Source organism: Tamandua tetradactyla, chromosome 21, assembly GCF_023851605.1.
Source record: "Tamandua tetradactyla isolate mTamTet1 chromosome 21, mTamTet1.pri, whole genome shotgun sequence".
Classification (NCBI taxonomy): Eukaryota; Metazoa; Chordata; class Mammalia; order Pilosa; family Myrmecophagidae; genus Tamandua; species Tamandua tetradactyla.
The window spans coordinates 44,521,850-44,666,028 of NC_135347.1; the positions used below are offsets into that span (position 1 = coordinate 44,521,850).

At 37.4% G+C, this 144,179-nt stretch overlaps 1 protein-coding gene and 1 non-coding gene across 2 annotated transcripts; both read right to left on the reverse strand.

Annotated features, from left to right (window-relative positions):
* Positions 1-102,821: 102,821 nt before the first annotated feature.
* On the reverse strand, positions 102,822-105,368 carry COX7C (cytochrome c oxidase subunit 7C). Its single transcript, XM_077139202.1, has 3 exons — positions 105,156-105,368; positions 104,179-104,322; positions 102,822-102,927 (listed from the first exon to the last, which is right to left on the reverse strand). Exons 1-2 carry the CDS (start codon positions 105,228-105,230, stop codon positions 104,206-104,208), a joined length of 192 nt encoding a protein of 63 aa, XP_076995317.1. The 5' UTR covers positions 105,231-105,368; the 3' UTR covers positions 102,822-102,927; positions 104,179-104,205.
* LOC143665841 (small nucleolar RNA Z39) lies at positions 103,035-103,097 on the reverse strand. The gene has a single exon (XR_013167237.1). It is a non-coding gene; the product is annotated as a small nucleolar RNA Z39 (small nucleolar RNA).
* Positions 105,369-144,179: the final 38,811 nt, after the last annotated feature.

Consider the following 144,179-nt stretch of genomic DNA (forward strand, 5'->3'; position numbering starts at 1 on the left):
TTTATTTTGATCCAGTTTATTCCAAATTAATATAAATGAATGGAAGGTATTGGGTAAAGGGAGGATCTTAAAGATTAAATGAATCTTTAACAGTCTGTTATTTTATTTCACACAGTGTGCTATGTCTTCTATTGTTCATTTTTAGTTTTCTTCATATATGTCCTTTGAAGAATGTCAATTTTTTCCATAATACTCAAATTTTAATGTCTGAAATATTAGCCTAAATTTTGTATTAGAGTGGGTCACCTTAAAATTAGATCACATGTATTTCAGTGGGATTTCACTATATAATTTTTTGATAAGGACTGAAATTCAATAGAAGGTAGTGCTAAATTGGATCACACCCAAGGGAGACTCAGTTACTAAAATATGTTTAAGACATCATTATAAGCCTATTGTACTCGGAAAGCAATCCCATATCACAGACTATTCTAACTCAAGTACATAACAAGATGCTCTTCTTTACAGAACATCCTTCTGAGCTTTGTGACCAAGAATATCTGATTTAATACTTAAACACTGAATAGAGAGTAAATTTGATTTTCCTTCCAGTGGGAAATGAGAGAAAAGCCATCGAGTATGGACAAACATTGTAATGTTCAGTGTGCTTGTGCGGGGTGAGGAAGCCTCAGAAGGCACTTTAATGAGGTCAGAATATAAGGGAAATATGGGCTGGTGACTGCTAATAAAATGACTAATGCTCCATTTTCATAGAAGTTTGACATTTTTTGTGTTTAAGTATTGACTTTCTGACGATAGATCTAATAAGTGCTTATTTCCCCAAGGGTTACTTTTCAATAACCAAAAGTGTCTTTCTTACTTTTGATGTCTAAAGTAGTGTGACTTTTTATTGATCTTAAAATGTTTTATCATAAGCTAGAGGAAAGAGTCTCCTGATGTCTGCTTCCCATGAACATGGTCACATGGTTTCTGAACACTGCAAGCAAAAGAAGCAACTGCCTAAAACGAGAGCTATTTTAACTATAGATGTGTCCCTGTCCACTTGTGGTATAATTTTGAAGACCCAGGGAGTTGTTCCTTACCTTACCTATAAATATTGGTGCTCTTTAATGCCGAGATGAACCTTTGACAGGAAGCATAAACCTTAAATTCTTCCATCAAGCCAACATCTCTAGGACAGCAAACACACGAACATAAATTGGTAGCACAGTAAAAATGAGTGAAATAGCGCCCTTTCAGAAAATAGGCTTTAAAACAAAGAGAACATGTGGGTAATGAGTGCTTAAGGAGAAACAGTGATCACGTAAATAGAAAGGAGAAGACATAGAAAAGGACATTGAGTATGCCCCAGACAACATATAATACATGCCATTTTGAATGCCCTCGGCCTTCCCAGAGCTTGCATAACTCTCTGTTCTAAGAGATGCTGTAATGGTTTGAAGTGTACATATCCCAGAAATGTTATGTTCTTAACATCCATCAATTCCTGTGGCTGTGGATCCATTGTACACAGATCTCCGGGTGAGGAGGATTTCAACTTAAGGTATGATCCCAGCTCATTCGGGGTGTGTCTTAATCCTCTTATTGGAGTCCTTCGTAAGAGAATGAAATTCAGACAAAAAGAGAAGAAGCCACAGAAGCAAGAAGCTGGAAGCAATGCAACCTGGGAGAGAAAAGAAAGACCACAGAATCCACCATGTGCCTCGGCACGTGACAGAGAAGTCCAGGATCGCTTCAGTCTGTTTGGAGGGAGAAAGTATCATCTTGAAAATACTTTGATTTGGAAATTTTCAGATTTTTCAGAAATTTTCTGGCCGCAGAACTCTAAGCTCATGCATTCCCATTGTAAAAGCCAAAACATTTCATGGTATCTGCTTTGAGCAGCTTAGTTAACCAGAACAGAGGCATAAAACGAATAAGGAATATTTTGACTTAATTAATGCTTTTTGAGAACTCTTTTTGAATTAGGCACAGTTGAGGACACAGAAGCACAAAGCATAGTCTTTGGACTCAAGTATATAAAAATCTTGCTGCTGGTATGTGAATGAATCACATGAATCAAAATAAATAACAATAAGAAATTATATTGGGTCACTGTTCTAGGCAGAGAACAGTTTTTGGCTGTCTGGTTGCATAAACCTTTGCTTATTTGCCTCTGAATCAATGATCAAACACAGTGGTCCCTAAATTCTAATCATATTTTGAGAGGAGGTAACAGGTGTGGATACACTTGAAGCAGGCTCTTAGATGTCTAATTTTCCAAATGAACAATTGTGGATAAGATGAAATGTGAGTATACTGAATGTAAATTATGAGCTGAAAAATTCATCATTTCTGGTCACTGATGGCTATTTCTCTGATTTCAAAAGACTGATTAAAGCACCTGAATGTATAAGCAGTAAGCTAGCTGTATGACTTGCAAAAACCTATCTATTATGATCATTAAAGATTTTTAGGTAAATATATACATCAGTAAAGGTAAAATAAAGAAGCTCATTACTTTACACAATACATTATAAAAAAGATACCTCCCTATTCTTTTAAAAATATATCTCAGTCAAAAATCTCTTCTCTTTTCTAAAACTAACAATACAACAGTGGTTTTATTCAAATTGACCCCTTATTGGTTAACAATGGCCCAAACTTGTCATTTCTAACAGACTTTTGGTCGGATTACTTCTTAATTTTTATACTTTCATTTTAACGTTTAACTTGCTGCAGTCCTTAAACATTGCTATCCCCCAACTTCCAGCTTAACCAACAGATCATAACTAAAATTTATTAAGCACTTTTATGGGTCAAGCAATGTACTAATTGTACATTTATTAACCCCCTTTTTCACAACACTATTTGAGACAGAGATTATTACTATGCCGTTTTATAGATGGGGACATTGTGACTCAGTTTAAGAGTTCAATATTATTCAACTAAAAGGGGCACAGAATTTAATGTCAGTCTTTCTGATTCCAGTGGTCAAGTACTTGATTACTTCTTTCTATAATCTCTCCTCATAGTACCACAATGTTGGACATCAGACAGATTCTTCTTCCTGCAACTACTGTTCTATTTTCTTTGTGATACTCCCACACTATTATTTTCCCCCATGATTCACTACTTTACTTTGCTTTCTCTACCTTTTCTGCCGTAGCCAGTACAACTTCTCATTGCCTCTCATAATTGTTCAGCTTCATTCCAGTTCCATATTTCCAGTTTCCTCCTGAATATTTCTAATAGCTTTTTTGGCATATAAGATACAATGTGGTTACATAAAACTGCACTAAAGAGAGCTACATCCAAAGTCAGTGATTTTGGGTAATTGCTCTATTTGTACTTGATGATGCCACTTAAAATCTCTGGATTTCTGTCTCTCTGTAAAGAGATGAGATATAACTAGACAACTGTTAAGGCCATTTCCAATTTTAAAATGTCATGTTTTTGGTCTCAAATAGAACACAGTTTTTCTAAAACATGCTCTTCTTTCTAACTATTCCCTTTTCCTTTATGACAATTCCATTCTCTCCTATAGTGTCATCTTGGACCCTTATGTGAATTGCTAACACAGAATCGAAATTTAGTATTACTCCATTATGATGTGTCTATTTTACCTCAAGAATAAAGTCCCAATTTTCAGTCATACAATCTACTTGGGAGTTTTGGTAAATTAAACTAATTCATATAAGCAAAGATAAACCAAATTCTGTGTTAATGACTATAATGTGCTAGGAAATGCTAGTTTTCCAGGATCGATAATACAATAAAAATGATCAATAGTTAACAAAACTATTTATTTTAATGATCAATAGTTAACAAAACATATTAGGAGAAATAAACTGTATGTCTGCTTTAGTTTCCTAGGCTGCTAAAGCAAATATCATGACATGGGTTGGGTTAAATAATGGGAATTTGTTTGCCCATGGTTTGAGACTGGGAAAAAGTCCAAATCAAGGCATCAAGGCAATGTTTTCTTTCTGAAGACTGGCATTCTGGAGTTGACTGCTGGCGCAGTTCTTGGCCCTTAGCTTTGCTGTCACTGGGCAAGGCACTGAGCAGTGTCTCCTGGTCTCTCCCTTTCCTTCTGGATTCCGTTGATGCTCACCTTTTTGTTTCCTGTGGCTTTCTCTCCATCTTTCCCTTCCAAAGGACTCCAGTAATAGGATTGAGAGCCGTCTCCATGGGGCTGAGCCACCCCTCAACTGAAATAACCTCAAAAAGGTCCTACTTCCAATGGATCCACACCTGTAGGGATGGATTCGATTTAAGAACAGTGTTTTCTGGGATACATACAGCTTCAAACCACTGCAGTGTCTGATTTAAACTAATCTTCAAGGTCCAAAGACAGAGCAAAGTGGGGTTCCTTTTCTTCTCTAAGTGTATGGACCTTTATACATTGACAGTAAGGAAACATTCAAACGCTGCAGGTCCTCTTAGGACCCAGCGTGTGAAAAGAGAAGCTCCACAATCAAAAGCAGATTTGGAATTATAATTTTTACTACTCCAGACACAATCTGAAGCTGGATGGGATGAAATATTTCCAATTGTTTTTGAGTGCTCAAACCTCTTGCTTATGGGGTCCGGCCACTCCCAATCTTAACTCTTGTGGTGAGTGATGTGGTTTTCAGGAACCAGGTAGTTAAGGCACTTGTCACTGGCTAATCATCCTTTTAACAGGTATAACCAAAAGCCTATTAGACTCATATTTGAAGCATAGCATTTACACCAAAATTAAAATTGTTATATAAACTAAAGTTGCATCATTCTGTTCTTCAGATAAGTACTACTTCAGGGGCAGTCTGAAGATTAGAGTAAGAAAGTCTCATTACAAAGTCACATTTGCTTAGGAAGGTCCAGGAACCAAAAGACGCTTATCAGAGGCTCTTACCAAGGTGTCTGAATAATTTTCCACAGTAGATTTGGAAATTCTAGTCTTGCTATTTTAGGCTTATCAACAGATTTGAGTTACTTAGATGACTGGAACTAATCAGTCATTGTTCGCAAGGCGGCCAAAACAAAAGCTGTGGCTAAATCCCACAAATGCTTGTTTCATTGTGCATAGACAAATACTTCATACAGTTTGAATCTACAGTTTGTCTCATTAGAGAGAGATCTGGTAAAGAAATAAACAAAAATAAAAACCATGTTTCCAAAAGATTTAATTGAAACTAGCAATAAATGGACTGTTCTTGTAATTTAAGCAATTATCATGTAACCCTTCCCATTAGCTTAAGAAACAAATAAATAACAAGCCCATTTATTTGTTCATCAAACTGAAATTATCTGGTTCAAAAAAATCACAAACTTCTGATCATATTCAGTTATCATTCCATTGAAAGAAAACTGGGACCTGAAGTGCTAGCTTTGTTACCTAGTAAACAAGTTACAAACTTTCTTGATATTAGTGAATTACTACTATCCAAAACTAATTTCATGCTTCTCTACTCTGGTAATCTGAATGGTTATGGAGGGAAAGCAGAGAAGACAGAGAAGAATTAAAATAAGATCAGAGAGCTCTTTTAAAAAAAAAGTGGAATAATTGAAAGCATTAGCTGTAATTAGGTAAGTTTTTTTTTTTCAATCACAGTAGTTTGTAAACATTGTCTTTATATCTGGGATCTTATTTTTAGGAGCAGAAGACTATTACATATTCAGGGTTTAGGAATGCATTGAAGCCAGCTTTATACATTCATGCAATTTAATTTTCCCAAAACTAAGCTTGTAGAATTTATTTTATAATAAATCTATTGAAACTGAGAAATACAAAAAATTTCAGCAAGACACAAAACCCATAACAAATTTTGGGTTTCATTTAAAATATTTATGCTTTCAGTTTACATTTTTCTCCTGATTCTATTTTTCTATACATAATACCTCTCCGACTTTTTCATTTAGATTCATTGGTTAAGTGCATAATGTAATACTGATAGTCCAGGAAGATTTTATACTTAATAAACCACCTGTGGAGGTGCCAGCACTTATTTGGGGTCACTCTGACTTCATGTCTATATGCCCTCAGGCAGATTGCCATTTATTTTGATGGTTTGTGTGTAAACAGGAAAACTAGCAGAACAGCATCTAGATATGCTGGAAATCGTCAGCAGTTGTCACACTACCTTTGCTACTGACTCATTTGTAAATCATTTTCAAATATGTTCTCTGTTCTCCACTAAAACAATCATGATCCCCATCTCTTAACAGTACTCTATGACACAAGATTGTTTTCTTTACGCTTCACTCCCTATATCCTGAAGACATAACACCAGTATGGTTAATGCATGTGTGTGCACTTACAGGCATTTGTGCTTAATATTTGATCTCACATTCACTCCTTTTATCTCCTTAAGGGACTTAAGCACACATGCATGCACATGCACACAAAGAGAACTGGGTATTGTGTTAGTTTGCAAGCTGCAGGAATGTGATATACCAGAACTGGAATGGCTTTTAAAAAGGTGAATTTAATAAGTTACAAATTTCTAGTGCTAAACCTATAAAAATGTCCAAACTAAGGCATCCAGGTAAAGATACCTTAATTCAAGGAAGGCCAATAAGTCAGGAGCACCTCTGTCAGCTGGGAAGTCATGTGGCTGGCATCTGCTGGTCCTTTGCTCCTAGGCTCTGTTGCTTTCAGTCTCTGTTCCTATGGAGGTTCCTCACTTTGCTTCTCTTTGGCTGGCTTTCATCTCTTGGCTTCCCTTGGCTCTCTCCAGGTTCTGGCTTGCTTAACATCTCATGGCAATGTCTGCTGGGCTCCAAGCATGTCAACCATCCATGTCTCTGTTCTGCAAGTACTGACATCTGTGTCAGCTCTGCTCTGTCAACTCTGAGGCTTCTGTCATTTCTGAGGTTTCTCCAAAACGTTTCCCCTTTTAAACACTCTATTAATCTACTCAAGACCCACCTGGAATGGATTGAGCCACAGATCCATCTAATCAAAAGATCACACCCACAATTTGGTGCGCCACATCTCTGTGGAGATAATCTAATCAAAAGTTTCCAGCCTAAAATACTGAATCAGGATTTTAAAAAAAGGCTGCTCCCACAAGATTGGATCAGGATTAAATTATGGCTTTTCTGGGGTACATAATACTTTCAAAACAGCATGGGCATATAGTTATAGTTGAATCAAATATGTAAGGCTAATTTAAGCATGTCAAGAGTGTGTGTTTATCCAGGACAAGTATAATTTTGATCATTGCATATGGTGTGTGTGTGTGTGTGTGTTTGCACCTGGAAGATGTCCACACAAGCTTGTAGGTCTGCCTCTCTAGAAGAGGTGGAAAGGTTTGAGAGCGAGTGGGGATTGAAGAACTACTGGCCTGGTTCACAGATTTACCAAATGCCTGGCATTGAAGTCAAAGCCTAGTGTTTTAACTTTGTATTAGGGAAACATTGTTAAATGCAGTACTATAACGATAAGTTTTAAAAACATGAAAAAAATGGATAAAACCCCATAGAATCATTAAGATGTAATTTTAATCAACAATACATTTCCCATATAATGCCAATACAGTTTACCAGTTAAAATCTGTTGAAACAATCTGGTAACCCTATCATGTTCAAGGAAGCAACTCTTACAAAAAACTACTTAAAACAAGAATATGTACAGGATAGAAGGGAGCTCAGAACATGGCTGGAGGAGCAGGTAGAGAAGGTAGCCCTAGAAAAAGACCTTTGCCAGGAGCAGAGAACGATGGTGGAATGTGGAGGCTGAGAATCGGTGCCAGGGAGAGGCAGGAAAGCTGGGCAGAGGGGAGGTAGTTCAGGGCCATGCTAAGACTGTCACAGCCAGCCCTCCTCTGTCACCCATGGCCAAGCACATGGGAGGTTGGCTGTGAGCCTCAGTGACCAGGGACAGGGTTGAAAACAGAGGCAATGTGACCATACACAATTCTCTTCTCTTTGGTAGACAAGGCTACCTACAGCAGAGAAACTTTAAATGAGGAATAGCTACTCCCACTATTACATCTCGAACTAAAACCTGATATATTTCCAGATATTTATTAACTAAACTTTATTGGTGAAGTGCAAATATTATCTGTCTTAAAGTCACTAGCAACTCCCAAGCTCTTTCTTTTTTACGTTCTGAATCACGACCTTGTTTGTAAATTGACTTGTAGAAAACGACAAGACTCTCGATGCAGAATTCCTTCATCCTTACAGCAGCATCAGGCAAACAGAATCCTCCAAAGTTCATTATGGAATACAGGACCATATAGAGATTTAGCTGAGGCCTTCAAATCAAAGACTTCAAATCTACAGGTTTCCCTGAATTCCTACACCTTGTTCATGAATGGGTTGAAAAATGTGTCTTAAAAATGTTTTTAGCTTTATTGTTGAATATCTTTATCTTAGCAAAAAATCCATCTTAATATTTTATGCTTTAGTTAAAAGGCACTATGTTGACCAATGCAAACCCATTTCTGATGTTCTGCCAATTGCCAAAGCCTTGATTTTCACGATTCTGAAAATGAAAACATTTGTAGTATATACTTCTGAAATATGAGCTTCCTAGCTAGAATTCCAATAAATTGTTTCATACTTACTTAATCTAAATGTCACACACAGAAAAAAGCATAGTATATGCTGAAGTATTTTAAGAAAGTTATAGGCATATCACAGACATGTTGGGAAAAATCACTTAAATATCATATTTAACCTTTCCTACATGTATGAATCTAAACTATTTTTTTAAAAATTGTATTCCTCACTTGTAGAAGCTTTCCATATTTATATAATGTCTAATGCATAAAGACAGAGTTGTTTTTTAAAGTTTTAAAGTTATAGTCTTCAAACCTGGAGTTTCCAGGACTTTTGGGAAGTTCATTTTATTTATATACTTTATAATTTTTTTAACTTTCATAACTTCTGGATTAGGTTTGGGGTAGAGACCAGGCATTGATATTTTTTTAAGTTCCCCAGGTGAATCTATTCTTTACAAGTTTGAGAAATGCTTGTTTAGAAACCTGGGGAAGGAAGGGACCATCTATCATCTGAATTGTTTTCTGATTTTAATGGGTTAAAAAAAAAAGACTTCTTAAAAAAATCTACATTGTCTGGCCACAGCCAAAATAAGTCTTGGTAAGTAGGTCTCAAATATCACCAAAGAATCTATATTTCTAACTAACCTCCCCAGTGGTTCTGATATGGGAGGTCTAAAGTGCACAGTTGAAAAAACATGTTCTGCAATGTTTAACAAGGAGTACGAGTTGTGTGGCTCAGCACAGATCTGTTAAATCAAAAATGATCCCAATTTTAATGATCTATTCCAAAGAGGGTAATAATCTTAAGAGTTTGTCTGTGGCACTGGCCAAGTGCCAATAGTGGAGAGAATTCCATGGCAGTAAAGGCAAGGACACAAGCTGTTAACTGAGCTGGCTAAGCCAGCTTCAGACCATAGGAGCTAGTCAGTAAGCATAGTGGACATGTGGCATTTTGAATAACTACCCTTTACCCTGTATTTCCTATTCTAATGGTTCTCAGTGTGCAGCCCCTTGACTGGCTGCATTGGAATCACTCAGGGACTGGTTAAAAATGCATGTTTTTAGAACCCATTCCAAACTCACAAAATCAAGAACTCTGAGGACGGAGCAAGACAACCTGTGATTTAAGCTCTCCATGTGATTCTGATACACACAAAAAGTGTGAGAATCACAGACCTATTCTTTTTTTCTTTGATATTTAAAAAATATGTTTTATTCTAGAACATTTTAATCATAAAAGTAGAGAAAATAATATAACAAACACCACATAACCATCTAACAACTTATGACCCCACTCCCACTCACTCCTAATTATTTTGTAACAAACCCTAGACATCATATTTTACGTGTAAATATTACATTATGCATCTCTAAGTCATAGAGCTTTCATTTTTGAACATTCACATCACTATATGGATAATAATAATTAACAATTTTTATATCAGATACTGTCCAGGTTGACATAATTTTTTTTAATATTGGAAATTTCTGTGTTTTTATGCGATTTTTTTGAGATACAGTCACACACCATAAAAACCATCTGAAGTATACAATCACTGGCTCACAGTATCATCACAATAGTTGTGCATATAGCCACATGAAAAATTTTAGAACATTTTCATTACTCCAGAAAATAAATAAAAACATAAAGAAAACTCAAATCCTCCTATATCCCTTACGCCTCCCCATCCTGCATGATTGACCCATAGTACTGATCGGGTATATTAGTTGCTGTGAATGACAGAATATTAAAATACTACTATTAAATATAGTTCATAGTTTGCAATCACTACATTTTTCCCATATACTCCTCTAATATTAACTCCTTGTAATCGTGTTGTTCATTTGATCTAGTTCATGAAATAACTTTTTTTATATTTGTGCAGTTAACCACAGACATTGTTCACCACAAACAGGATTCACTGTATTAAACATTCCCATGTTTTTAACCTCCAACTTTCCTTCTGGTGACAGGCATGACTCTGAACTTTCCCTTTCCATTGCATTCACTTACCATTCAGTACTGCTAATTATTCTCACAAGAATGTGTTACCAACACCTCTATCCTTTTCCAAACGTTTAAGTTCTACCTAGTTAAAATTTTGCATATATTATGCCTTATTCTTTAGAGATGCAGATTTCTCATAGGGAACCATCCTTACAAGCTCAGTCTGGGTCCTTTGAATGTGGTAATCCCACTTCATCTTTAATATAATATAATCTCAGGGGTGGACGTGTGAACCAGCATGGCTAAATTGCGGTTTTGACACTGGAAAAAAGAAGCAGGAACTGCAGTCAGTAAAAGGACTGAAAATAAAGATAAACCCATAGGAAAGCAGATGCAAGTGAAGGAGAGAGGCCTGCAAACAATTCAGAGCCCCTGAATTGAACTGCATCTGACATTTGAACTCTTCAGTTACATGAGCCAATAAATTCAATTTTATTAACTGCGTGAGAGTTGGGTTTCTATTACTTGCTATTGAAAGAATCTTGACTAATACAAATCCATAGAGAGAGCAGACTCTCCAATGACTGAGACATCAAATACGAGTCGCAAACGAATGTAAGTAGAGCAAGAGTATTAGAGTGTTGGACAGGGAAGACACAGAATCAGGAATTGAGACCAAGAGAAAGGAGGTCTTGGGTCTGCAGTTGCAGTTTGAATATATAAACATTTAGGTGCTTGATACTTGCGTAGGTCAAGCTGACTTGGCATGCCAATTTACTGTAGACAAACTACAGACCCTGGTTCAGCAGCCTCTCCCAGCTCTCATCCCCCAACCCCAACCCTACCACCAATTCCCCAGTCTCCACCTCCTTGCCTCCTTTTTTATTGTGTGCTGATGTTTCTGTCTCTTTCCATTGTGCAGCTAGGGGGAGATGTTAGGTCTAATGAGAAGGTCTGACTGTAGTTTGAACCTATAACTGAAACCCAGGAACAAGCAGCCCCAGATGCTTATCAGGGCAGAATGCTCAGTGGCAGGGCCCCCTCCTCCTGGGGTGTATAAATACTCAGCACTGACACAGCACGGGGTCTTTCCTCTCTGATGCGAAGTGGGGCATTCAGAGCTGTCTTCTACCAACCCTGATTAGAGTAGGTGGCTTCTCCCTAGAGGTCTGGCCATGATGGGATTTTTTTCTTTGCTTTTTTGTTGTATAAATAATAAAGCAGTCATTTACTGAAAGTTTCTGTTGTGCCTAAACTGTGTTCCCACAACCTACTGTGTAATAATTCACTTCACAGTTGCCCTGTAACTGCTGAAATGGCGGGAGCAATTCTAAAAAAAATAATTAATGAATAAGTTCTTATACTGAAAGCATTCAGTAAAAGAAATGTTTCTGACAAAACATGCTTCAGTGATGCTCACCATGAAACTATATTTCATATCTTTCAGGAGCATTGGAAAGTGTTCACCTGGCAGTTTTCACCAGATCTCAGCAGCAACAGATCATTTCATAGTGTTTTATCTTGCTAGAAATGTGCTTTCCATTTAGTGCTTGATAAAGATTTTGCATAATTTATTGCTAAGAATAATATTATTTTAACCGATTGTTATTTTTATTCAAATAAATTACTCCAATGTGCTGTATTTTCAGGAAAGAGTAGGACAGCTTGAAGTATGTGTAAGCTTCTGTTTTGGCCCCTTCTGTGTTAGAGATATTACTTTAATGTCTCTTTTATAAAACACAAGACTGAGAATAATGTACATGACATTTTTTCAAATAATACTAATATTAATAATAGCTCATATTTACAGAGCACTTATGTGCTGCAGGCACTTTGCCAAACGTTTTTGCAGGCATTATCTCATTTATATTCATGACAATCCTGTTTTGTATGTACTTTTTTTTGTATGCTATATGGGGGGGTTACATTTCATTCTTTTTCCATGTGAGTATCCCCTTATTGCAGTACCATTTGCTGAATTTTCATGTATTTTATTTTTTCATTTATTTGCTTGCTTGTTTGTTTGTTTGGGAAGTGCATGGGCAGGGAATTGAACCCGGGTCTACCACATGGCAGGCAAGTATTCTACCACTGAACTACGCTTGCACCCACCATTTCATATCCATTTTTACCCTCTTTTTATAGATAAGGAAACTGCAGCAAAGAGAAGCTAAGTAACTTGTGGTGTAAGGAGTGGGCTAGGATTTGAACCTAAGCTGTCATAAGAGAGCTCATGGTATTAATGTTATTGGTTAATAAATTCCTACAGACTGCATAAGCTTTTTTGAACATATACACATTTTGGAGGTAGAAATATAACTTGACTGTATGTCCCATGAAGCAAGACACTGTGACTTGTTCTACGTAATCATTTTTTCCTAGTACCTAGTGTTCTGGTTTGCTAGCTGCCAGAATGCAACACACCAGAAACGGATTGGCTTTTAATAAAAGGGGATTTATTTTGTTAGTTTTTCAGAGGGAAGGCAGCTAACTTTCCACTGAGGTTCTTTCTTACGTGGGAAGGCACAGGATGGTCTCTGCTGGTCTTCTCTCCAGGCCTCTGGGTTCCAACATCTTTCCCCAGGGTGACTTCTTTCTGCATCTCCAAGGCCTGGACTGAGCTGCGAGTGCTGAGATGAGGAATGCCAAGCTGCTTAGGCTGTGCTATGTTGTGCTCTTTCATTTAAGCACCAGCCAATTAAGTCAAACGTCATTCATTGCCACAGACCCGCCTCCTAGCTGACTGCAGATGTAATTAGTAACAGATGAGGTTCACTTACCATTGGCTCAAGTCCACAGCAACAGAACTAGGTGCCTTCACCTGGCCAAGTTGACAACTGAATCTAATTACCACATCTAGCAAGTGAGATATGGTGTTTGCTACATAGATGGCAATCAATAAATATTCATGAATAAATAAGCTGTGTAAACATGATTACATGATTGTATGGTGATAGTAAGTATATAACTGATTCTGGGTAGACTTAAAGGATTCCGGATAAGTCTATTATACTTAACTATTAATTTTCCAAAGATCTGGTTTGAGATATGTGGAACATTCATATTCTACTTTGAAATTTGCTTAATAAGCTACTCTGACCATAGATGCATTGAAAGCTTTTTTTCCCCCCTGATTGAAAAGTTACTGAATTGTATCTTGGAAGTTATTTAGCTTGAACTTCAATTCATCATAGAAATCATATCTATAGCAGTCTTTTTAACAGGTAATCATTTTACTTCTGTAGAAAGTGACAGGGAGCTCATTGCTACCTAAGATAACATTTCCTATAATTGAGCAATTTTAACTGTTTACAGAGTTCTTTCTTATGGCTAGTTGAAATTTCTTCCTTGCAGCTTCTTTCTATTGTTCTTAGTTTTGTCTTCTAGAGTTACTTGGAGTGACTGACTATATTATAGTTTTTCAAATATTTAAAGACAAATATTTAAATGTCCCTTCGTTGTTCCAGACTGCAGATCCCTCAAACATTTCTCCTGCTGGTGGTTTTAGCATTCTGGTAGTTAGTCTAGCTAAGAACTTCAGGGCCCCATTTGTATGAGCTCCTGGGAGGAGACTTTGCCATGTGTTTACACAGGAATATGTTTTCTACAATTGCAAAAATAAGAGATTTAAATCCCAATGGGTTAAGCCAGTTCTGACTTTCCAGTCCTTGGGTGGTAATGGCAGGTGGTTCTGGATGGACCACAGACAGTCTGGGATTTGGCTGGTTGAGGAGATCTTTCAGGGATTTAGTGGGATCTAACAGTGTGGTTCACAGTCACTTCTCTGCCTGTTAAACTACTGCTAGTTGTCCCAGCACAGGACTGTCTTCCAGGACTCTTTCTATATCTTTAGTCTGTATGTGCCAATTCTTCTGGCATCTTGACTTGAGGGCACTGGAAACAATCTAGTTAGTGAGTCTCATCAGTTCAAAGGATATTTGATAAGTTAGTGTATTAAAAAAAGCTTGACCTGAAGTCTTACAGTTCATTTATGAAATATATTAGAGAGCAGTTTCCCAACAGTTAACAATCACCCTGAACATTTACATGACATTACCAATAAGCTGTGAAGCAAAAAAAAGTGTTTCTAAGTACTCAATAAGACAAATTACAATCAACCATGCTAGAAGAGAGATTGGATTGTCTTCTGTTTCTTCTATAAAAATATTACAAGACAGACATTGTATGAAAAAAAGGTGATCTAAGGATATGTACTCACAAATGGTTTTTTTTTGAAGAGGTGTGTCAGGTAGTTAATTAATGACACCATTACCTTTTGAATTTTGTGAAACTTATGGTATTTGCCAGTTTTTCACCAATTGTGATCTCTTTTCTCATTCTAAATTAATATTATTTTTGATACTTAATTTTGCATTTGTAATTGTGTGTGTGTGTGTGTGTGTGTGTGTGTTTTAAAGAGAGTCTCCCCCAAATGGCATAAGCTTTGGATTTCTCAAAACCTGAAGCCTGGACCCTCTCTGCTCTCGGACCTTGGTATGGCCTGACCAGCTGTATTACGGTAAGACCCTTCTCTCCCGTGAACTAATGCAGTACTCTGCAGGCTGGAGTCCAATAGCTTTTCTAGCAGCTTCGCCACACTGATCACAGAATTGCTGAATCAGAATCTTGGGGTTGAACGCAACCTCAAAGGTCACCTAAACCAAACTTTCCTGTGCTCAAAACCCTGTCCATGCCCTTGCCGGCAGTCATCAGCCCACGGTCGAATTCTCCCAGGGACAGGAAACCCATTATGTCCTGTCGAATCCCTCCACCTTTGAACAACTTTAAATTTCAGAAGGTTGGAACAGTGCTTCTTATTGGACTGTCCATAAAATTAAATCTGTCTCTCTAGTTTTTCAGATAAACTGCCTTTATCTAAATCTCTCTCATTTTTTAAGCAGCTTTATTTGAGATACGATTTTCGTACAATATAATTTGCCTATGTAAAGTATACAATTTAATGCGTTTTAGTATATTTTCAGGGTTGTGCAACCACCACCACTCTCTAATTTTGGAATATTTTTGTTCTTCATGAAAGAACCACTATTCTCATTAGCAGTTATTCCCTATTTCTCCCACTCAGACTCTACCATCCAGCTCTAAACAACCAGTAATCTAATTTCTGTCCCTATAAGTTTACCTCTTCTGGGCATTTCATCTATATAGAATCACATAATATGCTGCTTTTATTGCTAGCTTGTGTCACTTTGCAACATGCTTTCAAGGTTCATTCCCTCTCATTTTGTACTTTTAAACTTTTCTATGTAAACGTAAATGTAAGACTTCACATTCATCACTACTAAATTTCATCTTTTAATTTATGGCCAGTGTTTTCACTTGTCAAAATAGTTTTACTTTTCCAACATGTCCTTCAAATAGTCATTCTTTCACTTATTCTTTCACTTATTTCATATATCTTTCAGATAGTCATTCTTTCAAAAAATAGTCGTTCTTTCAGGTGTAATGGCCCCTGGTCCCTGGTGGGGAAAAAAAAAGAGTAAGGGTTATGGTAGTCAACACTTATTGAGCACTCATTGTATACCAAGATAGAATTAATTTATTTACAAGTATCCTCTTATTCACATTGTAACAACACTATGAGAAAATAATATCTCCTTCTATAAATTTGAAAACTGAGGCTTCAACCAAGTGATTTGTCTAAGTTGATACAGGTAGGAAGTTGCTTACGTCCATGCAGAAGAAGTAGAGCGCTCTGGAAAACTCCAGAAATGGATATTGTGATCTTCAAAATGCAGCCAAAGAAAGAAGTTTGAAAAGTTAGGTAACCTGTCAAAATTCACTTAGCTAGTGATTGGTGGTGCTTGTACCCAAGTGTCCCTAATGTCAAAGCCTTTGCCTGTCCTCCAAGTTGCTTCACCACCCGGGTTGTAGAAGAGGCCATTTTTCCAGGAATGTCCTGGGGAGAACCGCTAGCTGAGAAGCCATCTGGAGTTCTCATAACACCTGTCTCATCCTGGGACTGTGGTTGATCTCTTGAGAAGCTCTGGGTAAAAATAACCATCAACATTGATTGATGTGTGAGTTGTGTGGTGTGTGTGTTTGTGTGTCATCACTTAGCCATTTGGCTTAAAATGAGTGAATAAGTACGAGCTCCCTGGCAGTTTCTATTCCAAGGCCACCAGTTATTTGTGGAGAAATTCAACATACTACTGCTCAATTTTTTCCCTTCTTAAGCATGTTAAAAACTACCCATCTGGGAAATTATTAAGTTTTAAAAGAAAGTATATCTCTAGAAAGCCCTTTTAATGGGAGGGTGGGACCTGAAAAATATGATATCCTGGATTCCTTGTTGAAGTCCTGTGTTCACAAACTCTTTTTAATACAAATAAAGTTAATTTAATATAAACATCAAAGTCAGCCAAGAAATGGAAAAGAAGAAGAGCGGTGGCATATAAAGGCAACATGATATCTGAAGTGTCTAAGTATGAGTTAGGAGTTAGTTGAAGCAGTTAGTTAGTTTCATTGAGCCAAGAATATCTGTATGTTTACTTATGTCATCTTTAAAGTTTTTTAATGACTCATTATCCTACCTTTTAAAATAATCAAAACCTTAAATTAGATAAAGAAGAGAAAATGATTACAGTCTATGACTTGTTAGCTATGTTTATTGTTATCAAAAATTGGTGACATCACACTCAAACCTTCTTTCTGGCATTGTTCATTTGCAAAGTGACTTTCAAATTATTTCAGGATAAGTATCTTTGAGGTATGAGTCCTGGGGGAAACATATCCACTACGAAAGTGTTTTTTTCAATCCCTACACAATTCCTTGGCATCATTGTTTTGTCAATTACCTGGCACTCCTGACCTTTTTAAAAATATGACAGTAGTCATCGTTGACCCCTGTTGTCAGATGTTCTAGTTCTGTGGCCTAATGTGTAGCCAATTTTGTTTCTGTGAACTATGGTCATATCAGGGTGCTTTGTTTTGTTTGATTTGGTTTTAAATAATAGTCTCTAAAAATAGAGAGACAAATTTTATCTCACCTCTAACTTGATATCTTCTTTGCTCACCACAACTCATGGGTTCTTATACATGAGTTAGATTCCCAAATCAGAGATTTTAGATTGAAAAGTTGTTAGGCTTATGTAGAAACAGATCTGCTATGATCTCCCAACCACTCAAGGTATGAAGGACAAAAGCTACCCCATGCTTTTAATGTTTATGCTTAACTTCTTTTTTCTATCTCTCTCCCTGATTCCTTGTCATACCTACTCCAGGATGGAGTACTTCATCTCATCATTTTAGTAACTTTATTGGAAAATTAGACCATTAAGGGGATAGTCACAATATGGAGCATATAGTCTCCTGTTATCTAACACTTCCATTGTCCTCTCACTTTCCTTCCATTCTCTGAACTTTGTTTCTCCAGAATAACTGACAAATTCTTCCATTTTTCTCCACAGAAAAATTTTCCCCTGAATTCAGTCCCTTTACTTTGCTTTCTCCTTAAATTCAGCTTCTTAATGAACTTTTTGCCAGTAGCAAACACTCCCTAAAGGCAAATCTGGCAAGCTCAATTTCCTCTATTTCTTGAATAATCAACTGTCCCATTAAATGCTAACGCCACCTTCTCTGCCGGGTTATTTCCCAGAGAAGAACTGATCAAACACCTTTGTAACCAGGATCTGGGCACTTCTCATGGCTTCCACTCCTGCCACTCGGGTCCTAACCACTGTCACTTCCTTCCTGGATGATCCCCACAGATCCCTAAGTGGTGTCCCAGAGGCTACTCTTGATCCCTTATGGGATCCTAACACTGCAGCCAGAAGGATTCTGTGGAAACCTGTCATGCCTCAGCTTACAGCCTTAACATGGACAGCAGCTTTACATTTCAGGCAGAGAGAAAGCCCAAGTCTTTATAATAGTCTAAACATCCTTAACACCTGCCCTCATCTCATTCTATTCCCCCACCAACCCCTTGGCTTGCTTCCACCTCAGGGTCTTTGTACTTCTTGTGACATTTTTCTTTTGTTTTGTTTGCTTAGAATGACTTTTCTCCAGATTGATGGCTGGTTAGTTCCCTCACTGACTAAATCTGTTCTCCCTGAGTCCTACCCTGGTCACCTTGTTAAACATTGGTGACCCTCAGCCTATACTCCTGATCCACCTGTCTTGGTTTGTTTCCATAGCACTTTTGACCTTACAGTTAACCACATTATCTGGCTATCCCTCACCACCATCCCATCCTTGCTCAGAATATTAACTCTATGAGGACAGGATGTTTTTTTTACTTGATGAATCCTCGGAAGCTAGGATGGTTCTTGGTATATAATAGATATCAATAAATATTTATTAGATGAATACATAAATGAATAAATTATTGAGATTATTTTAGATCTACCTTTAGCTCAGTGCCTCAGTCATGTATGTACCTTTATGTATGTAAAGGTACATAACTTTATTTTTTCATCCAATTACTTTTTATTGGGCACAGGCACCAGAGACACATTGGTGAAAATGTGAACATATGAATAAATAAATGAACATTTTGGTAAAGGAAGTGCTCTGAAGGGAACAAATGGGACATAGTGGTGGAAAATAGAGAGAAGGACCCATTTTAGATGGGTTGGTCTTTTTATGGAGGAGACAATTAAACCAAACCCTGAAGAGTGAGGAATTGTCCATGGCGAAGCAGGAATAAAAGATTCGCAGAAGGAGATTGTAGTTTACACAGATATTCTGAAGCAAGAGAGAGCATTTGAGGGACTGAAAGAAGGTCCTTTGTTGAAGGGAACCCACTGAGGGACAGGAGAGTTTGCATGAGATGAAAGTGGAGAGCGGGAGAGGGTAGGGATGGTATGGAGATCACACGGGGTCTTGTAGACCAGGAACAGAAGTTTAGCTTTTATTCTAAGTGCACTGGGGAATAAAAAGTGCATTGGGAATAAAAGTGCATTGGGAAATAAAAGCTAAACAGAAGTTTAGATTTTATTCTAAGTGCAAGGGGAGCAGCATGATCAAATTTATTTTAAGAAAGTAACCCCTTTGGCTTCTGAGTAGAGAATAGATTGGAGGGACAAAAGTAGAGACTATGGACATACTCCTGGAGAAAGATGTAAAGGTACAAATTTTTCATAAAATACCGCCATAAACAAAAAAGCATGCATACAGCCAAATAGCAAAAGTGACTCATATTCCCTTTTCCTTTTCCCTCTGCTGTCTAATTCCTTGTATTTTCCAAACATTTAGAGTTAGAATATCTTAGTTTAAATGGGAAAATTCACATTGTGCACATATATAAGTGCACATACACACAAACACAAAGAAAAAAAGGGAGAACAATTCAAAATGAACTATGGACCCTCCTCTAGTAGACTTTTAGAGTAACTAATCTGACGACTGAGGTTCTTTTGTCAACAAAATTGCCACTGATATTAAATCTAATTGATATTTGTTTTTGTGGGGTATCCAAGCTAAAACTCAGATATAAATAATGCAAATTTTTGTGTAGTTTTTCCATTACTATCCATCATTGTGGTAGATATAATAGAAATTCAGCAAAAGTTAAATATTTGCTCACAGATGTAAAGAATTTTAAGTTATTGACATTACAAAGGGTATTAGATGCCAAGAAATTGAACATGCTCTTCCCATCTCTATCCATATCGGTCATGAAAAATAAAAAGTATATATTTTTATCTCCTGTGGTACGAAGATCATCTATAATACTGGCTGTAATTTCTTTGAAAATGTGTGCTTGTGGGGAAATTCTAGAATCAAATGTAGACCTAGACCTCGGGTTAAATTTTTCTAGTGTGTTGGAACCGAATAAAATATGTAGAGGTGAAAATAGCTAACAGGGCAAGTGATGAAATTAATACTTCTGAAGCATATAGTTTTTGCCTAGTGTCGATTTGTGTATGTGAGCCTTTGCCTTCTGGAAGCTATTTTCAAGGTTGGAATAAGTTTGTGGAATATTTTGTCAAGTCATTAAATAATTTCCTAGACCTAATGAGTATTACAAAATGTCTACAGTGATATATCATGGTTGTTCGAAAATGATAGATGATAGTTTAAAAAAATAAAATGTCAAATTATATCTTCTTTGCAAAAATAGTCTTATTTTCTAAAATTTCCTTAGAAGTTCTCTGAAGCCCTCCTACAAAGAACAAGGAGTCTTTTCCATAATGTCCGGACTTGCTTGATAAGAAAGTTTGGCTGAATGCAGTGCACTCCAGTTTACATCTCTCTCTCTCTGCCCCTAAAGTAATGGGGGTCTCATAATCTCAGCCTTTGCTTCAAACAGTCTGTAGCTTAGAAATTTGTTTACAAATATATATATTTAATTGATTTTTATTTAGTAATTCAAATGGGTCCATATAATTTCTTTAAGATAGTTTTGGGGAAATTTACACAGTTTTCAAATTATTCCTGGCCACTAAAAGCAATGGAATAATTGCCAATCTTTATGTGAATGTTGTTTTTGCCTTCTGATTCCCTCAGATACAGAAAAGTCTTTTCTCATGCTGAAATAATTCCTGGGAAAAAAACTAGACTATCCATCAGAGCAACGAGGTATCATCTTTGGTGAGTTTGGGTGTGGTGTCTGCATGTCTTTTTGGTGCCAAGTTTAGTAGCCCAGTGAGAAGTTATGTGTACCATTTGCTACCATGCTTCCCCTTGGAATTAACTGAAGGGGGCGATATTTACCAAGAAAAATCTCAGTACAGGCTTTGGAAATAAACATAGGAACATTTTAACATGCATTTGCCAGCTGCCACTGCCATTACACACGCACACATGTGCACACACACAATACACGATATAAAACTACTAAAAAACTAAAAATCTCAAACATTATGGAAGTACTAATGAATGTATTCATGGATTATCATAATCCACAAGTTTGTTTTCTGTTCAAAAATATATCCTCTACCATGTCTGACTCAAGTTCAGCAAACTGTATTTGTGTTTCTACCAAAATTGGTCAGTGAAAAGTCCCTCACGTGGTAGACTTTGATTGTTTTAGCACACTAGAAATGGTTTATCTGTTTAAATTGGTTAATGTAGATGGGTAGTAGAGATAAATTAGGCCCTTTGGGGGATCTTCTTCCAATAACGTATTTTCTATTTCAGGTTTCTTCTCTTTAGAAGGCAAAGCAGAAAACCTTGTATTAAAATTGTATTTCAAAAAGTAGTCACAAAAAAGAGTAGTCGCAAATTTATGTGTACATGGTGACAAATATATCAAACAATTTATTACTTAGGAATATATGTATATGAATGAATGTGTTTATGTTCTGTGTGTGTGTGCACGTTGGCATGTACAGCCTCTGCATATAACTTAGCATCCAATAAAACAGAATGAGTACGAACTAGCATCTGCACAGGTGGGGTTTTCGGTTACACTTGCCAAAAACAAAACAAGTCAAAATGTATTATATAGGCATATACCTGCTAATTTTTTTTTAACACTAGCTACATCACCCTAATATGTATGTTCCAGAAAGCTTGTGATTCTTGATCACTCCTCTCTTTCCCTAGATGACTTATCTGCAAAGGAAAAAAAAAATCCCTGGTGTCCATTTCTGTTACCAAACTATTCCTCTTATTCTCCATTCTAAAAGAAATCCCTTGGTTCGTAGTACTGTTTGAAGGGCAGAGTTCAGGGGGGTTATGGTTATTTTTTTGTTGTTTTGTGGGGGATCCTTGGTAGCATTATTTTATACATGCATAAAATTCTATGTAAACACAATTCCATATAAACACAAACTAATATTACTACATAATAAATGAGGTGTTTGATAATAGATAACTTTCTCCATAGCATAGTTTCCTTACCTATAATATAAGAAGGTTGGACTAAACTAGTATAGAAAAGAATACGGAGGACTAATCCAATGCAATCCCTTCAGAGACTGGGAATTGCAATGAAGAAAGAATATTTGATTGGCCAAGGTCAAAGAACTAAGGAGAATCAGTTTGAACTAAAACCCAGATTTCCAGAGGCCTGGTTTACTCCCTCCATCAAGAAAACCACACTGCACTGCTTCTAGAATGAACCATGCTCCCCCATGATATTTGCTATCTTTCAATGAAGCCCAACTGTTCAACTGTCACATTAACGACAAAGCACGTGTTCAGGCAGATGTTTACTGAGTCAGACTAAGGACACCAAAGCTTTCATGCATGAATGAAATAAAATACTCTCTACCAAAAAGGAAGGAGTGAAGAGAAAGCACAGAAGGGGAAGGAATGAAACATGGGGAAAGAAGGCTCCAAGAACTGTAAGAGAAAGATCAGACGTAGAATGGGGGAGGGAGCTAGATCCATGTATGTTTACAAAAACCCAGACAAAAAAAGATTTTGTAAGTTGCCAGGAACTTTCATTCTGCCTCCTCTCATTTAAGAGGTCCTTTTGAGAACACTTGATTTCCTTTCCCCACTTTATTTCTATCTTCAAATGCCTTCTCTTCATTCTCTTTCAGTCAAACATCCGTTCAATTGTATTACTTGATTTTTTTTTTTTGTATGCTGTATTGTGGGGTCACATTTCATTCTTTTTCCATGTGAGTATCCCATTATTGCAGCAGTATTTGTTGAATTTTTGTTTGTTTGTTTGTATATGTTGGTTTCTTTGTTTGTTTGCTTGGGAAGTGCTTGAGCTGGGAATTGAACCCAGGTCTCCCACATGGCAGGCGAGAATTCTACCACTGAATTACTCTCGCACCCCCACTCTTTGATTTTATTTAATTACTAAATGTGAAAAATGTTTCTACTGATTTCAGTTTAATTTATTTCTTAACTAGAAAACAGTTTAAGAATTGCCTCAATCCTGAGCTGAGCCTGAATTGAAAACTTTTGTTTTATAAGAATAGTTTACTTTAAAATTAAGCCCCTCTTGCAACTTCAAATTTAGAGGTTTCCATTACCTCCCTGAGACATTTTTTTGCAACTTTTTATAATAAATGCCATGGTCATATAAATTAGCTGTTCACTATCAAATAGGCTCCAAGTCTAAGATGTGCCCTCTATTCCCAACACCTGTTTTCAATAAATGATTAGTCAGGAAGCTCCTGTTCTACACCTGGGCACCCTGCCTGAGTCAATTCAGTGCTCTTGTATTAGCCCATGTAATGTGATAGGAGGAGTCAAGTTGGTTCCATACCACCAAGGATCAAGGTTACAAAGCTTCTTCATATTATTTCAACATATTCAGTCATCAACCATGTTGATTTTAAAGGCAGCGATTAAAAACCAACCCCTGTCTCAATTCAAAAATACGGCTATGTGTTACTTTGGGTTTGAGGACAATCTTTACACCACACAAAAGAATGTCTCTAGGAGAATGCACATGCCTCTCAAAGAACTGATGTCCTTTTCAAAGATGATGCTTCTGTTTGTGTCCATTATCTGAGGTCTTTTCACACTGGGTTGGTAATGGAGTCAGTGCTTTTGTTTGCTGCTTCCAGCTCCAAAAAATAGTTTCAACTTCCTCATCCGTCTTTGTACAATTTCTGTCATCAAGGCTGTTTTTTTCCACTGCTCCGGTTGTCCAGCTGTCCCTAATGCTGCAACAATAATTATAAGTAGATTTTTAATTTTCCCTCTATTCATCACCGTGACTATTAAATTCCTTATAACTCCTTCCCAGAAAGCATAATGTTTTTGTCAGAGACCCAAAGGACTTATTACTATTGTGAGGTCATTACTGATTTCTAAAATGATCAGAAGGATTTTTTTTGACTTTGCATTTTGATGTCTTTCTAAATGAGGTTAATGAATTTAAGAAGCTCTCCTATGACAGAATATCAGGTTATAATGACCATCTGTGAGCCCAAGAATGCAGGCAGAAGGGCATTTGGCTCTGACTACAAAAGTGTTGGATTATTGCAAATTACTATCATTATAATACATGTAATCATGTGGGTATTTTCATGCAATCACTCCCTCACAAATAATTGTTCTCAACAAAATTATGAAGTTCACAAGTAATGAAAGTACATCTTTGTCTTTTCAAAGATTTCTTTGTCTTCATTTCTGTTGTATCTCTTTCCTGTGTGAAACATTCTTAAAGTCAGCAGAAACTATAAAAACCTAGGGAGAAAAAAAAACATACTAAAGGCACCAGTAAATTTAAGTTAGGTTCCTTTTCGTAAGTGTTTGAAAAGGGAAAAATATTAATGTATTTACTGGAATATGACCACAGTGGGCCAGATGTTGGAAACTAAGTTTTGCATTATTAGTGGTAAAAAGATTTTCCACAAATATGCCTAATAGGAAAGAGTGGAAACAAGTAGATGTAATAATGTTTAGTTAAAATAGATAAATGTTTGTGACCTTGACTGTATCACTTGTTTTTTTTTTTAAATAGATGCTTATGGGAGTATTTGTAATAAAACAAAAACAAAACCCATAGAATTAACAATTATAAATTCAAATGTTTGCAGTTAGTTCCTATGAATGGGTAAAAAAGCATACATTATTTATGACATCTCAGGTGATACAATTTTGCCTTTTGAACTCTATCAGATTTGATGCAAAAAATACATAAAATCATCATGGGCTTTGCGTTTGACATGGAATTAAAATTCTACACGAGCCTGAAGATTGTACCTCTCAGGAATCCTCTGAAGGACTGCAGACCTGGATCCATGCTTGTTCCGTATCAGCCCTCTGTCCCAAACTGGGCCTCACACAACCCCCTCCCGCACACGCGGCTTCATGTCAACCATCCGGTTTCTATCCTCTCAAGGTCTTTCCACCTAACTGCAATGGGTCTTTCCTACACGTGAACAGGAAAGAATGACAATGAGCTTTTATGAGACTAAGATTAACTCTCACCTAAGGTTTAGGGCTGAGATATTTATATTAAATCAAGCTTTGTAAAGATACCAGGAACTATGGAGTAGAAAGTTTTCCCAGCAAACAGTGTTGCATTTTTTTCCATTTAATATATAGTCAAAGCTTTGTAATCTGTGAGATCATTTCCTGGTCTCAACCATACTGATAATAATAAGTCATGGTACACAGTGACCCTCTTAACCTGCTAACATGTGATTTTCACTTTGTTGGACAATATTAGGTTTGAATTTATATATTCTACAATATCGTCCCGTTACCTGGAAATGAAATAACTGAAATTGCCTTTGTACAAATGCCATAGTGACATAAAGCTGTGCTCATGGACTTTTGCTCTTTTAGTAGGATAGTGGCCACATTTACACATTTCTGTTAAAACCAAGGTAGTTATCTGACTAGCTTGTGAGTAAATAGTTTGCTCTGAAGGGGAAAGTATTGACCTTTAACTGAGAGAACAGAAACAAGATTCCATTTACATAGCAGAAGCCACAGAAAATTAGGGAGTGGGAAAACATGGCTTACCAAAAGTTTTTATTTTAACAATAACAATCACTTGAATACTGTATCTTAGACTCCATATAATGATGACAAATATATATGTTTGGTTTGAGACTCATTAGACAGACAGAAGATAGAATGACAAAAGCAATGAATTCTTTCCATCCAGATGATTTTAAGCTAATATATTATGCTGCAGGCTGGAAATGTAAAAACATATTATTAAATCACATCATAAATGACCCATGCAGAACAGTTTATTTTTCATTAGGAAGGTGAGGATACAGGCAGCCAAATAAATCAAAATGAACAAGGCAATAATTGTCTCTCCCATGGTATCACCTTAAGTGTAGAAGTAATGACGAAAACATACAATTTATAGGAAGAAATTTTTATTGGTGAACTCATTTTTATATTTAGAAAGAGCAATTACTTCATGCCTCTGGGAAATAGTGAGCCTATTATTTTACGTGAAAAGTAAATTTTAAAAGGATACAAAGTTGTATTTATTAAGCAGGTCTAGGAAATACTAGTAATTCATTTCAAAATAATAGAAGTGCAAGCAAATTCAAACTTTCAAAAATAGCGTCTACTATAAACCCCAATGCTTGCAGGAATTAACATTCCAAAAGCAGCATTGTCTTCATATCTTTTTTTTTAGGTAGCTTCCATTTTATTTCCATAACCTTCATATCTTTTAAATTACTGATAGTATAGGTTTCACAGAAATATGATGACCATTAATGTAATAAATTATTTAGGATCCACATTTCTAAAACTGGACAATAACATCTTTATAGATAGTGAAATTTCAAGAATTCAAATATCCATTCTTTATATTTGAGTAAGTAATAGTAGGTAGTGAGTACTTCTCAGTGATGCATTGATATTTGTAAAACTATAAACAGCCAAATTATTTGGCTATGCAATAATAAGGTTCTTAGTTCTCAAACTAAATGATGAGGATTTAGGAGAAGTTTTTTATTTTTTTCTATATTTAGGGGAAATGATCAAGATCAAAACTGTTTGATATAGAGCAACCCACACTGCCTCTCTTACAACTTGTTTTACTTCCAATTTAGGAAATAAGATATTTTTATTTAGAATCAGAACTAATAAGACTTTCGTTTTCTCCCAGTTCAGAAGAGAGGCTTCTAGGAACAGTCTATGGGAATGTGATGTGACAAATGGGGAGGTGTGTCATCTTTAAGAAATTTAGTCCAAGGTTGATGAGAGCTTGCCAGAGAGATTCAAGCGCAAGCATTTTTCTTCAGTTATAAAGCAAACTGTTGATCCCTATAGAGACTGTCTGACATGTTGTGAAGAAATCTTGAAGATGTCTCCATGTCCTTTGAAATTCTAATTAGAAAGAAGTGGTGTGGGAAGAGTCATGGACACATGCTCATTGCCATCACCCACTCTGGCTTACCCCCAACCTCCTCTTCTATTGTACAAAAATGTTTGTCTGTCACCATTCCACAACCCAAGAAAGATGTTAGGTTCATGAGAAGACCTGATCAGACCTTAAACCTGGAACCAGAAACAAGCAGCCCCAGTTGCTTATTAGGGCAGGAAATTCTCAGTGGCAGGACCCCCCTACCCCTGGGGCAATTAACCCCCTGGGGGAGCATAAATTTGTTCCTCATCTCTGCCCAAGAAGTGTGACCTGTGGAGCTGCCATCTACCAACCCTGAGTTGAGTAGTTTGGCCTCCCTAGGAGACTGGCCACAGTGGGATCTCTTCCCCTGCTCTTTTGGACTCTTTGTGCTGTGTAAATAACAAGCAGTCATTTGCAGAAAGTTTCTGTTTTTTTGAGTATGGTATATTATGAAAGAACTTGCTCCACGGTGGGGGCTTCAATTCCTTTTTGCTGAGTTGTTTTGTCTTTAAAGAAAAAGTAAACACAATTTGGATTTAGATGATGTTGAAGAGGAAGATTTTACTCTTGGATCATGGCTGAGGACACTGTTTTGATGAAGAGGCAAAGGACAAAATATCAATTAGAAGTGAGGAGAACAGGTAATACAGGAGGCTTGTTGTCTACACATAAAACTCTGATCATGCCACTTTCTTGGTTAAAAAAGTTTCAATGATTTTCCTATTCTTTTAGGAGAAAGTTAAAATACTTAACCTAGTATTTTACAGGACTTCCTTTGACCTAGCTCCTAACTCACTGCATCTCTTTACAATCTATTCCTCACTCTGCTAAAGCCAGTCCATTGCAAAGCACACCACACACACACACACACACACACACACACACACACACACACACACTCACAAAGAAACACAGGCTACAAGCCACCTGAATATCTTATGATTCCCCATAGTATAACTTGTTTCTTCTTGTCTCTGAATCCCTGCAGTGCTTCCTATGATAAAAATAAACTTCATCCTAACCTTTTCCTGGTAAAAGGAGCCTTTCCTGAACCACTTCTCCCTAATCTAATCTGGATCCAATAGCCATCCCTTTATGGAGCTCCAATAGCTTCCTAAGTTTTGCCAACACAATTGTTAACATCCATTTACTCCTCTGAGTTTCCATCTACCCTCTTTAAGGGAAGAAACTGTGACCCAGCAGTTTTTGTCTTTATAATCTCTATCTGGCATGGAATATAGCGTGTGCTCAATAAATATATACAGTTGTGGAATTGAACTGAAATTTCAGTGAAAAATATTGAAAATGCATGGATAAAATAAAACATAGAACAGTAGTAGAGAAGGTACCCAGAAGCTCTGAAGAAGTTAATGGAAAAGTGGGTCAAAATTCAATGTTTATATACCAATATACAGCACCTAGGAATTAAGAGAATTTAAACTATTAGCACCAATTGGTAAATGTGAATATATATATATATATATATATATATATATATATATATATAGCCCTGAGCCAAGACATGTTCATGAATCTGAATTATATATTTAAAATATTTTAACTTTTTATACATATGCTATGCTTATGTAAAGCAGAAAGTAAATATTCTTAGACTTTTAAATCCAATAAGGCTACTTATTATTATTCTCATTTTTGCTTCCCAGAAAATATACCTTGTTCTTATAAATTGTTTTGCTTTCGACTGCAAAAAGAAATCTATGCTATTTTGAGCACTTAAGTGTAGATTTTCTTGTTTAACTATATCATAAACATGTTTTCATGTCAACATCACCTGTCTGCATTGTGCAAAAATATTTATGGCTAATAATCTGAAGTATGAACAAGTTGAAAAGAAGCATTGGTTTGCTTAAAAAGGAAGAGGACTAGATGAGATATCCTTGTGGAAGAATATTATAACCCACCCAGTTAGACTGTATGTGAATGATGATTTCCTAAAATACATTGGAAAACTAGCACCAAGGCAAACTGTTCTAGTAAAATACTTATCTTCTGAAAGCACATCACCTTTAATATTTTTGTCTTGATTGGCTGAAAGTGTGACCATTATGTAGAGCAGGGTTTTTCAAAGTGGGGTCTGCAGACCAACCAGTATCAGAAAATCCAAAGATTGCTAACAATGTCATTTTTTAGCTCCAACCCAAACTTACTACATCAGAATCTCTGAGGTAGATGTAGACAGAGCTTCATGGCATGTGACCTGAGCAGTCATACAGGGTCCTGCCCTTAGATGGCCACTGCTCTTAATTTAATGTTCTCATGTCACCATCTTGAAATTATAACAATTTTTGAGCAAGGGGCTCTGCACTTGTATTTTTCTACATGCTCTAATTATTATGTAGCTCCTTCCTGGGAAGGAGCCAAGAGCAAACTGTATTTTAAACAATATTCTAGGTAATTTTGATTCATGTGTCTGCAGACCACATTGAGATGCATTCTCAAATTCGGAATGATTGACTTTGAAGTTACAAACAGAAAGAAATAAAAGAAATGATAATACTTATCACTTAAGAAGGAGGGTCTATGAAGGCAGAAGCAAAAGAAACCATGGGAAATAATAACCATGTTATCTTTGAGTTCATCAAAGCCAAAGAGTGACACTCAGAGAAAAGTCAAGCACTATAGTTTTATTAAAAGAACATTTCCTACAGTTCTGAGACAGATGGGATGACACATTTGGCCAGAGTCTTTAAGGAAAATGTTGAATAAGAGAAATCAGAGGCTCAAAGTACTAATTCCAGTTTACAAATTTGTGGCTGAACAGGGAGCGTCTTCAGCCCAGACATGCAAGGTTGAGAGGATGCAAGAATACCAAAGATAGAGAGACTCTGAAGGATGTCTACAAAGACCTGAAGTATTTGAAAGATCTCAGGACAAAATAATAAGAACCTTTAAGTAGACAAAACAGACTAAGAAATCCAAATGCAATTAAAACTAATTCTGGGAACCATGTTCAAGAATCATATGAGATGATCAAAAATAGCTTAGGAGTAAAGTTTTCCCTTGCCCAGACTGAGCCCACAACTTTCTGATAGGAGGGAGTACCGAATTCCACCAAAAATACTGAGGACGTTCAGTTTATGTCTGTTCTAGTTTGCAAGCTGCCAGAATGCAATATAACAGAACTGAAATGGCTTTTAAAAGGGGAGAATTTAATAAGTTACAAGATTATGATTCTAAGGAAGTGAACGTGTCCAAATTAAGACACCAACAAGAGGTGACTTTCACACAAGAAAGGCCAATGGGTCTGGAACACCTCTGTCATCTGGGAAGGCACATGGCTGGCATCTGCTGGTCCCTTGCTCCTGGCTCCATTGCTTTCAGCCTCTATTCTGTGGGGGTCTTTACTTTGCTTCTCTAGGGCTGGCTTTCATCTCTTGGCTTTCCTTGGCCCTCATTGGTTCTGACTTGTTAACATCTCATGGGAAAGCACATGGCAATGTCTGCTGGACTCCAAGCATCTCTAAACATCCATTTCTCTGCTCTCTCTTTGGCTCTGAAGTTTCTGTTGACTCTCTGACAGCTCTGTCCTTTCTGATTCTTTCCAAAATGTTTCCTCTTTTAAAGGATTCCAGTAGTCTAATCAATATCTACCTGAAATGGATGTAATCACATCTCCATCTAATCAAAGATGTGGGTGTGTCACTTCTCTGTGGAGATAATCCAATTGAAAGTTTCCAAGCTACAGTATTGAATCAGGATTAAAAGACATAGCTGTCTCCACAAGATTGACTCAGGATTAAACATGGCTTTTCTGGGGTATGTAACTTTCAAAATGACACAATGTCATCATCACCATTTTAGAATAATTGTAACAATTCAGATATAGTGCAAAAAACAGAGGAGGTCCTTTATAGATTGCTTTAATTTCCCCATTGCTAAAGCAAATATCATGTAATGGGTTGGCTTACACAACAGGAATTTATTGGCTCATGGTTTATGACTAGGAGAAGTCCAAATCAAGACATTTTAAAGGTGACACTTTCTTTCCAAAGACTGGCATTCTGAGCCTGGCTGCCAGTGATCCTTGGTCCTCGACTCCTCAGTCACATAGCAATGCGCATGGTGGCCTCTTCCTCCTCTTCTGAATTCCGTTGACTTTTTGCTTCTCCCTCCCTGGATTTCTCTTTATATTTCTGAATTTATAAAGTTCAGTAATAGGACTAAGACCCATCCTGACTGAGCTGGGTCCTACCTTAAATAACCTCATCAAAAGGTCCTACCCACAATGGGTGCACACCCACAGGAATGGATTAAGTTTAAGAACATGCTTTTCTGGGGTACGTGGCTCCAAAACATCCCATAGATGTTTGTAAACTTGTAACTTTTTGCTCTTTAAAACAAGTGCTACCTTGGACTGCCCCAGATGAGAACCTGTATGGAGCTAGAGTATTCCATAGGACCAAAAAGATTTTAAATGCTTCTCTACTGAGTTTCCCCAAACACATGTTGATCTCATCAAGCTCACCTCAGAAATTTGTCTGAACACCTGTGTATGTATCTTTATTTCCACACATTGGGGTATAACAAGTGTTGATTCCTGACCCCAAGATTCCCATTCTATCATGTGTTCCACCATTTCTCGGCTGTGTCTCAGGACACCCTTGCTCAAAATAATTCACACCCTAGAGCAAAGTCTACAGATATGACATAAGGTGTAACGTCAAGCAAAAGAGTAGGAAGAATAGATTTATTCATATTCTGTTTTGCTTCCTTTTTCTCCTTCAAGGAAAATAATTTTCAAGCTGGCATATCTAGAACAAACATCATTAGAAGGGAATTGAAGTACAAGATAGGTGCAGAGATAATAAGGGAGTATTTTACAGCCTTAAATTAATTCAAGCCTTCAGGACCAGATAAATTATATCTCAGGATATTTAAATGTCTTGCAGGTGTGATCAAGCAACTACGGTTGCTAAACTCTAAGGAATTATAAAGAAAAAGGGAGGCCCTAAAAGTCTGGAGATGGGTAAATGTTATTCCTGTTTCTTGAGAGAGTGAGCAAGAGTGTGTGTGTGTGTGTTTCAGTGGGGTGGGAGTACAGTGGTTGAGGGATGGATTCTGGAAATTATATAAATGTAATGTGAGCCTCTGACCAAATTCTTGAACAAAGGTAAAACAGTCTGTGAGCAGGTCCCTGGAATGCAGGAACCTGTTTGTATTCAACATTGCATCCTCAGTATTTTTAAGAAGGTGGTCCTTAATAAGCCCTTAATAAACATTTTTTTACTATTAACCAACTGACTATTTAGAAAGGAAGGCTGTGTTTGAAATCAGCATGGATTCACCGAAAGCGAACTTAAGTAAGATGCTTAACTCTTCTGAGTTACGGCTGCTGTAGTAGTCAGGATAGGCCAGGTAATGCTGTGGAGACAGCCCCAACACCTCAGCCTCTTATATCAACATTTCTTGCTCACATCTCATGTGCATGTGGGTGGGCTGGTGGCTCTGCTTCATGTCATTCTCACTCCAGAATTCAGGCTGACAGAACAGCCACCCCCTGGAGCACTGCCAATTCCAGAGGCAAAAGGAAAGAGAGAGTCCTGTGAATGCCACATACACTCATAGTTTCCACTTGGACGTGACACATACCACCTCCACATACATTGGACTGGTTTAAGTAGGTCAATGGTCATGGCTTCTGTTAAGGGACATGAAAATGCAAACCTACTAAGCACCCAGTACGAAAACCAGAAATATCTGTTTCAAAGTACCAGTGACCACCACAGTTGTTCTATCTGTAAAAGGGCAATTATAATAATCTATAGAGAGATGAATTTTCCTCTATTGTACTATTTTTTACAAGAAATATCATGGCACTTGTTTTTCTAAATCAATTTAACTCTGATGCTAAATCTTCAGTTGCCAAGTGGAAAGAAATTTAACACTAGTTCTGTTTTTGGTAAGGATGGAATGAGAGTTGTTTCAATGTGCTTAGGAACGCACAAAGAGTTTTCATCCTGCCTTTAAAGTGGGAAAAAAAAACCTTTATTATTCATTCTGTCATGGTCACAGCTGAGAAATATATTGTTCATTCTTGTATACAACATTAGAAAGTGGATGCTCCTTGCTGTTTCCACGCTGGATGTGGACATGTCTTGTCTGGAACCAGTGTGGTGTTTTTGCTGAGTCTAAAATCCTTGGTATCAATTATTCAGTCTTCATGATGTCACTTTGCAGGGACCTCCCTGAAATCCTGTCCCCTCCTTGGGTTGCAGCACAGGCACATAATCCCCACCATCATACACGTATGCATTTTGCCATATTCTTAAGGAATCTTTTATTCTCATGGATTCTATTTATGCATACCTACTCTATATCTCCTACTCCCTTCCAAAAACTGGTCTTTCTCCTATCCACTCTGGAATAAACTAGCTTACTCCTTTAAATGGATTTCTGTTTTCTAAAACAAAAGGTGGGGCAGGGCGGTTGTTCTCAGGCAACTTCTGCTTTAATCTTGCAGCATTCATACCTCTGAAGCAAGACAACACAGACCCATGGCTAAGTTCCTGTTAAGAGGAAGAAATACAGTGGGAGCAAAATACAAGTTAGGGTTTCAATAAATTATCTTTAATAATATTTCAAGTAAATATCTTTAATTTGTATGATTAAATGAAAATATATATAAAGTCAAATATGATGACTGACCGAATTCATTTTCACTAAATGGCAGTTTCTGTTCTTATTGTCAAATCATATCTAATTAACCATCTTTCTTTTTTAAAAGCAGTTACTCAACTGATTATTCAGAGGGTTATATAGTCAAGTTGTCTCTGCTCTATGAATTGGAGGAATAGCATCATGTTGGTCAGACACAACATAGAATTTTATCTGATTTCCACTTTAACTTTACAATGAGGAATCATATGTGAAAGCATTCCTTTAACAGTCAGAAATTTTACATTGTCCCCTTTGATGAGCCTTACTATTCCGTTCTATTTCTGATTTTTTTTACAGTTTTAATGTTATAAAAATAAACCAATGGATTCATTTCCCAGTGCCTGCCTGTGGTAGTTAGATTCAGGCGTCAACTTGCCCAGGTGAAGGTGCCTCGTTCTATTGCTATGGACATGAACCAATGGTACGTGAATCTCATCTGTTGCTCATTACATCTGCAGTCGTCTAAGAGGTGAGCCTGCTGTAATGAATGATGTTTGATTTAATTGGTTGGTGCTTAAATGAGAGAGCTCAAAGTAGCACAGCCTAAGCAGCTCAGCATACCTCATCTCAGCACTCGCCAAGGCCTTTGGAAATGCAGAAAGAAATCATCATGGGTAAAGTTGCTGGAACCCAGAGGCCTGGAGAGAAGGCCAGCAGAGATTGCCCTGTGCCTTCCCATGTAAGAAAGAACCTCAGTTGAAAGTTAGTTGCCTTTCCTCTGAAGAACTATACACTTTTAACTAAATAAATCCCCTTTTGTTGAAAGCCAATCCATCTCTGGTGTATTGCATTCCAGTAGCTAACAAACTAGAACACTGCTTATGCAAAATAAATAAATAAACAAACAAACAAACCAATGGAGACAAACTAATTTATCACATAGTACACTCTACTGATAAGTTATTACTATTAACCTATCAGTTGACAATTCCATTAGGACTTCAATTTTATTCAAATAACATGAAAGCACATGACTAGCAAAAATATTCACATTTTATAATGCATTTTGGCTTTTTCTTTTCTCTAATGTTCTAGAGGGTTTTATACTTTGGGCAATGCACCATAACAGCATAATAGCACCATAATAGCAACCATCAATAGATGGTTGAGAGTACGCCTTTCTATGATAAAGTGCAAGCTAGGTAACAAAGAAAACGTAGATTGGGAGGACTGATGTGATGCGGTAGCTGACAGAACGTTCATTCTCAGGCACATGGATTTTAGGAAAGAATCTATTGAGAGTCTCACAATTGATTCCCTTAATCACCCATGCCCATTAGCCCTTGCAAAGGGCCCATTTGGAAGACCATAGCACTGTAACAATGGAATCTTCAGACCTTTCTGTAATGGAGAGCACTGGTGTTTGTCATCTTAGTTTGGTTTCAGCAGGAACGTGGAGCTCTTATGGACTAACCTGAGAGAAATGTTTAGTAATATGCATCCTGCCAATGACTCAGGAAGGCTTAAATAAATTATCATTGAGGTATTCCATTGTGTTTTTCAAGTTTATTATACTTTTAGTTTCATAGAGAAACTTGCAATGAAGACTGAACACACAGTATTATCAGACTGAAGGATGACAAGCAATTTTGATCTTAATAGTTTGGGGAACAAGAGTCACAAATCTGTTAACTGTAAATCCTGACCACAGCTTTCAACACTGCACTCACATCCAATTTCTGACACTTGCTGAAAATGTCACCAACTCAGTAAACAAAATCAGAACCAATAAATAGTGAAGAACTATTTCATTTGATTCCTTTATAAAATATTATTTTCTTTATTTATAACTTTTCAAGTTTGAGAGTCACTGATGTTATGGATATAAAATATAAAGGTTAAAAGGAAAAATAAAACCTGATTTTTCTTTCTCTAAGTTTACCATTTTTTTCCACACTAAAGGCTCCTTTTATTTTCCTTCATGCTATTAATATAGACTCTAACTATAAACCAAAGTTCAGTATATAATTCTAGAATTGTAGAATTGAAATAACATGATATGTGCAAGAATAGTCACTATAGTATTGTTTGAAAACAACCTGGAATGTATGAATGGTAATTTCTTGTATACATTATAGTATTTCCATACCACAAAGACAGAGTAACTGTTTTAAGTATGATGTAGAAATATAGATATTATTTTGGAAGAATGCTTGCAAACATAAAAGCACATTACTATACAGAAGATATTATGCAATCACATTTCTGTCATTAAAAATATGTCTGTGCATATAGTTGTTTTTATAGGCACAGATGAATTTTAAGATACATTAGAAATTTTTAGTAGTGGTTTCTTCCTGGTAATGGGATTGTGGAGCTGTTTGCGAAGGGCTCCTTTTCTTCCCACATCCCACTTGCTCTATAGTTACAATTGTGGCTCAATATACACTTACCATCTAATACCAAATTACTTTTACCATTTTTCTATCCACTCATGATCCCCATCAGGATTTAATAGACAGTTTTTAAACACTGCAGGCATGATATTCTTACTTTTAATAAATCAGAAAATGTCTATAAATTTCTAATAAGCAATAGATTTCCAGCCACCTGTATTTGCTCTTCAGAAAAGTGTCTATTCATATCCTCTGCCCATTTTATAATTGGAATGTTTGTTCTTTTGTTGTTGAGCTGTATAATTCCTTTATGTACACAGTATATCAAGCCTTTATCCAATACATGGCTTTCAAATATTTTTTGAAATATTTGAAAGCCGAAAGAGTTGGCTGCCTTTTCACCTTTTTAACCAAGTTATAGATTTATAGATTTTAGGCATTTTATGATTTATTAAAAGTAATAAATCAATTTGTTGCTGAGCTGTATAATTTCTTTATCCAATACATGGCCTTCAAATATTTTCTCCCGTTGAGTTGGCTGTTTTTTCACCTTTTTAACCAAGTCCCCTGAGGCACAGAAGCTTTTGATTTTAAGATGTTCCTATTTGTCTATTCTTTTTCTTTTGTTGTTTGTGCTTTAGGTGTAAAGTTTAAGAAGCCATAGTGCTCAAAACAGCATGGTATTGGCACAAAGATAGAAGGATCAACTGATGGAATGGAAATAGATTTTTTAAATATTTTTATTTAGGAAAATAAACAACACACTTAGAATCACCAAAAATGGATATCTTAGTTACCTTATCCATAGGTATATTTAAATGAAGTATCCAAATAACCACTGTAAAGCATGTTTGTACAATATGTTTCATAAACCATATTTGGGAATATGACATGTGGGCCCAATGTTCTCCTGCCATTTCATGCCTACTCCTATACCTTTCCACATGTCCAACCCCTTCCTTACCATCCTCATTCCTACTTTGATCTTTTCTCTTTATGCCGGAATTTTGCTTGAGTTGTTTCAAAAGATAGATCATTAGTTACTGTTTTCTTGATGTTTCCCATATTGGAAATGCCATAGAACCTCTCAGAGTTCTCATCTCATGGAGGAAACATGTTGCTCCTCACATGTCCCCAAAACATTACATGGACACATAAACAGGACAATGCCATAAGGGAGTCAGAGAAGAAAAGAGGCCAAGAGAGGAGGGTATGAATGTGTGAATGCATGTCATGGATGCATTGTGGTAGGGACATGTTTAAAACCTCAGACCATTGTAATATTTAGGTAGTTGAAAATTGATAGAAAGCAATGTTTTAAATCTATAAGTTAATATTATAAGATAAAATTCCTATAGAATTTTTTAGGTACATGAGCAGCTGGTTCTAAAGTTCAGTTGGAAATAAAAGCATGCAAAAATGCAAAGGATATTTGAGGGAGGGGAGTAGAGAGAAAAAAAGAGGGAATTGATTCTACCAAATACCAAGGCTTTTTATAAAGTTAAAATATTTCAAGCAGAATGGTTATAGCCAAAAATAAACATATTAATGGAACAGATTAATTTAAAAATTATTCCAAATATTTAAGGGAATACGGTTATTATAAGAGTGGCATTTCATATGGAAGAAAAGTTATTCAACAAATGGTGTTGGGACAATTAGATAGATATACCACTAAGCAAAAGTCTTTTATGAGAACCCTAATTTCTTATGCCGAAATAAATTACAGATGGAATTGTTACGTAAAAAATATGAAGCCATAAAAGCAGTAAAAAGAAAATATGGACTAATTAAAAAAGAATATTGAAAAGTACTTCCTCAATAATACTGAGAAATACTTTCTAAATATGACACAAAAGCTAGAAGTCATTAAAATGTTAACATGATGACAATGAAATCATAATTAAAATAAGAAATCTATTTGGCAAAAGCATCAACAAAGTCAAAAGACAACAAAAATGAAAAGCAAAAAGACACTTGGAAAAAATAATGCAACACATTTCATAGTTAATATAGAGGTTCCTATGAATCAACAAAACCTACAAAACAGAAAATGGGCAGAAAAATTCAAGTTCAAAGAAAATAAATTATATTTTAAGTGTCTCAGAAAGATGCTTAATCTCCCTTATTTTAGGAGATATGCAAAGTAAAGCTACCCTAAAATTCTAGTGTTCACTTAAATCATTGAAGACCAGAAAATTCAACAACATAAGGAAATAGGAAATGTTAGACAGCATTGGTGAAGTGTGAATTGGTTCAATTTTTAGGGAGGGCATTTCAGCAATATATATATATATATATATATATCAAGTTTTAAAATGCATTTTTGTGATAATTTCATGTGCCCACTGGTCTAAATTATGGTGTGGGTCATTTTGTCAGGCAAGCACTGGCCTGATTGTCACCGTGAGGGTATTTCATAGATGGATTTAAATCATTTGTAGTTGATTGCATCTATGGCTGATTACATCTGCAATCAACAAAGGAAATTTCCTTCAGCAGTGAGAGGAGTCTCCTCTTCCAATCAGTTGGCAGTCTGAAAGCAAGAAATGAGGATTTCAGCAGTCAGAAACAAAACTTTCTATGTCTATTTCAGTCAGCCAGCTTCACCTGGGAAATTTAACATTGCCTTAATCAAGTTTCCAAGTTGTGGCCTGCTCTACAGAATTCAGACTTTCCAATCCCTGCAAGTGCATGAGCCTGTTTCTATAATAAATATCTTAATACATACACACACACATATCTAGATTTTTCTGTTACTTCTGTTTCTCTGGAGAACTTTGACTAATACAATATCCTTTTACCCCAGAAATTCCACTTTTTAAATTTATCCAGTTTATTCTTATACCCGTGTGAAATTATGCTGTCACAAAGCTATCAACTATTTTAATGTAAGAGGCCGTGTAATATAAATGGCCATGAATAGAAGGTCAGTTAATTAAATTAAATTATACTATATCCAGACAAGGAAACAGTATGAGGTTATTAAAAATAGCAAGACAGATTCATATGCAATTAACATAGAAGATAAAAATGTCTTCGATGTGACAAATGACAAAAATGGTCAGTGTATAAAAATAGATGAATATATAGTTATAGTTGTAGCAAGATGTGGAGTGAGTTGCTATAGGGGGCATCATGGGAATACAGGCTTAGACATACAGAAACTTTCAGCAAATGAACACTTTATTACTTACGCAGCCCAAAGGCTCTAAAAGAGCAAGGGAAGAGATCCCCTGTGACCCATCTTCCTGGGAAGTCAAACTGCTTGGGTCAGTTCTTATGTGGATGGTAGCTCCAAATGCCCCCAGAAAAAGAGAACTTGTGCTGTTTAAGTGTTGAGTATTTTATACCCCAGGGGGTGGAAGCCGTGCGTCTGAGAGTGCCTGTCCTAATAAACAGCTGGAACTAATTGTTTCCAGTTTCTGGTTTAAGGTATGGTCAAGCCTTTTCACAAGCCTTAACATCTCCCTGGCGCTGGGCTGAGGAAAGGAATCAGCTGTACACAGTAGAAAAAGAGGTAGAGGTAGGTGAGGGCTGAGACGCTACCAAATGAGTCCCTGACTTCCCCAGCATAAGGAAGCAAGGTGCATAAGAGTATCTATTATATATATTGTTAAGAAGAGAAAAAGAATGTATGTGTGTATGTATGCATATTTGTATATGGAGACTACCTCTAAAATTAGCAAGAGTGCTAGCTTCTGGGAAAGTGGGATAAAAAAAGGTAGCTGCAGCTAGGATAAAAGAGAGGCTTATTTTTCTTCTTTACCCTTTTAAACAATTTGAATTTGCTGCCGTGGGAATATACCTTTCAGAAAATTTTGATTAATTAATGTTTGAAAGAAAGAAAATGAATTCTAAGGAGATGGATTTGTGTCTCACTGCCAAATGTCAGATGTGAATATGAGGACAAGTACAGAGGCTTTGTGTGAATTTAATTTTACATTTGGAACGCACTTCTCCTTTGAGAAACAGTGATTGAATAAGGGTCCACATAGGTACTTGTTCTTGAAATAAGCTTTATTTTTTTCTATGATTTTCTTGTATTTCTCTCAGTGCTCTTGTTTGATTAGGAGTCTTTAGTATGGAAGATAGATACCCAGGGGGAGTCCTAATACACATTGGCTGAAGCTGGTTCCTATTAGGGCAAGTGATCCTGCATAGGAGATTTGAAGACAAAGGCTGGTAATTCTAAAGATGAAGATTTGTGTCTTTGTAACTAAGAAAACTCCAAGGATCACTGACTGCCTATATGCTGCCTGCTTGACTCCTGTAAGTCTGGGAACTACTACCTATAAACACAGCAACCACCAAACCATATAACTTATCAGAAATGCATCTTCATCAGAGGAACCTTCTTCCTTAGGGTATGGAATTGCCTTCCCTATTTACGTGAGGTTTCCAGAGCTCTGGATACTCCTAGTGCCACATGCAGCCTTCAACCTGAATTGTATGAGAGGATGAAATTGGGGGTGTGCAAATAAGCCACAGGACTAGGCTTGACTTAATTCCTACCCCCATTTGTCTGGAGGCTTAATGCCTTTAAATATTTGTAGAAGTGGCTGTCAGGCAAGGTTCTTCCTGGTACTGTCATAGCTCGGCTCACTTTATTGGGAGGGCCAAAAGTGGAAACTGAATTAAAGCGGGGTCCACTTCTTCCCTCAGTATACTGTGGACCTCTCAACTTAAGGGTTTATATCATGGAGAGCAGTGGAGTATTCATATGCACAACGGTGCTTTCAGCCTACTAGGGACATAGCTCTAAGCTGATTGGTTTCAGAACAGTTGGTAGGAACATCCATGGAGCATCCTTTCAGAGAGGAAGATTGTGTGTGTGTGTGTGTGTGTGTGTGTAGGAAATAAGTCATTCAGCTATGTCCACAACTTACTTTATTTTTTTACCTCTGGGAAAGAAAAATATGTATCTTTACATGTAGATTTTTTTTCTCTGCTGAAGCAGACTTAAGGCAATAGCTTAAAGTAAGCCTGTTGGTTTTCAGACCCTTTCATGCCTCTTTTTGAACTTAAAGCTATACACTTTTCTTAATTCATCTTCAGACTAGGTATCTAGGCACTAAATTTTTCCCAACTTTCTTCTCCTTTCTTTCTTTATGGTTCTTTCTCTTCTCCCATCAAACTATAATGACATTACAGTATCAGATTTTTCTGAAAAAAAACCATGTACCCTAATGCATGGCTAAAATTCTAATGTATGTGCTAATGCTCTACCTTCTTATACAACATATTTGCATTTAAATAGGGCTGTCAGGAGATTTAATGATTTAACTCAAAGAGATTAAAATGTCTCACATTTGTATAGCACTTGGTAGTTTATTTTAAAAGGCTTTTCATAAACAAGATTTCTTTTGAGCCTCTAAGCCACACTAAGGGCAGAGAGAGCAGGCATTTTAATTTACATGTGTGCTGTTGATACCATGAGGCCCTGAGAAATCAAATACCTGCCCAAAGGCATACAGTAAGTAGCTATCGATTGAAGTCTGTTATCAGCATTTTTGACATTTTGGTATGACATCTGATACCTCAAGAAATAAATTTAAGTTGTGTATATATGTGTGAGTATTGCCAATCAAGACACGTAAGGGCCCCCTGGATCCATCTGCTTCTTTGGCTCACAGTGCCTATATTATTCAAGGGAAGAAAATTAAAATGAAATTTTGGACCACTCAACTCCAAGAATGTGTAGGATAGAGAGAGGTGTTAAAACATTTTGCCAAACAGTGGGTGAAACCACGTGACTAGTTGACAAAATGCCACAATACCTTTTTTCAAAGTTTCATGGATAATATGTACCAGAATTACCTGTGAGTCGGGTGGGAGTTTCATAAAGAGTACAGATCTCTGTGCCTCTACTAACATTTACTGAATCAGAATCCCAGTCTCAGATATACAGGACATTTGAGAAACCTTGAATTATTCCTTCTTCCTGAGTACAGATATATGTCATTTCCATCCTCAAATGCTATCATAGTCTGACTACATTCTTGGGCTAGTCATTCAAAGTGTTGGATAGTTATGTCCTAGCCAGATTTCCCCATTTAGTTCCTTACTATTCTTTGCCATTTTGATTTTGATCTATGTAAGGATATTCTACAGTTTTCTCTCTCATGTATAGGCCAACCATGAGTGACCTTTTCTCCCATTGCCTACATAATGCTTCACAAAACTGTTCTTGATCAGCTGTGATTCTGCTTCCTCTGAACTCACAATACCCTTTTTAGTATAAGGACTATGATTTCTGACAAATACATAGATGTGTAGTCACCCTGATCAAGATTTAGAATAATTCCATCACAGCAAAATTCTTTCTGGCCCTTTGTAGTAAACCCTGCCTCCCTACCTCCAGGCCCTGGCTGACCAGTTTTTAGTCCATACATAGTTTTCTGTCTCAGTTTTCCCTACTCAGAATTTCATACTAATGGCGCTATACAACGTGTAGCCTCTTGAGTTTGGCTTCATACACTTCACCTAACATATTTATTATCCAAATTATTTATCACTTTTTTGTTGCTGAAGACTATTCCAGTGTGTGGTTATAAAATCTGTTAAACTGTTCATCAGTTGAAGGACATTGGTATGTTTCTGTCATGGTCAGGTTCATGTGTCAACTTGGCCAAGTGGTGGTTGGGCAAGTGCTGGCGTGTCTGTTGCAATGAGGACATTTCATGGAATTAAATCATGATCATGTCAGCTGCATCCACAGCTAATTCCATTTGTAATCAGCCAAATGAGCATGTCTTCTGCAGTGAGTGATGCTTAATATAATCACTGAAAGCCTTATAAGGAGGATTCAGAAGAGACAGGCTCTTCCTGTTATGGCTGGTGAGCCTCTCCTGTGGAGTTCATCCAGACCCTCCATTGGAATTGTTGGCTTCACAGTCTACTCTGCGAATTTTGGACTCTGTGTTCCTGTGGTCATGTGAGATACTTTTATAGATTTTATATTTGTGAGTGCTCCCTGTTGATTCTGTTTCCCTAGAGAACCCTAACTAATACAGTTTCTATATTAAGAATAAAGCCACTGTAGATATTTTTAGACAGTTAAAATTTTTTTTAAATAGAGAAGTTGTAGGTTTACAGAAAAATCATGCATAAAATAAAGTTGCCATGTGCCACTCTAATATTAACACCTTGCTTAATGTGGTATATTTGTTATAACTCAATAAAGAAAATGTTTATAATTATACCATTAATTATAGTCTATCATATACAATAGAGTTCACTCTGTGTTTGTAGTAGTTAGTTAGGTTCAGGTGTCAACTTCACCAGGTGATGGTGCCCAGTTGTTCTGATGCTGTAGACTTAAATCACCAGCATGTGCAATTCATCTATGACTGATTACGTCTGTGGTCAGCTAAGGGGAGTACCTTCCGCAACAAGTGATGTTTAACTTAATTAGCAGGAGACTTAAAAGACAGAGGTCAGAAGAGAGCTCAGCAGCTCAGACCCAGATGTTTAGAGATGCAGAAAGTACACACATCAGAGAAACAAATCTGAACCCTGTGTTAGTCAGGGTTCTCTAGAGAAACAGAACCAATAGGAGAGATCAGCAAATATGAGATTTATAAAGGTGTCTCACGCAACTGTGGGAATGAAAGAGTCTGAAAACCTTAGGGTAGTCTGTAAAGTTGGTGGCTTCAATGCATGGTCTGTACAAACTCCACAGGAAAGGCTCACTGACTGAAGAAGAGATGAAAGAGCCTCTCTTCTCCTTAAAAGACTTCATTGATTGTATTATCTCATTGTGGGATAGACACCTTTGTTGATTAAAGATGTAATCAGCCACAGATGCAATCAAATGACCGATGACTTAATACACCAGCCTTCCACTTTATCAACCAGCCACAAAATATCCTTGCAGCAATGGTCAGGCCAGTGCTTGCATGGCCAGACAGTTGAGGTTAATCACTTGGCCAAGTTGACAGCAGAATCTAAACGTCACAGTCCACACCTTGTCAACTTGGCAGCTAAACACATCACCTTGAAACATGCTAATTTCCAAATAGAACACAATAATAATACTCAAGTGTCCTGTGTACAACCAGAAATGCACTACATCTCTCCAGAATAGGGTGCAAGTCCTTAGATAATTCACTCTTAAACTTCATATCCTATGACCTAAATACTATAATATGAACAATACAACTTCTGTCGTGTGATAAGAAGAAAACAAATATTTGCTTATGTATAAATGCAAACATACTCATAACAAAACAGGGAGGAAATATTCATGGAATCACAGTCCTCATTTCTGTAATTGGTCACGTGGTTATAGTTCATATTTATCACTAATTTTTTCTACTACCCATTCCAATGTTCACTTTATTCTCAGAAATCACTTCAGATGGCCATGGTTCTTTGCCAGGTGGGGTGACCCAGACCTTCATTCTTGAAGTTTCCAGGCCATTGGTAGTCCTGTCTGGATTGGGTTGTTGCAGTTTTCCATTGACTTTAATCACAGGGCATAGTAGTACTAAGAGATGCCCTAGGGGATCTCCTGTATTCCAGGAGTGTGGTTACCTCCATTGTGTGGTTGCCGTCCTATTTCCCCTTGACAGTCAGGATCAGTCACCGTAGACACAACAGTAATCCCCTTTCATGCCTGCTGATTTAGTGGCATGAAAAGCCCAAAATGGCTAGGTGACAGTCTTAATTTCCATTTCAATGGAATCATTGTATCTCCTCCTTTGGGAACTAAGACTCCTTTGGGAACTAAGACCTGTAGACTAGAAGAGCTTAAGGTTTCAGGGACAGGAGCAAAGATTTTCCTAGTGGATCACTAAGTGTGATAATGAGTGGTGCCACTCCCATTTCCACCCTGTGATTCCTGAAGCCTTGAATCCTGCTGTAGGGAGAAACAGCACCTATAGTGGTACTGGTTTAGAACACAGCCCCTGGAGAACACTGCCCCAGTCCTGCAAGGTATTGCCACCTGGTAGGCATTACAACTGGGTCTTCAAATGACCATTCCATTGTTCTATCAACCCAGCTGCCTCCGGATGATGGGGATCATAGTAAAACTAGAGAATTCCATGAGCATGTGCCCATTCTCATACTTCATTTGCTGTGAAGTCTGTTCCTTGATCAGAAGCAGTACTGTGTGGAATACCATGATGGTGGGCAAGGCATTCAGTCTGTCCATGTAAGGTAGTTTTTGCAGAAGCATTATGTGCAGGGAATCCAAACCCATATCGGGAGTATATGTCCATTCCAGTTAGAACAAATCACTGCCCTTTCCATGATGGACGTGTTCCAATGTAATCAACCTACCATCATGTAGTAGGCTGATCACCTCGGGGAAGGGTGCCATATTGGAGGCTGAGATTAAGTCTCTGCTGTTGGTAGATTGAACACTCAGCAATGACCATAGCCAGGTTGGCCTTGGTGAGTAGAATTCTATGCTGCTGAGCCCATGCATAATCTCTTTTCCTACAGCCATGCCTACTTTGCTCATAAGCCCATTGGCTGAGGAAAGAAGATAACTTGCATCCACAGGATGGGTCATCTTAACCACTTGATTATTGAAACCTTCCTTTGCTGAAGTTACCCTCTGGTGAACATTCATATCCTAAGTTCTTTGCCCACGCAGAAAGATCTGTCCATATTTCTCTTCCCTGGACCAATTTGTCACCAATTTTCCAATCATGTGCCTTCCAAGTCCCTGACCATTCAGCTAAACCATTAACAGCAGCCCATGAGTTGATATACAAATGTACCTCTGGCCAATTCTTCTTCCACAAAAAGTGAACAACCAAGGGCACTGCCAAAATTTCCACTCACTACTAGGAATGCGCCTCACTACTGTCCTTTAAGGACATCCCATAACGGGGTTGTTGTGCTGCAACTGTCCTCTTCTGAGTGGTCCCTGCATATTGTGCAGAACCATCCATAAACCAGACCTGAATTTTCTCTTCCTCAGAAAACTGACCGTAAGGAACTCCCCAAGAAGCCATAGCTCTGGTCTGGGAAAGAAAGTAATATGGCAGGAGTGGGGGCCATAGGCATTTGGGTCACTTCCTTGTGTAACTTACTTGGGTCTTCAGGACCTGCTTGATTCCTTTCTGTAATATACCATTTCCATTTTATGATGGAATGTGGCTGTGCACGCCCAACTTTATGGTTTGGTGGGTCAGGCCACACCCAACTCATGATAGGTAACTCAGGTCTCATAGTAACTTGTTTAGTAAGGTCCAGTAGCAGGCTAAAAGCTGTTTCTCATAAGGAGAGTGGTTATCTGTAGGGGATGGCAAAGTGTTGCTCCAAAATCATAAGGATCTGTGTTATGATTCTCCTGTAGGGGCCTGCCAAAGTCTCCAGGCAACATCCCTATTTGCCCCTGCCATTTCCAGAACCATTGGATCTGCTAGATCTTATGACCCAGGGGGGCAAGCAGCTTGTACAGCAGCCTGGACCTGTTGTAGAATCTCTTCTTTTTCCAGTCTCCACTCAAAACTAGAAGCTTTCCTGGTCACTCAGTAAATGGGCTGGAGGAGCATACACAAACAAGGAATATGCTGTCTCCAAAATCCAAAGAGGCCAACTAAGCATTGTACCTCTTTTTTGGTCATAGGAGGGGCCAGATACAACAGCTTATCCTTTACCTTAGAAGGGTTATTACCACTGGACACCTAGAAATTTCACTGAGACAGAAGGCCCTATATTTTTGTTGGATTTATCTCCCACCCCCTCACACACAAATGTCTCACCAATAAGTGTAGAGTAGTTGCTACTTCTTCCTCACTAGGTCCGATCAGCATGATATCATCAATATAATGGACCAGTATGATGTCTTGTGGGAGGGAGAAATGATCAAGTACCCTGTGGACAAGATTGTGACATAAAAACTGAAAAGTTGATATACCTGTAAAGCAGGACAGTGAAGGTATACTGCTGGCCTTTACAGATGAATATGGACAGCTATTGAGAAAAAAGCATTTGCCTGATCAATAGCTGCATCTTGGGTAACAGGCTATGTGTTGATTTGCTCAAGCAATAATACCACCTCTGGGACAGCAGCTTGCAATTGGAGTCACCACTTGGTTAAGTTTACAATAATCCACTGCCATCCTCCAAATCCCATCTTTTTTCTGCAGAGGCCAAATAGGAGAGTTGAATGGGGATATGGTTGGAATCACCACTCCTCAGTCCTTCAGGTCCTTAAGAGTGGCACTAATCTCTGCAATCCCTCCAGGAATATGTATCACTTCTGATTCACTATTTTTCTGGGTAGTGCAGTTCTAGCAGCCTCCACTTGGCCTTTCCTACCATAATAGCCCTTACTTCATGAGTTAGAGAACTAATGTGGGAATTCTGCCAGTTGCTGAGTATATCAATTTCAATTATGCATTCTTGAACTGGAGAAATGACCATAGAATGAGTCCAGGGACCTATTGGACCCACTGTGAGATGGACCTGAGCTGAAACTCCATTGATCATTGGATCTCCATAAGCCCCTACTCTGACTGGTAGACCAGAGTGACATTCTGGATCTCCTGGAACATGTCACTTCTGATCCAGGGTCTAATAATCCAAGAAATATGTGATCATTTCCTTTTCTCCAGTGCAGTCACCCAGGTAAAAAGACTGTAGGTCTCCTTGGGAAAGACTGGGAGGAAGGTTAATAGTGTAAATTTGGGACAGTGTAAAAGGGTCCTTCTCCAAATTTACCCAGTCTTCCCTTCGTTCAAAAGGCTCTGGGAATTGATTAAGGGGCTGTGATTCCCTGCTTTTGTAATTTCAAGTTAGACTTCTGTTCACTTGACCTGAAATTCTTCTGCTTATATGGCTCAAAAAAGAATTTAGTAGACCATCCATCCATTGCACTTCTAGGTACCCCATGATCTACTAGCCAATGCCACAGGTCTCTGTGAGTCAGATTATTTTGACTACTGCATTGAGTCTCCTGTCCTTTATGGTGGCCATGCCCACCTAGTTTCTGGTGATTGTCACCACATGACTGCTGCCAACTGGGGATCCAATCATTCTCATTGTGTTTAAGGATTCTGATTCAGTGACAGTAGTCCCCACAGTAATATCTGACCTACAGAGAAGGGCAATTACAGAGCTCTCCAGGGATGATGGAGCTAGTCTCATGAATTTATTTCTCAATGTTCTGGTGAAAAATGTGTCCTTTGGACATTCCTGGAGTATGTGAGCAGGTCTTCCATGATAAATCCACTCTAATATTCTCATCTCTCTAAGCCTCTGGCTCTTCTCATCTACATTATATCAGGGCAGTTCTAGCATTTCAACCTCAGGTGATATAGGCCACGTTTTGATCCATGTTTCAGCCAACCATCCAAACAAATTGTTAATGCCCTTTATAAACCTCTCAAGCTACAACATTGAATGCAGAATCCCTGTTTAGTGTGCCCATATCAATAAATTCAGTGTGACTCAACTTTATTTTCCTTCCACACTTTTTCCACACCTTTAATATCCATTTCCACACATATTCCCCTAATTTCTGTCAATATAGATTGGAAAACTCATGCAGTTCTTTTAGAGTATAGCATACCCACTCATGGGTCATACTTTGAACCTCACCTTTTGGGTGTTGGGGCTTTAGGTATAGGTCTTGAAGAAAAGAGGGGTGGAGGGGGTTGGTCATGAAAAGGAATAGAAGTGTCTTTCAAGCCAATTACCTCAGGGAATTCCATTGCAGTTTCACCTGGTGAAGCAGGACTAGTCACTCCACAGAGGAGTGAGGGCTGTTTTTCAAGGAGTGGTGGTTACAGGGTTAGCAGGGAATAAAGGGTTAATCTTGTTAGGTGGAGGTTGGATGGCAGACACCAATGAGGAGACTGGAGGCCAGGAAGCTGTTTCCTTGAGGCAGTCCATTACAGATCTATCTAGCAAAGGCTTAGCAGATTTCAGGGATCCCATCTCCCCATCACCATTATTATTGAGCCATATATCCCATGTTTCAGGGTCCCATTCTGTTCTGATTAAAGCTCTTACTTTAACAGCAGACATGCGGCAAAGTGGAGATTTTAGTTTACATTGTAAATCTGCTACACACACAGAGATCTCAAGTGTATGTAGGTATTGTGTACAATACCTGTACACAAAATACTGCAGAGGTATCAAAACGTTATCACCCCGAACCTTGCCTCATATAAGCATAAATTAGCAGAACCCATGGCGATATTTTGAGTATCTCCTTTGCCAGTTCACCCCATGGACTGTCAGTGCTATCTTGATTATTAGAAATAGAGTCATATTGCCTGAGTCTAGTCAGAACAGAAAACCAATTGTAAAAACCCATTTTTAAGATTTTGTTTCTCATGAACAACTCCTGGTACCAAGCTATGTTAGTCAGTGTTCTCTAGAGAAACAGAACCAACAGGAGAGATCTGTAAATATGAGTATTATAAAGATGTCTCATGCAACTGTGGGAATGGAAGAGTCCAAAATCCATACGGCAGGCGGTAAAGCTGGCAGTTCTGATAAAAAGCCAGTTCTTGCCTGACTAGACAACTGGGCATAATCATTTGGCCAAGTTGACACCAGAACCTAACCATCACAAAACTAGAAGCCAGGAGAGAGAGTCAGCAGATGTCACTGTGTGTGACTTTGTATGTGACAGAGAAACCTACATGAAAGTTAGCTGTCTTTCCTCTGAGGAACTGTAAATTTGTAGCTATGTATATCTGTTTATAAAAGCTAGTCCATCTCTAGTGCATTGCATACTGGAAGTCTTAGCAAAGTAACACAGATTTTGGTACCAGAAGAGTGGGGTGCTGTGGTATTTGCAAATGCCAACATGTTGGAATAAATTTTTAAATGTATACAGGGAAGAATCTGGAAGAGTTGTGAGCTTGATAGAGGAAGCCTAGATTGCTTTGAAGAGACTGTTGGAAGAAATATGGACTCTAAAGATTCTTCCATCACAAATTGAAAGGAGTGTGACCCTTGTTTTGGAGTGGCATAAAGTTTGGTAAATTGATTCCTTGTGCTCTACGGAAGGGAGAATTTGAATATGATGATTTGGGGTACTTGGCTGGGGAAATTTTTAAGCTTAATGTGGAGGATGCAGCCTGGTTTCTCCTTGCAGGTTTTAGTAAAATGTGAAAAGAAAAAGACAGGCTGAGGACTGAATTTTTGGGTGCAAGAAATCAGAAATTGGTGGTCTTGAAAATTCTGGGTTTCCAGAATGTGAGATCCCAGAGAATAGTGCCCCACATGAGGACTTAACCAAACATGGAAACAGTCAGCCATTACAGGACAAGTGAGGATTGGAGATGAATCACTCAGAAAAGATTTGTGGAAGGTCCTATTGTCTGGTGGCTTTTATCCTTTATGCTGCATGCCAAGTCAACAAATTTTTTGTGAGACCTGTATGAATGGAACCATGGCCATTAAAAAGGACAGATTGAGGTGGGCCATGGTAGTTCACCAGGCAGAGTTTTCACCTGCCATGCTGGAGACCTGGGTTCAATTACCGGTGCCTACCCATGGGAAAAAAAAAAGGACAGACTGAAGGATAAGTGGCCTTAGAGGCAGAACCACGGAAACCAAGGTCTGAAGTCAGGAAACCTTTGGCCATGAGAACAGATTTACCTGTGAATGTGGAGGGGCTGAGCTCGCTCCAGAGGCAGAGAGCAGACCTTCTGTTTCAATAGTCAGGAAAAGTTCTGGTGCCTCAGGTCTTGGATAGGGTGAAGAACATTTTCTGGAAGTTGAGGGGAGTCTATTGCCACCCCAATGTTCTGAAGGGGTTGAATGTGTGCCTTGGAGATGGCAGAGAATTTGGGTGCCACCCAGATGCTTGAGGAGGGTGGGGCTGAGAAAATGGTGGTCTCCCCAATGTTGCAACCCTCATTGCAATGTTTTGAGAGAACAGGGTCACTGTGTAGGCCCTTGGAAAGATTGGGACTGCCACTTTCTAAAGCCCCTAGAATAAATGACTGTCAGACTTTGAAATCTAATGGAGTTTGCCCTGCAGGTTTTTGGAATTGTTTAGGTCTGGTGATCCCTGTTTTCCTTCCAATTTCTCCCTATGACAATGAGATCATTTATCTTATGACTGTTCCTTCTTTGTGTATTGGAAGCAGATAACTTGTTCTAAATTCACAGGTCCACAGCCTTAAGCCAGACCATGCCTGTAACTGACTTTGAAGAGATTTATACTATTTTTGAGTTGGTATTGTATTTGTATTGTTACTAAAATGGTTTAAGTCTTTTGTGATATTGTGATGAAACTAATGCATTTTGTATATAGAATGATTTAGTGCATTATATGCAGGACAGATGATCACTGTTAGGTGAAAAATATGTCTGTTATTGTTTTCTATTTAGAGATTAAGTATCATTTAAGGTGATTTGAGTAGTTGCCAAGTTGACAAGGGGTGGACTCCAGTTGTTAAGTTCAGGCTTTAACTTTACCAGTGATGATATCCAGTTGTTCTGTTGCTGTGGGCTTAAATCATCAGCATGTGAAATTCATCTATGGCTGATTATATCTGCAGCCAGCTAAGGGGAGTGCTTTCTGTAAGGAATGATGGCTAATTTAACTAAGCTGGAGGCTTAAAAGACAGAGAGGTCAAAAGAGAGATCAACAGTTCCAACCCAGATATTTGGAGATGCAGAAAGGACATGCCCTTGGGAAAGCCATTTGAACACAGAAGCTGAGAGAGAGGACCAGCAGATATCACTGTATACCTTCACATGCATATTAGTGTGAAAGTGTTGTGTACCCCAGAAAAGCCATGTCCTTTAATCCTGATTCAACATTGCAGGGTGGAAACCCTTTTCATTAGATTATCTCCATGGAGACATGACAGTACCAGCTATGGAATAGATTATTTCCATGAAGCTATGGCATGCCCAATGGTGGGTGTAGCCTTTTGGTTAGATGGAGATGTGACTCTGCCCATTCAAAGCATGTCTTGATAAGTTTACTGGAGTCCTTTAAAAGGGGAAACATTTTGAGGGACTCTCAGTTGCAGACACTTGGAGAGCAGTTGCTTCAGAGGTGACAGAGACATGGATGTTTGCAGATGCTTGGAGTGCCAACAGAGGGAGTAGATGACTAAACATGGGCAGAGCCCAGAAGATTTTCTGTGTGCCTTCCAGTGAGATAACAAGCAAGCCATAAACCAGAGTTGTGTCCTGGAGGAAGTATGTGAAGGTCCACAGACATTTAAAGAAGAAACCACTGGTATCAGAAGCTGGGAGTAACAGAACCAGGAACAAAGACCAGCAGACACAAGCCACCTGCTTTTCCTGCTAACAGAGGTGTTCTGGATGGCATCAGCCCTTCTTAAGTGAAGATAACCTCTTGTTGGTACTCTAATATGGACATTTTCACACCTTAGAACTTGTAACTTGCAACTTACTAAACTCCCTTTTAAAAAACCATTCTATTTCTGGTACATTGCATTCCAGCAACTTTAGCAAACCAAAACACCACGTGACAGAGAAACCTACATGAAAGTTAGCTGCCTTTCCTCCAATGAACTATAAATTTGTAACTAAGTAAATCCCCTTTATATAATCCAGTCCATCTGTGGAGTATTGCAATTCTAGTAGCCTTAGCAAACTAAAACAGTGTTGTACAACTCTGCTTTTTTAAATATTTTTTTCTAGTAAGATGTATAGTCTAATTTTCCCTCTCTAACCACATTCATATACAATTTAGTGCTGTTAATTACATTCCCAGTGTTGTTTTACCATCACCAATATTCATTACAAAAATTTTAAGACCAAAGCAAATAGAAATGTACAATTTAAGGTTTAACTCCTTGTTCTAGTTTGCTAGCTGCTGGAATGCAACACACCAAAGAAGGATTGGCTTCAATAAAAGGAGATTTATTCAATTAAAAGTGTATAGTTCTTCAGAGGAAAGGCAGCTAACTTTCAATTGAGGTTCTTTCTTGCACAGGAAGGTACAGGGCGATCTCTGCTGGCCTTCTTTCCAGGCCTCTGGGTTCCATCAACTTTCCCCAGGGTGATTCCTTTCTGCATCTCCAAAGACCTGGGCTGAGCTGCGAATGCTAAGATGAGGTATGCTGAGCTGCTTGGGCTGTGCTACATTGAGCTTTCTCATTTAAGCACAAGCCAATTAAATCAAACATCATTCATTGCAGCAGGCATGTCTCCTAGCTGACTGCTGATGTAATCAGCAACAGATGAGCTTCACGTGCCATTGGCTTATGTCCACAGCAGCAAAACTAGGCACCTTTACCTGGCCAAGTTGATACCTGAACCTAACTACCACACTCCTCATTCCAAACCCCTACCCTGTTCCTTAGTAAACTATATTCTAGATTCTGACTCTATGAGTTTGCTTATTCTAATTATTTCATATTGGTGAGATCATGCAATATTTGCCCTTGGTGTCTGGCTTATTTCCTTCAAATATGATATCTTCAAGGATCATCCATGTTGTCACATGTATCAGAAATTCATGTTTTTAACAGCTGGATAATAGTCCACATTTTATTTATCCCATTCATCAGTTGATGAACACTTGGATTGCTTTCATCCTTTGGCAATTGTGAATAATTCCACTATGAACATTGGTGTGAAAATATCTGTTCAAGTCCATGCTTTCAAATCTTTTAGGTATATTCTAGAAGTGAGATTTCTGGGTCATATAGTAATGCTATACTTAACTTTCTGAGGAACTGCCAAACAGTGTTCCACACAGCTGCATCATTTTACATTCATACCAACATTGAAAGAGTGTTCTATTTCACTGCATCCTCTCCAATTTTGCTATTTCCTGTTTTTTTTTCTTTTTTTATGTAGCCATTCTAGTGGTTGTGAAATGGTATTTCATTGTGGTTTGTTTTGATTTGCATTTCCCTAATAGCTAATGATGTTGAGCATCTTTTTGTTTCCTTTCATCTGTATATCTTCATTCAAGAAAAGTCTACTCAAGTTTTTTGCTCAAATTTAAAATGGGTTGTTTGTTTATTATTGAGCTGTAGGATTTTTATAGCATTTCCTTATATATCCTGGTTATATTAATAACCAATTAACACCTATGCTGCTTAAAATATTCAAAATATTGAAGAGGAGGAAATATTTCTAAATCATTCTATAGGTCAAAATCACTATCACAACAAAGCCAGAACAAGATACTACAAGAAATTAGAACAAGTTATCTGCTTCCAGTATACAAAGAAGGAATAGTCATAGAATAAGTGATCTCTTTACCATAGGGAGAAATTCAAAGGAAAACAGGGATCACAGACATAAACAATTCCAAAAATCTGCAGGAAAACTTCATTAGATTTCAGAATCTGAGAGTCATTCATCCTTAGGGCTTTAGAAAGTTGCAGTGCCACCATTTCCAAGGACCTCAGAGACAGAACCATGGAAGCTAACGTCTGAAACCAAGAAACCTTGGTCATGACAGTAGAAGAAACTGTGCATGTGGAGGGGCTGTGTTTGCCACAGAAGATGATGTTCTTAAAGCTAATCCATTCTTCTGGGTGTAGATTTATTGAGGGTGGGAACTTTTAATGAGTTTATTTTAGTTGACATATACCCCAGGTGGGTCTTAATCCTCTTACTGGAATCCTTTATAGGAGGATGAAATGTATAGAAAGATGCAGAAGCTCAGAAAGAAAGCCACGGAGACAGAAGCAAGAAGCTGAAAGCAAGGAGGCCCAGAAGAAGAGGGAGAGACCAACTGAAGTCACTATGTGGCTTGCCAGCTGACAGAGGAGTCCAAAGTCACAGGCAGTCCAAATCTGGGGAGAAAGCATCATCTGTTGATACCTTGATTTGGACATTTTTCATGTCCTCAGAACTGTAAGTTTGTAAGTTAACAAATCCTTACTGTTAAAAGCCAACCCATGTTATGGCATCTGCATTTAAGTAGCTTTAGCTAACTAAACCACACCATATCCAGACTCAAAATGTATCATAGTACTCCAGTACATCCCACAGTAATCTGGGTAGAAAATTTAAAAAATTAGCACAATCTTCTAGATGGACTGGGGAAAAGTGGAAATATTATACTTCCCCACCTGGAGAATTCCTGATATTCTCACAAGCACTGGGTACTACCAATTTGATAGGCCAATATCTTGATCTTGGGATTTGTCCTTGTGAAACTTATTCCTGTATAGGAGAAGCTAAGCTTACTTATAATTATGCCTAAGTGTCACCCCCAAGGAGCCTCTTTTGTTGCCCAGATGTGGCCCCTTTTTTTTCAGCCAACTCTGCAGATACAAACATTGCCTTCCCCACTACATGGACATGACTCACAGGGGTATAAATCTCCTTGGCAATGTGCGACATGACTTTTGGGGATGAGCCTAACCTTGGCATAATGGGATTGAGAAAGCATTTTTGACTAAAAAGAGGAAGAGAAATGAAATAAAGTAAAGCTTCAGTGGCTGAGATATTTCAAATAGAGTCAAAAAGTCATTCTATAGATTATTCTGATGCATTGTGTAGATATCACTTTTTAGTTTTCAGTGTTTTTAGTAGCTAGAAGGAAATATCTGAAATTGTTGGACTGTTATCTAGTAGCCTTAATCCTTGAAGATGATTGTAAAACTATATAGCTTTCACGGTGCAACTGTGATTGTGAAAACCTTGAGACTGACACTTCCTGTATCCAGTTTGTGGATAGAGGGGGTAAGAAAATAAAGACAAAAATTAACAAATAATAGGAGGGCAATATGGGGTGTGGGATGTTTTAGCTATTATTTTTTATTTTTACTTTTATTCTTTTTTTTTTGGAGTAATGAAAATGTTTGAAATTTTATTGTAGTGAAGAATGCACAGTTATATAATGACACTGTGAACCACTGATTGTATACTTTTGATGATTACATGGTATGTGAATATAGCCAGTAAAATTGCAATAAAAATACATAATAGACCTAATTATAAGAATTAGGATTTCAAAACTCCTAGAAGAAAACATGGACAATCATCTTCAGGACCTTGTGTTAGGCATGGTTTCTTAGAGTTTACACTCAAAGCACAATCAACAAAAAGAAAAGTAGATAAATGGAACCTTTAGTGCAGTGTCTCTTCAAATATTTTGCCCATTTTTTTTCAGTGTGCTGTTTGTTTTTTTGTTTTTGAGCTTTGAGGGTATCTTAATATTATGGATACAAGTTCTTCGCCAGGTACATATTTTGCAAATATGTTCCCCAGTTTATGGCTTATTTCTTCCTTTTCTTGACAGTAGATTTTAATGAAGTAAATTTATCAGTTTTTCAATGGGCTGTACTTTCTGGTGTCATGTCTAAGAAATCTTTTCTAACCCACGATCACGAATATTTTCTCCTTGACTTTATTCTAGAAGTTTTATAGTTTTTGGCTTAACATTCAGGTCCTTGATCTATTTTGGCTTAATTTTGCATGTGGATTTAGGTGCATTTTCTTGAAAATACTAGACTTCTTTCTAGAAATTGTCTTTTCAAATGCATAAAAAATCAACTGATCATGTATACATGGTCTATGTCTGAAATATCTATTCTGTTCCATTGATCTATGTGATTTTTTTTTGGTAACTCTCACATGGATTTGTAAAAATTCCCTTTCTACAGTTCATCAGAGTTACTTAATTTGTTTTTCTTGGTTGTTTTATTAAGTTGTGAACTATAGTCAAGCTCTGTGTCTAATATGTCTTTGCAACCTTCCAAATTGCTCAGCCCAAAGACTGTAGAGAGGAAATGATCAAAATGTTGAATGAGTGGTTTCAAATCATATTCTTGTCTATATTTTTAGCACCATAATTTTGTTTACTTAAGTTGGGAAGGTTGGGTAGAAGGAAGAATAATGCATTTTATTCCTAGAGGGATGCATATAACTTTTCGTAGAATATTAGGACATTACATTAGAAATTTTGTGTTTATTCTTTGTTGCAAGAGCCAAATTTCAGAGCCACCAAATCCACAAAGTAGCTCTTTTGCTGAAGAGAATAAAACAGAACTTGCTAAAAGAAATTCATGGGGCATATTTAGAGCTACGAACTAGTTTCAAGTCTCATTTTCAAGGGAAAGAGAATGCATTCCGGAAACAGAAAATAGCATGAAAATGTTAGATGTGTAATGGTGTTTGATTAATGTATATTTTTATGGCATAATAATACTAATTTTTTTAAACAGAGGTAAATATTTGTGGCATTTAGCATTTATGATCAGAAAGCAAAATTTATTTAGAGGGTAAGATAAGTGGCACCTTGACTGTTGATACCTTCTGAACTGTAAGCCTTATTTTTTAGCATTGTCATCTGCTAGCTAGTTTAATCATGTATAATAGTATAAACACAAGGGACATTTTCAGGAATGAGGGGAAATCTAAGTATATCAGATGAGTTGTGTTTTTTTTTCACCTGGTAGGACAGATATTAGGTTGTGTTGCCATTTGCAGAAAAGCACAATTTTGACTATGGCTCTTAATTTTTAGAAGACTTCCTAATATTATACATTTTATTATCACCTTAGTTCTTATTAACTTTTGTCAACACTTGCTGAGACACATGTAAGAAGGTTTTTTTCCTGGAAAGAGGTCATCTTTTGTAGATTGATAAAGTACTGATAATGATAGATGATTCAGACAGTCTAAACATCACCAACCCAGTTGTCAATTTTAGGTAAGGGAGTTAAGTAAGTCTAAAGCAGATGGCAATTGATGAGGAAAAGAGAAGTTGGGGGTCAATTTTTCAGAGATCTTTGGATATCATGCTATATACTCATGATTCAACAATTCACATACAATTTTATTTTATTTTATTTGCCAAAAATGTACCATAAGTGATTTTGATTTTGTTTCCTATCACTCCAGATGGGGGAACATAACATCTGGTTTTCCTACATTTAGTGATATCAACATTGATCAGTAAGTTCAACTTAATTCATCCTTTATAAAACTTGCCATTGACTTTTTACCTAATGTTTTTAGTAACCATTGATTATGACTATCTGAAAAGTTATTGCATTAGAATTTGCAATTTGGTGATTTTACTAATTCTATTATTCCTTCTTTATTTATTCATTAAAATTCTTCTATAGATCTCTTCATGTGATTATATGTAGCATGTATCTCTCTAAAAACTTTTATATATTTTCACTTTGTCAGAAAAAAGATTTATTCAAAATAATGGCAATAATTTTGTAATAGGAAACAAACAAAAAAAGACAAGCAGATTTTCACTTGTGTTTTATTGGAAAAGTGTTATGACAATCACTTGATTAATTCCATGGAGCATATAACTACAGTGTCAAAAGAAACAACTGCCATCAGGGACTTGAATTCCTAAGTGTGTACCAATAGCAAATTTTATGAGAATATAATGATAAAATGCATACTAGATACTTAAACAAATTTTTTAAACCTATTTTCAGCATTCTTTAGTTGAAATTCCATTTAAATACAAATTTCATGAAGCCAAAGATTTATGTCTGTTTTGTTCACTGGTGGCTTTGCAACACCTAAAAACATACTCAGCAAATCATAGACTCTTGGTAAATATTTGTTAAATCAATATTGAATTAATGAGTGAAAATTTCAAGAAGTAAATAGTTACCAGTGATTATATTAAGGGAGAAAAGAATAAAGACTGAGGAAAATCCACGGTGTCCATTTCTGTTATAGTTCACCACTATAGTTAAGTACTCACATTAGGGACATATGCGTGTTACCATATGTAAAGTTTGACAACTTTAATTTATTTACCTACTTGCCTTGCCAAGAAAACAGACATCTCTAGGTCAATGAATCAGTGGCATAGGTTTTATTTCTCCCATTCATTGCCTCCAGTCCTCGCCTATTTCTTCCATCAGAAACAATTACAAATTACTTATCTTCCATGCTTAACAAATAGCTGTGAATGGAAGAATGTGTAATTCATTAGTTTGCTGTGGTTGCCATTTAAATATATACCTAAGTTTTCTCTATGGGAAAGGAGCAAATATCCCTGTGTTTTAAGATTTCTGATCCACAGTGAGTATCTCATCATTTTACTTGATTATACTGTTACTAGGATGGCATTAAATATTTCAACAGTTCCTTCCAAAGTTAGGAAAATCTAAAGCACAGACTTAAAAAAATTTTGAGATACCACATTTTTTTTCTAGGAAACAAATAAAAATTATCTGGACTTAAACATGCTGGTCTGCTGATTCTCTTCCAATTTCTCTTACTACTCTTTCACTTCTTATATGCTTTTTTTCTTTTTCATCTCCTACCGTAATGAGTGTCCATTGTTTAATCCTTTGGTGAGTTCATTGACTTTTACAAGGTCAACAGAGTTAAATTTCTATAACAAAAAATGAATTCTATAAAAATTTTATATATTCTGACCTCTTTCCTGTGCTCCAAAATACACACATCTAAAATACAATAAAATACACATCTTAGTCTAAACTCTAAAGAGACCTCCAAAATAGTTGTACTAGAGCCTATCAAATTTATGATTTCCACCAATGTTGTCATCATTTTCTATGTCTCTCATGCTTAAAATCTTATCACTCATCTCCTTTATGTGCTTTTCCATCCACCTTCAAGTAATCATTAAATCCCATTTTTTTTGATTTCCCTAATCTCTTAAATTGGTCTCTTCTGTTCCATTCCCATGGTCCTTTCTCTTACTACTTGTCAGTTGAACTATAATAATGACCTCTTAATTTGTCTTCAGTTACTTTCTACTCGAATCACTTTCATGCCAGATTAATCATTCTAAATCACAACTCTAAGAACATCACCTTCTTGCCCATAGAACCTGTAGCTCCACATTACTTAGATGATTAAATTCAAGACATTTTGCCTGATAATTCTGACCTTGTCTGCATTCTCCATGACATATGCCCTAATCTCCAGCCAAAGCGAGTTATTTCCATTTACCGAGTAAACTTCAGGATTTCCTGCTTCCATTGTAAAAGCGTCTCTCCATCTGGCATGTCATCTTTCCACATACCTTTTCCTATCTACATTCATAAAAAAAAATCCCCATTCCACAAAACACTGCACAAATACCTTCCAGGAGAGTTTTCTTACTTGTCCTTTCGAGCAATTGTCACATGCTAATTTATATTGTGACTATTTGTATATATATCATAACTCCCCTTGAGGAAAGAAGCCAGGTTTAAAAATCTCTTCATATTCTTTTATCCCTCCCTCACAAAACATGGCACAGTATTTTGCATACAGAAAAGTTTCATAAATATCTGTTAGACTTAATTTTAACAGGTGTTCGTGGTAATTCTGAAAATTCACTGTGTTACTTGGCTACTGCTCTAGCATCAGTCAGATATTAATCAACACTTGGCTCAGAGCAGTACACTGAAAGCAAAATGTATGATAATGTTGACTACGAAAACTAAACAACCAGGCTTTTAGTGTCCTTTATGCACACCACAAATAGGCTAATACAATGCTCAACATGCTTTGACTAATTCACTCTTGGTAAATGAATGATTTATCAAACTGCAATATTTGTTTGCAGAATTCCTCATATTATAACAAGGGATTCATTATTTTGAAATCAACTGATCAAAATGCAGATTTTTTTCCAACGCTCTAAGGAAAAAACAAAAGTCACAATTAAATAAGCTAACTTTAGAAACTGAATTCCTGTAATAAATTTCTTGGTAGTTAAAATTGAGGATGATGAATAAAAGCAGTATTATATTGATTATTGACAATTATTGGTAAAAAGAATTTACAGACTGTGAAGTATGGAGATAAGGAGCACATGACATAGTGAACTTAACTTAAAAGCACATAAGCAATACTTTCTTTTAGTTTGAAAATAAATTACTTTTGGAGTTAAGAAACTATTAGGGAGAACTTCTTGCAATCTATTCTCAGATAATAATCCATCAGAAACAGCTTTATAAAAAATAAAAAGAGAATCTTGATAGAGTATGTGGGCTGGAAAACCTTGGGTAGAGAACAAAATGTATCCATTTGATGCAAAATAGAAATAACTATTAATTTGATCTATTTCTTTAAAAAAAATCAAAAGCCAATTCTTCCATAAAAGTACATTCCACCACAAAGAAGCAAAAATATACTTATTTGAAAACCTGAGAAATTAAAGAGACAACTCTGATTTCAGTCAATGCCTGAAACGTTTTTAATAATTGTTATGGATATTATGCAGTTCTGTAGACAGAAATTTATTTTATTATTTTATTTATTTTATTAGAATGATATGCATTTGGAATTTACCCACACATTTTCACAAACACACAAATATACATTAGTATAGACAACTTATATAATCAAATTGCAGGACAAAGCATAAGACCTAGCCTATACCCACCCCCACCTGAGCTCTGCACTCTCGCACATCAGCATCCCCATGTTCACAGTCAACAGCATAGAGTCCCCAATCCATGCATATACCTGTACTGCAACCTGTCACTGCATTGTTGTGCCCCTCCCCATGCCCTACATCCTGCTCCATACCATTCCACAAATACAAAGCTTTAGACTACTGAAGCAAATCAACTTCCAAAGTAATGTCATGAAGACAACAGAAGATCACTACCCATAAAAAGATGGCATACACAAAAAAAACCACTTTAATGACTAAATTAAAACACTGGAGGAGACACAGATTTGGAAGAACTAATCAAAGATGTTTACATACCTTTACTAAATAAAATCAGTGGGATGGCTAATGACATAAAGGATATCAAGAAGACACTAAAATATCATGAAGAGGAATTTGAAACAATAAATAGAAAAATAACAGATATCACAGGGATTAGAGATGCTGTAGATAAAATTAAAAAAATACTAGAAATACACAACAGAAGATTTGAATAGGCAGAAGAAAGAATAAGTGAACTAGGACAACTGATTTTGAACACTCAAAACAGCAAATGGCAAAAAAGATGGAAATATTTGAATTGGATCACAGGGAAATGATGGACAAAACAAAACACACAAATATAAGAATCACTGGTGTCCCAGAAGTAGAAAAAAAAGGGTAAAGGGCTAGGAAAATTAGTTGAGGATATAATGTCCTCATAAAGGACATAAATATACAAATTTCAAATAGACCTTCCCCAAGACACATACTAATCAGTCTGTCAAATGTTGAAGAGAAGCAGAAAATCCTGAAAGCAGTAAGAGAAAAACAATTTACTCCATAAAGGGTAATGACATAAGACTGTGTTCAGACTACTCAACTGGCACTATGGAGGTGAGAAGGCAGTGGTATGATATATTTACGATCCTGAAAGAGAAACCTTCCAGCCAAGAATTCTGTACCAACCAAACTGTCCTTCAAAACTTTCTCAGTCAAGCAAATCCTGAATTTTTCAATAAGAAACTGGCCCTACAAGAAATACTAAAGGGAGTTCTGCCAGTTAAAAAAAAAAAAAGACAGGAGAGGGAGATCTGGAGGAGTGCACAGAACTGAGGAGTAATCATAAGGGTAAGTTAAAGGATAAAAAGAGAAAGAGGAAAAAGAATATATAGATCTGAAAATAAAATCCAAAAAATAAGATAGTGGATTCAAGAAAGGCCTTTTCAGTAATAGCTTTGAATGTTAATGGGCTGAACTTGCCAATTAAAAGATAGAGATTGGAAGAATGGATTAAGAAATATAGTCCAGCTACATGCTGCTTACAAGAGACTAATCTTAGACACAAATGGATTGAAAGTGAAAGAATGGAAAAAGATGTTCCAAACAAGTTGTAACCAAAAAAAAGCAGGAGTAGTTATACTAATGTTGGACAAAATAGACTTTAAATATAAAGACATCATAAGAGACAAAGAAATACATTATACATTAATAAAAGGGACAATTCACCAAGAAGATATAACAATCATAAATGTTTATGCTCCCAATCAAGGAGCTCTGAAGTACATGAGACAGACATTGGCAAAACTGAAGGGAGAGATAGATGTTTCAACAATAAAAGCAAGATGCTTTATTACACCACTCTCCACTATACATAGAACAACCAGAAAGAAGATTAATAAGTAAATAGAAAAGTTAGACAACTTGATAAATGAATTAGACCTAGCAGACATATAGCTCATTACACCCCAAAACACCAGGATATGCATTCTTCTCTAGTGCTCATGGGACATTCTCCATATGATCAGCAAGATAGGTCATATGCTGGGGCACAAAACAGATCTTTATAAATTTGAAAACAATTAAATTATTCCAAGCACTTTCTCTTACCACAATGGGATGAAGCGGGATCTCAATAACCACCAAAGAATGAGAACATTCACAAATATATGGCAATTAAACAACATAGTCTTAAACAACCAATGCATCAAAGAAGAAATTGCTAAATAAATCAATAGCTACCTGGAGATGAATGAAAATGAGAATATAACATATCAGAATTTATGGGATGCAGCAAAGGCTGTGTTGAAAGGGAAATTTATTGTCCTAAATGCTGATATTGAAAAACAAATAGCAAAGATCCAGGACTTAACTGCTCACCTAGAGGATCTTGAGAAAGAATAGTAAACTAACCCCAAAGCAAATAGAAGAAGAGAAACAACAAAGATTAAAGCAGAGATAAGTGAAAGGGGGAACAAAAGAACAATAGAGAGCATCAATAAAATCAAAAGTTGGTTCTTTGAGAAAATCAATAAAATTGATGGGCCACTAGCAGGACTGACAAAGAAAAGAAGAAGGGGTGTATTACTACAAACCCTGAAGAAATAAAAGAAATCATAAGATGATAATATGAACAACAATATGACAACAAACTAGACAACACAGATGAAATAGACAATTTCCTAGAAAAATACAAACAAGCTATGCTGACTTAAGATGAAATGGAAGATCTTAACAAACTAATCAGGAGTAAAGAGATTCAGTCAGTCATCAAAAATCTTCCTACAAAGAAAAGCCGAAGGCTGGATGGCTTCATAGTAGAATTTTATCAAACACTCCAAAAAGAAATAACACCAATCCTGCTCAAATTTTTCCAAAAAAAAAAAAAATGAGGAAAAAGTTTCACTACTATCATTTTAGTACCAAAATCGAGTAAAGATGCTATAAGAAAGGAAAACTACAAGGCAATCTCCCTATTGGACACAGATGTAAAAATTCTCAACAAAATACTTACAAATCAAACTCAAAAACACATGAAAAGAATTATTCACCACAACCAAGTAGGGTTTATACCAGGAATACAAGGATGGTTCAACACAAGAAAATAAATGAATGTACTACAACACATTAACAAATCAAAAGCATTTGACAAAGTTCAACATCCATTTCTGATTTCTCTTGTAATTTCTTCCTTTGACCCACTGGTTGTTTAAGAGTGTTTTGTTTAGCCTTCATATATTTATGAATTTTCTGGCCCTTGGTTTGTTATTGATTTTCCAACTTCATTCCATTATGATCAGGGAAAAGTGTTTTGTATAATTTGAATCTTTTTAAATTTATTGAGACTTGTTTTGTGATCCAGCATATGGTTTAACCCTGAGAATGACCCATGAGTACTTGAGAAAAATGTGTATCCTGGTGTTGTAGGATGTAATGTTCTGCAAATGTCTGTTAAGTCTAGTTCATTTGTCTTACTATTCAAAATCTCTGTTTCCTTATTGATACTCTGTCTAGATGTTCTATCCATTGATGAGAGTAGGGAATTGAAGTCTCCCATTATTATGATAGAAGTGTCTACTTTTCCCTTCAATTTTGTCAGTATTAGCCTCATGTATTTTGGAGTACTCTGGCTCAGTGCACAAATATTTATGATTGTTATGTCTTCTTGTTGAATTCTTCCTTTAATTAATACATAGTGTCTTTCTTTGTCTCTTTTAATTGTTTTAATTTTGTATTAGCTAGGGTTCTCTAGTTAAGCAGATTCAACAGGAGATATTCATAGATATAAGATTCATAAGTGTCTCTAGTAACCATGAGAATGTAGAGTTCAAGGTCCATAGGGCAGGCCAAAAGCCAGCAACTCTAATGAAGGTCCTCAACAAACTCTCAGTAGAGGCTGGCTGGACAACTGTGGGAATGTAAGGGTCCAAGGTCTGTAGGGCAGGTTACAAGCAGGTAACTCTGATAAAGGTCTTCAACAAACTCTCAGGAGATGCTGGCTGGACAACTATGGGAATGGAAGAGTCCAAAATCCATAGGGCAGGCTGTGAAGGTCGTGAGTCCAGTGAAGGATCTGGGTGAACCCCCACAGAAGAGGCTCACTGGATGAAGCAGAAGAGTGACTGTCTTTTCTGAATCCTCCTTAAAAACCTTCCAGCAATTATATTGTCACTCATTACAGAAGACATTCTTCTTAGCTGATTACAAATTCAATCAGCTGTGGATGCAGCCAATGTAAACACGATTTAAGTTCATGAAATGTCTTCATAGCAACAGACAGGCCTGCGCTTGCCTGACCAGATGACTGGACACAACCACCTGGCCAAGTTGACACATGAACATGACACATTTGAAATCTAATTTGTCAGATATTAGCATAGCTACTCCTGCTCTTTTCTGTTGTTGTTTGCATGAAATATCTTTTCCAACCTTTCACTTTCAACCTATTTTTTAGCTAGGGTCTAAATTGAGTCTCCTGTAGACAGCATATAACTGGGTCCTGTTTTCCAATCCATTTTGCTAGTCTATGTCTTTTGATAGGGGAGTTTAAGCCATTAACATTTACAATTATTATTGTAAAGACAGGGCTTTCTTCTACCATTTTGTCTTTTGGATTTTATATGTCATATCTATTTTTTTTCTCTTTTTAACTTTACTGATAGTGTTCATTTCTACACTCTTCTCTGGACCTCTCTCTCCTCTTTTCCTGTCTGCCTTTAGTATTTTTTGTAAAGTTTTTCTCTTAGTGATAAATTCTCTCAGTGATCGATTGTCTGAAAATATTTTAATCTCCCCCTCATTTTTGAAGGATAGCTTTCCTGGGCATAGCATTCTTGGTTGGCAGTTTTTATCTTTTAGAACCTAAAATATGTCATATCACTGCCTTCTCGCCCCCATGATTTCTGCTGAGAAATCTACATATAATCTTACTGAATTTCCTTTGTATGTGATGGATTACTTATCTCTTGCTATTTCCAATATTCTCTTTGTCTTTGACATTTGGCAATCTGATTAATAAGTATCTTGGAGTAGGTCTATTTAGATATATTCTGTTTGGGGAGATCTAATGGAGTTTGCCCTGCAGGTTTTCAGAATGTTTGAGTCCAGTGACCCTTGTGTTCCTTCCAAATTCTCCCTGAATATATGAGAACATCTATCCTGTTATTGTTCCTCCTTTGTATGTTGGCAGCTGATAAGTTGCTCTGAGCTTTACAGGTCCAGAGCCAAAGAGGAATTTTGCTATAGGACAGACCATGCCTGTAGATGACTTTGTTGCGATTTTGTACTGTTTCTGACTTTGTATTGTATTTGTATTGTCACTGAAATTCTTTAAGTCTTTGTGATGTTGTGATGGAATGAACATATTTTGTATTTGGACAGAACATGACTTTTGGGAGTTCAAATGGTGAAATATGCGGGTTTGAATCTGCAACGTACCCCCCAAAAGCCAAGTTCTTTCATCCTCATTCAATATTGCTGGGTGGGATATTTTTATTGTTTCCATGAAGATGTGATCCACCCAATTGTGGGTGGCTACTTTTGATTAGATGGTTTCTATGGAGAAGTGTTTCCACTCATTCAAGGTGGTGTTTCTTGCTGGTGCCCTTTAAGAGAGAATCATTTTGGAAAGAAAGCTTTAGAGCCAACAGAACCCACATGGCCAGAGACCTGCATAAAGAAAACATATCTAGGGAAGCCATTGAAGAAGCTTGTAGAGAAAGCTAGCAGATGTCACCATGTGACTTTACAGCTAAGAGAGAAACCTGGAATGTCATCAGCCTTCTTGAGCCAAGGTATCTTTCCCTGTATGCCTTAGTTTGGACATTTTTTAGATTTGCCTTAATTTGGACATTTTCATGGCCTTAGAACTGTAAATTTGCAACTTAATAAATTCCCCTTTGAAAAGCCATTCTGTTTCTGGTATATTGCATTCCAACAGCTTATAGTCTAAAACAACTAAAAAGCTATATCCCAAACTCTGACCCTGTGTGTTTTCTTATTTTAATTATTTCCTTTTAATGAGATCATACAATATTTATCCTTTTATGTGTGGCTTATTTCACTCAACATGATGTCTTCAAGATTAAGCTGTTATTATCATATGTATCAGGACCTCATCTTTTTAACAGTTAAGTAATATTCTACTTTGTAAATATAACACATTTTGTTTATCCATTCATCAACCGATGGACATTTAGGCTGTTTCATATTTTTGCAATTGTGTATAATGCCACTATGAACATTGGTGTATGAATATCTAAGTTATTGCTTTTCTATTCTTTTGGGTATATACCTAAGAGTGGGATTGTTGGATCACATGGTAATTCTGAACTTAAATTTCTTATGATCTGTCAAATCATCTTCCACAGCAGCTCCATCATTTTACATTCCCACCAGCAATGCATGAGTATTCCTATTTCTTCATATCCTTTCTAATACTTGTAATTTTCTGTTATTTTTTTAAAATAGTAGTTATTTTTTAGTGGCACGAAATGGTATCTCAATGCAGTTCTGATCTACAGTTCCATGATGCCTAATGATGTTGAGCATCTTTTCATGAGCTTTTTAGCCATTTGTATATATTTGGAGACAATCTAATAAAAATTTTTGTCCATTTTTAAATTGGGTTACCTTTTTATTGTTTAGCCCAAGGATTTCTGTTTATATTCTGGAAATTCAACCCTTATTTGAAATGTGGTTTCCATAAATATTTTCCCACTGTGTAGGTTGTCTTTTACCTTTCATGATAAAATCCTTTGATGCCCCCAAATTTTCAATTTGATAAAGTGCCATGTATTTATTTTTTTCTTTTGTTGCTTGTGCTTTATGTGTAAAATCTAAGGGACCATTGCCTAATGCAAAATCCTGAAAATGCCTCCCTATATTTGCTTCTTGGAATTTTAGGTCTTTGATCCCTTTTGACTTAATTTTTGTACATGGCGTGAGGTGTAGGGGTCTATATTTCATTCTTTTGTATATGGAGATACAGTTTTCCCAGCACCATTTGTTGAAGAGACTATTCGTTCCCCTTGAGTGGACTGGCAACCTTATAAAAAATAAATTGTTCATAGATGTAAGGGTTTATTTATTAACTCTCAACTTGATTCCATTGGTCTATATACCTGTCCTTGTGCCACTAACATGCCCCCTTGTTACTGTGGCTTTGTAATGAGTTTTGAGATTGGGAAGTGTGAATCCTCTAACTTTGTTCCTCTTTTTCAAGATGGCTTTGACTGTTTGGGGTCATTGACCCTCCAATATAAATTTAAAGATTGGCTTTTCCATTTCTGCAAGGCAGGTTTTGGGAATTTTATTGGGATTGCATCGAATTTGTAAATCACTTTGGGTAGACCTGACACGCTAAGAATATTTAGTCTTCCAATCCATGTAAATGGAAAGTCCTTCCATTTTTTTTAGGTCTTCTTAGATTTCTTTAAGCAATATTTTCCTATTTTTCTGCATACAAGTCCTTTATATTCTTGGTTGGATTTATTTCTATATATTTGACTGTTTAAGTTAGTATAATTTTCTTTTCTCTTGATGTCCTTTATAGATTGCTCATCTCTAATATATAGAAACACTATTGATTTTGGACTGTTAATCTTGTACCCCACCACTTAGCTCTGGGAACTTTGTTGCAGAATTTTCAGGATTTTCTGTGCCAAGACCAAGACATTTGCAAACAGGGAAGGTTTCACCTTTTCCTTTCCAATTTCGATGTCTTTATTTCTTTTTATTGCCTAATTGCTCTAACAAGAAATTCTTGTACAAGTTGAGTAACAGTGGTGACACTGGACATCCTTGTCTTGGTAGTAATGTTTTCCTTTCATATCTGATTTTAGTTATTTGTATCCCCTTTCTCTTTCTCTCTCTCTTTGTCAGTCTAGCTAAATTTTTTTTAATTTTATATATATTTTCAAAGATCCTACTTTTGGTTTAGGTGAGAATTTTATGGTTTTGTTTTTTCTCTCTTCTCTATTTATTTATTCCCCTTTAATGCTTTTTATTTCTTTTTATTCCTTCTGCTTGCTTTGGGTATACTTTGCTCTTCTTTTTCTTTCACTTTTGATGTTAAATCTCTGATTTAAGATCTTTCTTCTTTTTCAATGCATGCATTTAGAGTTATAAATTTGTCATCATTGTCTTTGCTGCATTCAATAAGTTTGACATGTTGCATTTTCATCATCAGTTGCCTCAAGGTACTTTGTAACTTCCCTTGTGATTTCTTCTTTAACTCACTAGTTGCTTATGAGCATGTTATTTAATTTTGATACATTTGAAAATTTTCCATTTCTCCCTCTGTAATGATTTCTAGTTTCATCACATTTTTATCAGAGAACAGACACTGGATGATGACAATGTTTTTTAGTTTAATGAGACTTGTTTTTATGACCTAATAATGGCTTGTCATGGGGAATGATATATGTGCACTCAAGAAGAATGTGTATTCTGTTTTTGTTGGGTAATGTGTTCTATATACTTCTGTTAGGTATAGTTGGTTTAAGACATTGTTCAAGTCTGCCATTTCACTATTGATCTTGTCTAGATATTCTGTCCATTACTGAAAGTGGTTTATTAAAGTCACCTACTAATAATGGAGAATGCTCTCTTCCTCCCTTCAAATCTGCCTGTATTTGCTTCATATATTTTGTAGCTCTGTGGTTAAGTACTTATATGATATTTAATTTTTTTCTTCCAATTGAATTGAACACTTTTTCAGTACATAATGACCTTTTCCTTGTACAGTTTTTAACTTAAAGTCTATTTTATCTGATATTAGTATAGCTATCTCAGATTGCTTCCTGTTACTAACTGTGTAGTATATATTTTTCCATTCTTTCACCTTCAACTACTTATGTCTATGAATTTAAGGGAATCTCTTGTAAATAGCATATACTTGAGTTATGTATTTTTATCCATTCTGCAATCTTGCTTTTTGAATGGAGAGGCACTATTGATTATGCAGGAATTTCTTCTGTCATTGTGCTATTTAGTCTTGGAAAGAAGTGTTAAACCTTTTTGCCCCTTAGTTTTTCAGTTAATGCCTAATTTACTATTTATTTGTTTTTTGTTTTTGGAGTTGTACTATATTGAGTCCCTTATCATTTCTATCTGGATATGTTTTCATATATTTTCTTTGTTGTTTCCATGGGATTAAAATTTAACTCCTAACTATATAATGAGCATATTTGATTTGATACCAACTTGACTTCAATGGCATAAATGTACACTGTTCTTATACCCTTCGTGCCCCCACTTCTTTTTGTACTTGGCACAAATTATATCCTTTTCCATTATATGTCCAAAACCATAGATGCATCATTGCTATTTATGCATTTGATTTTCAGCACTTTTAACAGAAGTCTTTTTTTTTTTTTTTTGTATGCTGTATGGTGGGGGTCACATTTCTTTCTTTTTTCCACATGAGTTTCCTGTTACTGCAGCACCATTTGTTGAATTTTTGTTTGGTTGCTTTTTGTTTGTTTGCTTGCTTGCTTGCTTGTTTGTTTCTTGGGGAAGTACATGGGTCAGGAATAAACCCGGGTCTCCTGCATGGCAGGTGAGGATTCTACCACTGAACTACCCTTGTATTCCCTACCAGAAGTCTTTATTTCTTTAAGTCATGTTTAATAATGCTTTCTTTCAATCTGAAGAACTTCCTTTAGCATTGCTTGTAGGACAGGTCCTTGGCAATGAACTTCTTCAGCTTTTGTTTATTCAGGAATGTCTTAATCTCTTCCTTATTTTTGAAAGAAAGTCTTGTCAGATATAAAGTTCTTGGTTGCCAGTTGTTTTCTTTCAGCACTTTAAATACTTCATTCCATTACCTTCTTGCCTCCATGATTTCTGTTAAGAGATCAGTACTTATTCTAATTGGGACTCTCTTGTACTTAATATATTGCCTTTCTCTTACATCTTTCAGAACTCTCTTTTGTCCTTTGTATTGAACAGTTTTATCTGTGGGTGAAGAGGCATATTTTTCTTCAAGTTTATCCTGTTTGATGTTTTCTGGGTTTCATGGATGTGTTTATTCATGTGTTGCTAAATTTGGGAAATTTCCTATCATTATTTCTTCTAATATTCCTTCTGCCCTGTTCTTTTTTTTCTCCTTCCAGGACTCCTATAATGTGCATAGTGGTACACTTGAGGGTGTCCCAGAGTTCTCTTAGGCCATTTTTTGCTTTTTATTACTGTTTCTTTTTCCTTTCTTCCCCTCAGCATGACTCATTTCAATCATCTTGTCTTCAAGTTTACTAATTCCTTCTTCTGCAAGCTCCATTCTGCTGTTAAAAGCTTCATGTGAATTTTTCTTTTCAGTTATTGCATTCTTTCATCCCAGTAGCTCTGTTTGACTCCTTTTTAACATTTCAATTTCTTTATTGAACGATCATATTGTTCACTCATTGTTTTCCTTATATCCTTTAGGTATTTCTGTGTTTTTTCCCTCATCTCTTTCAGCCTATCTTAGTTTGCAAGCTGCTGGAATTCAATATACCAGACCTGGAACTGCCTTTTTTTTTAAGAGGGGAATTTAATAAGTTACAAGTTTAGAGTTCTAAGCCTATGAAAATGTCCAAACTAAGGCATCCAGGTAAAGATACCTTAATTTAAGAAAGGCCAATGCATCTGAAAACCTCTATCAGCTGGGAAGGCATGTAGCTGGCATCTGCTGGTCCCTTGCTCCTGGATTCTGCTGCTTTCAGCCTCTGTTCCTGTCAGTGTTCCTCACTTTGCTTCTCTGGGACTGGCTTTCATCTCTTGGCTTCTCTTTCTCTCTCCAGGTTCTGGCTTGCTTAACATCTCATGACAATATCAACTGGGCTCTAAGCACATCCAAACATCTGTGTCTCTGCTCTCCAAGTGTTGGCATGTGTGTCAACTCTTCTTTGAAGTTTCTGTTGGCTCTGTGGCTTCTGTAATTTCTGACTCTCTCCAAAATATTTCCTCTTTAAAGAATTCCAGTAAACCAATAAAGACCTACCTGAAATGGGTGGAGTCACATCTCCATCTAATCAAAATGTCACATGCATAATTAGGTGTGTCACATCTCTGTGGAGTTAATATATTCAAAAGATTCCAACCTACAGTATTGAATCAAGATGAAAAGAAATGGCTGCTGCCACAAGGTTGAAACAGGATTAAAATATGTCTTCTCTAGGGTACATAATACTTTCATCTAGCACAATATAAAAATCATTTTTAAAGGCTTTGTCTCATGTGTCCACCATCTTTTCTTCTTCATTGATATTTTCTGGAATTTAATTCTTTTTCTTTGGATGGGCCATCATTTCCTGTTTCTTTTTTCATGTCATAATCTTTTGTTGCACACTGTATAGGGCACATTAATATTTTAAAATGTTAACTCTGGGATTTATTCTCTGAAATGTTTTGTCTTCAAGACCATTGATATATTCTTCTACCACCTCCAGTCTGCTGTTGAAACCATATAGGGATTTTTTCATTTCAGATTTTTTTTTTTTACAACTCCTATATTTCTGCTTGTTTCCTATTGAGAATCTCAAAGTGATTCTCATATTGCTTATTTATCATTTTCCACATATCCTTTAGTTCTTTTTCCATGTTTTCCTTTATGTCTTTGAGCATATTGAGGAACTTTTTTTTTTTTTTTTTAAAGAAGCATTTGTGTCATAAGCCCAAATTCTGGTCTTCTTTGTTGATAGTTTCTGAACTTTTATCTTTTTCTTTTGGATTGGACTTCATTTCCTGTTTCTTTGTTTGTTTTGTAATCTTTTGTTGCACACTGTATATTTTAGTATTTTAAAATGTTAATTCTGGGATTTATTTCCTGAGATGTCTGCTTCTTGAGTTTATATCCAGCTGGTGATATAATAGATATTTTCTTGAGTGTTGGGGGCTAACAAAAACAAGAAAACTTGAGCAAAAAAACAAACAAATGAACAAAAAACACCATTCACTGCTTTGGCAAATTAGCTTTGAATTAGCTGGTGCTCCCAATCGGAACTCAGCCCTTCTATTAGGAAAGTCTGCCCAAGGCAAATGCAAAGAGCAGGGTCCTCCTTTCTTTTTCTGAGCCTGTGTCTTGTCTTAGGCTTGTGTCTTAGGAGTTCCCTGTTTACAGGAGTTTGAATGTCCCTCTGCTTTCCAGTGAAAATAACTTTCCCCTCACCACGGTTCTCCACTATAGGATTTTTTTTTTCAACATGGGCAGGCACCAGGAATTGAACCCGGGTCTCCAGCATGGCAGGCAAGAACTCTGCCTGCTGAGCCACCATGGCCCACCCTCCATTATAGGGTTTTGAACATGTAAGTCTTCGCCCCAGACTGACTGCCTCAACTGTTTCTTTTTCTGTTTTCCTTGTCTTAAACTGCTTTTGCCTGGAGGGCAAAAACTGTGTGTGAGGGGGGCAGGGGCATGCCAGAGAAGAGTTTCCTAAGTCAATCTTTGCCAGTTGGAACAATGGCAGGGTCCCACAAAGGGAATGACTGCCAGTTTCAAACTGCCATGAAGAGGGAAAGAGAGAGAAGCCAGGAAGGGTTCCAGGAGCTTCTTCCATGGTACCCCAGAGCTGTACTTTCCTGCCTCTGGACCTTCCCAGCAATGCAGTCCTTCCACTTTCCCCCATAGTTCTGAGGAAGCATAGAGTCTTTAAGTCTCTTTCACCACCTCTGTCCAGGGCAGGTTGGACAATGGCTTCTATCAGAGCCAGGCCTCCAACATTTAGAAGGAGCTAATCAAAGGCAGTGATCCATGATTGGACGGTAGACCCCCTCGCCCCAGACTTACATATCCTTTTCTGGCACCAGCAACCTGTGCCAGGGACCAGATCCCACTGCTGCCTGCTGCAAGACTGGAAGAGTGGCAATGGCAACTGCCATGTAGAGAGAACAATTTCACTGGTGTTTACTGTAATTTACTAGCATCTTCTTCCCACTATTCTCTGGGTGCTTTACACTGTTCTACTGGAGTCTGGATTTTTGAAATAATTGATTCAGACAGTTCCTGCCTGTTTAATAATTGTTCTGATGGACTGTGTCATCCTCCCATGTCCCTTTCTTTAACATGTAAATACTTAGGAAGATAGCACTCCAGTTTTCCTGACAAATTGGAGCTTAATTTAGGAACCTTGTCCAGGCCATAATCATTTGGTCTTCCATGGAAATAAAAGTTTTATTATTCTTTTGGATCAAAGCAATTAACTAGACTACAGAACTAATTTTTGTGGTATATGAAACCATTTCTTATAGAAATGAAAACGAACATTCTCTAACTTTATAGCATATGTATAGCCCCAAGAGGCCAGGGCTTTTTGCAGGAGTACCATAAAATCCAAGAAGTTTTACTTTCCCACTCATATGTTCTAGTTTCACTTGACTAATATGTAGGGTAAGATTCTGACCTATCTGGTTAAAGAAGAGTGTAGTTAAATGAAAATAGTGAAAGACGAACTTTGAAAGATAGCCTGAATACTTATTTTGGGGACCAAGTGTCAGGCAAAGGATTTGGTATTGTATTTAACCAAAGGTGTCCTTGAATCAATTCAAACATATCTGCTCAGTGTCTATGTTCAAATGTGAGGGAGGCTCAAAGCAGTAGTAAAAATTCTGTGGTGAGGAAAAGGAACTTCCTCTGAATAATTTCTGAACAAGCCAGTCTCTAAAAGGAGCTGAAGAATCTGACTCTTGAAGTCTGCCACTATCTTAGTAGCAATGACTTAAAGTAACTAAACTACATTGATATGGTCCAGAATTCTTTACGGGGACAAACATCTCCTTAGGCCTGGCTTCTCCATCACCATGTTTTTCCTTTTGTGATCATCTCCAGCACTTGTCATTTAAATTTACTGTAAATTGGACTTAATATTTAAGGGACCAGGAGAAACTTCAACATTTTCCCTTTAATGACTAGAGTAAAGACCTCAAACTGAGGTTATATTATTACTTCATTAAGTGAATTTAAATGGAGATCTAAATATCATTTGCAAAAGTATTTCCAAATGCAAATTGTAATCCAGGTTTTAAGGTGGGGTCTGAGATTCTCATGAGGAACCAGGGCTTTATGAATTGAAATCTTTGCTCTATCATGTGCCAAATATTCCTCTGTAAACAGAGAGCTTAGCATGGTAAAGAAGAAAGTAACATCAAGTTTCTCCATGGATTTAATCTCTTCTTCTTGAATTTAGCTCATCAACTCAGAGACATGGGCAAGTCTGGCCTTTAAAACCCTAACATTCTGCCTTGAGATTAGATGATGAAAATAATGAAATTAATCCTTCCCTCCATATTCTCAAAAGATTGGGGAAAGTAAAGGATGACTATTTGTAATCAGTTGTGCATATCATTGTAGCATTTCACATAATGTTTGTGTTTTCTTCATCTGCAATTTAGTTTGGCATCTAGGAATGAAAACATGAAGCATGCCTAGCTTTAATTTTCCAGCTCTTAATGTGGTATAATTAAACTCTTTGTAGGCATTGTGAGTTTATTGAGATGTAAACAATGTGCTTGTGAATGATAAACACATACTAATTTCCACATCAAAAATTGAAAGTGAATAAGAAGCTTTTTGCCTTGGAAGTCTTTTGACAGAGGTTTAGTTTATTTTGTATCATAATTTATGCTATCAGGATTGGTTTGGCTCAAAACAGGAGTATTTCTCATAGCCTTGATAAAGATCCAAAGATCTAACTTAACTGATAAGTTGAAGGCTGAATAGAAGAGAAATAATTTAGAAGGTAAAAACAGAAAAATGAGAGCACTGGAGGGTGTGGAGGAACAAATAAGAGAAATTATTTACAAAAAAACATAGTTTGGAGAGGATTTATTTGACATATCTCCCCATCCCTTACCACCTATTTTAGTGATTAAGAGCTTCTGTGACATTAGACAGATCTGAGTTCAAATGCCACCATTGTCATTTAATAGGTATGTGTCTTGAAGCATACCTGGACACTCTCTGAACCATAGTATCTTAAATATACAAAGTGCTAAGAGGCATTTCTTTTTTCTTTCTCTTACTCTTTAACAGCAATTTGCCAGGAAATTATAATCAAGAAATCCTATGACTGTACTTTCAAAATACTCCTAAATTGTTTCAAGTACCACTACACCTCCTCTGAATACTGCAATGTACTTCTCCCTTACTTCCTGCTTCCACCTTGCTCTTAACTGTTTGGTTCTTAATGCCGCAGCCAAAGTGGACCTTTTAAATTTTAAGTCAGATTTTGTCAGTCATACTTACTATACCTTCAAATTACCTACCTTCTCATTCAGAATAAAGGCCAAGGTTTGTACAAGGGCTTACAAAGCTCTACCTGACCTGGCCCTGTTATAGACTTAATTATGCCCCCCACAAAGATAAGTGAATGTCCTAATCCCCAGTCCTATGGATGTGAACTCAGTTGTAAATAGGCTCTTTCAAGATCCTATTAAGACGAGGACAACTGAACAGAATAGTCCTTAATCCAATATGACTGGAGTCCTTCTAAGCACAGATAACTTCAACCATGAGTTGGAGAAAGAAGGACACAGTTGGCTATGTGAGGAGACAGAAATTGAGTTATGGTTTGTTGACAAGAATGTTAGCTACATATTTCAGAGAAAGCATGATCCTGTGGGGGCCTTGATTTTGGACTTCTTGCCTCCAAATCTGTAGACAACAAATTCCTTTCATTTGAGTCAGTTAGTCTATGGTACTTCTTTAAAGCAGCCCTGGCAAATTAAGACAGGCCCCCAGTTACTTCTCTCTCACTATGCTCTCTTTTTTAATGCTATGCTGCAGGTCCTCTAGCCTTTTACTGCTCCTTGAACCCAAGAGGCAAATCCCTGCCCTAGGAACAGTGTTTCTTTGGGCATCTCCTTTAGGTTTTTGCTTAAAGTTTAACTTCTCCATGAGATAAAACTAGACCACTTTATTTAACATTGCAACCTACCCCTCCCTACTCAAATGATTATCCCTCTTCCCCAGTTCCATTTTTTCCTATAGCATTCCAACTTTTAAGACACTAAATTATTTACTTGTTATGATTATTGTTTAGTATCTATCTCTTCTCCTTTATGCCAGTTTTAAGATCAAGTAAAGGAAGGAGGATCAGCAATAACACTAATATATGACACACAAAATATGCTGTGAACTAAATAATGTATATATTTCAGTTAGCAATTTATAATTTGATATCAATAGTTAGCCACATTTTCCCATTTGATTTTTCCTAACTATAACAAGCAAAACAAACTTTTTATATTAGCTTGGTCTCTCTAGTAAGTTTTCCTTCTGAGCTAGTGAGTTCAAAGAATTAGTATACACCAATATATTGTCATTCTTGATTATAACTCAGTCTTCTATTATTTTGGTTTCTCCACATAAATGAAATGACATTTGTGACTGAAAACTGTTTCTGAATCCATCAAGTCTTTCTTCCAGTCTTCTTTAACCATTATTTTTGTTTTACTGAGGTTACATTTTAGCAGGTGAATCATAGCTTTTTATACCTCTCAACAGGTTTAGTTTGCTGCTTAGTAAGTTTTTCACATTTTTAAATTGATGATTGATTTGACTTCAGGGCACTGAGGTCCAAAGTTTTGCCTTAATGAACAGTCTTTTTAACAATATGTTAATATGGGGTTTAGCGTTATTACTTACAATACAAAAAAAATTGTTATAACAACGAGTGTAGAGGCTTTAGTGTTCTAGATTTTCATATTTAATTTTTATGTCTAAATAACATCATCATTATAAGTTTCCATATATCCCATGCTCTCATAGCCAATTTTTTCCAGCTTTTATCATATCCTAATGTGTACGCAATTTATCTTTGTAAGGATCTATCTTTAATCCTGGGTTTCTATGTTCTTAAAAGGAGTATCATTTCACTTTTTCTTGCTGCTTCTCTCAAAGACCTCTAAGTATCTTAAATGTAGTAGAAATCAAATAAATATTGAGTGAAATAAGTATTTGTCTTTATCAAGCAACACCTCGGGCAGGTCACATAGAGTTCTAGAATGATAGTTGTTGCTTTGATGGATTAATGACATACCAATGTACATATGCAAAGGGAGCTGCTTCAACTTTAGAGTTCAACATTCATCTTATTAAATATTAAAATGAGCTCTCTGTAGAGTTCTGTCTCTTACTGTCATTTGATTAACTGCACTATAAAGTTATTTTATAATGCCAGAGAAAGTGCTAAGTATTGAAGACATCAAAAGATTTTACCAAAGGTCTTAGAATGTAGATGCATTTAGATTTAAGAACAAAATTAAATTAACTGTGAAGATAAAGAAGTAAAAACCCACTTTTTACATTGACTGGTCTCTTGAAGAATTTTCTATTCTCATTTATTTTTCTATTCACAATGTAAAAGATCCAGCTTTTGTATTTTGCATATGTATATAATATAATACAATTGTTAAAGAATCTAATAAAATATTGTGCAGATAAACAAGCCCATTACTGAAACAAGACAAGTAGGAGCAATAGGAAGCATCATTTTCCTGTTTTCTAATCTTAAATATCTCTTATACTGAATATTATACCTTCCATTTCAGTGTCCTAACTCTGACTGGAGCTTTATGACCCCATTCTTAGATAGATGGCTCCTGGTAATTTATACCTCTACCCCACAGCTTCTCTTCTTACTAGGCCCCCAGACAAATTATTCCATATATAATATTGCTTTTATCACTTACATGCTCAAAATTGTAAGAGATACTGCATACCAACAACCTTAGATGCCAAGCTGTCACATCAACACTCACTCCTCCTCCTGACCTTTCCTTTTTGCCACACACGTACCTATTATACTTATCTTTTCATACTTAATCAAACCAAGGGCCTCATCATAGTTCCTGAAGTCTTACGTGTTTTCAAATCATCAATTATGTTCATGCTCTTCAGTCTCTTAGAATGGTCTTCAGTTCAATTTCCTTCAACAAAGATTTATGAGCACCTACTATTTACCAGACACTTTGTTAGATACTAGGAACACAAAAATGCAAATACACAGCATTTGCCCTCAAGGATACTTTTAAACTTTCTTTGTCAGTACTTTTTGTCTTTTCTCAACATGCCTTTTAGTATATTTCTGACAGAAAAAAACCCCCAAAATTAATTCACCTCACCTGATTCTGCTTGTGTTAGTTAGATTCAGTTGTCAACTTGGCCAGGTGAGCATACCTAGTTTTGTTGCTGCGGACATAAGCCAATGTTACATGAACCTCATCTGTTGCTAATTACATCTGCAGTCAGCTAGGAGGCCTGTCTGCTGCAATGAGTGACATTTGACTTAATTGGCTGGTGCTTAAATGAGAGAACACAATGTAGCACAACCTAAGCAGCTCGGCATTCCTCATCTTAGCACTAGCAGCTCAGCTCAGGCCTTTGGAGATGCAGAAGGAAGTCACCCTGCGGAAAGTTATTGGAACCCAGGGGCCTGGAGAGAAGACCACCAGAGACCATCCTGTGCCTTCCACGTAAGAAAGAACCTCAGTGGAAAGTTAGCTTCCTTTCCTCTGAAGAATTAACAAAATAAATCCCCTTTTATTAAAAGCCAATCCGTCTCTGGTGTGTTGCATTCCAGCAGCTAGCAAACTAGAACACTGCTCATGCACTTACCCATCTTCCATAGCTCTACAATTATACTATGTCACCTGCAATTGCTTAGTACAGATTTTCTCTGATAAATACTTTGACAGTACAGAACTGATGTTAAAATACTCATATTTTCTAAAATAACATCATTTAATGTTGTCCTGGTTTGAAACTGTTTTGTACTCCAGAAGCAATGTTCTTTAATCCTAACTCAGTTTTGTTCGGTGGGATCTTTTTGACTGTTTCCAGGGAGATGTGACTCACCCAATTGTGGATGATACATTTTGATTAGGTAATTTCCATGGAGATGTGTCTCCACCCACTCAAGGTAGGGTTGCTTACTACAGTCCTTTCAAAGGGAACCATTTTGGAAAAAGCTTCAGAGCCCACATAGCCAGAAGCCTTTCGAGATGAAGCAAGGTAATGTCCCTGGGGAATCCTTTTGAAATGAGAAGCTGGAAAGAAAGCTGGCAGTTGCCACCATGTGCCTTCCCAGCTGACAGATGTGTCCAGAGCCAAGACAACTTGCAACTTAATTAATTCCCTTTAGATATATATATATATATAATTCCCATATATATATATATAATTCCCATATATATATATATATATATATATATATATATATATATATATATATAATACTTCTGGTATTCTGTATTCTGGCAGCTTTAGCAAACCAGAACAGATTTTGGCACCAGAAGTGGGATGCTGCTGCAGTTTGCAAATACCAAACATGTTGGAATGGTTTTTTAAATGGATAAGGAAAGATTCTGGAAGAGTTGTGAGGATCTTGATGGAGAAGACCTAGAAAGCTTTGAAGAGACTATTGGTAGAAATGTGGACCCTAAGGATACCTCTGATAAGGACTTAGACAGAAATGATTCATGTTTTATTGCGACTGGAAGGAAGGTGATTCTTGTTCTCAAGTGGCAAATAATCTGCCAAAATTACTACTGGTTTTGGATGAAAGGCAGATTTTAAAAGCCACAAGCTGGGATACTTAGCTGAAGAGTTCTAAGTTAAACATGGAAATTGTGGCCTGGTTTCTTCTTACAGCTTGTAGTGAAATGTAACATGAAAGAGATAAACTGAGAACTGAACTCTTTGTTACAAAGAAATTGGAAATAGATGATCTGGAAAATTCTGGGCTTCAAGAATGGGAGATCCCAGAGAATAGTGCCCCATGTGACAATTTAAGCAAACATGGAACCTGTCAGCCACTAAAGGATAAGCCAGGATTGGAGATGGAGTTATCCAGGAAGGATTTGTGGAAAGTCCTACTGCCTGATAATTATGTTCACTCCATATTTCAAAGAAAGCCAACAAGTGTATTGTGAGTTCTGTAAAAATGGAATCACTGCCAGTCTGGACTAAAAGGAACACAAAAGGGACAAATCGAAGAAAAAATAACTTCGGAGGCAGAACCATGGAGCTGAGGTCTGAAGCCAAGAAACTTCAGGCCAGAAGAGCAGACCCACCCAAGCACTTGGAGAGTGTGAGTTTGCCCCAAAGGCACAGGGTAGGCCTTCCATGTCAGTGTTCAGTAAGAGTTGTGCTGCCCCAGGCCTCAGAGAGGGTGGAGCACATTCTTTGGGTACTGGGGAGAGTCTTGCTGCTGCCTCATTGTTCTGAGAGGGTTGAGGGTGTGCCATGGAGGTGGTAAAGCTTCCAGGTGCTGCCCCAGTATTTGGAGAGGGTGGAGCTGAGTAAAAGGTGGTCTCCCAAATGTCTGCCAAGGTTGCATTTGGAGAGAATAGGGCTGCTGCATAAGCCCTTAGAATGGGTTAGAATGCCACTTGTGGTAGTTGGTTTAGGTGTCAAGTTGGCCAGGTGATGACATCCCATTGTTCTATTTCTGTTGCCTTAAGTCATTACTATATGAAATTCATCTATGGCAGGTTACGTTTGCAGTAGGCTAAGGGGAGTGCCTTTCGCAATGAGTGAGGCTTAATTTGATTAGCTGGAAGTTTAACAGAGAGGTCAGAAGAGAGCTCAGCAGCTCAGCATACCTCATCTCAGCACTCACAGCTCAGCCCAGTCATTTGGAGACGCAGAAAGGAATTGCCCTGGGGAAGACCGTTGCAATATGGAAGCCAGAAGGAAGGCCAGCAGACACTGTTGCATGCCTTTCATGTAACAGAAAACCTCAGATGGAAGCTAGCTGCCTTCCCTCTGAAGAACTATAAATTTTTAACTAAATAAATCCTCTTATTAAAAGCCAATCCAGTTCTGGTGCATCACATTCTGGCAGCTTGCAAACTAGCACACTGCTCTATTAAGCCTTGACCATAAATGACTCTCAGATTTTGAAATCTAATGGAGTTTCTCCTGCTGGTTTTAGGAACTGTTTGGGACCTTTGACCCCTTTCTTCCTTTCAATATCTGCTTATGGCAATAGGAACATGTATTACATGACTGTTCTCCTTTGTATGTTGGCAGCAGATAACTTGTTCTGAGTTTTACAGGCTTGGAGCCAGAGGAGAATTTTGCCTTAGGACAGACCATGTCTGTAGCTGATTTTGATGAGATTTTGTACTGTTTATGACTTCATATTATATTTGTATCATTACCGAAATTCTTTAAGGATTTGTGATATTGTGATGGAATGAATGTATTTTGCATTTGGAAAGAAATGTTTTTTTTTTGGTCCAAATGGAGGAATGTGCTGGTTTGAAACTGTTGTGCACCCAGAAAAGCCATGTTCTTTAATCCTAATTCAATGTTGTTTGGTGGAATCTTTGGATTGTGTCCATAGTGCCCTGGTTTGAAAGAATTATGTACCTCAGATAAGCCAGGGTTTGATTCTGATCCAATCTTGTGGGGAAGCTGTTCCTTTTAATCCTAAATCAATATTGTAGGGGAGAAACTTTCGATTAAATTATCTCCACAGAGATATAACATACCCACTTGTGGGTGTGACCTTTTGATTAGATGGAGATGTGACTCCACCCATTCCAGGTGGGTCTTGATTAGTTTACCAGAAACCTTGAAGAGAGGACACATTTTGGAGAGAAATCCAGAAATGACAGAAGCCTCAGAGCCAACAGAGAGAAACCTGACAGAAACTGTAGAGAGAGAGCTGACACAGATCCCTGCACTTGGAGAACACAGACATGGATGTTTGGAGATGCTCACAGCCAAGAAGACAAAACCATGAAATGTTAAGCAAGCCAGAATCTGAAGAGAGCCAAAGAAAGCCAAGAGATGAGAGCCAGACCTGGAGAAGCAAAGTGAGTAACCCTGACAGGAACAGAGGCTGAAAGCAATGGAGCTCAGGAACAAGGGACCAGTAGATGCCAGCCACGTGACTTCCCAGCTGACAGAGCTGTTCCTGATCCATTGGCCTTCCTTGAAGTAAGGTGTCCTTGGTTTGAACAATTTTGTAGGGTTAGAACTGTAAACTAGTAACATATTCAATTCCCCTTTATGAAAGCACTTCCAATTCTAGCATATTGCATTCTGGCAGCTTACAAACTAACACACATGGAGATGTGACTCACTCAATTGTGGATGGTACATTTTGATTAGGTTATTTCCATGGAGATGTGTCTCTACCCATTCAATGTGGGGTTGCTTACTAGAGTTCTTGAAGAAGGAACCATTTTAGAAAAAGCTTCAAAGCCCACACAGCCAGAGACCTTAGGAGATGAAGAAAGGTAATGTCCCTGGGGAAACCTTTTGAAATGAGAGATCTTCCTTTCGAAAGCTAGCAGATGTTACCATATACCTTTCCCAGCTGACAGAGAAGTTCTGGATAGCATCAGCCTTTATTGAGTGGAGGTAAACTCTTATTGGTCCCTTAATTTGGACATTTTCATGGCCGTAGAGTTATAAACTTGAAACTTAATAAATTCCCTTTTTAAAAGCCATTCCAGAGTGCACTGTAGTTCAGCAGTTAGAATGCCCACCTTCCATGTGGGAGACCCAGGTTCCATTCCCAGGCCATGCATCCAAAAACAAGTAGGTACATACTTAAACTCTGACATTTTTATCAAGGGAACTTTTTTTTTTTTTTGCATGGGCAGTCTCCAGGAATCGAATAAGCTCTGACATTTTTTTTTTTTATAATGCTATTCATCTGCAATACTTCATATTTATTTATTTATTTTATTTTTTAATTTTTTACATGGGCAGGCACCAGGAACCGAACCCGGGTCCTCTGGCATGGCAGGCAAGCATTCTTACCTGCTGAGCCACAGTGGCCCACCCAGCTCTGACATTTTTAAATGTAAAAATTATACATTGTATGCATTTTCCTTTATAAAAGCCAACCCATTTCTGGTATATTGCATCTCCAGCAGCACTAACAAACTAAAACACTAGGTTAAGTATAATTAGTTTTGCTATTATGAGTGCATATAACCCACTTAGTCAATTTCATGTGGTGAGGAGAACCATGGCCTCTCCAAAAAGGTACAGAGTAGAAGGACGGAACTCCAACAGGAGTCCAGTAGCTTAAAGGGGAAACTATGAACATATGAACTATAAGAAATTGACATTTTCAAGGTCAAAAATGTGAAATATTGATAATTTCATTTTATTCAATCTTATTTATATCCTGTCTGGGGAAAGTACGATTGATTTTCTAGTTACCAGGAGTGCTTGAACATAAATAGAAATGTCACATAAAGTAGTTTCATAAATAGAATAGAATCACCTTGAAAAAAGCTCTCAGAACATATTACATGGGAAATTTTATTATTAAATTGAACAAATGGATTTAGATAAAAGCCCAATAGGTATAATTAATCTATCAGTATTTAACTGCTCATCTCCCATTTTCTTTTGGGAGCTAAATATTAGGTAGAAAACTTCTTGAACTGGCTCCACATATTATTGGAGGTGCTATTAAATCCATTTAGTGTTCAGTTAGTATTTGTGTTTTTTTTTCTTTTTTTTTTTTTGTTCACCCTCTCCATGTATATGGGTGAGTCCACTTTCCTGGTCAGTATTTGTGTTTTTAATCATCCTTAACCCATCTATCCAAATAAACTTATTGAAAACATATTTACCAAGCATGGTACTAAGTTTTGGCATATTGCAAAGAAAACAAAGGGTATAAGGCTTATTCTAAAGAATGTAGAACCATATTAGTGCCCTAAAAAGATACTGTGATATCTGCCTTTATTCAGATATGGGAAAACTGTGAGGGGAGGTGGATTTTAGTAGGAATTATCTGAAAATTACATTTTAGATGAACATGTGCAGAAATATCACATAGTATTGTACTTTTTTCAGTGTATGAAGGGCACAGGGCAAGGGGGGTAAGTACACTATGGTAAGATGCTCTGTCTACCTAGAAGAAGGGATTCATTTTCCTAATTCTTATATAGGTGCCCATATAAGTGCCATACCTCAAAATGAGACAAAACATTGAATGAGACGTATTTGAGTAAATAGATACTCAGAACTGCAGCTGGAAAAAACTTTGAAAGCCTAAACCTATTTATTTCCATCATTCTTGTACTGTACACATATATGAAGTGCTGAAAATATATCCTTCCTTGCAACTTCAGGCTTTATACATGTTTGCAACTGTAGAGCTACTTCATTTTATTGCAAGTGTCCTTAGATGATCATCTAGTCGTTAAACATAGGTGGTGGTTTTTCAAGCTACACGTACCCAGGAATGTGTTCTTATATCTAATCCATTCTTGCGGGAGTAAAACCATTGTAAATAGGACTTTTTAAAAAAAAACTTTTCTTAATTGTGCAGAACAGCATATATACAAAGCAAAGAAATAAAAAAGCAATAGTTTTCAAAGCATTCCTCAACAAGCAATTACAGGAGGGATCCCAGAGTTTGTCATGGGCTACCATACGATCCTTTCACATTTTTCCCTCTAGCTGCTCCAGAACATAGGAGGCTAGAGGAATTAAATATTTTTTTTTGTTATTACAATTGACTTTCATTCTTTTTGTGTGTGAAAAATAACATACATACAAAAAACCTATAAATTTCAAAGGACAGCATCACAATTAGTTATAGAACATACTTCAGAGTTTGATATAGGTTACAATTTCACAACTTCAGGTTTTTACTTCTAGCTGCTCTAAAATACTGGAGACTAAAAGAGATATCAATTCAATGATTCAATATTTACATTCATTGGCTAAATCTCATCTTCTCTGTACAACTCTACCATCATCTTTGATCCTTTCATTCCTCTCCCCAGGGGTGTTTGGGCTATGGCAATTTAAAATTTCTCATATTGGAAGGGTCTGTCACCAATATGGGGTACGGAGATGGAACAATCTGATGTTCTGGAGAGGCTGGGCTAGGTTTCAGAACTTATCTGGAACAGGGACCCTTCTGGAGGTTGTAGGCCTCCGGAAAGTTAACCTAGTGCATGGAACCCTTGTGGAATCTTACATATTGCCCTAGGTGTTCTTTAGGATTGGCTGGAATGGTCCTGGTTAGGGGTTGGCAGTTTATGATAGGTAGCAAGGTCTAACTAAAACTTGCGTAAGAGCAACCTCCAGAGTAGCCTCTCGGCTCTATTTGAACTCGCTCTGCCACTGATAGAGTTACACTTCTTTTACCCCTTTTGGTCAGGATGGAATTGTTGATGTCACAGCATCAGGTCTGGATTTATCCCTGGGAGTCCTCTCCCACATCGCCAGGGAGACTTCCACCCCTGGATGTCATGTCCCACATAGTGGGGAGGGCAATGATTTCACTTGCAGAGTTGGGGCTTAGAGAGGCTGAGGCCACATCTGAGCAACAAAAGAGGTCCTCCGGAAGTAACTCTTAGGCATGCCTATAGGTAGTCTAAATTTCTCTTCTACCTACATGAGCTTCACAAGAATAAACCTCCTGATCGAGGGCATGGCCTATTGATTTGGGTGTCCCTAAAGTTTGATACAGTATCAGGGGATTCCCTGATGGTAAGGTTTAATAGTTCCATATTTTTCTCACATTCCTCAGGGAACTTTGCCAATACTTTTTAATTGTCTGCTTAGTATACTGTAGGATGTATCCAGGCATCATGATAATCTATACAGGATTCAAGGACCTCTTTCTTATTCTGTGTTCCCTGGTTCAGTTGTTCAAATGAGCTATACATATAGGTTGAATTAGATTATGCAATACAGAAAATTTCTGTTCCAGACCAAATAAACCTTTCTTCCATTGGTCTCAAAGAGTACATGTGGTTCTAAAATATAGACACTGTCTTCCTTACCTCTATGTTCTGAATTACTTTAACCCCAACCTGTTCAGCTTCGTTCTTATCTCTAAATATCAGGTTATATATATAAAACAGCCTCTCAAAATCCAGAAAAAAATAATCACCACTCCAGACTTAATGTGTCTGCTCTAAAAGCTTACAGTCTAGGCCCCTGTGTTCTTATAAGCATTTTCTAAAGGTGACCAGACCATTCTTGTTCTTTTGTTTCTGGCTTTAAGTAGGATTTTTTGATGGGACCACTTCAGTTGAGGAGTAACCGACTGTGCTAGTTTGAAAGGATTATATGTCCTAGAAAAGCCTTGTTTTAATCATGATCCATCTTGTGGAGGCAGCCATTTTAATCCATATTCATTACTCTAGGTTGGAAATTGGATTAGATTATATCCACAGAGATATGGCATACCCAATTGTGAGTATTAGCCTTTGATTAGAGGTAAGGTTTAACAGTTCCAAGACCCTATTGTAGGTGGGTCTTGATTTTTACTGGAATCCTTTTAAAGAGGAAATATTTTGGAAAAACTTCAGAGCCACAGAGCCCTTGTAGCCAGAGACCTTTGGAGATAAGAAGGAAAATGCCCCCAGTATTTCTTCATCAAACAAGAAGCCTGGAGAGAAAGACAGCAGATGTTGCAATGTTCATCATGTGCTTTTCCAGTTGAGAAAGAAACCCTGACTTTCGGGTCAAGATGGCGGCTTAACAACGTGCGTGTTTTAGTTCATCCTCCAGAACAACTACTAAATAACCAGAAACAGTACAGAACAGCTCCTGGGGCCACGTCAGTGACCAGACACACAGCGTACCCCAGTCTGGACCAGCTGGACCAGCTGCGAGCACCCCCCCGAACCGTGAGTTCCCAAAGCTGCGGCAGCCAGTGCCCCTCCCCCACAGGCTGCTTTCCAGAGGGGAAAGGAAAGGACTTTACCAGCAGCAGAGACTGGGCACAATCAAACACCAATTGTGGAACTAATTAACTAATTCTGACTACTAAAAATAGGCCCCCAGCTTAGGTGAACCTGATCAAAGCGGAGGTTGCTCATTTTTGCCCCGGCGCCAAGGAGGCAGGACTGACAGAAAAAGGGGGAAAAAAAAAGAAAGAAACAGAGGTTTTTGTGGCTGTGTATCTATAAAGGCTTGACTGCCTCTGGATACAGCAGCAGGACTTTTCAGGCTGCAACTGCCCCAGACATAGGCAGAAGTGAGCTCTTTTGGGGGCTTGTCTGGAGCCTGTGCCTTCCCCAGGGGAGGGGTGAAGCCCAACTCAGGTGGAATCCCTCCATCAAGGAATTCGGAAACCAGGGCTTGGTAATTTGAAGCCATTAAAACCAGCCTACAACCTCTCCTCTGTCTCCACCACGCCCCCAGCAGGGTGAGTCTGCCAAAGTTAAAGGTACCGCATCATCTTATGCTGGTGGGACCTGCAGTCAGACAAGCACCACATACTGGGCAGGATAAGAAAAACAGAGTCCAGAGACTTCACAGGAAAGTCTTTCAACCCGCTGGGTCTCACCTCAGGGAAAACTGACGCAGGTGACTCTTTCCTCCTGATAGGAGGCCAGTTTGGTCTGGGAAAATCTGGCTGGGGTCTATAATATCTAAGTAGACCCTCCTAAATGTGTGTGGGTGAAAGGCACCACACAAGCAGGACAAGAAACAAGAAAACAAGAACTGGAAAATTCTCCTCTGTTAAACAAAACTTAAGCTAAAGATCCAGATAAAGCTGAACGGAATGTCAAAGAACAGATAGACAACAAATTCATCCAGCAAGAAAACCCTAGATAAAAGAAGTGAAAGCAATCTCCAGAATAAACTAATTAAGGTAATTAAATGCCTAGACGCCAGCAAAAAATAACAAATCACACTAGGAAAATTGAAGATATGGCCCAATCAAAGGAACAAACCAACAATTCAAATGACATACAGGAGCTGAAACAATTAATTCAGAATGTAAGAACAGACATGGAAAACCTCATCAAAAACCAAATCAATGAATTGAGAGAGGATATAAAGAAGGCAAGGAAGGAACAAAAAGAAGAAACTGAAAGTCTGAAAAAACAAATCACAGAACTTATGGGAATGAAAGACACAGTAGAAGAGATGAAAAAAACAGTGGAAACCTACAATGGTAGATTTCGAGAGACAGAACATAGGATTTCAAAACTGGAGGACGGAACATCTGAAATCCGACAAGAAACAGAAACTATAGGAAAAACAATGGAAAAATATGAGCAGGGACTCAGGGAATTGAAAGACAATATGAAGCGCATGAATATACGTGTTGTGGGTGTCCCAGAAGGAGAAGAGAAGGGAAAAGGAGGAGAAAAACTAATGGAGGAAATTATCACTGAAAATTTCCCAACTCTTATGAAAGACTTAAAATTACAGATCCAAGAAGTGCAGCATACCCCAAAGAGAATCGATCCAAATAGACATACTCCAAGACATTTAATAATCAGAATGTCAGAGTTCAAAGAGAAAGAGAGGATCTTGAAAGCAGCAAGAGAAAAGCAACCCATCACATACAAGGGAAGCCCATAAGACTATGCACAGATCTCTCAGCAGAAACCATGGAGGCGAGAAGACAGTGGGATAATATATTTAAATTATTAAAAGAGAAAAACTGCCAACCAAGAATTCTATATCCAGCAAAACTGTCCTTCAAAAATGAGGGAAAAATTAAAACATTTTCAGACAAAAAAATCACTTGAGAGAATTTGTGACCCAGAGACCAGCTCTGCAAGAAATACTAAAGGGAACACTAGAGACAGATACGAAGACAGAAGAGAGAGGTGTGGAGAAGAGTGTAGAAAGGAAGACTATGAGTAAAGGTAAAAAGAAGGAAAATTAGATATGACATATAAAATCCAGAAGGCAAAATAGCAGAAGAAAGTACTACCCATGCAGTAATAACACTGAATGTTAATGGATTAAACTCTCCAGTCAAAAGACATAGTCTGGCAGAATGGATTAAAAAACAGGACCCATCTATATGCTGTCTCTACTCAAAGGACATGAGGCCAAGGACACAAATGGACATTTTACACATCAATGTTTATAGCAGCATTATTAACAATTACCAATAGATGGAAACAGCCAAAATGTCCATCAACAGACAGCTGACTAAACAATCTGTGACGTTTACATAAGATGGAATATTATGCAGCTGTAAGACAGAATAAAGTTATGAAGTATGTAAAAAAAAAAAGAAAGAAACCCTGAACTTCATCAGCCTTTCTTTAGTGAAGGTAACGTCTCATTGGTGTCTTAATTTGGACATTTTTTTTATCAACTTGCTTTAATTGGGACTTTTTTACAGCTTTAGAACTGAAAACTTACAACTTAATAAATTCCCCCCTTTTAAAAGCCATTCTGTTTCTATATATTGCATTCCAGTAGCTAGCAAACTAGAACACCAACTTATTCAGGATAAGTCTTAATCCTATACTGCAGTCTTTTATAAATGGAATGAATACAGAGAAAGGAAGAGTGAGAAAGAACATGCTATGGAAACAAGAAGCTGAAATCAGTGAAAACCAGAAGAGAAGAGTGAGACCAGCAGATGCTGCCATGTGCCTTGCAATGCAGCAGAGGAGCCAAGTATCACTGGCAGCCAGTCTTCAGGAAAACCAGAGCCTTGATTTGGATATATTCATAGCCTCAAAACTCTAAGTGCTGTGGGGTGCACTGAAAGAGAGACCACATAATTCAAAACTGCAAGCCAATTTGGACTCTTTATTAGCCGGCCAGCAACTGTCTCAGAAACTTCCAAGAAGGAAGATTCAGAGAGCAGCCCGCAGAGGTTTTCAAGGTGTGCTTATAAAGGCTAAAATTATGTTGTGGTTTTGTAGTTGCTAGCAAGCAAGCATATCATAGAAGCAGAAAAATGCCATTAGCTGTTGCCAAAACACATTCCATTCTTTCAGTTTCCTAACATTGGTTATTGTTTAACTCTTGGGGACATTGCGCCCCAATGTTGTGGGGACTTTCCCTGCTCAAGCCTGATTGATTGCTCCTGCTTGGGCCTGATTGATTGCTCCTGACCCTCCACACTAAGGTTATGCATTCTTATTATTTAATCGAACCCACGTCAAAGTATTGGCTTGGAGCAGCCTAGGAAACTAAAACAAAATAATTCTTTGATTGAAGAGTATGTGGAGTAGAGAAGTGGCCTTTTTTAAGGATAGATAAAACCTAGGTATTTTATTGAGGGTAGGCCAGATTTTGCAGTGATAACAAACAATCTTCAAAACTCTGAGCCTTAAAGCAAAAAAACAGTTTCTCACTCACTCTAAACATTTTCAAGTGACTATACCCATAGTCCCTCAGAGCCCCATGTTTATGGAGGCTGTATAACTGCAGAAGGAGGAAGGGACCTTGGTGAAAGTATACACTACCTTATAAATCTTCCACCCAGAAGTGATGCACATCACTTCTGTTCATATTTTCATTTGTCAAAGTAAAGAGGGCAGAATTTAATCTTGCCAAGTGCACCAAAGTGGAATTGGCATATGTGTATTTGTGATTAGCCCTAACGACTACTGTACCAGGTTAAGGAAAGCTTCTAGATTGCTTATATCCATATTTAAATATGAGTTCAAGAAATCTTTCAAAAATCAACTCTAAATTATTTGAATATTCTTACAAAAATATTTCACTGTATTAATGTAGATATTTAGAAAGTGACTATTTTCCTTTTGGTTGATAAAAATTCCATAGTATAAGAGCACTTAACATCATTTGATAATGGGTGGAAATTTTTCAAGTTTGACACTGGCAGAGTATAAATCATGTAAACCTTTACTTCTTTATTTTTTAATTCTTTATTTTCTGTTGGAAGGTGATGGGGAAAATGGATAAACAGTATTTCTTCTATATTCTAAAATCAGATCAACTTGAAGAAAGATCTGTGCACTGATCTTTACTATGTACACTACAATATAGGGTTATTGCATTTTATGACATTTGGATACATCTTCAGATTCTTGTACATATAGAATAGTTATAGCTGTCACTGTTTTTTCTATACAGTAGCAACTTTCTCTGCTGTTTCTGGCAAAATTCTGGTTTGTTCCAGTATCAATTCTTCACACATAAAATGTGGTTTAAATTCTAACTGATCAAATCTAAACACTATAATTCTATTCTGTTTGGTAGTATTATACTTAGGGAAGGGTATATGACGTAAAATAGCATAAGAAACAGTGAAGTAAAAGTGACCTAGAGTAAATGGTTAAAGAATATGAGGATATCAATCAAAAGACAGAAACTTTAGGGTGGGCCACGGTGGCTCAGCAGGCAAGAATGCTCGCCTGCCATGCCAGAGGACCCGAGTTCGATTCCCGGTGCCTGCCCATGTAAACAAACAAACAAACAAACAAACAAAAGACAGAAACTTTAAAAAGAAACCCATAAGAAATCCTTAAGTTGAAAACTACAGTATCTGAAATGAAAAACTGCCTAGAGGGTATCAACAGTAGACTGGAGCTGGAAGAAAGAATCAGTGAACTTGAAGAAGACAACTGAAATAATTTTGTGTGTGTGTGTGGGGGGGGGGGGAATAGAAAGAAAGAAGAATGAAAAAAAAGCAGAGTCTAAGAGGTATCTGGGACACCATAAGTATACCAATATATTCATTATGGAGTCCCACAAGGAGAACAGAGAAAGGGCCAGGAGGAATAGTCAAACTATTGCAGAAAACTCCCCAAACTTAACAAAAGGCATGAATATACAAATTTAGGAGGACACTGAACCCCACCAGGATAAGCTCAAAGAAAATCACACCCACACGGAGTAGTAGTCAAATTGTTGAATGCCAAGGACAAGGAGAGCATTCTGAAAGCTGCAAGAGAAAAACAAAGTTTTAGGTATAAGGGAGTCCCAATAAGATTAGGTACTTATTTATCATCAGAAAAAATGGAGGCAAGAAAGCAGTGTGATGAAATATTTAAAGTGCTGAAAGAAAGCAATTGCCATCAAGGAATGTTATATCTGGTGAGAATGTTTTTCAAAAATAAGGGAGATGGATAAAGACTGAGGGAGTTGGTCAAAACCAGACCTGTCCTACAAACAATACTAAAGGAAGTCCTTCAGACTGAAAGGAAAGGATACTAGACTTTGGAACAAAGCAGCTAAATAAATAAACAAATAAATTAATAAATACTGACAAATTTCTGGTAAAGGTAACCAATTGTGTAATTATAAATACCAGTACTAAATAGTTTTGCATTTTTTGATATGTAACTCCACTCTTTAGTTCTTTCAGGTTCTAAGATGCAAATGCATTAAAAAGTTATAAAAAATCTATGGTTGTGGAATACAATGTATAAACATATAAGTCGTAAAAAGTACAAAAAAAGGTGGAGCAGGGGAGGTATAGGAGCAGTGATTCTACACATGATTGAAGTTAAATTTGTATCAAGTTAAATGTGATTTTTATAGATTTAGGGTATTAAATTAAAGGCCTATTAACTGCAAAGAAAAGAATTGAAAACTATATACAGAAGAAAATGAGAAGGGACTCAAAATGGTACAGTAAAAATGTGTACAAAATGGTACATTACAAATATGAAAGTAGACTAACAGAAGAACTGAGGGACAAAAAATGTAAAAGAATTACAAAGACCAAATAGAAAAATGGCAGAAGAAAACCCTGCATGATAGTAGTTACCTTAAATGTAAATGGATTAATCTCTCCAGTCAAAAGGCAGATACTAGCAGAAAGAATTTTTTTTTAAAAACATGACTGTCATGGTCAGGTTCATGTGTCAACTTGGCCAAGTAGTGCTACCTATTTGTCTGGTTGGGCAAATACAGTCTGTCTATTGCAATTAGGACATTTCATAGAATTAATCATGATCACGTCAGCTGCATCCACAGCTGATTCCATTTCTAATCAGCCAAGGGGAATGTCTTCTGCAATGAGGGATGCTTAATCTAATCACTAGAAGCCTTTCAAGGAGGATTCAAAAGAGACAGGCTCTCTTCCTGCTTCAGCTGGTGAGCCTCTCCTGTGGAATTCATCCAGACCCTCCATCGGAATCGTTGGTTTCACAGCCTGCCCTGTGGATTTTGGACTCTGCATTCCTGCAGTCACGTGAGACACTTTTATAAATTTTATATTTGCAAGTGTTTCCTGTTGATTCTGTTTCTCTAGAGCACCCTAAATAATACAATGACCCTACTGTGTGCTATTTTTAACAGACTCACATTACATTCAAAGCCACAAATAGGTTGCAAGTAAAAGGTTGGGAATATATATGTGTGCATATACAATTGTAATGGTAACCAAAAGAGAGTTGGGGTAGATATACTAACATCAGATAAAGTAGACTTTAAGTCAAAACTATTACAAGGGCTCCCCTCAATGAGGCAAAAATCACCTTAACATCAAAGCGATATGAAAATACCACCACAAAAGAAAATTGCAGACAAATATTCCTTATGAACATAGATGAAAAAATCCTCAACAAAATAGTAGCAAACCAAACCTAACAGTACATTAAAATAATTATACATCATGATCAAGTGGGATTAATCTGTGATATAAAGTGTGTGATTCAACATAAAAATTCAATTAATGTAATACACCACATTAACAGAATGGAGGGGAAAAACCCACAAGATCATCTCAATCACTGCAGAAAAAGCATTTGACACAATCAGGACCCCTTTTTGAAAAACACTTAGAAAACTAGGCAGAGAAGAAATTTCTTCAGCACAATAAAAGGCACCTATGAAAAACCCACAGTTAACATCATACTCTATGGTGAAAAGAGTGAAAACATGACTGGGATACCAACTGTCACCACTTCTATTCAACACTGAAGTGGAAGTTTTAACCAGTGTAATTAGGCAAGAAAAAGAAATAAAATACATTTCTCTATAAATAAAATCCCTGAGATATCTACAACAAAGCTACTAAAGTAAATAAATGAATTAGCTAAGTGGCAGGACATAGGATCAACACAGAAAAATCAGTAGTGATTCTATACACTTGTAAGCAACAATCTGAAGAGGAATGAAAAAAATCCCATGTACAATAGCAACTCAAAGAATCAAATATCTATCAATAAATTTAGCCAAAGATGTATAGGACTGGTATACAGAAAACTACAAAACATTGCTAAAAGAAATAAAAGAAACCTATTTATTTGGGTTTGCTAAAGCTACTAGAATGCAATGTATCAGAAATGGGTTGACTTTTCTAATGAGGATTTATTAGGTTACAAATGTAAAGTTCTAAGGCTATGAAAATGTCCAAATTTAGGCATCAAGAATGTGCCAATTTGAAAGGATTTATGTAACCTAGAAAAGCCATGTTTTATTCCTAATCAATCTTGTGAGAGCAACAGTTTCTTCTAATCCACATTCAGTACTATAGGTTGGAAACTTGATTGGTTATCTCCATGGAGATGTGACTCAATCAATTATGGGTATTAAACTTGATTAGAAGGAGACATGTCTCCACCCATTCTATGTCAGTCTTGATCAGTTTACTGGGATCGTATAAAAGAGGAGACATTTCAGAAAGTTCATTTTGAGAACGAGGAGAGAGCTGCAGAACTACGACAGAAGGATGAGAGAACCAGAGTCCACCAGCCAGTGACCTCAGAGATGAAGGAAAATGCCTCCTGGGAAGCCTCATGAAGCAAGAGGTCTGGAGAGAAAGCTAGCAGATGCCACCATGTTTGCCATGTGCTCCCTTCCAGTGGAGAGAGAAACACTAAATGTCATCGGTTCTTGAACCAAGGTATCTTTTCCTGGATGCCTTAGATTGGACATTTCTATAGACTTGTTTTAATTTGGACAATTTCACAGCCTTAGAACTGTAAACTAGCAACCTATTAAATTTCCCTTTTTAAAAGCCGTTCTGTTTCTGGTATATTACATTCAGGCAGCTAGCAAACTAGAACAAAGAGGAAAACATTTTCTCTGAGGAAAGGCTGCTGGCATCTGGGATTCCTTTGTCACATGTGAAAGCACATGGCAATGTCTGCTGGTCCTTCTCTCCTGTTTCTGGTTTCAATGGCTGTTTTCAAATATCTCTGGGTATTCCTCTCTCAGCTTCTCTGAGCTCTCTGAGTTTCATTTCTCTTTTACCCTCTCTAAAGAACTCTAACAAGGGGATTGAGATGCACCTTGAATGGTCTGGGTCACCTCTCTATGGGAAGAACTTAATCAAAATGTCCTATCCAACAACAGGTCAACCCCAACAGGAATGAATTAAGAGAAATGGTCTTTTATGGGACACATACAGGCTTCAAGCCAGTATATTTTTGTTTTAGTTTGCTAAGCTGCTCAAAGCATATACTGTGAAATATGTTGGTATTTACAATGGGAATTTATTATTTTCCAAGCTTACGGTTCTGCGGCTTTGAAAATCCAAATGAAGGCATCATCAAGACCACACCTTCTCCCCAAAGACTGACTGCCAGCACATGGTGGTGTTGTTGGTCTCATGCTTCCCTTCCAGGTTTCTTGCTTCCAGCATCTTGCTTCCATGTCTTTCTTCCTTTGCATCTGAATTTCATTTTCTTATAAAGGAGTTGGTAAGAGGATTAAGAGCAACTTTAAATGGAATGGGTCAAATCTTAAGATCCTATTCACCAAAAGATCCTACTTACAATGTGTCCATACTCACAGGAATGGATTCACTTTAAGTACATACTTTTCTGAGGTACATGCAACTTCAAACCATCACACTTCATCCTCCAGGCTCCCCAAAGACATGTCCTTTCCACATGCAATACATTCCTTCCATCACAATATGCCAAAAACCTTAAAATCATTGCAGTAGCAACATTAAGTACAAAATCCCATCAAAATTGTTTATAGGTGTGGTCTTCCCTGGGGCATAATTCCTCGCAGTCTGTGGACCTGAGAAACTTAGAGAAGTTATCTGCTTCCAACGTACAAAGAAGGGACTATCAGGGATGAACATTCCCATTCCTACAGGGAGAAACTGGAGGGAAAACAGGAGTCACAGGTCCCAAACAATTTTGAAACCCTGAAGGGTATACTCCATTAGATTTCAAGGTCTGAGAGTCATCTATAGAATGATGGCTTGTTCTCTGGGATTGATGGAGTGATAGTCCTACCCTCTGCAAGTGCTTGCACAACAGCTATGTTCTTCCCCAATGCTGGGGTGAAAGTTCCAACATCTTCAAACATTGGAATGATAGTCAGACTCTCAGCTCCACCCTCCTCAAGCACTGCTCTGATGGCCAGATTCAAGCCTCCACCTGCCTCAATCATCAGTGTAGCAGCCAGCTTCCCCACTATCCCCCAGGCATCTGAGAAATCTAAGGTAGTAACACCTTCTTGAAAAATGGGGCAGAAGGCATGCCCTCTCCAACTTCTGGAGATACTTACCCTTTCCAAATAAATTGGTGGGACCACTCTCTTGGCCCAAGAGGGTCTTCATTCCAGACCTCAGCTTCCATGCTTCTGCCTTTAAAGTCATTTCGTCAATCTGTCCCTTTTAGTCCAGGTTCACAGTGGTTCTGTTCATACAGAGCTCACAAAAATCTTGCCAGTTTTGTGTGGAATACACAGGGATTCAAACCATGCGACAGAAGAACTTTCCACAAATCCTTTCTGGATAACTGCATTTCCAATCCTGACTTGTACTGAAATAGCTGACTGGATTCATGTTCAATTAAACTCTCAAATGGAGCATTATTCTCTGGGGACTTGCATTCCAGAAGCTCAGAATTTTCCAAACCATCATTTTCTGATTTCCTTGTACTGGAAGTTCAATTCTCAGCTTATCCCTTTTCTCTTGCATTTTACTAAAAGTTATAAGAAGCCAGGCAACGTTTTTCACCATCTAGTTTGGAAATCTCCTCAGCTAAAATATCTAAATTCATCACTTTCAAATCCTACCCTCCATCCGACATCAGGGCTCAATTTTGCCAAATTCTCTGCCACTTTAAAACAAGGATAATCTTTTTTCCGGTTTGCAATGACATACTTATCATGTCTGCCTAAGGCCTCAATGGGAAATACTAGCTAAAAGCAACCTAGGCCTTCTCTATCAAGCATCTCACAATACTTCCATAATCTACCCCTTAACCATATTTTAAGCCAGTCCACATTTTTTTGTATTTGCAAAAGCAGCATCCCACTCCTGTTAACAAAACCTGTCTGGTTTGTTAAGGTGCTCAAAGTAGGTCCAGTGAAATGCACTGGCTTTTACAATGGAAATGTATTAGTTTACAAGCTTACAGTTCGAAGGCAGTGAAAATGTTCAAATGAAGACATCATCAATACAATAACCTTCTTCCTGAAGACCAGCTGCCAGTGATCCTGCACTCCTCTTCCACATGGCAAGGCCCACCCACAGTGGTGTCTGCTGGTCTCTCCCTTTTCTTGCAGGTTTTGTTACTTCCAGCTTCTTGCTTCTGTAGCTTTTGTTTCTTTTCCTTTTTTGGTGGGGTGGATATGAATTTCAGTCTCTTATAAAGGATTCTGGTAAAAGGATTAAGACTCACCCAGAACGAGCTGAGTCACATCTTAAGTTGGGAGTTCACTCACCAAAGGATCCTGCTTACAATGGGTCCACACCCACAGAAATGGATTATTTTTAGAACATACTTCTCTGGGGCACATACACCTTCACAGCATCACACCTATAACACTGGAAGGACATTCTAAGTTTAAGAACAGATGACTAAATTTTGTTGTCAAATCTTTTCAAAACAATTCAAAGAGTCAATGCAATCCCAATCAAAAGTCCAACAGCCTGCTTTGCAGAAATGGAAAAGTCAAATTATATAGAAGTGTAGGGTTTTCCACACTACCCACACTATTGCTTCTCAAATAGCCAAAACCAATTTGAAAAAGAATACAGGTGAAAGACTAACATGTCCCAACTTTAAAACACATTACAAAGCTTTACTTAGCAAAACATGATACTGGCACAAGTACAGCAATCTAGACCAATGAACTCAAACTGAAAACTTAAAAATAAATCCTCACATTTATGGCCAACTGATTTTTGACAAGGAGGAGAACATCAGTCAACTGGGAGAGAATAGTTTCTTCAACAAATGGTGCTAATGGTGCTAAGAAAACTGGATATCAATAAGCCAAAGTATGAAGGGAGAGCCCTACTTCATACCATATACAAAATGGATTAAAGACTTAGTTATAAGAACCAAATCTATGAAAGGGACTTAAAATTCCTAGAAGTAAACATGGGGAAGCATCTTCAGGTCCTTGTACTAGGCGATGGTTTCTTTAGACACTACACCAAAAAACAGAAGCAAAAGGGGGAAAATAGATAAATGGGATCTCAACAAAATTAAAAATTGCATCAAATGATTTCATCATGAAAGTAAAAAGACCACTTACAGAATAGGAGAAAATATTTGGAAATCACCTTATATGTTTTATTTCCAGAATATATAAATAAATGCAATGACAACAGAAAGACAAACAATCCAATTAAGTAATGGGCAAAAGACTTGAATAGACCTTTTTCCAAAGAAGATATGCAAATGGCCAAAGCAATAATTAGGGAAATGCTCATCAAAACCATGAGATACTATTTCACATCCACTGACTTGCTACTATTTAGGAAACCGAACATAAGTATTGGAGAGGATGTAGTAAAAAAAGAACCCTCACTCATTGTTGGTGGGTATATAAATGATGCATCTGCTGTGGAAGTTTGGTGGGTCCTCAGAAAGTTGTTACAATTACCATATGACCCTGGTAATCCCACTTCTATGTATATACCCAAAGAATTGAAAAGAGGGACTCGAACAGATATTTGCATGCTGATGTTTACAGAAGCATCATCCACAACTGCTAAAAGGTGGAAGAAACCCAACTATTCATGAACAGATGAACCGGTAAATAACATGTGGTGTATACATACAATAGAATATTATTCAGCTGTAAGTAATGAAGTTCTTATACATGCAACAATTTGGATGATCCTTGAAAACACGATGTTATGTGAAATCACACACAACAAGGCAAATATTCTATGATCTCACTGAGATAATCAGAATCAGCAAATTTATACTGGTTGCCAGAGGCCTCAGTGGAGATAGGGAATGGGGAATTAATGCTTAATTGGTACAGTTCCTATTTGGGGTGATGGAAAAGTTTTGTAATGGATGGTGGCAACAGTTGAACAACATTGTTTAATGTAATTACTAAATGTGCTCAAGAGGAAATTCTAGGTTACTTTACTCAAATAAAATTTTAAAAACCATAGCACTGTTCAACACAGTGAACGGTAATTTAAACATTGGACTATAGTTAGTAATATGAATATATTATTTCATCAGTATTATATTTATCAATTACCACGCTAATGGAAATAAGGATAAGTGGGTGTGTATAGGGTATGTTAGGCCTCTGTATTTTCTGTTAGATTTTTCTGTAAAACTGCAATGTCAACTAAAAAGAAAACATCTAAAAATGTCAGATGAACTAAACAGCATGGTTAGTGACCTAGTTGAGTTATATTCTGGCTCAAATCCTAATCTCCTTGAGTCTGTGACAACTCAATTATTTCAACACACCTTTGGCTGGAAAATCTAATTGAGTTATCTTGGAAAACTCATTTATTTGGCAATACGGAACTATATTTTGGCATTTAGACTGAGAGTCCTAGAATTTGGTCCTTTTAGATAATTTTACCAGTCTTGGCTTCAGTTCAATAAACGTTCTCTGGCCACTCACCAAATTGTAGATGCACGGTACATGAATAAACAAAGGTCTCGCTGCCATCAGGAATATCACAACTCAGCGTGGAAGGTAGCTATGAAAATCAGGAATTACAATACATGTTGGAGACTTACATGCAGTGTTTAGGATAAAAAGGAATGATGGGTAAGAAGAGTAAGGCTTTACAGAAGAGGTGATATCTGAACTAAGTTAAGACAGAGAGGTGGTACAAACTCCTGGAGCTGAGGGGGCAGGATGAGGAAAAACTAGCTACTTACTGAATACCAGGCTATGAAGTTAGAGCTTTAATCTCAAGGTTATAGCTTATATGATCAGATTTGCATTTTAGCATCATCACTCTGGTGTCATTTTTTAGACATGGTAAATTTGAGCTTGTCTGCTACACAACTATTTAGAATTGTAGTCCAGTACTTAAATGGAAATATCACTTTGTAACGATTGCAGAATGACTGGGATCAAATTGAACAATTTAGATAATATCCATTTTAGTTTTTCCACCTCACTTGCATGTTTTTAAATAAGCAATCTTACACCAGGAAAGATAGTCTAAATTTAGACATACTTCCATATTTAACTTTCACAACTGCTCTACATTAAATGCTATTGTTTGACGTATGAAGAATCAGAGGAGCATATGAAATTGCTTGAAGCTGTGTAGTAAATTCTGACTTTGAATTGAGTCTTAGTACTGATCATACATACTCTTAACTTCAGTTGAACTGCCTCCTTAGCCTCAAAGGTAAGACATAACTTAAATATGGAAGTAACTGTAATGGTATCACCTTCTCTTGAAAATGAATACTGGGTTCTGGGCCCCTACCAAAAACCCCTATTTAAGTATTCTGTAAAGTTGGGGAAGCATCTGCAAAAGGTACAAACTTTACTAGGCCTCAGTTTCACATTGGCATGTGGGTCCATCTAGTGTGTTGTTTTTTTCCCCAAGAGAATCTGGAATTTTTTTTATGGGAATCTTAAGGTTTTTAAATGTTGACCTTTTTTTTTTTAAGTGCAAGAAATTATACACAACACAGATAAAATTTTATTGTATTAGTTTTTAAAAAAATTCAAAATGCAGTGTAAGGGTAAATTTACATACTTATATATATATAATTCATCCAAGAAAACTGGGGCAAATTCTGCAACTGAATAGCAAAGATTTGAACTCAGAATTAAGTACTATGTGTTGCTTCTATTTTTACCAAGGGTAGAAAACCTTAAAGTTCCATAGAAATACTCTCCACAGGATGATTCATTATTGGATAATCACAAAATAATGACATGTAAGCTCAGGGGCGGAAGTCCTATGGATTAAGGATGTATTAACATATGGGAAATGGCCAGGTAGTTGCTGAAGTTTAAAGATAGGCCCCAGCATATAAACTGAGATAAAAGTAAAACTTTTATGGTTTCAGCAAATCAGCAGTTTAACATTGGCAAGGCAAAGATAGGAAACCCAATAGTATGCTGAGGACTGGCCTAAAAAGCTATTATTATTCTATGAAGGGATACAGAACCACCCAGAGCAATTATTTCAAGAATCGAGAAACATTTTTATGTCAATATCCTTCTCACCAAAAGCAAAATCGGAGGTCAAACCAGTTTGCAATATGTGCTTTACAGTGTCTTATACGATAGCAGTCCAACAGCGTCCAAATTAGAATTAAAATATTCAGTAGCCAATTATTTTTCTTTTCCCGTGCTTAATAAAGCCTTCGAGTTCAAGTAATTTGATTTTAAATGACGAATAGTATTTCACTAATCACTATAAATTTGACTTACTGATACAATTATAAATCAGAACTGTCTTCCACTAAGCTCTATTATAGTCAAACCTCTAGAATGAAATCAGTGATACTATATTCTATCTTACATGCTATTATATTTCACTTCAAATATTTTAGTTTTATTCAGTCTGGACAAGGTCAATATTAGACAGGGTTCATTTATCAAGGCACAAATTTCAGTTTTAGGCTATAGTCATGGAGAAAAAATGAAGTTTATACACACCTAATTAACCAGAACTTGAAAGTATATATATATTGGTTTTCCTCATGACAAGGTTCTAACCTAGATATCAAAAATTAAATAAAATCCCACAATTTAAGACTATCAAACAATCCAAAATCCACACAGTTTAATCATAAAACACTGGAATATTATCAACATAAAATCTAAACCCATACTCAATTAACACATCCCGTATTTCCAAGAAGAGGCATTAGGTGTTCATGTAGTAAGTTTATTTACAAACATATCCAACATGCTATATGAGTTTCAGAGTTTGAGCCATATTTCAGGACCGTGCTTTATAATATGCTCCTCTTCACAGCTGAGAAAGAAAAGCAAAAATTCTCCTTAATGGCATTACAAAATCCAATTAATTTCACAGAAATCAGTTTCATACATATATGTTCACTGGTTTATGACTGCTACTGGTACATCAGAAAGCGTTTACAGTATCATGATTTTATTCATACTGATTTGCTTCATCATATGCACCAAAACCTTTTCCTATTAATGCCTTGAATAAGTTATTTCTGATCTTCTAAACTATAATAAAAGCTTTATTTTCTATTGCATATTTTGGCACTTACAACAATTATTCCACAGGGCATGCTATAATGATGCTTTGAGGAGAAATTTGATATTATCATTACTAAGCTTAAATATATCTTTCATTTCCATACCAGAAATGTGCCAGCATACAAGATTTCTTTGAGCACATATTAACATGTATTTCCTTAATCCAGGGTTTCTCAACCTTGACACCAAAGATATTCTGGACCAGGTATTCTTTTCTTCTGTTATAGAAGACCATCCAATGCATTCATAATTGCTGCACAGCATCCCTGGCCTCTACTCACTAGATGCCAACGCAGCCCCAATACCACTCTCTCCCAGCCCCATCAGGATAATAAGAAATGTCCCCTCCGGTGCAAAATTGTACAAGTATCTGGGACTGACTGTTATGAATTCAAGAGCACTAGAAGCATTTTCTTTTCTCCTGGTGGTTTTCACAATTTAAATCAGGATTGCAATCCTGGATTTTAAAAAGTGGGAGCACAGAGTACTTTCTAAAAAGAATCAGGTGTTCAAAGACATTTAAAGCTACTGTTATTTTCTTTTAGTCAAAGCACTCATGGCACACTAACCTGAATTGGCCATCTAGATTCATGGATTTTACCCGGTTAATGGTGTGAATTTTGGAACCAGACTGCCTGGGTAAGAATCCAGGTCCACCAGTCCTTAGCTATGAATGAGATCTTGGGTAACTACTTAAAATCTTTGTGCATCATCACATCAGGTTAATACTCACCTCACAAAGGTTGCTGGAGAACCACGAGATTAAAAATGTAAAGTGAGCAAGACAAACTACAAGTACAAGTACTTAATAAATACTGGCTATTAATGAGCAGACAAGGAAAAATCTGTTTTTAGGTTTAACAACCTGTTTCCACCAATGCCACTTCTATACTTGAGAAATTTACCTTAAAAACAATGTACTTGTTATGGGGGGGGGGGGGGGGGCAGCAGAAAAAGGGAAAACATTGTTAGAAAAGTTGATAATTCCACTAGTTACCTGTTCCATGGATGAACTAAAACATTCTTATTTCTTAAGCAGTTGGTGTCTTACTATAAAGAAGGGTGCAGCAAATCCAGTTCCAAAGTACAAAGCCATCATTCCTAGTAACCGCCACTTGTTTTCTACTGAAAATGGCAAATTCTGTTGGAAAAAGAGACCAAGCAACAAAAGCATAATTTCAAATCATCCGAATATTGCATGGATCAAGAAAAAATAAGCACACAGCGGACGCTGGATGATTAAGACTCCAATTATGCATACTACATATCATAGCACTTTTTAAAATGCTATATTGTCTTGCAAATCCTTATCCTCAGCACAGATAGCACTAGAAGAGAAAACACTACCCTCCAAAGTAGTCACTTTATAAACAAAATGCATTGTTAACTGCACTCCGAAGGAAAAGTCGACTTTTTCACTACCAACTCTATCGTCGACATCCTTTCTCAGCCCTTCCATTAGTAGGCCTCGAACACTTCGGAGGTACTCACTACTAAATAACCAATGTAAATTATTTACACCAGAGGCTAAAGCGAAACCTCTATTGAGGGTCAGTACTTTTAATCTAGTCAATGAATAAAAAAAGGCCCGATTCCTAACCACAAGCCCTCATTTTTTTCATCAATTTCCAACGACCTTCACTGCTAGCCCGATGACCTCCAGCTCATTACTAAGTCGCTGCACCTGCAGTCAGGGTTACCGGGCCCTCCAGGGTGATGCGGAAGGTAAGGCCTCCGCGGGACTACGGGGAGGCAGGTCCTCCGGCTCTACCTATAAATTCCTTTTTGTGAACATACTGCGTCTCCTAGTCGCCGGGATCTTTGCGTTCCTCCCTAGTCTTTGAAAAAAATGGAATGCTAGTTTGAGTCCCAGCCCAAGTCCTCTGTCTGTAATTTTCCTCTCCGGAGCCCGCGCTCAGCCCTGGTTCAACGACCAGCACCTTCCCCAACCAAGCCGGTTCATCACACACTAACCTTTCCAGGACCCTCCTCATAGTGGCTCCTGCGGACCACCGAGGTCGTGAACCTCCGGATGCTCTGCCCCAACATGGCGCTGTTGGAGGCTCTGAGAAAAGCACAGAAACCTAGGACAGAAAAAATGGCGACACCAGCTCAAGAAACTTCCCGACCTTGTCTCTGGTGTACAAGGACCGAAAGGGAAACTGGGAAACGGGCTTGCGTCTGCAGAAACCGCGACGAAGCGGCGTCTCAGAGGATTGTGGGAAACGTAGTTCAGAATATCGCGGCACCTTGTGGACACGAAGGATTGTGGGAAATGAAGTCTTGCTCCAGCCTTTGCGAGGACCAGAGCCTTTTCTGTTCCGTTGACGGAAGTGACTCATTCTGTTCAGACCAGGTTTTTTTCTTGAGTTCAGGTCTAGGAGTCTTGAGCCTGTTTTAGAAACCATTTCACTGAATTTAGTGAAAGGGTTTCGTCCCGTTGGCTCTAGTTTATAGAACAGGAAAATTAACTTCTGCATTTTTTTTCAATGAATATTTACTAGGAGATAATGATTTGCAGTACTGTGCCAGGCACTGAGAGAGATATATAATATGATCATATCCGAGAAGACAAAGCATAAACATACGTCAGCAAGCAACATGCCGCACAAAGGATTCAGAAAGGAAACTGGGTTGAAGTGCTAAAAGGAGCATTCCGGAAGATATAGGAAACTGTATACAAAGGAGACAGAGCAGAGAAAATTTAAGGCCAGTGTGTGGGTCTAAATATAAGCAATGTCACAGAACACCAATGTCAGAGAAGCCCATTCTGACAGTGATGAAGCAAAGAAAACAAGACCGCTCCCTAAACATATCTGAACAATTTTACAATGGTGACTGGAGTGACTCAATAAATATTCAGCTGGTATTTTGGCTGGGCTAGGCTGGACGTCCAACATGCCTTCACTTATACACTGACACCTTTATGCCCACTCCACCTCTATGGGTCTCAGGACCCCACCATGAAGCTACTTCAGCAGAGTGGTCAATCTTTTTATCTGAAGGCTCAGGGCTCCTGAAAATTGTTCAAGCCGCAAAAAAAAGATCAGACATCCCCCTATGCTGACTAATACGATGACTTCTACTTCTTTGGCAATTACAGCTTTAGCCTTGGTCTAGTATTTCCTCCTCCTGGATAAGAATTATTAAAATACTCCATCATAAGATTACCCCCGCTTCCTGAAGGCGTCCAGTCCAGAGCAAAGCCGTATTTCCTTAAACCCTCTCCCAAATCACCTAACACACGTCCAAATCCTTTAAGTCTTTGCTAGCACCTTCTTCCTGACACACTCTATGGTTCCTTAAGGTATGTGATTTTTCTTGCTCAACCACCTTTGCTGAAGATTCTTCAATTATAGGTGTGTTCCTGGCAGCCTTTGACTAGGGGGATTGAGAGGGGAAAACCAGCAATACATGAGGCTGGGAAAGTGGTATTAGGTTAGATTGTGAAGAGCTCTACTAACCTAAGTGTTGTGTTCTTCATCTGTGGGAGGGTGAATATTGCCTCAGATGGCTCATTCATGAAGTAAACAAAGTCAGATACCTATATTTTGCTTGAAAACTGCATATATGATGTCTAAATTTTCTTCATTTAATGAAAAAGTCTTAAGTCTTCATAAAAAAGTCTTAATAAAGATTTGTTTTATTTCTACAAATAACGTTTTATTGAGTGGTGGCACAGTTAATGCATTACAAACAGTGTCTTCCTTCCATTACATAGGCATATATATTATTCAATTTTTAGAATACCCCATTCAGTGCCTTTATGTATTAAACTATGGAAGCTATTTTTTCACATTTAATATATCTGGATTCTATTTATCAGTCAAATGTAAATTATATCATCTGGAGATTTGGTTCATTGTTACTTATAATCCACTTTAGCTGAGTATCCTCTGGGTATCTGGATTTGAGGTAATTCCTATGAGGTCCTTTGACTAGGAATTCCAAAGTGTGGCTTCAGAATTGGACTGCCTCCTCTTGCATACTGTGACAAATTAAGGATAGTTTCAAATTCTTCCCATCAAAAAGTAGGATCTGTGTCCTCTCTTCCTGAATCTGTATGGATTCTTTAGAACTATTTTGAATGATAGAATATGGCAGAAGCAATGCCGTGCCAGTTTCCCAACCAGGGCTTATGAGTTTGGCAGCTTCCTTTCCTGTATTTTGGAATACTTTCCCTTGGAGCCCTGAGCCTTCAGATAAAAAGATTGACCACTCTGCTGAAGTAGCTTCATGGTGGGGTTCTGAGACCCATAGAGGTGGAGTGGGCATAAAGGTGTCAGTGTATAAGTGAAGGCATGTTGGACGTCCAGCCTAGCCCAGCCAAAATACCAGCTGAATATTTATTGAGTCACTCCAGTCACCATTGTAAAGAGCCGAATTGTCTAGTGAACCCTACGCAAGATGCTGATCTACACATTGTTAGGGTATAATAAAATGTTTTTTTTTTTGAAGCCATTAAGTTTGGAATAGTTTGTTATACAGCAGTAAATTATCAGAGTAGATACAAAGAGATAATATAATTGTTTTATTTAGGGAAAAAGCCTCTCTATTAGCTTCCCTCAGGAGAACACAGATACTCATCACTAATCTATAGGTTTGGGGATTTGGCTGCGCCAATTAAAATATTTATTTTAGCTTAATATACTTTTCTATCAAAGCATGCTTCTGTGGTAATTCTCGTCATAATGATTTGAGTTAACTTGTGTCAAATATACCAAACTATCCTAAGTCTGGAAGCAGAGCTGTTCTGTTTGATGACTTTGTAGCAGCAGACATTCTTTGGGAAGTGCTAGATGCTCTCAGAAGAGTACTTTGATGCTTTTTGCTAATTCACGTGCTTTAGGAGGTGTGCTGGTTTGAAATGATATGTGTAACCTAGAAAAGGCATGTTTTAATACTAATCCCGTTTTGTGAAGGCAGCCATTTCTTCTAATCCCTATTCAGTATTGTATGTTTGAAACTGTAGTTAGATCATCTTCCTGGGGATGTGATTTAATCAAGAGTGGTTGTTAAACTGGATTAGGTGGAGACATGTCTCCACCCATTTGGGTGGGTCTTCATTAGTTTACTGGAATCCTATAAAAGAGGAAACATTTTGGAGAATGAGAGTTTCAGAGAGAGCAGAGCAGAACGATATAGCCACAAGAAACAGAGTCCATCAGCCAGTGACCTTTGGAGATGAAGATGGAAAATACCTCCTGGGGAGCTTCATGAAAGGGAAGGTAGAAGAAGAAGCTAGTGGATGATGCTGTGTTCCCCATGTGCCCTTCCAGATGAGAGAGGAACCCTGACTGTATTCGCCATGTGCCTTTCCAGATGAGAAAGAAACTCTGACTGTGTTTGCCATGTGCCTTTCCACTTGAGACAGAAACCCTAAACTTCATTGGCCTTCTTGAACCAAGGTGTCTTTCCCTGGATGCCCTAGATTGGACATTTCTATAGATTTGTTTGTTTGTTTGTTTGTTTTACATGGGCAGGCACCAGGAATTGAACCCGGGTCCTTTGGCATGCTGAGCCACCATGGCCTGCCCTAGACTTGTTTTAATTGGGATGTTTTCTTGGCCTTAGAACTGTAAACTAGCAATTCCCCCTTTAAAAGCCATTCCATTTCTGGTATATTGCATTCTGGCAGCTAGCAAACTAGAACAGGAGGTAAATCATAGTGGGATTGAAAATGGCTCTCATCAGTTATTCCTTGTTCTAGTTTGCTAGCTGCTGGAATGCAATATACCAGAAACAGAATGGCTTTTAAAAAGGGGAATTTAATAAGTTGCTAGTTTACAGTTCTAAGGCCAAGAAAATGTCCCAATTAAAGCAAGTCTATAGAAATGTCCAATCGAAGGTATCCATGGAAAGATACCTTGGTTCAAGAAGGTCAATGAAGTTCAGGGTTTCTGTCTCAAGTGGATGGCCACATGGCGAACACAGTCAGAGTTTCTTTCTCATCTAGAAGGGCACATGGCGAGCAAGGCATCATCTGCTACTTTCTCCCCTGGCTTCCTGTTTCATGAAGTTCCTAGGAGGCGTTTTCCTTCTTCATCTCCAAAGGTCGCTGGCTTGTGGGTTCTCTGCTTCTCATGGCTATGTCGTTCTTCTCTGCTCTCTCTGAATCTCTTTCATTCTCCAAGATGTTCCCTCTTTTATAGGACTTCAGAAACTAATCAAGACCAACTAAAATGGGTGGAGACATGTCATCACCTAATCCAGTTTAATAACCATTATTGATTAAATCACATCTCCAGGAAGATGATCTGATTACAGTTGCAAACATACAGTGCTGAATAGAGATTATTCTGCCTTTATGAAATGAGATTTAGATTAAAACATGGCTTTTCTACAGGACATACATCCTTTCAAACCAGCACATTCCTATTGGGGTTACTGCCCTTTGTATTAATGAGCCCTATAGCGTATCCTGGATAATTAGTTCAAAGTATTTAAATTTAAAAAAATCACTATGGGGTAGAGAAAAAGTTTAAAGAAAGTTGGCAATATTCTAATTTTGAATAGGTATTCTCATAAATTAAAGATGGTCACAATTTCAACTCTTCCTATTGAAAGTTGGGATCGTTCTCTCCTCCTCTTGTCCTGAGTGACCTGCATGACCAATAGAATGTGACAGAGTGTCATTCTGAGACTTCTGAGGCTAGCTTATCAAAAGCTTTACAACTTCCATTCAGGCAACTTGGAAAGCTCGCTTGAGAGAAATCAGCTGCCATGTAAGAAGTTCAACTATTGAGACTGCTAGATAGAGTATGAGGAAGGTCAGTTTAGCCATATGGAAAATCCTCTCGGAGTGAGAGAGAGGAAGAGAGAGTCACCCAACCAGCTTCCAACTCTTTCTGCCATCCCAGCCCAGCACCAGACATGTGACTGAAGAAGCCTTCAGGTGATTCCAGCCACAATCATGATTTGCCTACAATTTTACTGTAAGGACATCAAGCTAAAATTACCCCATTAAGCCCATAAACACCTCACCCCCCAAATTATTGTTTTAAGCCACTGAAGATTTGGGTTAATTTGTTACACAGCAATAATTTGTTACTCAAAACTGGAACAGATATCATGTGCTATTTTTCTACAGGTAGCCTAACAATCTATACTCATGTCATATTATCTGGCAAGAAAAATACAAATCATCTTAGAGAAACTTCCAACTTAGTACGATGCTGTTTCACTCTATATGAGAAATGAGACATTTCACGAATTGATTGGTATAAAATAGAAAACATCTTTTGGGATATGAGGTTTGCTTCAAAGTTATATTTTTAAAATAAAATCCAATTATTTTAAGTGGTGAGGAGGGTGTATATCATAGGGTGAGCAATGTACTTTCTAGATCCCCATGAGTCTTTGGAGAGTGGAATTACATTATATAGAACAACATATTTAAAAATTAAAGCACAACATTTGTCATTTCTCTCAACAGCTACTATATTAGATTTTAAGAACTAGGTTCAAGTTTATTTAAAAATAATTTGTTTAGGGCAGACCACAGTGGCTCAGTCAGTAGACAGAGTTCTCGCCTGCTACACTGGGTCTTGCAGAACTCGAGTTAGCAAGTTTCTTTTCAACTTAGGTTTTTAGAACTTCCTGATATTGGACCATTAAATTCATGATTCTGTTAACATCTATTTAAAATTTTATATTTGTAGGGGATAAAGTGGCTTCAGAAAAAGGAGAAAATGTGATCTTTCCTTTAAGATCACTTAGAATTTAATGATAATACTCCTATGGTAGCGTACTGGTTTGAAAATGTTATGTACCCCAGAAAGCATGCTCTTTGTTCCAGCCCAGCATAACCCCAATACCAAAGAACACGCTAGAGGGAAGATTACCCATGAGTTTAATTAAGGGCTTATGGACAGGAGGAAGATTTTCCCTAATGGCAGCCAGGTGGGAGATGAAAGTCTGCACTCCACCCAAATCCAAAAGGTAAAAAGGGTGAGAGACGCATGCCTAGACAAAGGCCTATAAAGTTTAACAGTGTCACAAGATTTGGTTACAATGGTGTTTCAGCAGATTTTTGTGAGATTTAGTTATTAGGGGAGGAGTTTTTACATTCCTTGACCTTTAACATCTGTCCCAGTCATGTAGGCCACTGTGACTTGCTTTCAAAATGGAGGAGGGGGCCAGGCCCGGACCATAGGTCCTTACACTCTCTTAATCCAATCTTGTGAGTGCAGACTTATTATGGGTGGGATCTTCTGATTAGGCTGTTTCCATGGAAATATGACCCTGCCCATTCAGGATGGGTCTTAACCTGTTTATTGGAGTCCTTTAAGAAAGGCACATTTTGGAAAGGACACAGATGCTTAGAGAGCAACTCTTAGAGCAGACACTTGGAAGTGCAGACAGAAAGGCTCCAGGAGACACCAGAAGCTGAGAGAGCTGTTTGATACCAGAAGCTGGGAGAGAAGGGCTACAGACTCATCATGTGCCTTCTCATGTGACTGAGAAACCCTGCACACAATTGACCTTTCTTGAGAGAAGGTATCCTCTTGGCCTTAATCTGGACATTTTCATGGCCTGAGGATTGTAATTTTTAACTTAATAAATCCCCTTTATAAAAGCCAATCCATTTTGGTATATTGCATTCTGGCAACTTTGGCAAATCAAAACAGGCAGTAACTAGTTATGTGTGTGAATCCTCATTAAACCATATGATTCCTAAGAAAGCACATGTCTTAATCATCTTATGTATCATCTCGCTTAGTAGAGAAACAACACATTTTTGTTTAGATGAATGAATGAAGAAAGAATATTGTGCTCCCTATAAAGTGGAATAGTATTCTTCAAGAGAGTTCAGTGATTCCCTGGTGCAGAATAAATATTTTTGCAGTGGCTCACTGTACCCTTAATTATATTTATACTGTGAAAAGCATTAATGAGAGCTAACATTATCCACTTCTTGCCATGGACTTTACATGGAGTCATTCATCCAATCCTCATAATAATCCTTTGAGGGAGCTATCACTGTTAGCATCTGCATTAGTTAGAGTTCTCTAGAGAAACAGAATCAGTAGGAAACTACTTGCAAATATAAAATTTATAAAAGTGTCTCACATGACTGCAACAACACAGAGTCCAAAATCTTCAGGGCAGGCTTTGAAGCCGACGATTCCAATGGAGGGTCTGGACGAACTCCACAGGAGAGGCTCGCCAGCCAAAGCAGGAAGAGCCTGTCTCTTCTGAATCCTCCTTAAAAGGCTTCCAGTGATCAGATTAAGTATTACTCATTGCAAAAGACACTCCCCTTTGGCTGATTACAAGTGGAATCAGCTGTGGATGCAGCTGATGTGATCATGATTTAATTCTATGAAATGTCCTCATTGCAACAGACAGAACAGCACTTGCCCAACCAAACAGGTACCACCACTTGGCCAAGTTGACACATGAACCTGACCATGACAGCATCCTTTATTTATGAGATGGCTGATACTCAACATTGTGAATATTTACCTTGGGTCTTTAATGCTAATAAATAGCACACTTAAAACTTAAACCAAATTCTATCTGATTCCAAAGCCCCTGCTCATAACCTTTGCACACTGTGGTCTGTTTGAATTGCTTAGAAACATGTTCACATGCTAAAGTAAAGGGGGAAATTCAGTTCATCCATGACTGTGGATTCAATGGTGTACGTGGTATGTTTTTATGAATTTATTATGTATTCTGCATGACACACAGCTCCATCATCAGCTGTGTGAGGTAAATACATCTTCCAGATTGCAGGTGGAGCATCAGGAGGCTGTTCTCTAGGTTCTGAAGCTAACTGTATAGTTGATAACTGCCAGGTACCCAGGTCCTCCAATTCTTGGCAACCATCAGGGCTGTTGAACTCATACTTCTACCTATCTCCATCATCTTCTGGGAAACATGAGGGCATTAGTTCTGGAACCATTAAAAGACTTGAATTTTGGCAATGATATTTCCTCAGACAAGTCAAGTCATGTATCAGGGCTTGAGACAGGGGTTGAATTCAGTGATGACTCCCTCATTGTTGGCCTCTCTCAGTGACCTTGCTGATCTGAAGTTGGATCTCTTCTTCAGAAGGATGCATGTCTCTGCCACTTCCATGATGCTCTTCCACTGCCATGAGGAGATGATAAACTCCTGGGTTCTCCTTTAGCTGTTATGTTTATTTAGAAATGTATTTGGAAATAATTATAAACTTTAAATAGTTGCATAAATATAATTAGAACAGAGACATCCATAAAACTCTTTAACCAGTTTTGCCTATAACATTTACTTCATTTGTTTTATCATTAGTTCTCTCTTCCTGCCCCCTGCTCTCTGTATGTATAATTTTTTTTTTCCAGATGGCTGTGTCAGTTTGAAACTATTATGTACCCCCAGAAAAGCCGTGTTTTAATCCTGACCCAATTTTGTGGTTCCAGAACTATTGTTTAGGGTGGGAAACTTTGATTGGATTGTTTCCAGGAGATGTGACACACCCAGTAGTGGGTGTGACCCTTTGGTCAGATTACTTCCATGGGGATGTTATACACTGAATTTTGGCTGTGGCCTTGTGAATAGATGGAGATGTAACTGCACCCATTCAAGGCAGACCTTGATTACTTTACTAGAGTTGTTTAAAAAGGAAAGACATTTTTGAGAAACCTCAGATGCAGAGGCTTGGAGAACAGTTGCTTCAGAGCTGACAGAGACATGGATATTTGGTGATTCTAGTCTTGCTGACAGAGAATGCAGATGCCAAGACATGGGCAGATCCTAGCAGATGTCACCATGTGCCTTCCTAGGAGATGCTAAGCCCAATCAAAAACCAGAGTTGTGTCCCAGAGGAGCTAAGTGAAGGTGCACAGATGCTTCAAGAGGAAACCAATGGTATCAGAAGCTGGAAGTAACAGAGATGGGAACAAGGAACAGAAGATACCAGCCATGTACCTTCCCATGTGACAGATATCAGCCTTTCTTGAGGCAAGGTATATTTTCCTAAGTTTGGACATTTTTCTGGCCTCAGAACTGTCAACTTGTGGTGCGATAAATTCTCTTGTAAAAACCAATCCATTTCCAGTATAATGCATTCCAGCAGCTCTAGCAAACCAAAGTAATGGCTGTTTTAGTGTGTAAGCTGCAATGTACCAGAAATGGAATGGTTTTTAAAAGGGGATTTATTAAGTTGTGGATTTGTAGTTCTAAGGCCATGAAAATATCCAAATTAAGGCAAAGCTATAAAAATGTCCAAACTAAGACATCCATGGAAGAATACCTTGGCTCAAGAAGGCTGATGGCATTTGTGGGTTCTCTCTCAGCCAGGAAGGCACATGGTGATGTCTGATAGCTTTCTAGCAGTTTCCCTGGGGGCATTTTCTTTATGCATCTCCAAAGATTTCTGGGTGTGTGGGCTCTGTTGGTTCTAAAGCTTTTTGCAAAATGGTTCCCTCTTAAAGGGCTTCAGTAAGCAATCCCACCTTGAATGGATGGAGACACATCTCCATGGAAACCATCTAATCAAAAGTTACCACCCACAGTTCCATCTCCATGGAAACCACTGAAAAGATCTCACCCAGCAATGCTGATTGAGCATTAAAGGACGTGACTTATCTGGGGAACACAAGAGCTTCAAACAGCCATATTCTACCTTATAGACTCCACAAAGACATGTTCTTTTCAAATGAAAAGTACATTCATTCTATCACAATATCACAAAGTCTTAAACCATTTCAGTAACAATACAAATACAGTACAAAGTCAGACAGTACAAAATCTCATCAAAGTCAGCTACAGGCATCGTCTATCATAAGGCAAAATTATCTGGCTGTGGACCTGTAAAACTCAGATCAAGTTATCTGCAGCCAACATACAAAGGAAGGACAGTCATAGGATACATATTCCTATTTCCATTTGGAGAAATTGGAAGGAACATAAGGGTCAATGGATCTAAACAGTTCCTAAAACCTGCAGGGTAAGCTCCATTAGATTTCAAAGTCTGAGAGTCATTTCTCCTTGGGGTTTTAGAAAGCGGCAGTCCCAGCCTTTCAAAGGCCCTGCTCAGTGGCTCTGCTCTCTCCAAACACTGGCATGGAGTTTGCAACATTGAGGGACATTGGCGAGACCAACCTTTTCTTGGCTTTACCCTCTCCAAGCATTGGGGCAAAACCTAGGCTATCTGCCATCACCAGGGCACATGGACATCCTCACCAGAACAATGGGGTGGCAGACCCTCTCTCTCCAATCCCCAATGAATGTGCTCTGTCCTCTCCAAGACCTGGAGAACAACTCTTCCAGCCTTCGGGGAAACTCACCCTCTCCAAGTGCTTGGTAGGTATTCTCTCCTGGCCTAAGATTTCTTGGTTCAGACCTTAACTTCCATATTTCTGCTTCTGAAATTATTTTTCCTCTAATTTATTCCTTTTTTGTACCTTTTAGTCCAGACTGGTAGTTGTTCCATTTACACAGATTCCACAACACTCTTGGTTTTCTGTGCAGTACACTGGGATCATACCCATCAGACAAAAGGATTTTCCACAAATCCTTTCTGGATAATTCCATGTCAAATCCTCGCTTGTACTGTAATGGCTGGCTGCTTCCATGTTTGGTTAAATTCTCACATGAGGACTATTCTCTGGGATCTCTCTTTCTGGAAGCCCAAAATTTTCCAGATCATCAATTTCTTGTTTCTTTGTACCTAAGAGTTCAGTTTTCAATTTATCACTTTCCTGTCACAAGGAGAAGGTAGGCTGTCATTTCCATATATAGTTTGGAAATTCCCTCAGCTAAGTATTCTGGGTCATTTCCTTTAAATTCCAACTTCCATACAACAGCAGTACTCAATTTGGAAAATTATCTGCTGTTTTAAAACAAGGGTTGCCACACTTCCAGTTTGCAATAACACTTGCATCATTTCTGTCTAAGGCCTTATCAGAGGTATCTCAGAGTCTACATTTCTACCTCTAGACTTTTCAAAGCATTCTAGACATTCTCTATCAAGCTCCTCAAACTCTTCCAAAATCCTCCCCTTAATCATTTAAAAAGCCACTGCAACATGTTTGATATTTGCAAACTACAGCACTCTACTTAGGGTACCAAAATCTGTTTTAGTTTCAAGCTGCCAGAATGCAATATACCAGAAATGGAATGGTTTTTAAAAGGGAATTTATTATGTTGAAAATTTACAGTTCTAAGGCCATGCAAATGTCCAAATTATGGCAAGGCTAAAAAAAATATCCAAACTAAGGCATCCAGGGAAAGATACCTTGGCTCAAGTAGGTTCATGCAGTTTAGGATTTCTTTCTCAGCTGGAAAGGCACAAGGTAATGTCTGCTAGTTTTCTTCCCAGGATTTTTCAACAGCTTCCTGGGGGGCATTTTCTTTATGCATCTCCGAAGGTCTCTGGCTGTGTGGGCTCTGTTGGCTCTGAAGCTTTTTGCAAAATGGTTCCCTCTTGAAGGGCTTCATAAACAACCCCATCTTGAATGGATGGAGACACATCTCCATGGAAACCTTCTAATCAAAAGTTACCACCCACAGTTGAGTGTGTCACATCTCCATGGAAACCATCAAAAAGATCCCTTCCAGCAATATTGAATGAACATTAAAGGACATGGCTTCTCTGGATTACATAATAGCTTCAAACTGTCACAATGACTTCAGGGCAAATTACAATATCATGCCACTTGACTGATAAATACTTTAGTGTGCATTTACTAGGAGCAGGGATATTCTCTTATAAAACCATAGCATAGTGTCAACTTATAAATACATCAATATAATAATTTTATCTAGTTTACATTCATATCTCAATTTTGCTGGTTGATGTAGTGATGTGCTTTACATAATTTCTTTTTTTTTTTTGCTTTCCAGTGTGGGATCCATTTAGGGACAAGTGTTGCACTTAGCTGTTGCCCCTTTTAATACAGACAATGCAATTGACTTTCTTTGTCTTTTATGGCATTGCAGTATTTGAGGAATACAGCTAACACCATTTGTTTTTTAAATAGAACTTCTCTCATTTTGTGTTTGTCTGATGTTTCTTCATAAGTAGATTGAAGTTATGCCTTCTCAGCCAAATGTTGTATAGGTGATCTTATGTCCTCTTAGGACATCACATCTCAAGGTACAGTATGTGCATCTGTCTCTCATGTAGTGATATTGTTATTGATAACCCAATCAAGATTTTGCCTGCGGACTTCACTGTATAATTACTATATATTTTTTCCCTTGTGACTAATAAACACTCCATGGGAACATGTTAAAACCATGGAAATATCCTACTCCTCATCAAAAAATTTCTCCTTTATCTTCCTTTGTTGGGGTTGCTATAACAAAGTATCAGAAATTGTATGGCTTAAAACAACAACAATTTATTGTTTCACATTTTTAGAGGCTAGAATTCCAAAGTCAAGGTGTTGTCAGGGCCACACTTCCTCAAAGGCTGTGCTTCAGTTTTCTAAAGCTGTGAAATATATTATACCAGAAATGGGTTGGCTTTTACAATGGGGATTTATTAACTTAAAATTTACAGTTCATAGGCCATGAAAATGTCCAAATTAAGTCATCAACAGGATGACATCTAGACTCTGAAGAAAATATGTCAGCATCTGGGGCACCTCAGTCAACTGGTAAGACATATGGCTGGCATCTTCTAATCTTTTTCTACTGGGTTTCATTGCTTTCAGCTCCTGGTTCCAGTGGCCTCCTCTCTGAGCTGCTGTGAATCCTCCCATAGCATCTCTGGGGCTTTTCTCTCTAAGCTCTCTCTGGATGTTTCTCTTTTTTATCCTCTCAGAAACCACTCTTGTAAGAGGGCTTAAGACCCTCCTTGAATGTGCTGGGTCACATCTCAATTGAAAAACTTGACCAAAATGTCCAAACCACAATAGATCAACACCCACAGTGGTTTAAGAGAACATGGCCTTTTCTGGGGTACATAGCAACTTCAAATCAGCATAGGCTGTATGATTTTTGTGGTGACTTGACAACAATCCATGGCATAACAATATCTGCCTCCATCAAATGGCTGTCTTTTCTCTTTTTCTTATTGCCTATGTCCAAATTTTCTCTCCTCATGAGAATGCCGGTCATAGTGGATTGGTATTGATGAAGGAATGAGTGAGTTCATAATACGTCATAATAATGAGAACTTTAATGACAAATTGACTAATGAGGTTGCCAATTCAAAGGGTATTTAAGATTAGCAACTGTGCAAGGAAACCTAAAATGCCTAAAATCTTTATAGCTCATACATGAAGGGAACTTGATGGACGTTCTCCAAAATTTGAAAATAATCTGAAAAAATATGTATTATATTAATAAGAAGAAACTGGTGCAGAAACTTTTTAATGAACCATTTAAAAGTTGGATCAAATGTGTTAAAGAAAATTCTAGTCTCTTAATTGAAAATAATATTGTAAGTTTGTCACATGAAGTGATAATCAAAGAATATGCAGTCGAAAACTGCAGTAAACTATTATAAAGTGTATCAGATGGTTAATTATTGAAGTAATTTATTTTTCTTACTTTTGTGATGTTAGTGGTATTTTTGGCTTTTTAAAACTTGAAAATCTAGTGATTCATTTCTTCATTCTAAATAAATATTCACTTCTATACCCAATTTGTATTTGTAATTCTATATTTTTTCCATAAAAATCCACTTCTATTTCACTCCTAGAACATTTTAGTAAATTAATATTTAGAGTAAAAAAGTCAGAGCATGAAATACTTTCATTAATAAGAACAAATTTAAGATAACGCAAATTTAAGATAATGTGAATTTTTTCCCCACGTATTTCAAGTGCGTATGCTACAGAATGGCCTGCGTCAATAGACGGGGTACCAAAATGACCTCTGGATTGGATTTTAAAATCAAACCCACCTCAACCAAATTTGAAAAGTCTTAGATTATTTTAAGAATGTATAAGAAGCCAAAATTATTTTGAATATTTGTTAAAACAAACAACAACAAAAATAAAACAGAGAAAACAAATATCAGTCATGAATTTAGAGTACCATTTTGTCTTTAAAGGCATTTCATGCTTCTCATTCTATCTTCATTTACCTAATCTCAATCTAGATCAAGGTTAGTTCTCCTTTTAAGATCAATTCATGATATAATTATCATCAGTAAATGTCAGATATAGGATATTTACTTTTAAATGATGAATACATAAACTACCAATTTTCAATCTGAAACTCCCTTATTCTGTTTCTGTTTCATTTCCATCTTGATTTAACTTGCAAAGACACTATTTATACTTTTTTGACTGGATCTCTTTAAATTCAGTATGGCACTTCCTACATGTAGGAAGTTTACATTTAGTAAACTGGAATACTAAATCTTTAAACAGCTTCATTTTATTTATTTTAGGGGAAACAATTTAAATAAGCAGGGAGTTTCCATAAAAGAATTTGGATGTATTACTCTAAAAAAAAATCCTCTTTCTAGAGTCAAAGCAAGAAAAATATAGGAGATATTTGAGAGTAGAACCACCTTTCTTTCAGTATATGTAAATGAATGTAGAGAATAGGACAAAGATCTGGAGATCTTAATTCATAATCATGCCCATGATTATTGACAATATATGTAATCTGCTGCTGTACTCCAACCTTTCTGATGAAACTACAGGAATCCAAGCAGAGGCACGTCGATCCAGATTCTGGCAGTTTCATCAGAAAGATGAAAATTTTTGTTCATTTGGCTGACAGTGAGCATTTGGCTCAAAATACATGGTGAATATGGTTCATCAAGATCTGTTTATGCTATCACAGTTTTTATTTTTGGCTTTTTAGTTTGGAATTAAAATAAAAAATAAAAACCAGAATTTCCTTGAGACTAACATTTATGCACTTCAAAATAAATTATTACTGAATTCACCAAACAGTTGTTTTGAACATTCCAAATAATTATAATATGATTACACAAAGTGAGTTAGGCTAATTACCAGTTGTCTTCACATCCTTCCATTTAACTAGACCCCCAGTGAGAAGCATTCTAAGACTGTTTCTCTGTCCTTGCATTTGGTGCTCAGGCACCTTCTAACTATCTTGTATTAAAGGATTTTATAAGCAGTGCTATGAAACTCATGGCTGGCTTTACTGTGAGGATTATTTTTGGTATCCTGGAGGATGTGGTTGGATACATTTCACAGTGTCATTTTTTATGAGGACCCATAGGAAAAATTTCTCTCTGGTTTTAGAATGAGAATAAACAGACTTCTCTTGGGTAGCTGATTTGCTTTTGCCTTATGGGTACTGTGAATAACAAACTTCATTGTGATTTTTCTCTTCGTACTGATTCCTAGAAAGTTTAGAGCCAAATGTGTGACTCACATCAAGCAGACTCAAGGCTTGTATTTTGTGTAGTTTACTCCTGGCTCCATTTCTTTGTTAACTTTGTTTATTTATTTATTTATTTATTTATTTATTTTTTTATAGCTCAGATGCAGCTTCATTCAGTATTTTAACATGATTACTTTACAATTAGGTATTATTGTGCTGTCCATTTTTGAGTTTTTGTATCTAGTCCTGTTGCACAGTCTGTATCCCTTCCGCTCCAATTACCCATTATCTTACCCTGTTTCTAACTCCTGCTGGACTCTGTTACCAATGACATATTTCAAGTTTATTCTCATATGTCCATTCACATCAGTGGGACCATACAGTATTTGTCCTTTAGTTTTTGGCTGGATTCACTCAGCATAATATTCTCTAGGTCCATCCATGTTATTACATGCTTCATAAGTTTATCTTGTCTTAAAGCTGCATAATATTCCATCGTATGTATATACCACAGTTTATTTAGCCATTCTTCTGTTGATGGACATTTTGGCTGTTTCCATCTCTTTGCAATTGTAAATAACGCTGCTATAAACATTGGTGTGCAAATGTCCGTTTGTGTCTTTGCCCTTAAGTCCTTTGAGTAGATACCTAGCAATGGTATTGCTGGGTCGTATGGCAATTCTATATTCAGTTTTTTGAGGAACCGCCAAACTGCCTTCCACAGTGGTTGCACAATTGACATTCCCACCAACAGTGGATAAGTGTGCCTCTCTCTCCGCATCCTCTCCAGCACTTGTCATTTTCTGTTTTGTTGATAATGGCCATTCTGGTGGGTGTGAGATGATATCTCATTGTGGTTTTGATTTGCATTTCTCTAATGGCCAGGGACATTGAGCATCTCTTCATGTGCCTCTTGGCCATCTGTATTTCCTCTTCTGGTAGGTGTCTGTTCAAGTCTTTTTCCCATTTTGTAATTGGGTTGGCTGTCTTTTTGTTGTTGAGTTGAACAATCTCTTTATATATTCTGGATACTAGACCTTTATCTGATATGTCATTTCCAAATATTGTCTCCCATTGTGTAGGCTGTCTTTCTACTTTCTTGATGAAGTTCTTTGATGCACAAAAGTATTTAATTTTGAGGAGCTCCCATTTATTTATTTATTTCTTCAGTGCTCTTGCTTTAGGTTTAAGGTCCATAAAACCACCTCCAGTTGTAAGATTCATAAGATATCTCCCTACATTTTCCTCTAACTGTTTTATGGTCTTAGACCTAATATTTAGATCTTTGATCCATTTTGAGTTAACTTTTGTATAAGGTGTGAGATGCGGGTCTTCTTTCATTCTTTTACATATGGATATCCAGTTCTCTAGGCACCATTTATTGAAGAGACTGTTCTGTCCCAGGTGAGTTGGCTTGACTGCCTTATCAAAGATCAAATGTCCATAGATGAGAGGGTCTATATCTGAGCACTCTATTCGATTCCATTGGTCGATATATCTATCTTTATGCCAATACCATGCTGTTTTGACCACTGTGGCTTCATAATATGCCTTAAAGTCCGGCAGCTTGAGACCTCCAGCTTCGTCTTTTTTCCTCAAGATGTTTTTAGCAATTTGGGGCACCCTGCCCTTCCAGATAAATTTGCTTATTGGTTTTTCTATTTCTGAAAAATAAGTTGTTGGGATTTTGATTGGTATTGCATTGAATCTGTAGATCAGTTTAGGTAGGATTGACATCTTAATTATATTTAGTCTTCCAATCCATGAACACGGTATGCCCTTCCATCTATTTAGGTCTTCTGTGATTTCTTTTAGCAGTTTTTTGTAGTTTTCTTTATATAGGTTTTTTTGTCTCTTTGGTTAAATTTATTCCTAGGTATTTTATTCTTTTAGTTGCGATTGTAAATGGGATTCGTTTCTTGATTTCCCCCTCAGCTCGTTCATTACTAGTGTATAGAAAAGCTACAGATTTCTGAATGTTGATCTTGTAGCCTGCTACTTTGCTGTACTCATTTATTAGCTCTAGTAGTTTTCTTGTGGATTTTTCCGGGTTTTCGACGTATAGTATCATATCGTCTGCCAACAGTGATAGTTTTACTTCTTCCTTTCCAATTTTGATGCCTTGTATTTCTTTTTCTTGTCTAATTGCTCTGGCTAGAACTTCCAACACAATGTTGAATAATAGTGGTGATAGTGGACATCCTTGTCTTGTTCCTGATCTTAGGGGGAAAGTTTTCAATTTTTCCCCATTGAGGATGATATTAGCTGTGGGTTTTTCATATATTCCCTCTATCATTTTAAGGAAGTTCCCTTGTATTCCTATCTTTTGAAGTGTTTTCAACAGGAAAGGATGTTGAATCTTGTCAAATGCCTTCTCTGCATCAATTGAGATGATCATGTGATTTTTCTGCTTTGATTTGTTGATATGGTGTATTACATTAATTGATTTTCTTATGTCGAACCATCCTTGCATAGCTGGGATGAATCCTACTTGGTCATGATGTATAATTCTTTTAATGTGTTGTTGGATACGATTTGCTAGAATTTTATTGAGGATTTTTGCATCTGTATTCATTAGAGAGATTGGTCTGTAGTTTTCTTTTTTTGTAATATCTTTGCCTGGTTTTGGTATGAGGGTGATGTTGGCTTCATAGAATGAATTAGATAGTTTTCCTCCACTTCAATTATTTTGAAGAGTTTGAGGAGAGTTGGTACTAATTCTTTCTGGAATGTTTGATAGAATTCACATGTGAAGCCGTCTGGTCCTGGACTTTTCTTTTTAGGGAGCTTTTGAATGACTAATTCAATCTCTTTACTTGTGATTGGTTTGTTGACGTCATCCATTTCTTCTTGAGTCAAAGTTGGTTGTTCATGTCTTTCCAGGAACCCATCCATTTCATCTAAATTGTTGTATTTATTAGCGTAAAGTTGTTCATAGTATCCTGTTATTACCTCCTTTATTTCTGTGAGGTCAGTAGTTATGTCTCCTCTTCCATTTCTGATCTTATTTATTTGCATCCTCTCTCTTCTTCTTTTTGTCAATCTTGCTAAGGGCCCATCAATCTTATTGATTTTCTCATAGAACCAACTTCTGGTCTTATTGATTTTCTCTATTGTTTTCATGTTTTCAATTTCATTTATTTCTGCTCTAATCTTTGTTATTTCTTTCCTTTTGCTTGCTTTGGGATTAGTTTGCTGTTCTTTCTCCAGTTCTTCCAAGTGGACAGTTAATTCCTTCATTTTTGCCTTTTCTTCTTTTCTGATAAAGGCATTTAGGGCAATAAATTTCCCTCTTAGCACTGCCTTTGCTGTATCCCATAAGTTTTGATATGTTGTGTTTTCATTTTCATTCGCCTCTAGGTATTTACTAATTTCTCTTGCAATTTCTTCTTTGACCTACTTGTTCTTTAAGAGTGTGTTGTTGAGCCTCCATGTATTTGTGAATTTTCTGGCACTCTGCCTATTATTGATTTCCAACTTCATTCCTTTATGATCCGAGAAAGTGTTGTGTATGATTTCAATCTTTTTAAATTTGTTAAGACTTGCTTTGTGACCCAGCATATGGTCTATCTTTGAGAATGATCCATGAGCACTTGAAAATAGGTGTATCCTGCTGTTGTGGGATGTAATGTCTTATAAATGTCTGTGAAGTCTAGCTCCTTTATAGTAATATTCAGATTCTCTATTTCTTTATTGATCCTCTGTCTAGATGTTCTGTCCATTGATGAGAGTGGTGAATTGAAGTCTCCAACTATTATGGTATATGTGTCTATTTCCCTTTTCAGTGTTTGCGGTGTATTCCTCACATATTTTGGGGCATTCTGGTTCGGTGCGTAAATATTTATGATTGTTATGTCTTCTTGTTTAATTGTTCCTTTTATTAGTATATAGTGTCCTTCTTTGTCTCTTTTAACTGTTTTACATTTGAAGTCTAACTTGTTGGATATTAGTATAGCCACTCCTGCTCTTTTCTGGTTGTTATTTGCATGAAATATCTTTTCCCAACCTTTCACTTTCAACCTATATTTATCTTTGGGTCTAAGATGTGTTTCCTGTAGACAGCATATAGAAGGATCCTGTTTTTTAATCCATTCTGCCAATCTATGTCTTTTGATTGGGGAATTCAGTCCATTAACATTTAGAGTTATTACTGTTTGGATAATATTTTCCTCTACCATTTTGCCTTTTGTATTATATATAACATATCTGACTTTCCTTCTTCTACACTCTTCTCCATGTCTCTCTCTTCTGTCTTTTTGTATCTGACTCTAGTGCTCCCTTTAGTATTTCTTGCAGAGCTGGTCTCTTGGTCACAAATTCTCTCAGTGACTTTTTGTCTGAGAATGTTTTAATTTCTCCCTCATTTTTGAAGGACTGTTTTGCTGGATATAGGAGTCTTGGTTGGCAGTTTTTCTCTTTTAGTAACTTATATATATCATCCCACTGTCTTCTAGCTTCCATGGTTTCTGCTGCGAAATATACACATAGTCTTATTGGGTTTCCCTTGTATGTGATGGATTGCTTCTCTCTCGCTGCTTTCAAGATCCTCTCTTTCTCTTTGACCTCTGACATTCTAACTAATAAGTGTCTTGGGGAACGCCTATTTGGGTCTAATCTCTTTGGGGTGCGCTGCACTTCTTGGATCTGTAATTTTAGGTCTTTCATAAGAGTTGGGAAATTTTCAGTGATAATTTCTTCCATTAGTTTTTCTCCTCCTTTTCCCTTCTCTTCTCCTTCTGGGACACCCACAACACGTATATTTGTGCGGTTCATATTGTCCTTGAGTTCCCTGATACCCTGTTCGAATTTTTCCATTCTTTTCCGGATAGTTTCTGTTTCTTTTTGGAATTCAGATGTTCCATCCTCCAAATCACTAATTCTATCTTCTGTCTCTTTAAATCTATCATTGTAGGTATCCATTGTTTTTTCCATCTTTTCTACTTTATCCTTCACTTCCATAAGCTCTGTGATTTGTTTTTTCAGTTTTTCTATTTCTTCTTTATGTTCAGCCCATGTCTTCTTCATGTCCTCCCTCAATTTATTGATTTCGTTTTTGAAGAGGTTTTCCATTTCTGTTCGTATATTCAGCATTAGTTGTTTCAGCTCCTGTATCTCATTTGAACTATTGGTTTCTTCGTTTGACTGGGCCATATGTTCAATTTTCTGAGCGTGATCCATTATCTTCTGCTGGCGTCTGGGCATTTAGTCAGATTTCCCTGGGTGTTGGACCCCACAGGTTGAAAGATTTTTCTGTGAAATCTCTGGGTTCTGTTTTTCTTATCCTGCCCAGTAGGTGGCGCTCGTGGCACACACCTGTCTGTGGGTTCCACCAGTAAAAGTTGCTGTGGGTCCTTTAACTCTGGAAAACTCTTGCCGTAGGGGAGGTTCGGCAGCCGAAGCGTCTTGGAAGAGTGCCAGCTGGCCCGGGGGTCCGAACGCAGGGAGGGTCGCCGGCAGCCGCAGCACGGCAGATCGCCCGACCGAATTTCCTAGTCGGCCCGGGGCGCCAAGCATGGCAGAAGGGCGCCAGCTGTCACAGCCCAGGAGAGTGCACTGTTACCAGCCAGACTGGGGAGTCACGTGTTTGGAAGGGACCCCCCGGTCACCGTTCTCTGCAGTCTGGGAATTTCCGTCCCAACTCTCTCAGTTGGTCCAGGGGGCCTCGAGTTGTGGGGGCGCCAGCCACCGCGGCCCAAGGGGACCGCCTGCCCAATTCTGCCAGCTGACCTGGGAAGGAGGAAGGGAGGGACTCCGGCCGCTTGCTGTCCCACCCAGGAAAGCCCGCACCCCTCGGTGATCTCACCGGAGCTGGTTCTCCCAGACAGTCAGCCGTTCCAGGATGAGGTACGCCATCCCTTTGATCTCCGTCGTGGCTCCAGGACCTGCTCTGTATTGTCTCCACTCCGCCAGTAGCTGTTCTGGAGGAGGAAAGGTGAGGGTGGCAAGGCTGTTGAGGCTGGTGGCGGAGGAGCCGGTGAAGGTGGAAGAGGGCACCATGGTGGTTGGAGAGCCACTGGAGCAGGAAGGGGAAGAGGGGAGAGGGAACAAAGAGGGGAGAGGAGGGCGGGCGGGGCGGCTGCTGCGGGGCGTGGGCGCTGCGCGGCGGGCCGGTGGACAAAGAGGGGAGAGGAGGGCGGGCGGGGCGGCTGCTGCGGGACGTGGGCGCCGCGCGGTGGGCCGGCGGACAAAGAGCACTTTGTTTACTTTTGCTTCATGTTTCTCTCCAATTTAATTTTTTTTTCTTGTTATAAAGGACGTGTCTTTGTACAGTGCCTCAAATACCTTCTGAAACTTTGGTGGGTAAACACATGAATAAATTATAAGCTCTCCTCACATAGAAAATTGTCGCAGTGTAACTAACTTGATGAATTTTTCCCTTCTTTGCTTTATGGAGCTGGGGTTAGGTAAGGTAATTAAAGCTAGCTAATGCAACAAATGTTCTCAACATTTTAGTGGCTTAACATAATACAGATTTCTCACTCATACCATAGTCTGCTCATATGTTCTTTGGGTGGTCTTCCACATGGTAATTCAAGTGCATCATCTTCTTGGACCTACTTTGAATCCTCCACTCAGTGTGCTGGATTAACTTTACCAACGTTTAAAGAAAGAGAAAGTAGAGGGTTACACAGTGTAGTTCAGGTCCAGGTCTGTGACTAGCAAGGACTACTTGTGCCCACATTCTCTTAATCAAAACCAATCACATGCTACCATCTAGATTCAGGAGGTCTGAGTAATTTGGGATTTCTGTGTGTGCAAGAGGAAACTGAAAACAGTTTGATTGAAAACATAGCATCTCCTCTAAAGTGTCCTTCTACCTTCTTGCTGGAGTCATATAGAGTGCCTCTGAAAGAATTCAATATCCAGTGGTTATTTACAATCCTGGGGTTTTGCCATAATGGCTGCAAATCCTCACACAGCTTTGAATGCTTCTATAATTTCTTGTTTGTGTACATTTCTGCATAGTTGCATAGTCCAGGCAATATGCTACAGCATGGAGTCAGACTTGACTGGGTCCAAATCCAAGATCTAACCTTACTATTTATTATTGGGCAAATCGCATGACATCTCTCCATCTATAAAATAGGTATAATAACATTACCCACTATGTTAAGGATTGTTAGGAGGCTTGATAGAGATATTCACTTCTTCAAAGTGTCCTTTTGGCAAAGGTCATTATGACAATCTCCTTTTGGGGCTCCCTCGATATGCCACTTTTTAACTTAACTTTCTTTTTCCTTGAAAGATTGACCACTGAAGTCTGTAGCCCTAAAATACAAAACAGGTTGAATGCACTAGTAGAATGTAAGTTCCCTGAGGACAGAGATTTTTTTCTGATCACTGATGTCTCTATCCTAAGCACCCTGCATAAAGGCACTCAATAAATGTTGGCTGAAGTAAAATGGATGAATAATGTGGCAGTTTTAATTTAAAAAGTAAATGTTTTGAGTGTGAGATTATGATTTGGAAAATCCATTTCACTGAGGTATAATTTACATCCCAAACATAACTATTTTTGAACTACCGTTCAATAAGTTTTGACAACTGTATACACCCACACAACCAACACCACAATTAAGACAGAGCCTTTCAATCATCTGTGAATTACTTTTTGCAATATATTTTCAAAGGAATGATGTTTAATTGTTTCTGAGTACCGTAGCCCTGCCACAACTATACTCAGCCATTAAAAGTGAGGGCCTATTGCAAGGTTTCTCAACAGTAGCACCATTGGCATTGTGGGCTAGATAATTTTGGTGGGTGGGAAGTCCTGCCACATTTTATAGGGTGTTCAGCAGCATCCCTGATACCTAGCACTGGATATCTGTAGAATCCCAGGGACAATCCAAAATGTCTTCAAACATTGCCAAATAGTCCCTGGGAACAAAATTGCCTCCAATTGTGAGTCACTACCCTATACATCTCTTTAGGGCAATCTGAATCAATAGGACACACAGCTGGTCTAAGCCAGAGTTGCTCCAACCACTGAGATCCATTGGTAGAATTGCTCTATCTCACCTGACTTTCATGAGACCCAACTGCATTAGGAACTTGCAGCTTGCTGGCACGGTACCCTCTACCTTCTCGGTCATCAGTTTGTGGCATCCTCTGCCTGCAGTGTAGAGAATTTATAAGCATCTATGCATCCTCCCCTCTGTTCTACACTGGGTCCAGAGCAGATGGAAAGTGGGTATTAAAGATTGCCTTTGCTTTATTCCTATCTTGTGAATCTTTAAGACCCACTCATTTAGAAGGCAATGAACCTATTTTTAGTTCTGCCTTTAGAAATAGACAATTAATTTTTAATTAAATGAACACATGTGCTTAGCATTGTAGCTGGTAAATAGTAATCCTCAGTACATAGCAGCTATTATTATTACTTCATTTTCACTCTGTTTCTTGCTATTTTTCCTTTCTTTCCTGCTTTCAAATCAGTCTCTGCTACGATGTTTTTATCTTCCTCATGCTGGTCACATTTTCTCATTTGTGAAATCTACTTTGTTTTAAGGCCATGCAATCTGTGCCCACATGCCCCAAAGACACTTCTCAAGCCACTAAGGCCATCAAGACTCCCCTACCTTTCCTGGTTGCCCCCATGGGTCATTGATCACACATTTCACAGCTTCTGATGTTAAGAATTTCTTTTTTCACTTCCTTGGAAACCTGATCATCAGTTGATTGAGAAAGAACTCATCTCCTAAGTGCTAGTAGGAAGATAATCCCCTGAAGGAAGAAACCAGATATTCTCTTTTTCCCTAATTTTCTCATTTTTATTCCAATATGTTGCCCTATCTAAGGAACCATCTTCCCCAGGGAATACAGGGATTGTCAGAATCATTCAACAAATAGTCCAACATTTAGGGGGCCCCTAGCATTGTGCCAGGCAGTGAGGTTATTTTTGGGAGAGAAAAATACATAGTCATAGTCCTTACCTAGAAGAGCTATGGAATTTTGTGCTTGCACCATGTGCCCTTTTTGAATAACAAAGTTAAACAAGAGTATTTGATTAAAATAATCTTCTACAACCCATTAAAAGTAAATGAAAGGATTTTTTTTGAAGAAAAAAGATGTGAGAAAGAAAATGCCTTTTTTATTCACTGAATGAGGAACCAGCAGATTGTTAATTTATTATGGGGAGGGAAATCCAAATCATGCAGGAAATCTTGAGTGCAGAAGACTATATATTCTGTATCATTTACAGAAGTATAGATTATTATGAGTTTGGAAAGTTTATTGAAGTAGTTTGAACAGCTCTAATTTTGTATTCTTGAAGCAGTTTACACAGTCATCAGCATAAACTTGGCTTTTGACCCTTTATAACCAGGGATGTGATATTTAAAAACCCTATAGATCACCCTGTTTTATCAGTTGTTCTTGTCCAAAGTTTATTTGAAGACTCAAGAGCTGAAAGTACTTTCTTCCTTTTTCTTTGCATTCCCACTGTGAAAACCCTATCGTTAATGGAGGTAATTGCAATAAGGTAGATTGAAAAGCAATTTATGGTTAATAAAAAATGGGTGATGAATTAAAAGTCATTTTCCCAAGAAAGGTTTTATTATTTTTTTGCTATCTTCAGCAAAATAACTGCTTTGGGTTATATCCACCTCTGAGAGCAGTCTTGGGTAGATAAAGAAATAGACACACCTGACTTCAGGGGAATAAAATTCCAAATACTTGTCCTGTTCTTCTCAAGAGCAAAGTAAACCTTTGATTCTAAAATGAGAGACAAAACAAGAGAAGAATTTGACTTAAACTCACAATCCAAGATCTTTCTACACAATAAGATTATCTAATGATTTGGGGAGGTCGTTGATACCTGGAAATAGCAAGGGATCAGGGATTGTGGGGTTGTTAGAGCAGTATGAAAGATGGAGAAAGGTAATATTTCCTGACTTTTGTAATTTTGTTCAGGACCAGAATTTTCTTTTAAGTATACATAAAACAGTGGAAATTTGGTAGAAAATCACAAAGATCCAAAATGAAAACCATTTTAAAATCTTCAAGAAATTGGAATATCCCAAACAAGAAAAGATGACAGAAATAGGTGTTAAAGGTTAAACAGCCAACTTTAAATATATCAGGTAAATGATATGGTAGACTCTAAGTTCTGAATGCACAATGCCCAAAAACCTCTGACAAGGTTATTTGTCCCTAATTATAATAATAGGAGAGAAAGTCCTTCTCATTCCTTTCATCTAGATGCCAAATGCCCTCCTTCTTCTGTATTTGATACAACTTCTCTCTCTACGCTATCTTCATAGTTGAGTTTTAACAGTAAATTCCCCCCAAAGATGTCACAATGGCACCCAAATTCAGCCTATGTTAAACTTAATGTGTGACCTTGGTTAAACTTCACCTCCAACCACAAATCTATTCTTCCTCCCAAATTTGTATTCCATTGGTATCATTCCCTTTTCCTGCTCACCCCAGAGTCTGAGAATTACCTTTAACTCTTTTTTTCTGTTTTTTTTTTTTTTTTTTTGCAAAGACTAAGCACTGAGTGGGATAGGGGAGGAAGGAAAATCCATATTGATAGAGGTTACTGAATAGAATTTTTTAATAATTGGAAAAGCAGGACTCTAGACACAAGGTTGATCACTTTCTCTCAGCCTGTGCAGGTTGATTTGTCCACAGTTGCAATGGTGTCCATTTTATAGATGGTTATTTCTACCTTAGTACAAATGGAAGAATGAAAGGAAAGTATTTTTCCTGCCTTGCTCTAAGAAAGTTAGGAACTTCATAATTGATCTTCTAGTTCCTAAATTGAAGTTCATATGTCATTGCATATTAAAATAATATCTACATTACACAAAACTCAAGTAAAAATAAATGTTGCCTTTGGATTTCAGCTTCTGTGCTCTACTCTCATTCATCGTCCGCTGTGACTGTCTCATCTGCATACTGCTCCAAGAATTGCACTTCTCTTTCTTGGAAAAATGGGTGTGGGGTCTAAAATTAATACATTTTAAAAATATGAAGAGTTGGCCTTATATTGGATGGTTAATGTTCTCTGAAAACTTTGCAATTTAAGAGTAACCAAGGTCTAAGCCAAAGAATGAACCCTGCACATTTAATTTCAGGCAACTTGTAATGGAAGAGGGTTCTTTGTGCCTGTTTTTGTTTTATCAGGATAGACTTCTTTGGACAAAAGTAAAGGCTGTCACATGGTTTCGCTAACCCTAAGTGCATGGAGTTATGGAATTTTTTAGATGATGAACTTACCTCCTTGACATAGGTGTAACTATATAACGCATACATAATATTATAGATTTTTAATTTTTTTGATATTTGAAAATAGCACCTTCAATTATAATTTTGAACCATATCAATGGTTACAATTGCTCCATATAGGATAAAAAGATATGTTAAAACCTGAAACATATCTTTTCAGGTTTTATGTGAAGGATTATGTGAAGATGGCAGAGTAGGAAGCTTTAGGAATTAGACTCTCTACTTAAACAATTATTAAACTGGCAGGAATGGTCTAAATCAGCTATTTTCTGGTGTCTAGTAGAACTCTGCACAATGTCCTGGGAGAAGCAGAAGGAAAAGTCTGGTAAACTTCAATAAATACTGGTGAGTTCTACCTTCCATGCAGCAGCAATATTCCCCTATCCCCCGGCCTCATAGCAGGAAGCAACAGGGTCTGCCACTCAGACTTTTGTCACAGCTTGGCTCAGGGTGGAACACAAAGGCCTAGGCATCCAAACTTTGAGGGGAGGGATATTATCTGGTCACTGACCTTTGCTTTTCATTTAGATCATTGGAGATCAGCTTTGAGAGAAGCCACTGTTCCAAATCCCCTCAGGCAAAAACAACGAAGCAATCTTAAATAGAGTAATCTTCCTCAAAACTGTGGAAAACATTTAAAAGGCTGCATTAATAGGGAAAGTTCTGAATCAAGAAAATGCCACTTAAAAAGCTATAGAAGATGCTCCTGATGTCTTGTTGGCCCCTTCACCAACCCCTTCACAATATGGGGGTAGAGCCAGTTTATGCTTCCATGTTGGCCCTGATACAAAGGGAGCAGAGAGGTACCAATGTGCTACTGTAGTACATGTATGTCAGTGCCAATCTATCAGGTGGGAGTCTTAGGAACTGAGCCAGGGAACGTGTCTCAGTCTCATTCTCCCGGAGTTTTTCCTGGGGGCAGAGAAGTGGCTTGCAAACTCCTGGGACAGTGTGAGAAACAACTAAGTTGATGTGGTCTACCTGCATTAACTCACACAGGAGAGAACCCTAGAAAGGGTAAATGTTTATTTTAAAGACAGAACAGTGGGTGTTCACTCAAACTCCTGTAAACTGTAAATGGGGGGATTACTAATGTCATTAACAAGCACGAATTCAGGAAAGAAGTAGGCTCTGGGGCTCTATGCAGACTCGGATTAGGCAGAGAAGACCCTGTACTTTACATTTACTTGGGGCTGATCTTACGGATAGGTGAGCTAAGCTCTGAAGAAGAAAACCAGCCAATCTGCAAAGACTGTGAGAGGTAATTTTAGCTTTGGTTTGCTTATTTTTATTAGCCTTATTTTGACATTCAAGAAAATCTCTGTCATATCACTAACTGGATACAAACTTAAGGAGAAGACAGCTCAGTGATTAGATCCCAGTATTACCACCTTAAAATAATAAAATATACGGTGTGCAACAAAAGATTACAAGACAAACAAAGAAACAGGAAGTGATAGTCCATCCAAAGGAAAGCGATAATGATTCAGAAACCATCAGCAAAGAGGACCAGATTTCGGACTCAGACAAATACATTTAAAAGAAATGATGCTTAATATGCTCAAAGAGATAAAGGAAAACTTGGAGAAAGAACTAAAGGATATTAGGAAACAATGAATGAGTAACATGGGAATCTCCTTGAGGTTCTCAATAGGAAACAAGCAGAAATAAGGGAGTTGAAGAACAAAATAACTAAAATGAGAAAAAAAACATTTCTATGTGGTTTCCACAGCAGATTTGAGGTAGCAGAAGAAAGAACTGGTGATCTTGAAGACAAGACAATTGAAATGATTCAAGCTGATATTCAAAAAATAAAAAGAATAAAAACAAATGAACAGAGCCTAAGAGACCTGTGGGACAACATCAAGTGCACCAATATACTCATTATTTTGGTTTTCTAAAGATAACATGGAGTAATATACCAGAAATGGGTTGGCTTTTTTCAATGAAGATTTTTTAGGTTACAAATTTACAGTTCTAGGCCATGAAAATGGTCAAATTAAAGCATCAAGAAGAAGATACCTTCTCTGGTATCTGAGGTTCCTCTGTCATGTGGGAAGGCACATGATGACATCTGCTTGTCTTTATCTCCTTTTCTGGCTTCAGTGGTTCTCTCCAAATGTCTCTAAGCTTTTACTGTCCTTCATTCTCTTCAAAAAGAACTCCACAAAAGAGTTGTGACTCATCTTGAATGGATTGGGTCACATCTCAATTGAAATAGCCTAACCAAAATGTCCCACCCACAATAGGTCTGCCACCATGGGGTTAGATTAAAATAAGATAGACTCTGTATGGGGTACATTACAGCTTGAAACCAGCAAACTCCACCCTCTGGAGCCCCCAAAACATGTTCTTTCCTTATGCAAAATATATTCATTCTGTCACAATATCACAAAAGCCTTAAATCATTTTAGCAGCAATATTAAGTACAAAATCTTATCAAAATTAGTTGCAGGCATGGTCTATCCTATAGCAAAATTCTCCTCTGGCTGTGGACCTGTGAAAGTTAGAACAAGTTATCTGCTTCCAATATACAAAGGAGGGACAGTCATAGGATAAACATTTCCATTGTTTGAAGGAGAAATTGGAAGGAAAACAGGGGACAGACACCTCAAATAGTTCTAAAAACTTCCAGGGAAAACTCCACTAGCTGCCAAAGTCTGAGAGTAATATACAGAAAGATGTTTTATCTTTGGGGCTTGAGTGAGTGGTAGTCCCAGAATCATCTCCAGAAAGATGCCTTATGCTTGCAGTTTGAGTGAGCATAGTTTCACCCTCTCCAATCCTTATTATTTGAAGAGAGTAGCCCTGCTCTCTCCAAATATTGGAGTGAGGGTTTTAACATTTCCAAGACTTGGAGAGACCATTTTGTTCTTGGCCTATCCTTCCCAAGCATCTGCATGGTACCTGGACTCTCTGTCATCTGTGGGACACATTCTCAACCCTTCAGAACAGTAAGGTGGGGCCAAGCTCTCCCCAATCCCTAGGGAATGTGTGCCACCCTCTCTGAATTCTGGGTCAATAGCACTTTTTCTGAACAACAGGGTGGCTGTGCACCCTTCAATTCTTCAGGCACCTGAGAGCCCTGAGGTAGTTAATACTCTTCCTGAACATGGGGATGGAAGGTCCACCCTCTGCAAACTCTGGGGCAAACTAACCCTCCCCATGTGAATGGGTGGATCTGCTTTTCTGGAAGGTTTCTTGGCTTCAGATTTTAGTTTCTATTGTTTTGCTTTTGAAGTCACTTTTCCCTCAATCTGTCCATTTTTTGTCCCTGTTAGTCCAGCCTGACAGTGGTTCCATTCATACAGATCTCATGAAAAATATTGTCAGTTTCCCATGAGAAGCACAAGGGTCCCAGCCATCAGACAGTAGGACTTTCCACAAAACCTTCCTGGATGACTCCATTTCCAATCCTGGCTTATACTAAAATGGCTGAGTGGTTAAATCCTCACATGGGGCTCACTGCCCTGGGGACTTACTTTCTGGAATATCAGAATTTTCCAAGCCAATCCTTTTCTGGTTTCTTTCTACCCAAGAGTTCAGTTCTCTGCTTATCCCTTTCTTCTCATATTTTACTAAGCTGCAAGGAGAAGCCAGGCTGTATTTTTCATATTTATTTTGGAAATTTCCTCAGCTAGATATCCCTATTTGTCACTTTCAAATTCTGGATTCTATCCAACACCAGTTCTCAATTTTTTCAAATTCTCTGCCACTTTAAAACCAGGATCACCTTTCTTCCATTTTGCAATGACACATCTATCATTTCTTTCTAAGGCCTTATCAGAAGTATTGTTAGAATTCACATTTCTACTTACAGTCCCTTCACAGCAATTCAGTCCTTTCCTATCAAGCATCTCAAAATTCATACAGAATCTTTTCCTTATCCATTTATAAAGCTGTTCAGCATTTTTGGTATTTGTAAATTACAGCACCACACTTCTCTGATACCAAAATCTGTTTCAGTTTGCTAATGCTGCTGAAATCGGCAACCCAGAAATGAGTTGGCTTTTTCAATGGAGGTTTATTAGCTTACAAATTAACAGTTTAAGGCCATAAAAATGTCCAAGCTTAGGCATCAAAAAGAGGATACCTTCACTGAAGAAAGGACAGTGGCATTCAGAGTTCCTCTGTCACATGGGAAGATATATGGCAACACCTGCTGGTCCTTCTCTCCCTTCTTCCTGTTTCAATGGTTGTCTCCATTGGGTATTTCTTTCCCTTTTAACTTCTCTGGAGGTGTTTCTTTGTCTGTCTTCAAATATCTGTAAGGTCTGAGCTCTCTCTGTCTTCTGATAGAGGACAATATTAAAGAAATAGTAACCACCTTGAATTAAGTGGATTACATTCCCATGGAAATTGTCAAAAGGTCACATCCACAGTGAGTCTGCCACATGCCTCACACCATGTACAAAAATCAATTCAAAATGGATTAAAGACCTAAAACTAAGAATAAGGACTATAAAACACCTAGAAGAAAGCATAAGGTAGCATCTTTAGAACCTTGTGCTATTCATTGTTTTGTTTTTTGTTTTTTTTTAACTTTACACTGAGAGCACAAGCAACAGCAACAACAAACATAGATAAGTGGAACCTCATAAAATTTTAAATTTTTTCACATTAAAGGGCTTTATCATGAAGCTGGAAAGACAAACTACACAAGGGGAGAAAGTATTTGGAAACCACATACCTTATAAAGGTTTAATATCCAGAATATATAAAGAAATTCTCTAAATTAACAGCAAAAAGACATTCAATTAAAAAATGGGCAAAAGACTTGAATAGACATCTCTCCAATGAAGATATACAAATGGCCACAAATATATGAAATGATACTTGCCACCATAAGCCATTAAGGAAATGCAAATCAAAACAACAATGAGATACCATTTCATACTCACTAGAATGATTGCTGTTTAAAAACAAAAAGGAAAATAACAAGTGTCAGAAAGGATGTGGATAAATAGATACACTCATTCATTGTTGGCATAAAACGGCACAGCTTTTTTGGAGAACAGTTTGGCAAGTGCTATGAAAGTTAAGTATAGAATTACCATATGACCTGACAATCCCACTTCTAGGTATATAACCCTGAAAAATTGAAAGCTGGGACTCAAAAAGATATTTGCATGTTGATGTTCATAAAGGCATTATTCATAATTTCCAAAAGATGGAAGCAACTGAACTGTCCAACCAATGGATGCATAAACAAAATATGGTATGTGTGTGTGTATGTGTATGATAGAATATTCTTCAGCCATAAAAAAGAAGGAAATTCTGACACATGTGACAATATGGATGAACCTTGAAGACATCTTGTTGTGCAAAATAAACCATACACAAATGGACAAATATTTTATGATCTCATTTCTATGAAATAACTAGAATGCATAAACTCATGGAGTCAGAAACTAGAATATAGGTTATCAGGAGCCAGGTTAAGGGTAGGATATAGTGAGTTAATATTTAAATTGTACAGTATTTTTATTTGTGTTTATGAAAGTTTTGGTAATGCATGATGGTGAAAGTAGCATAATATCATGAATGTAATTATCATCACTGAATTATATAACTGAATGTGGTTAAAAGGGGAAATTTTAGATTGTTACTAGAAAAAAGATTAAAAAAACATAGGACTATACAATACAAACAGTGATCCTAATGTAAACCATGGACTATAATTTATCATACAGTAATAGAAATGCTCTTTTAACAGTTGTAATAAATATACCAAACTAATCCAAGCCATAATAATAGCTTGGTATATGGGAACACTGAATTTTCTATAAGCCTATAACTTCTCTAATTAAAAAAAAAGCTTGAAAGCACAGAAAACATGAAGTGTTTTAGCTTGTTTGAACAAAATTCTGGCAATACTAAATTATACTCTTCCTAACATATTACTGTACAAATATTATTTTAAAGAGAAATTTAAGGTAACCATGCTAAACTTTGAAAACGTTATCTTTTTTTTACTAGTTATTCCGTTTGTGAATAAAGTACATAACATTAGGTATAACAGTTTAGCTTTATGCTGTTCTATTAATGAGCCAGTTAAGATTGTTAATAGTATAATGAAAATTTGGGCATGTCAGGACATATAAACTAATAAAGAAAAATTTAAAAAGTTTTCCAATATAATGATAATCTCATGTTGTTAACATATGGTATATTATGTTTTATTTAGGGTACACAATATGATTTTTAGCAAATAATGGAATAATATTCAAGGAACTAAAAGCAATCAAAGTGAAATAAATGATTCTAGTCAATTCTTTTTCTTGTGAAATATCCAGATATCTTAAGTAAATAGACTTTGGCACAAACCTTAATGTTCCATTTCACTTAGGTTTGGTGCCTGTAAAATAAGCATATCATAATTAAAAAAAAATTCATTATGTAAAAAATAATACACAAAAAAGTAAATTCTCCAACTTATTTTGAAAGAGACAGTACACAAACTATCAAAACAACCAATTTTTCTTGGATAAGTTCCAATATTTCAGTTATTTACTAACTAATTTTAAAATGGAAGTAAATAGAAGGCTTATAACATCATTAAAATTTCTTAATAGTGCATATATTTTCTTTGAATATCAATTCTGCTTTAGGAGTCCAAATTTACATTTATTGCTTATCAACAGAAAATAAAAAATAAAGTTACTTAAATTTGTCCTTTCCTTCTCAGATTTTATTGCTAAACATGTAATGTACTTTTTTTACTTGTAAAATAGATGGGCTGAAAAGTGCTTCAATATGAAACAAAAACAACTCAATATGAAATTTACCTTATTCAGGCTCATAGTAGTTGGTTTTAAACAAATGTTTATATCCTTAAGTATGAGATAGCTATTTTTAAAGGATGAAATGAATTAAGTATTTAAAATACGAAGGAATTTAAGAAAATCCCAAATTGCGTAACTTTTAAAAATCTCTCCCATTATAACACTAAATGTTGTTGGTTTTACACAGTGCAGTGAGAATGGAATGGTAATTGCAGTGCTTTTTTTGAGCTTTTCCTCTGGCAGACAGAGGGTAGAAGAGACTTTTGGAAGATGTTCAACATTCAATTACTTTAATTCTGATTGTACTAGTGGGTGTCAATACTTTTAACCAATTGAATTCAAATGCTAATTTCATAATGTGTAGTACACAACAGAACTAATACAAAATGTAAATAGAGGAAGGAAAATGGCTAATATTTCCTTAGTACTCTCGTTCTCTTTTACTAGCACATTCAATGAAAAAGACTTCCAGATTGCAATGTCTATGAATATTCTTGCCTTATGCATACATAAATGGCACCATGAATCATAAATAATGTTGGATTATTTTTTTTATTTTAATTACTAACAGTGTGTAACTTTGAACTATAAAGCTATTTGGGGAGGTTAAACAGAAGATTAACCGTGGTAAGTAAGCACGTTTAAGTAAGCATGTTTCAGGTTGGACACGGTTCTACTTGCTGGCAATTCAGATTTCAATTTCTTTGGCAGATAAAGTCTGTTTATCTAAGATAAAAGAGATATATACACAAAGATACAGGCTTCAGTAAAAAGAACTGAAAAAATAAAATGCAAGGGGAGTAAGAAGTTTTTAGTTATCAGGCAAAATTTGGGGAAACTATGAAGGGTTCAGGCAGTTTTTCTAACCAGTCAATTTTCCCAAAGTAAAAAAGAGGCCTTGGAATAAAGAAAAACTTCAATGAACTGTAAGGAAAATGAAAGTTTAAGATAAAGGTAACAGCAAAAGTATGATTTTAATCTTGTTTAAACCTCAGAATGACTTAAGGCTGTACCTCCTAGACTCTTTCTTTTAGAGAAAAAGATTTCTAAAAATTGGTTTGTCTTGTAGTCCCTCTCTATTAAATAAGTAGCTTCTAAGAATCTTAAGGATATTGTGCTTGAGTAGTATAGGGGGCCCAAGATTAAAAGGGAACTCTTTCAAAGAAATGTGTGGGTGAAGCTTTTATTTAATGGAGTAGGTAATAAATGGATACACAAGAAACTAACAAAGGTTTTTAAGACATTATCCTACTTTGAACTTATAGGGACAAAGGCAATATAAAATGAAAATAGACCTTTCAACCCCCCAATTTCTATAGGCAGGAAGCTGAGTGAGAAAACTATTTAGCTGCAAACACAGGGCATTTCTTCTGGAAAGAAAAGATGGTTCAAAGGGCAGAAGCAAGAACTACTGAAAATCACTCCCTGTTTTAGTTTTCTAAAACTGCTGGAATGCAACACACCAGAAATGGGCTGGCTTTCAAAAAAAAAACATGGTTTAATTTCAGAAAAATAAAAATGTCCACATAAGACATCCAGAGAAAGACACCTTGACTTGAGAAGGGCCAGTGTTTCTCATGTGGGAAGGTATATGACTGATATCTGCTAGTCCTTTGGCTTCTGGTGTGAAACTGCTTTCCTGTAGTCATCTTCTTTCTGTATCTCTAATTGTCTCTGTTTGTGGTGGCTCTAAGATTTTTCCAAAATATTCCCCTCTTAAAGGACTCCAGTGAGTGGATTAAGACCCACCTTGAATTGGTAGAGATACATTTCCATGGAAACGACCTAATTGAAAGGTCCCAACTAAAACTGGGTTGGTCAGATATCCATGGAAACAACTTAATGAAAAATATCCTACCCAAACAATAAGCCTGCCCCCAGAAAATTGGACTAGGAAAAAAAACATGGCTTTTCTGGGGTACACAGCTTCAAACCAGCACACTCCTTAATCCAGAAACTGACAACATTTATCTGGCTGATTTTCAGTATTGCTATGGATGGACTGAAACTTCTATTTCTATCTTACCCCTTTTGAATATATCCATCTATTGCATTATTTTATGTGGGGTATATGGTGGGCAATTAACTTGCCTATTTAGTTCATAGGTCTTCAGATCAAGAGAAATTGATTCTGGGGAGCCATAACTGAATCTGGGCTCAATTAGGTGACAGGATTTTTTACCTTAAACAGAGTTGATACCATAATGTGATAAGGTTTTCAGCAAGTCTTGGGTGGGGATAAGAGTGTTTTTCATGTGGGTGGCAGTCACCAAGTTTGGGGTGATTTGTTACACAGCAGTAGATAATTGGAACAGATATGATTGTTTAAAAACCTACATCCATTAGAAAATGTTCCCTTCATTCATTTTCGCTTCTTTGCGCATCACATAAAACTCTAACTACTAAAATGATAGTGTTTTCCAGACTTTAATTTTCCATTTATGCTCATTTTCCTTTCTTGTATAACTGCATGTAATTATACACTAATGACTCACAAACACATTTTCTTCTAGGATCTTGGCTCGTCCACCTGAATGCACCACAAAGACCTTCGACTCTTGATCAAGCACAATAGTTTTTTATCTTCCTATTTTCAAGCTCATTCTTTCTCTTTAACCCTAACTAGAAATTCAGTATCAACATAGATTTCCTTTTCCCTGCACCAGTCATTAAGTTTTGTCAACTCAGCATATGCCTTATTCCCTCTATCTGCACTGCATTGACTTTATTCAAGCTGTTATTCTGTCATGTTTAGCTATTACAATAGTCTCTTAACTAGGTTTCTGCACTTTAGATTAATCTCTCTTGAATCCATCTATTATCAAATCACATCACTTCTCTCTTTTAGTCCCTTCACTGGATTTATATATTTAAGCACAGCATGGTTATATAATTTATCATTCAAATAATGTTTTTCCTGTTTGAGAATGAAAGGGGCCCTATTAATAATTTGCCAGAGAGACATAAGCCGACTATGCCAGACAAACTTGGATAAATGGTCTGCTTACTTATAGAACAGACTGGCAAACTTACTCTCTCCACCTGTATGGGGGGGTCCCCTCTCCTGGCCTGAGAATTCCTGGCTTCAGACCTTAGCTTCTATGGTTCTGCATCTGAAGTCATTTTTCTTTCAATCTGTCCCTTTTCTGTTCCTTTTAGTACAGATTGGCAGTGGTTCTGTTTACACAGATCCTGGAAAACTCTTGTCACTTTTCTATGTAATATACAGAGACCATAACCATCATATAAAAGCACCTTTCACAGTTCCTTTCTGGCTAACTCCATTTCCAATCCTGGAGTTTTCTGAAATGGAAGACTGCTTTCATGTTTTCTTATATTCTCACAAGGGGCCCTGTTCACTGGGGTCTCCCTTTCTGGAAGCCCAGAATTTTCCAGAGCACCAATTTCTATTTTCTTTGTACCCAAAAGTTCAGTTCTCAACTTATCTCATTCCTCTCACATTTTGCTGTAAGCTGCAAGGAGCAGCTAGAGTATAACTTCCACATTTAGTTTGGAAATTTCCTCTGCTAAATATCTAAGTTCATTATTCTCAAATTCTGCTTTCCATCCACAAAAAATGCTTTCTCTCCAGTTTTCAATGACACATTCATCATTTCTGTCTAAAGCATTATCTGAAGTATCTACTGAAAGTCTCCTCAAAACATTCTAGACCTTCTCTATCAAGATTCTCAGAACTCTTTCAGAATCGCCACTTATCATTTAGAAAGCCATTCCAGCATGATTGGTATTTGCAAACCACAGCACCCCACTTCTCTAGAACAAAAATCTGTATTAGATTGTAAGCTGCCAGAAAGCAATATATCAGAACTGGAACTGGGAAAGGGGGAATTTAATAAATTCCAAGTTTATCAGTTTAAACCTATAAACATGTCCAAACTAAGGCATCCAGGTAAAGGTACCTTAAGGCTGATAGGTCAGGAACACCATTTTCAGATGGGTAGTCACATGGCTGGCATCTGCTGGTCCCTTGCTCCTGGGATCTGTTGCTTTCAGTCTCTGTTCCTGTGGGGGTTCCTCAATTTGCTTCTCCTGGGTTGGCTTTCATCTCTTGGTTTCCCTTGGCTCTCTCCAGTTTCTGGCTTTGCTTAACATCTCATGGTGATGTCTGCTTGGCTTCAAGTACAATGGGGTGGCAGCCAGGCTCCCCCCAATCCCCAGTGTATGCATTCTACCCTCTCTGAGGCCTGAGAAGGCACATCTCTTCCTGAGCTTCTTAAATGTCTTGAGAATTCACAACATGATAGGCATTGTCTTAGTGTAGATTTCCTAAAATCTGGGGCTGTGGCATGGATTCTTGTGTATGTTTCTATTTTGGGAGTGCTATTAGGAAACACCTCTGGGGAAGTGTGGCAAGCAGGTCAAGGCAAGGCAGATATTAAGTAAAGATGTGATTTCAGATGAAGTCTAGTCTACCCTGATCCCTTGGGGAAGTCTCAAGTGTAAATGGCATCACGAAGTTACCAAACCTTAAGCCAACCATCAGCTGAAGGAAATTCTTCTAAGAAGGGTACAGCAGTGAGCTCCTTGCAGCAAATGAGTGATTAGTCACTGGAACAGTAAAGGAAATCTGGTCACTGCACAAACCACATTGACTTCAAGCATCTTTCCTTATTCCCAATTTCTTCATGCAGTTGATCATCAAATAAACTGAGCTATTGACATACTGACAATTCTGTCCTGCTTTTCATGTCTTTGAATATTCATCTTCTTGACTAGACTTTGCTACTTGCCCCCTCTGCCTGGTAAGTCTCTTATCCTCAAGACATTGTCATATCATGAGAATAGCCTTCCATAGCCCTCCCAATTTCTCCATCCAAGCCACTCGTTCCAGACATGCTTGTTATCAATTTATTTACAAATTTAATGCAGCTTGTATGACACAATACTAGATATTAGCTATGGTACTACATTCTTAAGGATACAGACCTTGGCTCTAAGGTAAATCATAATCTAGTAGAGGAGAAAAAATATGATTGATTATAATAAAATTTTATAAGTGGCATGGTAGGCTATGGTTACTGAGAGGAAGAGTACCAAACCGAGGAAAGAGATGTAAAAGTTGAGACTTGTCAGGAAAATTTTGAACCAATAAAGATGCAAATTTAAAATACAAATAACAGTTTCAGATTAGTACTTTAGGAAAGTTCCTAAGTTTAACTTTGCAAATTTTCTCTCTTAGTTACCGGTATTTTTCATTAATTCATTCATTTATTGAATTCAACAGTTATTTCAAAAATGTAAGGCATCAAGGTAATCTCTGTTAGTCATAAGTCTGAACTGTTTTTAAAAACCATTAAAGAATAAGTAATATAATAAAACATCCCTACAACCTTTAAAGTCAACAAAGGAACTTTTTATTTTAAATTATTGATCAAGCTGTATTTATCGATAATTGATTAGTTTCCTGGAATTTTTTGTCAATCTGTAATTTGTGTATCTCAAAGCATTCTTACAGTAATTTTCCAAAGCATGCATTTTAGAATGTCTATAATTAGAGTTGCGAATGATGATTGTCTGCAATAGTAATTTTCTTGTCTTAATGGCAATAAACCACTCTTTATTTTAAACAAATTTTCAGCCTTATTCCTGTTTAGAACACTGTTTTTTCTCCAGAAGTTGACACCAACAGTGTAGAAAAGTGTTAGGGGTGATGTCCACCTTAAAAGACCGATGTGACAAAGCCCATATTCAGGTTTGATGGGTTGGTTTTACT

Bases quoted from the DNA above. Each gene is read 5' to 3' on its own strand.
- COX7C (XM_077139202.1), bottom strand. From the start codon at position 105,230: ATGTTGGGGCAGAGCATCCGGAGGTTCACGACCTCGGTGGTCCGCAGG. The intron at 104,323-105,155 runs GTTAGTGTGTGA...TTTTTCCAACAG, and splicing joins ATGAGGAGGGTCCTGGAAAG to AATTTGCCATTTTCAGTAGA.